A 144,179-nucleotide genomic window follows, 5' to 3' on the forward strand; every position below is an offset into this window, starting at 1 on the left:
AGGAAAATATCTCATATTCACCTCCAGTAGACGTCCAGTTTCAGAGAGCTCAGGTTCTTGGCGTCTCTCCGCGAGCAGACGTGCGCGTGGAAGTCGTGACAGGGATCTGCCGATGCGTTCAGCGTCTCGTCCAGCAGCTTGCCGTAGAAAATGCAGTCGTTCGAGTCACACGTGGCCCCGGGAGGCTTCGGGAACGAGCTGTTGTACCAGCCGATGAGGATGAGCAGCAGCACCACGACGACAACGCCCAGCAGGGGAGCGAGGAGCTGTTTCACCAACCGCTGATTCCCCGGGCTTTCAGTGCTATGGCGGATGCAGGGAGAGGTGGCACTCGATGTAGGAATGCTGTTGAGGAGTTCTTGAAGATTCAGCTTGCCGATCGAGCGGCGAGACTTCTGCAAATGGAAGAAAGACAGGCGGAGCCCGTTGTTTGTGGCCAAACCATTTGAAGGTTATTTTGGGTTAGGTAAGTGCAAAAAAGTTTGGTCTGTGTGTCTGTGTCATCCAAACCACTCAAAAAGGGAGCTGGTTAATCTGCCTACTAGCGGGTACTTGAATCCTTGACAACTGGTGGGCTATTGGTTAACCACCAGTTAGTACCAAATAGGGAACTGCCCGTGCGTCACGTGACCGGTGCGGGGAGGTAGCCGACCAGTAACTTGTGAACCACAATTTATTTCTTACTTCGAAGAAGGGGAAGAGGCTGGGACGGGGCTGACGTAAATGGAAGGGAAAGCTGACCATAGAAGTAGGTAGATAGGTATGTAGGGTAGGTAGGTAGGTAGGTAGGAAGGTAGGTGGGTTGGTGGAGGGGGTAGGTAGGGAGGTTTGTCAGTGAGTGTGTGGGTAAGTGGGCGGGTGGGGCGGAACGAGATTGGACGGACGGTCGGGCGGCAGGGCGGGCGGACGGACGGGCGGATGGTTGGGCGGCTGGGCGGACGGACGGATGGACGGGCGGACGGACGGACGGACGCACGGACAGATGGATGGATACATTGATAGATAGATAGATAGATAGATAGATAGATAGATAGATAGATAGATAGATAGATAGATAGATAGATAGATAGATAGATAGATAGATAGATAGATAGATAGATAAGCAGTTTATTTGAAAACAATGTTTACGCGGTGTACAAATTGGAGCTTATGCTACTCTTTTAGGGGCGTTCACAATACCCCTAAAGACCGCCGAGAGGGTGTAAAGCAACGCTGCTTACATAGCACACGTATTTTACCAGCTCAATAAAATTAAGGGTAAAGAATTAAAATAAACGAAAGAGAAATGTTCAAATTGAAAATACAAATAAATACACTGTGAGCTTGAAAAGACAGAAAATCAAAATTCAAACAAAAACAAACACAGGAATGTAGCACAAATGGTCCAAATCCACACACAAACACAACTTAGGACCAATCAGAGCAACAATAACCAAAATAAACGAGCCGCGGTGGCTCAGTGGCTAAGGCACTGCGCTGCCGAGCACGAGGTCGCGGGTTCGATTCCTGGCCACGGCGGCCGCTTTCTGATGGAGGCGAAAAGGAAAAAACGCCCGTGTGTACGAGATTTCGGCGCACGCTAAAGATCCCCAGGTGGTCAAAATTAATCCGGAGCCCTCCACTACAGCGCGCCTGTTCGCCTGGGTTGCGTCGCGCATTAAACCCTACGATTAATGACTGAAGAACCAAAAGCAAATACAGAACAAAAACTAAAATGTTCAGAGCGCGTTTCGAAAGACGAATAAGAAAACCCAAATTGGGGCAAAGTATTACGTTAGCCAAGTGTTAGGTTGGATAGGAATAGACTATGATAGGAAAATATGCAGGTAGGATTAACCAAACGGGATAGGCATATGTGCAGGTGGGATTAGGGAGGTGATATCTGGGATGGGGAAAGCTACGTCGGTAGCAAACAGGGAATGGGGCGGTGAAGAAAGGTTATGAGAGGTGGATGTGGGGTAGAGCTGAGGATAGGGCGAGAAAATGAAAAGTAGAGAAAGGGTAGCAGAGGATGGACGTTGCCTAGAAGGGAAAGCGGAAACATTACCATACTACAAAGCAATTGCCATCGAAGCAGACACAGACGCCGCTATTGCCTTAATTTACCTTTTGCTTTTTCACGGCAACACTTATGCTACTAACCCAACTCAAGATGAGTCGTGGACCGAAATACAATTTGCTGTGCTTTTAAGCTCAATTAGTGTAAATATTGGTTCCGTCCCCTTGTTTTGATAAGGCCTCCGTTCTGAACTGCGTGTGGGGAGGCCACTTCAAAATCATTCTATGGACAGCAAGTACATAGAGGCATTTGAAAAGCGCCTTGAAGACCAAATGCAAGTTTGTATCATTAAAATACTGCGGTGTATACGCATAACAGTTATACGAAGCTGATGGCAACCTTTAAACGAATAATCGAGATGCCGAAGAAGAGAGATAAATGGGTGGCCACTTCCCAGCCACTGTCTCACAATTTTTCGAGGTCGTCGATGATTAGTGTTCGTGCGACTGGCGGCCACAGACCTAAGGCACTGCCAAGAAACATGACTGAGCGATTGTATTGGTACGTCGAGCTCCTTTTTATTGTATGAGTTAAGTGATAAGGGCAAACTAAATCCCTGATGACATTGCGTTATTACGAAGCAGAATATGCCAACCCCCTCCTCCAGTTTTCATTCTGGCGAGGCCTCTTTACTGCGCGTAATGAACTGCGTTAGAACGGAATTTCAGTATTACTGCGCGTAGCTCCGAGCTCCCCCTCGCCACCACCGACTCATATTCACCAACTGTTGTTCTCGCCACCACCGATGCCTCTTTCAACATTTGTGCAATTGTCCCGACAACGGCGCTAGCACCGTTATCAGGTCATTGCTGATAATCAACAAAAGCACAAATAGGTGTAGAATTAACCGATAGCCACAGCCGCCCCCGAACGCGTAGCCGCCGCCGTTGCCGCCTCAAATTCCAGCTCGCCGAGTAGCTCCGAATCCCTTCCGGATAAAGATCAACTTGTTCGGTTCCTGAGGCTTGAAAGATTTTCCGAACGACATATGCGCCGTTGTATTTCACACCTAAATATGAGTCCATCTGCAGTTGCAGGTTTATGCGTGAAAGGGTTGGAGGTGGGAGGAGGCGCGGACGTGCACGCAGAGCTTGGCTTCGTGCTGCTGCGGATTGTATGACCGTTGTGCTGGTGAGAGATTCAAACGTGCAGGTCTCCTGGCTGAGTGCGCACTGTCAGTTGTCCTCCGTAATCGAGCGGTTTGGGTCTCGATTGGTGTGTTACACAGAACGTAAGATGCCTACAGGGTGGGGTGGGCAGAGGTACGGGAACCACATGTTTGTCCGGTAGAATAAAACTCTAGCTACTGCTCGGCACAAAAATCAGAGCTTCTAATCATAAAGCCCCGAAGAAAGAAAGAAGAGCAAGAGAAGGTGCGTATTACCATAGACGGGACCAACATAACGCCGACCACGCAAGCCCGAATCCTGGGAGTGATCTTCCAGAACAACTGCAAGGTGGCAGTGGCGCTAAGCACGATCAAGACCACCACGAAACGGGTCACGAATATGATACGAAGGGTCACAAACAGGCGAAGAGGACTGCGGAAGACGACGCACTCACGCTGGTGCAGGCCTTTGTGATTTCGCGCATCGTGTACGCGGCGCCGTATCTACAGCTACTCAAGAGAGAGAGAGATCAACTGAACGTGATCCTGCGCAAAGCAACAAAGGTGGCACTAGGTATCCCGCGCCACTCGTCCGCCGAGAAGCTGCCAGGCATGGCCAAACAAAACACGGTGAAAGAGTTGGTAGAAGCTCACCTCCTGCCCAGAGAGTGCGGCTCAGCCAAACCTCGGCGGGCCGAATGGTACTGGCCAAGCTGGGCTGGCAATAGGCCAACCACAATAAAATTGAACCTTTACCCAAGGTTTGGGCACAGAAAATCGAGAACAAACCCCTGCCCAGAAGCATGCGACCGGTTCGCAACGACGGGCGCCGAGAGGCCAGGGTCAAGGCCCTCATCGAAACGCTGAGACAAGCGGAAGAACAAGATGGAACGGGGATCACCCTCTACACGGACGCCTCTCTAACCTAGTTATCGACACGAGCCGCGGTATCGGTCATGACGCAAGACGCGCTGGTGGCGTTCGCATCTGTCAATACGGCGTTCCTGGAGGTAGCGGAAGAGGCGGCAATAGCCTCGGGGCTCACGCTGCCTAACGCGAGCAAAATAATCACGGACGCGCAAAAAGCGTACGCCAACTACAGAAAAGTGCAGGTGTCTCCGACGGCACTCAGAATACTAGAGGGAGGAATGCGCCGCATACCCGAGCAGAATGTCGAACTGATATGGACACCGGCTCACTCAGGGCTGGAAGGCAACGAACTCGCCCACCAGCTTGCCCGAGAACTTGAACACCGGGCAGACGAGCACGAGCAGCAGGCCATAACGACTTGCAAAGGCATCACCAGCCACTACAGGGAAGGCAGGAGGCAGTACCCTGACCCGCATAACTCGCTCAGCAGAGCGCACCAAACGATCTATAGGCAAATACAAGCAGGATACTTTCCGCACCCCTATCTCCAAAGCAGAATGTAGCCCGAGATATACGAGAAAGAGTGCAGCTTCTGTGGGCAATTGGGCGCGCTCCGGCACGTCATCGGAGAGTGCGATTTCACCGAGACAATCCCCCAACCCTCCACCACCCTTCCCACACCCCTTACCGAGCGATGGGAGACCTTGCTTACCAGCCCCGCCTTGGCAGACCAGCTCGTCCTGATCTCCAGTGGCCAGGCCGCCGCGGAAGCATATGGGTACCGTGAAGAGGGAACCACCCCATTCGGCACGTAGTCACCGCAATTTTGTGCGGCTAAATAAGGCTGTTCTCTCTCTCTCTCTCTCTCTCTCTCTCTCTCTCTCTCTCTCTCTCTCTCTCTCTCTCTCTCTCTCTCTCTCTCTCTCTCTCTCTCTCTCTCTCTCTCTCTCTCTCTCTCTCTCTCTCTCTCATGTTTTAACCCGCTATGGGACGGACACATGTCAACATGTCATTCGCTCGGAGGAAGAGCAGCGGGAATTCAGGAATCATCGGTGTATTTCGCGAGTGGGTGTGAAAACAACGGAGAGCCACTACCGCAGCCGTTGCCGCCTCAAGTTCCAGTTGGTCGAGTAGCTACGAATGACCCCCGGATGAACGGCAACTTGCCCGCTTGCAACACCGACGTGAGCCGATATTACCTGTTCAGCTCAAATGGACACAAAAGGCTGAATAACATTGCTTTAACTGAAAGTTCGCATGTTTCGTAGCTATCTGAGCTTTTGTTCGACCAGAAAAGCAGCCTTATTTGCTGAGAAATAAGTAAACAATGTTGGCGCCTCTCTGACCCGCTCCCGTTTCATTTTTTCGTGACGCAGCCATTGCGTCACAAAATAAGAGCGAATCAACGGCGGCGTGCTGTGTCTGGTGACTTTGGCAGTGGCCCGGTGCGGCCACGCACAGGTCTACTACGGCAACGTTTCTCTGGCCAACTAGGCTGGCTTGGACTTACGATTTTTCACCGACGGAATGGGAAACGCGTTTAGATGCTCGAGCGGCCGGTGTTCCCGCATACTGCGTCGTCCCAGACCCCATCGAGCTGTCTGCGAGCATTGATGGCTGCGGCGAAGCCGTTTTTGACCCAACAAGCACTGTTTCGAATATCAAACGCAGCGTCCTGGGCTCCCGGCTGTATCAAACGCAGCGTCCTGGGCTCCCAGGTGATGTAGGCAGCGCCTTTACATCACCTCTTCTGGCGATCACAGCCATCTCGTATCTTCTCTCGCGCAACGCAAACCTAGCGGGACGCAAACCATCTTCACGGCAGCCGTGTCCAGTAGTCGTGGTTGCCCGCGCAATGTGACACTCGGTTTACGGATTATCAACGGGGGCTCGAGGCGAACTAGTGGATCGGTCAGCTAACCACTCGCAATAAGCAAAGTTCACGGGCGATTATATTCGAAAGGGCGCACTTTACCGACAGCAATATTCTAAATAAAGTCTTACTCCTCCTTCTACTCCTACTCCTCCGCGCGCGGAGAACGCGAGATTGGAAGCTCGGGCGGCTCGGTTAACCACCTGCAGTGCAACTTTTTTTTTTTTCCACTTCTAACGATGGGACTTTAGCTGCTTCCTGCCAGGTATAGCACTCGCGGAATCTCGGGCGCTCACCGTTGTACGTTACTGACCTCGCAAATTGCTTTTCTAAAACTATACTGAAATCATGATGACTGACTGAACAGCGAGGGAAGTGGACTGTTCTACAATGTACAAAAGCTGTAGTCTGTTTTTTAGATCTGATGAGCTAACGGAAAGCTTTGATTTACTTTTAGTTCACGTGATCAACCCGTAAGGACTCTTTATTTCAGGAAAACATCTATACAGGTTTTTAATGAGCTCTAGTCTTTTACCACTTTTCTGACGTCACAAACCGTGTACCCAAAAGTGTGCTGGGCCTCGTGCCCTATTTTCACGTTTCCGGCACTTTCTGTCTTATTAGGGGCAAAACCCATAGGCGCTGGGGTTGTTGGCGTCTCCTGTCGTCGTCCTAAACCTCTTTTTATGTAGCCGCAGCGCTAAAACAACGGGACACGCGTTCATGCCTCGCGCTAGAACGCTTCGTAACGCGTACTATAAAACACCGGCACACTGGTTCACGCCTCGCGCTTGAACGCTTGTTAACGCGCACTAGAAAACATCGGGACACTCGTTTACGCCTCGCGCTGAAGCGCTTCGTAACCCGCACTAAACACCGGGACACTCGTTTGCGCCTCGAGGAACGCTACGTGCTTCGAAGACACAAGACTTTTACAGCAACGCTGCATGCGTCCACCCCCTAATGGTTTCATCCCCGTTGGCAAAAACGCCAAGGCGCCAACCATACACGGCATGCTTCGCCCCAACCCAGGTTTCACGTTAGTGAAGATGGAACGGGAATTTTAAACAACTGCTTGTTGCAAGAATGGTGTATTTATATTCTCGGTAATTCTCGGCACCGTAATTCATCGATACAGGCCAACTCGTTTCCGCCCTTCAGTGTCCCTTAAAGGGGCCATGCAGACAAAATACAAGTTTGTTTTATTCGATAGACTTCGCGTTTTATAGTGCCCCAGCATTTCGCAGGAAGCAAACGATGCTTTATTCACTGAGGAAATATTGAATTCAACTTAAAAATTTTGATTCTCCCACCAAATCATGTGTTCTCGTGACGTCCGCAATGATGTCGCAAGAACAGGTCTTCAAGCGGAACCTAGTGCGCCATTAGGCTCGGCAGCCGACTGCGGAGCCTTTTTTACCGTCAGTTCTCCTAGATGGCGCTAAGATACTGCGTCGGGCCGTTTTCGGCCTTTGCTTTGTATTTGACCGTATTTGCCCCTGGTTTCTTTTGTTATGGTAGCAAATAATTGTTTCGTGAAACATTGTGTTCGTTGACACCATCGTTTGCGCGAATTGTCCAGTGTCGTCTGAGACAACCCCTAAGCGCCGCCCGGCTGTGCAGCTAGAACAAGCACAGTGTGCTCCGTACCGACAGCAGTACGCATTGGTGATTCTATTTTTACGCGTACCTCCAATTTTAACCCCCCCCCCCCCCCCGTTCTTGCTGCTATAAAAAGCATGTGCCGTACATTTAAGCGCAAATACCTCGCTAGGCAAGCTTATAAGCCATGCCTAATTGGCGTTTGCATTTGCAGCGCCAGCCAATCGCAGAGCTGGGCATGACATCATAGGTTCTGTTGCGGGAAATGAGCTGGTGGGTCCCATGACCATTCCCTTGTTTCCTAATTATGTACCTTATTTGAGCGAGATTTCCCTTAAAAGTGGTGTCAATCAGCCTCTAACGAGGCAATAATTTGAATGAATCTAACCTGTGTGTTGTCTGCATGGCCCCTTTAACGAAATCCTACGAGCACAGTCTGGTTGGAGGTCTGGTTGCATGGCCCCTCTAAGGGATTTTCAGACCGACATCTTCGACGGTGTCTTTCACTACTAAGCACGCGCACAAAGCGGTTGACGGTTTATGCGCGCACGTGCGGGAAGTGGAGGGAGGAGAGGGGAGACATGCACGCGAGTGTATACGCCTCGAGCGCTGCATCATCTAACCATGATTGCGAATCTCCCCATAGTCACGCTACTGTAGGTCCCTGCACACGCTACCCTGGAAGGCAACGAGGAGGCGCATGAGTTGGCTTGCGCTCTCACCAACCAAACCAACTTACGAGTCGCATCCACGGACACTTATCGGAACGGCGGCAGGCTTCTCACGTATTGGGAAATTCTATAGCGAGGGCAGACGATCATATCCCCCCCCCCCCCCCCCCCCAGTCGTTCGATAGAAAACAGGCCGTAGCACTACGACTATTGCAGACCAATTCGTTTCCAAACCCAGTCCTGTATCACCAGATGTATGCCGACTTATATGACCCGAAATCTAAATTTTGTTCAGGGTGCCCAACCTCTCACACATGATGTGGAAGTGCTCACACAGCGCTACGAAACCAAAGGAAGACAACACAGATTTACTAAACTTACACAACTATGTGCAGTGGGAGGCTGCGCTGCACAGCGCTACCACTGAAGATCGACAGCCTCTGACTCTCATGGGGTCGGCCGACCCCTTGCAAGAAAGAAGACATAAGACCAGTCTTCTTATTCGGGCCCATTAAAGTTTTTTTCTCTCTCTCTCTGTAGGGGCGCCACTGAAATTCCCCTAGCGGCTCGTTTCGAACGTGTGCCGCGGGAGTCTTCGGCCCGCTCACCACTGTCGCCACTGCTTTTGCGACATGCTCACAACTGAAATATACCGTTTACGGGCGTTGGAAATGGATGTTTTGCTGAGCACGAGGTCGCGGGTTCGATTCCCAGACGCGGCGGCCGCTTTTCTGATGGAGGCAAAAAGCACAAACGCCCATGTGTACGAGATTTCGGCGCACGTTAAAGATCCCCAGGTGGTCAAAATTAATCCGAAGCCCTCCACTACGGCGCGCCTCATCGCCTGCGTTGCGTCGACGCGTTAAAGTCTACAAAAAACGGAAATGGATTTTTGCAAACAGCAGTCACTGTGTTTGGAAGTTTGGTGTATTTACAAGAGTGTAAATGTTTCTGACGCGATGTTAGTATGGTACATTCGGTCTCCATAAGCGCCAGGTGTGGGTCACGGGCCGTCGTCGCGAAACCAGCACGTGTATGGATCTGATTATGATTATACTTCCCTTAAATTAACTAACAGTTTCTCCGTAAGCAGCGTTTGCTCAGATGGTCATGCTACGGCTATACCCTCCGATGTAAATTGGTCTTGTGTGTGCGCGCTTACATAATCTAGCGGAGCACTAATACCTGACAGAACGCCAGGTACGCTTGCCAGCACCACACCTCAGATATCTGTCACTACCCTGGACAAGCCAATGTGGCATAAATTTCACGAACACTCCAGGGCGAAGTACAATGGATAATGCATAATTATACTTGTGTAGTAGCACACGACAAAGCATTTAATGCTGGATAGTCTTGGCATGAGGTGAACGCTCGCAAACCTTAATACATTTATCCTCCGCGAGCAGCACAGAGACTGGCTTTTAGAGTAATCCGCGTGTGCAACTAAACTATTCTTCAAAACATCATCATGTGACACAGGCAGCCAGCAGAATCTAGCAAAAGCCTAATATCAGAGGGCCTTATCAGATACCACACACTTCCAACGATATCTTTTATTGCCCTTGATCTCGCTATACCTGTAATCTTGAAGAAATGCGACCGCCGAGTGATCAGCCATTCGCTGAAGTCTAAAAACAAAAGGAAGATGAACATACAGCTTGCTTACGCAGCTTGTTTGTGTGATTACTGAAACGATCATTTTTTGATTTCGCTCCAAATTTGAACACAAAGGATAATTATGTGTACACCTGCCTTCGCCACCACCTCTTTCTTGCGAAATAGCAGTGCATTTCTCACCTATAGGGGATCCGGTGAGTCCTACCTGGCACAAGTTTAGACGAACTTCATCAGCATTTCTAAAGTTGCTATATTTTCTTTTCATCCAGCGCAAGCTAATCTGTTTCTTCCCGACTTGCCGGCTAATTTATTACTCCGTGGTTTACTTTTCTTTGTTCTTGCCGTGAATCATGAGTGTGCCGAGGTTAAACGGCGCAGAGCCTTCGTATATATTTAATAAAGTCCCAAATTATTGTTAGGTATTGGGTAATCCCATCCCCTAAACATATTTTTCTACGACATACATATTCAAAACAAGGCCACATTTGTTGCCAGAGCTCCAGAACGAAAGCAACCAAACTAAACTGTATCTTCTTTTTGTGCTTTTTTCTGAATTTTCGTATATTGCTTGCGCGCAATAAAATTGATTCAGTTATTAGTCAGCGCCCGTGTTTGTCTCCTCCTCGTCTTAGGTTCAGTTTCTTTGCGCTGTTTTTTGCCAGCAGTATGAACTGCAACTAGCCAGTCTTCCCGCTGTTTTTGCCAGCAGTATGAACCAACTAGCCAGTCTTCACACCCTTTCACTGTTCTAGTATCAGGTCTGAAAGTGGGACAATAGAATTAACTTGTTCCTGACGTGTCCAGAGGTGACAGTGTTGATATGCTTCTCCTGCCGCCGACGCCCGTAAAAGCGGCCAAGAAGCGCGCAGAACCGCCTCCCCGGGTAGGTCTTCCTGGCGTTCGACCATGCTACCAAAACGCAGCTGCTTTTTAAGTGCAAAAACCTGCTATTAGCTTACAGATGTTACCAGAGCAGGTTGTTTAGGGCATGGAAAGGCAAAAAAGAAGCGAAAGAGAACCAAAACTCTGCTTGAGCCGCTGTCAGCTGCGTTGAAAACATCCCGTAAGCGCCGCGGAGAAGCGGCGCCAGGCGGCGCAGCGATCGCGAAGCTCGAGGCGTATAGGTTTCATGCCCTCACTGTTGACATGTCCGCTGTGCTGTCAGAAGGCTCACACGTGGAGGTCAAACAGCCGAATGGACCTGTCTGGTGTCTTCCCTGACCCAGCGTGTTGTGTTGTGTGTTGCACAGACATTAAGACGCCTACGACGCGGGTGGGAAACAGACAGCTGCATGTTTGTCCGCAAGAATGAAGCTCGGGTCCTTGCAAGATTCATTTGGAAGCATTTGGAAGGCTTGGAAGTATTTGGAAGTATTGTATTTGGAAGGCTAGGAAGTATGCGAAATCGCAAATTACAAACAAACGAGTTTTGTTTCATGTACTCCGTTGACTGCCCCCCAGCTCCGCAGTTCATCCTTGTTAGCAGAGCGGAAGGGCACTCACTGCCTAGTGGTGGTCCCTTTTGCGTTACCTCTGCCCATACAACCTTACAATAGTGCGAGATATCAGTTATTTTGTATTTCTTGTATATCATTTTGTTGAGAAACGTCTGTAGTAGCTGGAATGTAGCTGAGTGAGTTAGCAAAGCCTAATTCTTTCAAACTCAAAGAAGTTTTATCTATGCTGCTGATCTCCCTTCGCAAGCCAGGCCAACTCGCCTCAGGCTGTATACGTACGTGGCCGTCGGAAGCAACTCGTGACCGTCTAGTACGGCCGGATCTGTTAAAGATTTCAAACCAGTTGCTAGAGTGGCAAAATTTTAAAAAATTCTCCGTAATTCTTGTTGTGTGTTGTAGCGTTGTCGTCGCCCATTACATTAGCACCGCGCTGTGCAGTAAGCCAGCGGTTCATTTAGGAATAATACATTCTCAACCTTTGCGTGGACTGGGACGAATAAATATTGCGCGTAAACTCCCCGTGAAGAAAAAATGGCTCAGGTTTAACGTTTATAAACCTAGGTATCACCACACAAAGGAAAACCTATGAAGCGATGTTTCGTTAAAGTACGACTTTGCATGAGCAGCCAGCCGTGTAGCCAAATGTACTGCATGATTAGATTCGTATTTCCGCTTGCGCCAAAAACCATACACAGGTAGCGCAGCCCCCGCACCATCGGTGACGAAACTAAGGAACCGTGCGCCGACGAAGCAGCTGGCAAAGCAATGCTTTCTTGCGCGTGAAACATTTCTCTAATCTTCGTTGATGTAAACGCAGTCAGCGCCAGTTTTTCCTATATCAGTCGTTTGACCATGGCCTAGTCAAGTGCTACACTGCGGCAGAGCTCCCAGCGATCCAAGCAATAAGAAAGGCGTAGCGTGCACGGCGACAGCTGAAGGTTAAGGCTGCGTTATGAATGATCTTGAAATATGTAGTTTAGTACAGCTTTCGTTATATTAGGAGGAGGTACAGCAGCCACAGATTCATATAAAGAAAATAATGAAGCAGTCGTGACCGAACGGCTGCTATTCTCGTGGAACTCCTGCTTGGACTCAATTATGGCGCCGATGTCTCTGGCTCTTCTAAGACGGCTCTGTTCAAATGGGGCCCAGGTAAAGAGTGGAGCTAGGACTGCCAGCCACACCGTTGGTAAGACATTTGCCACGAAGCTGAAAGACATCATCGTTTGCGGTTCAACCTTTGGGACGCCCAGTCATGGACAAGTAAAATACGAACCGCGGAGCGCACGGCCGAAGATACCGGTGCCGTCACCTGGCAGCGGCCGTGGAAAACGCACGGACATGCGCAGTTGTGATGTCGGGAGCTGGCTGCGTAGTGCACTGCGGTATGTTGCCCTCTGCTCACTCGCATGCTTGCCTTGTCACCATGCCGCAACAGCGCTGAAAACAATTGTTAGCGATGCGGTGCGAGATAGTATCTGCGGCCACTGTGTGCTCGGCTGGCACGAGCGCCTGCTCCCCGTGTGTGCCGGCGTCATATTGCCGACATAGCTTTGCATGTGAGGTGCTGTAACTTGAGCAAAAAACAATGGCCACTAGGGTCACGCCCAAACCATGGTCAGTGCTTCCCGCTCCGCAGGTTTCTACAAGCACTGAGGAGCATGCCTGTCAAAAAAAAGAAAACGAAAAAATTACGCCCATCTTCCCGCGAGGGAACCCTGATGTGATGCGACGCATCGGGGGGTTCAATTGACGTTTCCATTGTGTTGATTCTCTAAATCGGGTGAAACGTGTTGTGAACGCGTATGATGCATTTCCATCACATGCGGGTGTTCTCATACGCGGGAAGATGGGCGTAATTTTACTTTTCATGCACATGCATCGTCAAGCAAGTCACGCGGAGTCGAACGAGAGCGAGCGCTCACTGAACCGCCGCAGCGCGCTACCCGCTTTATATTCACAGCGCCTGAAGGAGAGCAGACAGCGGAGAAGAGGCGCGTATGCGCGCACTTGCGCACCGGAGCAGACGCGAGCGGAGCGAAGCGCGCGCGCAGCTGTTGTTGTTATGCTAATGCGACGGAGTGAGAGCGTTGCGAGTGCGAGTAAGGAGAGGGCGACATATCGCAGTGGGGCATGCACCCTCGCCACCGACATCACAACTGCGCATGTCCGTACGTTTTCCACGGCCGCTGCCAGGTGACGGCACCGGTCTCTTCGGCTGTGCGCTCCGCGGTTCGTATTTGAATTGTCCATGACTGTACGTCGAAACCTCTGCTGCGTCCGTAATGGGCGTCAGTTCCCCCCGACGGAAATTGGATGTGGACGCTTTCTAACCACCCCTGATGATCGCTGCAATTTTAAAAACTTCTGTATTTTCAACACTACGGATCCATTCAAAATGTTGTTTGAATAATTTTGTAAGATTTTCTAGCATGAAGCCTTTAACTTCTGGGTTTTTTTACTTTCCAGAAATATACTCCTTTCATATCGTGCGTTCATTGGGCGCTGCATTTTCCCCGCAGAATTCATCTGTACAAAAGTCAGTGATGCTGTGATGCTCACCACACAGCGATGGCATTTAGAAGAAGAGTTTCATTGTAGTATTTCCAATGCACTCTTGTGGCAGATGTACCTTGTAGACGTAGGGGAAGGGTGGTAGGGTGCGCAAAAGTGCCTAAACAAGCAGTATAAGCTCGGGAAAGCTAAAAAATACAAATGAGTTGAACTCGTCTGTGTATTTACTATTATACCGGACTCTGCAGTACGAAGGTACCTCGTTTGCAGCCGCAGCACTGACGAATGTTACAATTTCCTATTTTGTGGTGAATTATGGCTAGGATTAACTTCAAACTTTCAGAAGTGCAGAGTTATCGCATGCGTAGGAAGTCCGGGCGTGCGTTTGGTGCAATGGAAACTCGCAATACTGCAAGGGCAGAGCCTCGAAATTCGGGGAGCACAGGTGGGCTCCGTTAGCTTGCATCGTGGGAAGTACAGGCAGCCACTAACCGAAGCGGACCTGACAGGGTGCGTCAAGCCTCAATTGGGCGTCGCCAAATACTGCAGGCGCTAGAGAAGCATTTTTAGGCAGCTCAAAAACAAGAATAATTGGTAAAATATGCAGCAGCCAGCAATTCGTTGACTCGTCTCTGACTTGCCCATACTAGCTGAAGCGTAATTAGATGCTGGAAAATGGCATAAAAATGGCATAATACTCGTGTTTGTCAAGCCCGAACGTGCATTTCTTCACTGAATAGGGCATACATTTTTTTTCAAGGTTTCATTTGCTTGTCATTCGGAATAACTGAATCTGTTCATCACGAAATATTTGGTACCAACTGCAACTTGAATTCACACGATCCCGGCCACACCAGAATTTCGGCGTTAAAACCAACGCAGTTTTCAAACGTGCGACAATGTTTGCGCGTGTGGAAGTGCTTCCGCAGTCTGACCAAAGTTATTCCTTGCCAGCATAGCTGCAGCATCGCCTTCTGCAATGGAATTTTCAGCTTAGCCGTTGGTTTCTATTCTTTCCACGCAGACATTGAAAGCTTTGGCTAGCAGAATTTAGTAGAGCTGGAAGCACTCATGCCCTGATGTTTGCTTTTGTATTTTTGGCTAGCAGAATTTAGTAGAGCTGGAAGCACTCATGCCCTGATGTTTGCTTTTGTATTTTTTACACTGTTTACGCTTTGCTTCTTGTGCCCTCTTACCCATTGTTCCTTCTTGAATCATTGGGGTTTTTTTTGTTTTTATTTCGGGACCTTTTTACTCATTTAAAAACTGAAATGACAAGTTGAACAGTCATGACGCAAGCAAGAAATCTATCGACGGGTACAACAGACATGGCTATGAGGGCACTGCGAAGATAAACTTCATGAATATAACTAAAGAAGAGCAGACGGACAGCATTGATGGGTAGCATCAGTCGACCAGACCGCTTCTCCGTTCCATGCTAGCTAAACGCCAATAACCGAGATGTTCCGGTACCAACCTCTGAAACGAACATTCCGCATTATCTTGATAAAATTTTCAACTGCAACCTGTAGACAGCCCACTGGTCAGCTTCTACTAGACCTCTCAAAACAGCTCAACGCGTTTCTGCAGGGAGTTCTGGAAGTCGTAGTCGATTGTGGCAAATGTCACTTAAAACTGTTATCTAAAAAAAGTTTGCTGCAATGACTTAGTTCGCCCAATCCGTCTATAGATAGACGGTGTTACAGGGAAGACTAAATAATTTGATACAGTAGGCTTCCCGAGTTTACATTGGTTTTTGTGCGCAAAGTGAGCAGAGGCCGTGGCGAACACAATCAAATGAGCTCTAATGGCTAATTAGGCCAACAATTAGCTATTACTGGTTGCGTAAATTTTTAATATTGACAAATAGGCATGTGGCTGCCGTGCGGAAATCGTAGAGGATCATTAGTCAATTCGATAACCAGTGTTAGATCTGAGATAATGTAATTGCCCGTAGACCTATGAGCTGAGCACTTTAGTCCTCCGGACACGCGCTTCTTGAGCACGGCGGCAGCAAAGCGCCACGAAACCATGGCCAAGTGGTGGCGTCCCTCAGAGCGCGCCACCCTACTTTCCGTTCGAGGCAAGATCATTAAAAGCCAAAGCTGCGCTAGAGAATAGGCCCTCGCCCGCTCTAACCCGGCCGTGATAAGCGCGACGTGTGTTGGACGTGCGCAGCTCTGAGTGACGTCAACCTGTGGGCATGGCTTTGTGGCGCTTTGCAGCCTCCGCGCTCCAAATGTGCGCGTCCGGAGCACTGAAGTACAATGCCAATACGTCTGCGGGCACCTACATTTTCGCAGACGTAACGCTGGATGTCGGGCGAGTAATGACCTTTACAATTTACGCATTACAATCCCATGCCTAACTGCCACTAGTAAAAAGTTAGTTAACGAGTAAAACTTAATGGTTCGCGTAAATAACAGCTAGAATTCGTTTTATTGCGGCCGCCACGGCCTCCGATCACTTCGCGCAAGAAAACAAACTTTAGCTCAGCAAACTTATTTGAAGTCACTTTTTAAAGACCCTGTATATCCCCAATATAAGGGCGCTTGCTACGGATCGCGTTGGTCAAAGAAAGCGTTCATGTGGTGGTACTTACCCTGTACTTCACCGAGCGTGGCTGCGGACTCTTGCTCTCCACGGCCGTCACAGTCAGCGTCACGGGAGTTTGGGCTGGAGCCACAAAGTCCCAAAAATACTAGAAAGCGGGAGTTTAGAAAATTACAGTATATATAATATCTGCCACGAAGAGAAGCCCGCGTCAAGATCTCAAATCACGCACCTCTCAGAGCTGAGAAGAAACTTTTCATTGGTATTTATTAGTGACTTAAAACGTGCAAGTTTCTATCAAGTAACGTATACAATCTAGCGATGAACATTGTCTGCTACTACCTCAGCTTTTCATCTTCATCTCCACAGGCAGTCCGTAAGATTGGTTCCTGACGCCATCAACGCAAGCAAAAACGAGGAGTCTTGCGGGCTCGCATGTCTCATTCATTTTTTCTTAGACCGGTTTAATAAGGCAACATTAAGTCATGCAACTTGCCGCCGCAAAGCATTTAGTAGTAGGGGGTATGCAAAGCTGTCATCTGGCAAAAATAACTGCGAAAATGTGACCCTTCTAACGTTGGAAAAAAAAATCATTTAATGTGCATTACAAACGCAGCGTGTGTTATCATGACCTTAACCAATTCATTGTTAAATAAATTTTAGAAAAAGTAGGTAAGAACAATGATTAGGCAGGCAGAAAGATCTGTGAATCAGTCACACATTACTGCTATTAATTATAACGACGTCGATGACGTTTTGTTGTGACAAACATTTATACAATCTGACCGCTGTCGTTATGGTGGTCATCATTCTTTCTAAGTACTAAGTATGAGGACGATAGTTCGTGGTCTGTATACTATGACAGGGGACGTTTTGCTTAAAGTGAGCCATGCACCGTATGCTGCATAAAAGTTATTGCGAAGCTTTCAACGTTTTCACACCAGCATTTTTGTCAATTAGGGATGCTTGTATGCGCACACAGTCTCGGCAATAGTCATAGCCGGTCAATCACAAACCCTAGTCTAACAAAGAATGCAAAAGCCACAGTAATCAAAGAATAACTTTGTTTCCACCCCTGTTCGAGCTAGGTACCCTCGAACCAGGCATATGTCGTCTTCATGAATAAAGCCTGAGCCTGTGAGCGATTCACAGGCGGTATACGCCCCGTCAATGATCCTTGCTTGAATGGGACCATGAATAACACTGGGGAACCATAAATTGACGCACCCATCGCGAAACGTAAACCTTTTCAGCTGGCCGCTATCGTCCTGAAGGGACATCTTTATTTCACTGAGGCAAAACACGACCCCTTCCAAAGTCACCATATATGCATTTTTTTTAAACGCAGAAGCCATCAGCACGCTACACTTTCCTGAGTCCAGAGATAACATTGCTATCGAATTGGACCAATTGGGAAGTTCCCTATACCTGCTCATATTAATTTGCCCTCAAGTAACCAGTTCTGCCCAGGAATGAGGCAGATCGTCAACAAGCGCTTCACAGCTCCCAAAACGCTCATGCGATGACTGACCGTTTTCCGTACGAGCCCTTGTCAGAATCGCGGTTGAGCTGTGTAACTGGGAGAATTAAAGCCGTTACACTCAACGTGAAAGCTCGCGGAAGTGCAGAGAAGTGATTAGCCATAATGTGCTGTAGGATCGTAATCCGCTCACTGCGTCCGCCAAATGCAATTCAAAGTTCCCGCTTTCTTAGTGCTCGCGCTCCCCGTGGCTGAAACAGCGCCAACGGGAGTCCCGCACGTGCTGACGTTGCGCTGCCACTTTTTTTCTCTCAGTATCGTAAAAACAGACCCAACAAGCCTTCCTGAATAAATTAGCGCCGGTGCGGCTGCTTAATTACATTTACTTTGCCTCAAATATACCTGCAATTTTCTTTGCTCTAAACAATTGGGAGATTTATGCCAAGTATCTGCGGATCACGAGTTTAGAAGAGTTATGACAATTTATACCGCTTGGTTTTCGAAGCCTCTGCGGTAAGCCCTTTGTCGGTACGCCGGGCTCTACCTTGGTCCGTTATCTCGCTGCGCCGCCTGATTCCGGCAGTCGCTTGACATCAAGCGTTACTATGAGCTACGACGACAAGGCTAGCCCCTAAAATGCTCTGCTCTTAAAATGTGGTGACACTTTTAAGACGAGCTACCTCTCACGTAGAACCACCAGTGCTTGGAGACAACCCTGGTGCTGGTGGTCATTCCCAATGCAGCCCATCTGCCCATTGCTGCCGTTGGTTAGGTTTACAAGCTTGCGCCTAAAATAGAGAAGGCACTAGAAGAGGTCGCAGTACGCCAGTGAAGAAACCAACCATGCAGACTAGATGCTGTCGCTATTCCAAGTTTCGCGCTTCTTGGCAAGTAAATGCCGGCATCAAATATCAAAACGGCGCGGCAAGCTCTCACCGAACTGGCTCTTCTGTATTTCTTATTTGCCTTTGTCTCGCCGTCTTTCGCTGGTGCTGGCGTGGGGCCTTCGGTCGTTGAAGCTTTGGTGTCTTCATCCGCATGGCTCTCGTCAATGCGGACGGAGGAAGCGTCCTGCGTTCAGAAAACGTCACGAAATAATATGTTCTTTTGGCACCCACTGTAGCGCAGCTGCAGTTCCGGTGGTTTGCGCTAGGCTATGCTATTTCTTCCTACACAGGAAGATCACATGTGCTATATATGTGACGCGCATTCCGGAAAAGAGTAGCTCCGCTTGAACTATGGCCCTCTTAGTAACCACGCAAGGAAAGATTTAAATCTCCCGCCGTATATAAGCGGAGGGCAAATGAAGAAGCCTGAGCCTATAGTTGGGTGAATTAGTGAAGGTAGATCACGCACAAGCGCTGACCGAAAGCGAAAAGCGCGGAGAAGTGAGAGACATGTTCATTTTTGTTCGCGCTTACGGTTTTCGTGCGCTGGTTGTTGACGTTGCGTCAAAGGCATGTGTAACCCCTAGACGTTCTCTTCGAACTAGTCACTGTTTGCGTTTTACTGAAGGGGTCTTTTCACAAGGCCTTATTGCAAACAAACATGTCCAAGCCGTGACGCCGGAACTATATGTACAGAAGGGGGAGGGGGGGCTGACGGGAAATTGCTTTTTTCATACTTTTATGTACTTCAAAAATGTTAAGCAATTAAAATCTAAGTTTCCGTCGAAAGGAAAAAAATACTTTTTTCTATAACCACGTGAAAAAATGTATTTGTTACGCAGTGCTTCTTCCTTCTAATTTATTCACACGCAGCGCTTCTGAACCCAGTACGTTCGGCGTTTGTAGTACGCTTGTAGAGCGACGAATTTCCTATTTCCAAAAGAACAAGACTAAACAGGCTTATAGAACTAATAATTGTAATAATACTTCCGCAACGAGCACTTTCTGCCAGTAGGGTAGCAGGGCCGGTCACTGTCGTGCCTTCTGAGCGAGGACTAGTGCAGCTTCGCACAAGCTGAGCTTGCATGTTAATAATCTGGTAATATAATAATATTTAATTTATAAAGTCAGGGTGAGAATCAAGTTGCAGCAGCCCGGCGTTTTTATCGTCCCGTTGTTTCGGAGTTTCCTACGTCAGGAAGTGTCCTTAAACGAATCTGTCCAATCGGAAAAGTGATGGTTCTCCTCTCTGCAGCACCACCCTAAGAAGAAGGACACGCCCGGGATGCATGGCAACACTACATACCGACAACAAACAGACACAACACTCTTCCCGGTTCCGGTGACATATGTGCAACAAGTATCAGCTGCAGGTGGTGTTGAACGTTGCCTGGCATCCTGTCCGCTCCAATCTTTAAAGCTCTAAGCTGCGGTCCACGCACGAACCCTCACTGCAGCCACGCCTAATGTCCCCAAACACACCTTGGGGGTTCGAAAAAGACTTGCAAGATGTGTAGAGAGAGGGGTGTAGCTGTGGAAAGTGCTTTTACTCGGCGGCGCAGCGTCATTTGCTGTTCGCTACATTCATTAAAGCTCAAGGCCCCCACCCACGCGTACCTTGCCGCCAAACCACACATGCCAGTGGGCGCGCTTATAGCTAACGGTTTTTGCAGTTTTTTGCTTTACGATTTTCACTGTCGCGCCCTATATTCCTTGTCAACTTCGAGAGCTAACTGGTCATCTATCGCGGCGGGGGTTTATCAAGAATTTCTATTTAGGAAAAGAGGGGGAGGTCGAAATCCTCCTGGAGGCGGTGTTGGGGCTGTTGGGAGGAGATGGGGGACGGGGTGGGGGGGGGGAGGCTGGGGGGTGTCGAAATCTTTCTGTGGGCTGTGGGGGTGGGGGGGCGATTGTATAAATTCCTGCATTGCATGCATGGTCTTTCTTCTGCCACCACCTGTTCTTGAGGTATAACAGTGTCCGTTATATAGCCCCTTTCGGCGCAAGCACACAGACAAAACACTGGTCAGAATGTCAATCCTCGCTGTTCCTCTTTCAGCCTCTATTGTAGCACTCTTCGTCTCACTGACCACCTCCACTTACTGACTACAAGGGCTTCCTTCAACCACCATAGCGTCACGGGTAAATATCCTTTGCCGAGTTGGAGCCGCGCGCTTCATCTACCGCTTTGTCCTTCGGGATAGAGACCTTACCCATAATAAGCTACCCCGTCGCGAAGCCGAGTCGCTACAATACTTATAGCGGCCCCGTTACAAGAGACTGCCCACGGGAGACAAACGGCACCCGCGCTCCCAATTTGGGAAGTCGCCGCCAAGAAGACCCGCGTCAGTGTGTCGGTCCGGCAATCCGTGGCTACCTTCGTACATTGTGTTATCAGAGTAAAAATCGCTATTATCACGGTGGAGCAGCCAAATTTATACGAACACGGAGATCGGAAGTTGCACAAAAAAGGCCAATGGGGCACAGAGTAGGGAGGTGGCCGACCCTGCACGCAAAAATATTTGGGGCGGCTCTGTCCCCTTCACCCCCGCTTGCCCCGTTTTCGACGTCACTGGCTGCAAGTTTGAGCATACCAAAATAAACGAATATCTTTTGTCTTTCGATGAGCGGAAATTTATATTCCGTGTGTTGCACCTCCCTCTTTCGGGTATTTGCGTTATACTGTGCCGTCACTGGCTTCGGTTAGAGACGGCACGGCTACTTATGTGAGCCATCGAATCGCCAAGCCAGCTGCTTTGCAAAAACATCAGAACAGAAGTTAACAGGCAGCAAGGAGGGGATAGTCGAACATGTACTTGGAATTTGCCATGGGTGCAGGCAAGTGGTCTTCTTCCAACGGTTTGGTCGAACTAACGTTTACCAATAAAACTGGGAGGTGATCGGGGAAGGACATGTCGCAAAGGTATACACGAGGATTGAAGGACGCCGAGAATGCACTCACCGATAGTCTTTTCTCTGGGGTGGATGTTCCAGAGATTGGCCGACTAGTTGATGGTTTGAGGGCACCGCTCTCTTCTCTCACGGACTCCTTGGGAGAAGGTTGGGTTGAGGAACGCTGCAAAACAGGGAAGCACCAAAACAAAAGATAACAGTAGATAACGGCAGATATACGCCCAGAAGCGGCCACGGTCACGCGATGAAAGGTAGGTGACCATGCACTGGCATTTCTCGAAAATGGTAGATAAGCATTAAAATAACGGAGGCTTCATTGCCTGTTTTGTTTCATGCTCTATTAAACCGCTGAACCTTTTAAAATGACCCTTGTTGACGAGCCCAACCAATACGCGTTTCGGGGCACCTTGAGCATAACTGAGGGTCTCCACCAAGGAGAACAGGCAGTTAGGAGGGCTACGATAAATAAAATGAAAGCCGTTCCACTCAATCTGAAAGGAAGTGTTGGAATGGGCTGTAGCGCCGTTATCCGCGCACTGCTACAACCTAATCCAATTCAAACTTTCCCGCCTTAGCAGTGCTCGCGCACCACCTCCCTGAAACTGGGTCTCCTCGATTTACCAGTCCTGGACGGTCCGCGGGCAGTCCGAGGACTGCGTTCGGACCGGAAGTCCTATAGGAATACATGGGGAAATCGAGGGCCGGATTGCGTCTCGGGCAGTCCGCGGATGATCCGGGACTGATAATGGAGGAGGCGCACTGTGTTCGCGAGAGTTCAGTTGATTTTTTCCTGGCTTTTCCTCCCGCACTTGCCGGCGTTGCACTGCCAATATTTTTCGCTTATAATCGTAAAACCGACCCAACCAGCGATCCTGATTAAATGAAGGCGGGCGCTGCCGGTTAATAACGTATATTTTGTCTCAAATGTACCTACACTTTTCTTTGCGTTAAACGAAGGGGTGATGTATGACAGGCGCCAGCGGTTCACGAGTTTCGAACGCGTCTGACTATGGAAACCACTTGGCTTTCGGAGCTTCTGGGTTACGCCGCGACGATAGCCGCTACGACGGAACGCCGTGTGGCGCTACTTGGGTCCAGCGAGCGAGCTACGACGACAAGGTGCTCTGCACGACAAGGTACTCTGGGCTCGAACAGCGAGTTCCAGCCACGAGCGCGGCTATGCCTGCATTATCGTATCCTTGTGTTCCCTCTGTCGGCCTCATCGTCTGGCCTGCATGCTACACAGATTTGCGGTTATAATTCCGTGTTTGCCATCGGCGTAGCTCTTTTTCCGTTGCCGTCACCGTCTCCCCTTGCCTTTGGCCCTATAGAGCCCGTGACAATATATTCCCCTTCACGGCCTTCTCCTGTGCCCTGTGCGCAGAACACTGTGCAAACATCCCCATCACGGCTTTCTGCTCTGCGCAGGACACGGCGCAAATTGACGACAGTCCTTTCACTGGTGTGATGTTAGCAGGAAAAACGTGCTCTGGTAGAAGAAACAAAACTTGCATCAATATTAGGCGTATTTTTCCCGCATAGAGCGTACCTCCCATAAAGCGTAATGATACGATCATACAAGTCTTCGTTCCTTCGTTATTCGAAATATTGTGTGCTTGTCTGGGGTACCACCATGTCCGGTAATACACAAAAACCGTGTAGGTTACAGAGAAAAGCGGTTAGGATAATTACTCACTCCTCATTTGATTTTCCAGTGTAAACTTCATTCAGAAATCTTAAAACATTGCGTGCTGAACACCTGTATAATTGCTACCTTTGTAAAGCATTCATTAAGAATTTAAAACAAATTAACCTTTTTAAAAAGCTTAGCCGACTGAACCAAAAGACACCGACACAATATACACGAAATCCCGAACACTGGACCGTGCATGCACATCGAAGCAATTACGCCTTGCAAACCTTACAGCCCCGAATTCCCACCCTGCTAAATAATTATCTCTAAGCAAATATTGATATTGTCCAGCTTACTGGTATACAGTTGAAAAGCAGTTTTTTAGATCTGATTCCCTATGACATTCTTTTAAAGTTATTATCTTTCTCCTACAGTCCTTCATGTGTGTTATATGGCCATTGATGTTTATCCGACGAAAAGGTGTGAATGTATTTGCGTAAACGTAGATTCTATATATATGTGTGTGCAAATTATGCATATATACAGGGTGTCCCAGCTATCATGCACCAAGATTTAAAAAAAGAGTAATGGCGTAACTCGAAGAAAACCTAGTGCATAATGTTTGCAGTACTGTGGAGAAGCGGCAGCATTTTTTCGTTAATGAGACTTAAATAATAATTTTTAAATTACTATTTAGCCCGAGAAGTACTGTCCTAATCACTAAGGTGTCAATGAGGCACTTGTAGGTACCCACGAGGGACATATAACTGCGGTATTTCCAGCGACGAACTAATTGCGTAATCATTTATTCTAACTGATGAAGAAAACCCGCGAAATATGAAAAATACCACGTGACGGTGCCTTCGCGCGCATTAGCGCGCATCGTAAAGCAATGCCCTCAGACAGGCTGCCTCTGAGTTAGCCACAATGAAACAAAAAACAAACAGAAGAAAGAAAGAAGAAATCGTGACCGAGTTTGTGCCTTACATGCGCACGCGTCCCGCGAATCTTGCTGTTGCTGCTCCTTCCATGCATGCCATTGTCAAGGTGATGCGCTGTCTCTTCGGGGGGGTGACAGGCGAAGCAGTTGCTTTCAATCAGCTTACTCGGGGACGCTGCTTCACAATGCGGGCGGAAGCACCGTCACGTGGTATTTTTCATATTTCCCGGGTTTTCTTTATCAGTCAGAATAAATGAGTGCGCAATTAGTTCGTCGCTGAAAATACCGCAGTTAGATGCCCCTCGTAGGTACCTACAAGTGCCTCATTGACACTTCTGGGATTAGGACAGTAATCCTAGAGTTTAGATAATTAATTACAATTAATTAGTTAAATATCATTGACGAAAAAAATACTGTCCGCTTCACAACAGTACTGAAAACATTACGCACTAGGTTTTCTTCGAGTAACGTCATTGCTCTTTTTTTTTAAATCTTCGTGAATGATAGCTGGGACACCCTGTATGTGCGTATGTATATGCATATGTATGTGCATATATATGTATATATATATATGTGTGTGTGTATATGCATATACATATATTGTATTCATTTGTTAGTACGTTGCCAATGTACCTCCGACGGAACAATTTGTATCAAACTATTATGGCAATGTCTGCTATGCGTACACCTGTTTCTTACGGCTCCGTAAGCCCACAATTTTGTGTATGTATGTATCACTATATATGTTATACTATTATTCGCTATAATTTTTCTTTGTATACTTTGTATACCGCACATTCAAAGTGGTCTTTATTACATTTTCTGTTGCTAGTGCTATGCCAATCGCTGTAGCCAAGAGGGGGAATGGACTTGTCAAGCTGTTCGCACACGTTACTGTGGAAGGGAAATGCGGCATTATCTCGTTCCAGCCACCGGATTGATTTCATTGTAGCAAGAATAGCGATGTGTATTGTCCAAGGAGCGGCGATTTGTAATTAATTATTAGGCGCCTTATAAAAATGTCAGCGGGAGAAAAAATTCAGACGACAACGTATTCCTTGCAGCGCAAGGACCATGCAAATATTGTAACGGACAGCGGAATAGTGTGCCTCTATGAATCAACATGGTGGTTCTTCTGCACTAGATAGGTAACCAGGCTGCTGCTATTCCTCCACTCTGGAGACGTGTTTGCATACTTTTACAGTTCCAAACACGTCTGGTAACGTCACCTTCATGTTGGTTTGCCGGTAACTCGAAAGAGCCACCAAGATGTAGTTTTTAAATTGAGGAATTACAAGAATAAACTTGAAACGCCTGGCTATTACAGGGGATATAATGGGAAAACTTCTGAAATTCCGTGGAATTGAACGAAAGGCAGCTGCGGCATGTTCTAATGTCGTGGAATGAACGGGAAATGCAACGGGGCTTCGCATTGCTTAACACTGGTAGGAGATACGTATTTTTGAATTCGTTAATATATCTTTAGCAATATTAATTTTTTGTGTTTGTAATTCCCTTCGACAAAAATAGCTCCATTAATGCTACCATGATGTTTAGATACCCTCGATTCGCCTTCGCCAGTTGTGCATTTTTGCGCGAATGCAGGTGGTCTTCATGGCCCCATCATCTCATTAACTGGGCTTCTCCTCCCTTCCCATTCTTTCCCTACCCCCATTTTGGCCGCTTCGCCTTCCCTCCATTAATAAAGGACAACAGCAACAACAATACTCGTGTTTCTTTCGTTTTTTTTAATCCTCTAAGACAAATTATCCCCATTTCCACTTTTAAAACGATTAGATGGCTTAACTTTGCCAATTAGGCATTGTTGTGCAAATGCAGGGCCTCGCTTTCTCAACAGCAGATTTCTAGACCATGAAAAACCCACTTCATTGCGACTTTATGGCAGTCACCATGGCGTAATGTGGTTCCCATTAAACAGGATCACGGAGGCGCTTCTCTTTGTTAGCGTTTGAAGTGGGGTGCCTTGTCGTATGGAACTAATGATGACCACATGTTCATCCACGTCTTGTCCCGGCCGCTAAAGATTGACAACGATTTCATCTTCAAGCGGTACATGCTGATTGATTGATTGATTGATTGATTGATTGATTGATTGATTGATTGATTGATTGATTGATTGATTGATTGATTGAATGTAGGGTTTAAGGCGCCGACGCAACGCAGGTGATGACGCCCGCTGTGTGGTCCTCAGCATTAATTTTGGCCACCTGAGGATCTTTAACGTGCGCCGAAATCTCTCACACATGGGCGTTTTTGCTTTTCGCCTCCAGCGGAATAGCGGCCGCCATGGCCGGCAATCGAACCTGCAACCTCGTGCTCAGAAGCGGTACATGCGCTGCGCAGATTATTATATTTAATGGTGATTACATTTGCTATAAGTCGCGGATCTTTGCCTATTATGGGTCGTTTGTTTTATAGAATGATTTAGTTACCAACCTTCTATCATCACAAGAACATTGTTTAAGTATCCAAGAGTAAAAAAACATACTAGCTGCCGGAATTAATAGCGCTGAATGCATTTCATCCCTGTTTTACTCACGAGAAGAACTGTTATTTCGGCTTACACTACATAAAGTCCGGTATTTTTTCTATCCCAATGCTGCACTCTCTACAAAAAACAGGAATCGGAAATCAGGAACAAAAATAACTCCTGAAATAAAAATCTCTTTATACGGGCGGTAGAAATCATCGTGTAGAGGACCGTACAAACATATTACTTGTGCAGTCTTTTACGGGAAAGGCCACTGTAGCGAGCCATATTTTCTGCAGTCGCTCCAAAAGATGTCTATGAAAATATGACCTACTTGGCTTTGTTCGTCCCCTTCTTTCACGTCCTCAACGCTGCTTCTTTTGGCAAAAGCAGCAATGATTCGCGGAGAGCGTGGTCTGTCCTGGCCGGCTTTTTCCTAAAGGAAATAAAATGATTACGGTCAAAAGATTTCCCACAAACATAATCTGTTTGCGCATAGTCTTGAGTATGCGAGCTATGAACTTAAACGGGCTACAAGCACGGAAACGTCAACATGAGAAAATATAAAAGCGATCTTTTCGGAATCCTATTCTTCAGCCTACAACTAACGCAGACCAGGTTCGAGGACTGACTATTCGAGCGCGCAGCTTGTACGCTCGTTGAGAAGTGCTGAAACACCCAGGTTTTCGGCAGCGTTCATTGTCTTGCCTTTCCTCTATCTGCTTGAATACTTAAAAATATTAAAGTTAAAACCTTCCCTCAAAAGTCACACGTCCCCTCGCTCCCCGACACACCCCCCTTCGCCTGAATTGTTTCCCATACTATTGTATCTCTTCCTCTAGCACTGACACCAGTATCTTAAAACCGTTTCTTGTAGTGTAGATCATGCGCTGCCATTTCTGGGTCACCTATCGAGCCAGTATACAAATTTTCTTAGGATCAGTACCTCACTCTGCAAATAACGTGGCAGCTGTAACGTCTGTAAAGACGGAAAGGGGGGGGGGCATGGGTTTAGTTATTCAGCCTAATTAAGGGGATAAATAAATAACCTGAGTGTGCGGGACAAAGGTGACGTTGAGGAAGCCGCGGATGTGTAGGAGATACCAGTTTTTTAAAAACCGAATTGATTGATTGATTGATTGATTGATTGATTGATTGATTGATTGATTGATTGATTGATTGATTGATTGATTGATTGATTGATTGATTGATTGTAGGGTTTAATGCACCGAGGCAAGCAGGCGACGAGGCGCACCGTAGTGGAGTGCTCCGGATTAATTTTGACCACCTGGGGATCTTTAACGTGCGTCGAACTCTGGAACTCTCGTCCACTGAAAAAACTGATGCATTTTCCTATAGACCACCGATTGGTCGAACGAAAAGCTCTGATAAAATCTTTGGACGCAGGGCAAGTGCGTGAAACCGGACTTTCGTTGTGCCGAAGCGGTTACTTGAGAATCGCAGTAAAAGAACGCTTCTATAAAAAAAGGAGTGGAATAGTATACTTTTATCACACAAACCACGTATCGGTATACGTTTAGATCGTTCGCAGATACGTTTACTTATTGCACGAAAAATCGTCAAGTGGGTGCGTTCTCTGTTGGGAATTTGGGACTTTGAAGGTTTGGTGATCGATTGCATGGACGCACTTTCAGCGAAGGTTGGGCGCACTTTTAGCGATAGTTTCGACGCACTTTGGACGCAGCTTTGATGTCAGAAAGCTTTTGCTCTTCTCTCAACTCGAGAAAGGGATGGTTAACTTTCTTACCAGGCCGGTATCCAGACGGCGTTAGATGCGATCATACCCTCCACCATAGCTACTCGCTCAAACCGAGTGGAAAACGTCGTTTTAGCAAGGCGGGTGGTGCCTGATATATTGCCTTCTTGTAAGATAAACATTAGTTTATCCAAATTATTTAAACTTACCGTAACGCTTAAACTAACTAAAATAAAATATTTATGGTCTTTTTAGTGTAATAACTTTGAAGCAAAAAGGTGCACAAATACAGGCAATCGTCTAGTGATGCGTAAGCATTCTTACACCGCTTGTCTTCCTCGTGAGTTTTGTATAGCCAGGTTGGGCTACGGGCCGCCAAATACGTCGGGCTGTTTTATTGTTTTATGATTTTTCTTTGTTTCCTTTCGCCAATCATTTCCATTTACGTCACTGTCCCGCAATAGCCTTTGCGCGGGGACAAGAACGCAAGGCGAGCTTGTGCGCTTTCGTTCCAGCGCGGATGCTTTTTTTCACTATAATTGCCTGCTGGCTGTCGTCACTCGCCAGATTCGCACATTTCGTCACGCTGATTGGTCGCTCTGGATCTTTGTCGCGAATCCCACCTGGGGAAATTCCTAAGAGCGTATTTTAATGTCCCCAAGGGCTTTCTGTAGTAGCGAGCGTAGAAATGCGACGAACCGCAATTCTATATCTCAGAAATTACACTGCAGCTAAATACACATGGAACGAGTTCTTCGCGTTCACTGGTGTCGGTTCCGAAACCTAGGACATACAGTTTGTAGCCAAGGGGAACTCGAGATTTTTAGTACACCTGTTTCACCTCATCGGAGCTGTCCTTTGAGGCGGGAGAAGTCACGATCCGCGGCGGGCGGCGTTTGGCTCGGTCTGTTTTCTCCTGGAAGATTGAAAATGGAAACGGTTAACATTTCCGTAAGGTGCCCTTGATGTTGTTATGTACATATGGTACATGATATACGCGAGCACGACGAATATCAAAAGCCACGCGTAGAAGCATTAGGATAAATTTAGAAATGCCTTTCTATCCCTAAGACGCCAGCCTTTACCCAAAGCCGCCACCCCCCTATTTTACCCAAGTACAGTCAAAACTAGATATAATGAAACCAGATCTTACGAATTTCCCTATCTAACAAACAAATTTCTATCCCCCCGCAGGTGCCTATAGGGCTCAATGCTTTGATGAACTCGATTTAACGAAATAGATTAAGCACAATTACCGATGTAACGAATTATTTAGAGGAACACGCATTTAAACAAAGGAGGAATTTCGAAAGCGTGTCGTCAGAACACCACCAACATTATTGCGCCGCGTCATCATGAACTGCTTCAAGCACGCCGTCTTTGTAGCCTGCCCTGCTGAGGCTGCACCGAGTTCCGCAAGACCTCAACACGAACGAGAAAAAATCCCAGCTATTTCCTGGAACAGCTTGGTAGGCTTAACGAGGTGGCCGCAGATCTCAGCTTCCACGACTATATCAGCGCCGACAGAACAGAAAGTGTTGGGCGATGAAGAAATAGTAGTTAGTTTGCGGCGTACAAGAGATGTTCGAGGCGGCTGACGACACAGAACACGGCTGAAGCTCCTGCGCCCGCTTCAGGCCATGGACGCCATTGAATTGCTCAGGCGCTTTGCTGGTTATCAAAAGCCGAAGATGCGTTGAACACCCTGGCGTGCCATGAAAAGTCTGTGCATTCAATGCTAACGAAGTGCACGCGGGCGAAAAGCAGATGATTTTTTACCAGGAAGTAAATTCGTTTCCCCCAGAACTAGTGAGGTTTTACTGGTATTATTTTCAGCACGGACTACTAGCGCACTGATGAATTGTCGTCAAGCGTGCGCCGCACGCAATTACGATTTCATGGTAGGTGCCGGGATGGGCCTCCCTTTAGACATTGAATTTATGGAGTCAACTGCTTGTAAAATAACAGTCCCGACTTTTGGAAGTTCTCGAATTAACGAAATAATACGCGTTTTCCGGTGACTTCGTTAGATTGGGTTTTAACTGTATCTGGACGTGGATTTCGGGCTTTTAATCATGAGAAGTTGGAAATCCAAAACTGCACGAACCTCCAAGATATGTTTCCCGATCAAGTGTTGCTAGTTACCAAGCAGCATCATTTGGTCGATGTCGGAGTAATTTTAGTCGACCCGAAGCGATGCTGTTGTTACAGCCTTCGGGAAGACCAGGATATAGAATTTAATTGGTCCGTTGCAATATCCTGTGAATAAAATGACGACGGAAGCCGTCGCGTTATTCGTGGAAGCTCTTAAAGACAATAGGAGGCGGTATAGCCAGTGCACTCCACTGGTTTCCAGACGGCCTGCTGATATCCCTCCTTTCCGGCTCTCCCGGAAGCATTCGTAAATAAACAAGCTAGTTTGTTCTCGTGCAAACCTACAGTAGGCGAAATATTAAAAACGAACCGGTGTGCCCGTGGATTGACTGATTGGTGTTTTGCTTATCAGGGGGAAGGCATGCGCTATCTCAACATAGCTTTAATTCATCTACATTATACAACCCTTAGAATTTTAAGTGCGAATGCACTTTATAAGCGACCCTGAATTCCGGTGACCGCCGTCCGTCCACATAGCAACAGCTGCGGGTGCGCGCGCTCCTCGTCTTCCTTGGCAAGGGGGGGGGGGGGGGAGATGGGCGCGCGCTGCCTGGCCGCTGACATGGCACATACCCACGTGGGGGATTGGCCAGGAATCGGGCGTGAGAAGGGCTAATGCACCCGCTTAAAGGAGTACTGACACGAAATTTCAAAGCTGAAATCCGCTCTAGCAATCAAGTACAACGACAACACAAATAGGTGTCTGTGAATAAATGCATCTTTCTTTCTTTGTAGTTGTGTGTGTGTGTGTGATCTCTCTTTCGCGAACATTACTGAACCGCGCAAATTCAACTCATGCATTCGCACTTTCACATTCTTCCCCTCGGGAAAATGCGGGGAAATTTTTAGCTTTGGAAGTGTAGCGGGATAAATGGAAATTTTGCGCTCGCGTTTTTACCACGAAGACGTTGTAACTTTTCTATGTATTATTCTCCTCACAGCTCTTAATTTACAACCCTATGTGCGGTACTTTGGTGACCTCCACGGCCTTGTAACTTACTTGTGGTGCGTTATCTGTAAGCCTTATGACTCCCGGACTCGACCTATACTATCACACCCTTCCAAAATGTGCCGAACCGTGTGTTTCTTTTCTACAGACCACACATACGTCCACAATTGTGAATACACTTCCATACAAAGCTTATTGTCTTCCCACAAACCAACCATACTGGCTTCAAAAGGCGAAACAGCTAAGATTGAAGTAATGGTGAAAGTTTTGCTTTCTGAGGTCATTCCTTCCCTGGTGCATCACCAACGTCCTGTTCTCTATTCATTTCTGTCTCTTTCGCCTTTTGTTAGTCAGCTTGTGTGCTTTGGCCCTTGCCTGTTCAGACATTTTGCAGTCAACCTTCTAGTTATTTTTTTCCTACCTAAGCAACACCTTGGCTATGAGCCAAGCCGTAGTGAGACTGCAATGTAATTTGGACCACCTGTGATTTCCAACGTGCGCTCGAGTACATATAAGGTGTGCACTGTTTTCGTATTTTGCGCTGAGCCCAAGGACGTGAGTGTGAACCCGGCCGCAGTGACTGCGTTTCTTATGTAGGCGAAAAGTTAAAATGAGTGTGTGTCGAGATTTCGGCGCACGTTGGTTATCCCCAGGTGGTCAAAATTAATCCGGAGCCCTCCACCATGCCCGGTGCCCCTATAGCCCACTGGGATATAGGGGCGCCGAGGTGGAAGGCTCCGGATTATTGGTTTATTGATTGGTTTATTGCGGGGTTTAACGCGCCGAAGCGTCAAACCCCACAATAAAGCAATCAATCTGTATCATGTTTGGCATTCATCAGATACTCATTCTTCACTGCCAGGAATGCAATTCCCGGAATCGGGTACACTGATGCGCTTAAACAGCCCAAAGTCAAAAAAGGTAAGAGACAGAAGAAAGAAATTAAAAAAAAAAATTTAAAGTCGGCTTGCTTGCGCTAGCCTTTGAGGATCGTGCTAAAGCAGCGTACACTTCTGCTCATAACGCGCAGAGCAGCGCTAGCTGCACACTCGACAAATTAAAACGTGGGAAGCTCATGGCAGCCTTTGCTCCAGCTGAATGCAGGACATCAACATCGCAACCTTCACCCTGTCTGGGCCCATCCTCCACTGAACAGTGTCATATCGTGCAGCTTGTACCCTAACCCAAGGACTTGCATGCATAGGTTTTTGTTAAGGAAGCAGCCTGAAGCAAATAAAGCTGCGTATTTATTGTTCGTCGACTTTTTTTGTCTTATGGGCAGCCCCTAGCACTTTCCGCAAAGACAGCATCGACTGCGACCAGCGTCTTCCCAATGAGAAAACTAGGAAGACCAAACTTATTAGAGCAGTGGCTTGCATGAACCGCCATATATCTCCAAAATGTGAGTGCTGTCATAAAACTGGTATACGATCATTAATTAATAATTTAATTTGTTCATAACGGTGCGCATAACTGACACGACAGCTACAACTTCGAGCCTCAAGCGACGCAGGACACGATCGAAAAATGCCTCAAGATTCGGGAAATTTCTCAGCTGAACATTAGAGTACTCTCCGCACATTTTAATGATCGACTGGCCACTTTGTCGCACTTCTTGACGGCAGTGGACGGCCAGGCGCCAGAGAAGCATGCGCCATGGAGCACACATTTTGCTTTTCGCTCTGCGGGCACTGTTCATTATGGAATGTGTTAGCCACTAATCTTTCGCTGCAGCAACAAAAAAGCGAATGCAGAAACAAGAATAATGGTGGGCGCCATCTCGCCCTGCCTAAGCGGACGTCCAGCGAAGCCGTTGTGAACCACTACAAATGCTGATGAAGGAGGGTATGAAACGTTTCTCGTCGTCTCTGCGCGCTTGTCGCTTGCGCTAGGCTTCTCTGCGGCCAATGCTGGGCCTGCCTGTGTGACGCATGCGTTCCGCGTGTTGGTCATCCTGGGCAAGAACTGCTCGGTTTAGTGACAGTAGTCCAGGCTAGCCCTCAAACATAATCTGCAAACAATCTTTCCCAGGAAAACTTTTGCGGGTGAGGGACCCCGTTTTTCACGGGTGCTTTATCTATAATGCGGCTTAAATTCTTGTTTTGTGGTTTCTTTAAACGAATTCGGAGCTCTATACTGTATGCCTCATTACCTGACGTATCCGCTCAGCGTCTTAGGCGATAACTGCTGGGTTCTGCTTGGGTTTTTTTTTACGACCCAAACTTTTCCGACCAACTTCGCTGTAAAAATCCTAAGCAAGACCACTTAATGAAGGTGGATGACCACGCAACCCTTTTAGACAAGTACACAAAGGAAACACAAAATTGAGGTGAACGGTGTAAGCAAGTGTCATTTCTCCTTGAGTATAGCAGCAGTCATCTTTAAAAGACGAGCCGTGCATACGCGCAAACACGTTTAATTTGACTACTGATCTCAAAACTGAATCTATTGATAACTAATCTACTGAAAATGCATATACAAGCTTTGAGACGTACAAGCTTAATGTCTAGGACATGTTTTGATCTGGAAAATTGTGCGTATTATAAACTAATTTACCTAAAATGCACGCATAAGTGCTGAGACGTGTGAGCGTTATGTTAACATCACGGTGATAACAGCGTGCAATTTAGGCGGTGATCGCGTGCTATTAGCACGCGGTTGTCACAACTGAACATTTGTTTTCAAACGTCTCGCGCTATTAGCATGCCTCGCACTTTAAAGATATATGGAGTCTCGGGAGTTTTTTTTTTTCGCAAGCATCAAACATACACTGCACCCTAGGCACATAAGCTTCTGCTGAAAATCGGTATTCATTGGCCGAGCTGTTTGTCGATGGTATTAATTCGCCCTAAGAATGAAAGCGCTCCGGTTCGTCTTCCAACACTACGTGTGGATGAGCCACGAGGCTCTCAAATCGGTGCGTCAGGTGAAGTGCCACTCTGTACAAATTCAAAGGTGAACCCCCTTCCTGGGTAACGCATTAATTGGCAATTTAGCCCATGTGCCCTCGCATAAGCACGAAGGTAAACTAAGCTTCAGTGCTGTTTAGCTTAACTTACCTCAAGCTCTGCTTCGATGCGGGTCTTCGTGGTCCGTAAGGTCGTAGTCGAGGGGGTGTCGGAACTCGGGGAATCCGGCGAGGACGTTTTGCTGGGCGTCGGTTGTGGACTCTGGGGGAGCCCCTTCATCATGCCACCTTCAAGACGGGGAGCTTCTGCTTCTTCGAGTGCGGGAGCGTGGCACGTGCGCATTTAGCATTTTATGCTTAGGTTGGAGCAAAGCTAATTGACCAGATAAGCTGCAATGATTTCACCCTACTGGCGGGGAAATATTCTAGCGTCTGGGTAAAACAGAAATGTCGAAACAGCGAAGAAAATTGGGCGTACTCTTTGTAAATTTGGACAGATACACTATAATCTATTCAATTTGGGGAGGTTAGTTGATGAAGATTATTGCTACAATACTGACGTTTCTCAGGGAACGGCACATTCCCAGAAAGGAGATTGGCCAGCCACCAGGGCCCGAAGGTCTCGGAGAGAGAAAGACGCCGTGCTGGGATTGAGGACAACCAAAGACTGTTTTATTCCACCGGGCGGCCGTCGACGTAGCCTCAGATGCAGCTCCTGGCGGCGGGTACCCAAAATCTCCGTACCAGAAAGCCCCCAATTACGGGATACAATTTTAACACCAGAGTTGTTTAGGACGACACTAATCCGTGCGGCGGATAGAGACAGAAGATCCCGAGAGCCCGTGAGCGCGTGCCTCCCGGCACCTTTTCCGCGTCCTCAGCGCGAGGAACGATCTCCGTGCAGTGCCTTTAGTAAAAAAAAGATAAATACCGAGGGCACGTTAGCGCGTACCTCGCGGCACCTGCCTGGCGCCGTCCAGTCTTGCGCGTGGGTTACGACCAACTGGAAACTCACGCCTTCGTCGTCGTTGTGTAGCGAAGGACGCGCCAAAGGTCCGTTTCGAAGCGCCGAAGACAATGAAGACGAGTCTGTCAAGCCAGTCCTCACAATCCAGAGCAGTTCCTTATAAATTTCCGCAGCTTTTCCTCTATGCCACGCATGCACCTTTCATACACGTTCAATCGGCTTAATCTCCCGTTAGCTTCAATCATTGTTCTTACCCTGGGTGCTTCCATCCTAGGAGTGTGCCACAGAGATGTTGGGATCGCCTTTCACTCCTTTGTTGCGGCGACAGGCCGGATGCCCTGCTAGGCAGCTATGTTTTCATTCGGGATTTTTTTCCCGACAATTCTGTTTATATCCGAAGATTTCTCTTCCTTCTATAACTCTTTCTCTCTTACTTTACTCTTTCTTGACTCTAAAATAGACCGGGTCACGCCCTGATTATTACAGGAAGCTTTTTGGCCATTCCCCCGCGTGGGTATGCGCCGTAATTTATGGGTCCAACCAACCAACCAACCAACCACACGTTGCAACGGCCACCGGACCAGCCGACGAAATGGAGGTCTATTTAGGCGAGGACGCACTACACGAGGGTATGCCGCCTACGCGGCTGTTTTGTCGCAAGACGACGACGAAAGGGATGAGCACGACTGCTACTGAATAAAACACTGTACCTACTTTCTTGGTCTTTGCTTTAGAGTGCAGTCCAAAACGGCTTTGAACTGCTGGGTTCCAGCCGCTCCTTCTCTCCTGGGATCCGCTGTCAGCGTGGGGAGAAGCTGAGTTGACCTGAAGCTCTGCTTTTTCTCCAGCCTAGCACCGCTAGCACAAGCTGCGCCATTTTTTGTGCCTATAGGGCATAACCTAATGGTAATTTAAAGGACGAATGCAGGGAATTAAGAAGTCATAATATAGAGAGGAAAAGTAATACCCCAGTCACACGGCAAATTTATTGTCATTCGCATCGAAAGTCAATCGTTCGACTTTATGCCGCTTTTTTTAATGCGCTGCTATACACGACCAAAATTAAAGTCATTTGCAAATGATGGCAGTTGCGATGTGTAAAAATTTGCATAGTAGAAATATTTTACTAAGCGCTTTGCGAAAGCGCTTTTGCGAAAGCTGAGTTAAAACTGAGTGAAATATTTGCGAAAGCTGAGTGAAAACAGCTTAGACACCTTTAAGGCACTCTGCAGCACCTTATTGAACGCGATTAAACACTGCCGTCGCGCCAGCATGGAGCATTTAAACAAACACGACCGCTGGCGCCAACCACACCGGATGAGGCTGGCCTGGCCGCGAGACAGGCAGTTTTTTTTAGAACTCTATTCGGTGTGTTTAACATAAATAAATAAATGAATAAAACATATACGTATGTAAATATATTAAAAGGCGTGCTGACGCTTTAGTAAGCTGTTTTGGATGGGCATACCCACCCATTATAAGGTGTCGAAATATTACATTTGCTGGCAGCACACAGTCGAATTGGTTCCCCAAACTTTATAATCACCTAGTCATTTAGATCGAATTTAATTAGTTGCTCGTGTTGCAGCAAACAAATGTCATTTTGAACAAAGGAAATTCGTTGGGAATGACATTACATTTGGCTGTGTGGCATGGGTATAAATTGAGAATAACAGTGTAAAGAAGGAAGAACTTCCATTAGGTGAAAGACTGGTAGAAAACAGCTACCTATGAAATCGATATAAATTCTTAATTAAGTTTTCATGGTTGGTTCTTCGTGTAGGAAAAAGAGGTTTACAATCGTGCCGAATTGCATAAGGAACTAGACATTATGAATTTTTATCGGAAATGAATTTTTAGGGCTAGGACAAAAACGAATTTATTAAAAGTAAGCACCCGACGAAAATGTATCTGTTCCCTCTTCCTTGAAATAAGTTGTTCACCTGCAGCGGTGGCTCAGCGACTAAGTCGCTGTGCAGATGAGCCGGAGATCTTGGGTTCGATACCTGGCCGCGCCGACCGTTCTTACCATGGAGGCGTAAAACAAGAACGCGTGTGTGCTGATATTTTCGCGCAGAACATTCCCAGGTGGTACAAATTAGCACGCGGCCCTTTACAACGATGCGCCTCATAGACTAGCTGTAGCATGGACGCGTTAAACATCAAAATTTGGAGAAAAACATTTCGCACAGATTTAAAAACACAGGATGGGACGACATGTACTGATTGTATTTATAAGTTGGAACCGCAAATGCACTGCCTCCATCTCAATCCTGTTCCTATTAACGTGATATGGGAGGCTGTTCCTCCTCCTGAATAAGAATGGGTTGTAATTAAGCTCCTGGAAAATAATTAAGGTGCGCTATTCTGCCGCACTCTTCTCAGATCGCTCACTATCTCACATTACACTCTTAGTCAATTCCTGGTTATACGACCCGCATGCAGGCGGGCCGCCGCGTCATTTTAAAGCCGCTTATAAAGCGGCGGTTCAGGCGGCCTCGCGCGCAAGCGGCCCGCCAAACACACGGCCCACCGAACACGCGGCCCGGCGTTTAAGCGGCCGTATTGCGGGCCGCCTAACCAGAGGGCCACCTAAACCCCGGGCCGTGTGTTCGGCGGGCCACTGGCCGTAATTTTTCTACGTGGCCCGTTATGCTAATCTATTCCCGCTTACGAAGCGGCCCCCAAATCATACGGCCCTTCAAATAAGCGGCCTTGTTGCTTTTCACAAAAAAAAAGAAAAAATAATCCACTCGGCCAGAATTGATTTCATTCGTTTTTTTTTTCGCTGGCATTGCCAGGCCAACGTCAGCATCCCGTGACGAATGCTCTAACACATGTTACACGCACGAGACACACAAAGTGCACATAGGCACATACACGCAACCTTACAGAGAATCGAACCTGGGTCTACTACAACATTTGAAGAGGCGGGTATCATAACCACTGCACCACGACCCACGGGTTGCTGGGCGAGTGCAAACATGGGCTTATAAGTATTCTGCATGCTGTTGCGCGTCAAGCAGGAGTCTTAAATAACACATTCGGGGGCGAGTGACTTTCTTTAGACCACCGTTTTTGAATCACTCTACCAAAGAGGCATAATACTACGGTTTGGGGGGCTTTAGGTACATTGGTACGAGCGGAAACCTTTTGTCATGCTGTGTGCCCGTTTCAACAGTATGATGCGCCGTGCGGTGATTTATTCCATCGGTGCAAACGGAATTCATAACAGTTCTTCTGCCTTGTTACCAAAAGTTGGCGGAAAGTTCCCTCTATGACAATGCATGCAAATAACTAGCACGTAAGGCACACTGTCGTGCTGAACATAAGAGATGTCTGGTCACGAGTGGCAAGTATACCAAGCATGAAATGGTGTACTGAATTTGTTCTGCTCGTCGTAGCTCTTCTGATGGTGCGGCTACATGCCTTCACCTTTATTTTTGTAATAGGGGGCGGTAGTAAATTACGTCTCTGGTAATGCAATGAACCAATAATAAATTACTCACTCTATATAACATTGTGTCGCGACGCCTGCAGAATTGCTGCGTCGCCTGCAGAATTGGTGATCGCGAGCACACAAAGAATATCTTAGCGTTTTCTCGCGCAGACCGGATAGGCGCTCGGCCGTGTAACTTGTAACGCCGGGTATTTCCAGAAAAATGCAGTTATCGTGGAAGTTCCACCTTTAATCCTTATAATATTGTAAATAAAGGTCATTGGTCGAACCAAATTTTGAGAAACCAAAAATTCAGAAAAAAAATGACGGAAACTGGGAAACAGTATAACGCCCTGCATTTCCACAATAATGCAGATTTTGCGGAAATTCCACTTGTAATCGTTATCATAGCGTAGATCGAGATAATTGGCTGAACATATTTTGAAAAAATAAAACCAAGAAAAGTATTAAAAATACAGAAAATGGTGAGCCGTGTAAAGCCCTTCGTTTACAAAAAATGCAGAGTTGGCGCAAGTAGCACCTGTGATCGTTATAATAAGGTAAATGGAAATAATTGGACAGACAGAAATTTGGCTCTACAAGACTCATACTCAAGAGAAGTGGCATAAGAATGCTGGACATTAGTAGACAATTCTCTTAATTTCTCCATTTTTTTAAGTGGCCTCATTTCATTCGCGCTTCCGTTATTAACGAGTTATATTATTGTACGCGGAAGCGCAAGGTCGCGGTTCAGCATTTTCAACATTTTTAATGCCGTTCACCAAAACTATAGCACTTGGTTATGAACGCACACTTGTGCATCTGAAATTTAGGCCGTATAAGACATTGCCACCAATAAATGGGTTACAATGGCTGCGATTGCACTAACACATTTGTGATTTGTGCACTTCTGTAACATATTCATGACCTCAGTTGTCATACAAGGAGGTTTTACCTTTGTAATCTCAGTGTTTTGCCACCTGATCTATCAGGCCTCAATGCACATACAATGAATTAAAAAAATAACTCACTATATTTATAATGCCATGTTGCAAGCAAAGTTGTAAAGAAAGTATCTGTATACCTTAAACCTATCCGGATCTTGAAGTGATAGTCTACTCATACAAGCTTGGGACATAAACAGACAGCTGAGTTGGGTATGTAAATTTTCAATATTTTGTCATTCTCAAATTCATGAGCATGCACAAGTGTGAGATGAAAATTACATGAATGACACCATGTCGAAGGAACGATGTTTTCTTTTTATTTGATATCAAAAATACAAATATGAACAAGAAAAATACTTATACTGAAATAACAAATACAAATATTAGCAGATTGCCCTTATGGAACACACAAATGAAACTATTCTTCTGTGGAAGAGGAAATAAGGACCTGTCAAGATAAAATTATTGCTTTCATTTATGGAATTTTCAGCAGCTTGCTGAACAGGGAGGAAACTCATCTTTTTTGCAGGCTGCTGACTGTATAACGCCCAACGTGTGGACTAAAGCTGGCGGGTATCTCATGTCCTCATGTAATATATCACCAAACAAAGAAAAAGTACTTTCTCCGGGCTTCAATTATGGTCCAGGTACACCACTTCCGATGATGTAGAAGTCCTTTGTAGAATCCCCACAGCAATCCTTGGCCCGGGAGCTGCTGCTTCTGGAATTTTGTCGCACTGGAATAGAAAAAGCGTTGTAAACATTTCAAAAACCTTGAGTTACGGGTAGCATTCTGTTGTGTTGGCACTGTGTGAAGAAAAGAAACGGCAGTTGAAAAAGTGACCAGGTACAAATTTGTGGCGTTATTTATCGGCGGTAAAACAGTATAGCCTGAAGGGGCGCAGCAGAAGTATCATCAACGCCTTAGCAGATATGTGAAAATGTCAGAAATCAGGAAGTGCATCGCTGTACACTCTTAGTCGCGTCCCGGATAGCGTCCTATTTATATGCGGTTGGCACCCTCAATACCGTGATATAAGAGGCCCTGACAGACTTCTTTTCCGTGACAAAACCTCAGGTGGTTACAGCATGCTTATATGCTGCGCCAACGACCCGTGTCACGGCTATATACTAGCGGACAGCCTGACGCCAGGAAATAAATAAAAAGAAGGGGGCAATCGTGACGCTCCGAGCGATATGTGTGGCTTGCGGCGCATGCGCGTATTCCCCCTCACACAATCGCCCGCAACCTTCCTTTGCGGCGGCCGACGACACGCGCCCGACGACACAGCGACAGCCGAAAAACAATAAAAAAAACTTGCGCGCACATGCGCAGTAGGAGTGGAAAAAAGATCGTGCGTGGCGAGTTGTAGTCCGGTGATTTGTCTTAGCGCGCGTGCGCAGTATGGAGTAATTTCAGCGCGGAGCAAGTTGGGGTCCCGCGCTTTGACTCATGCTCTGCATAGTTCATACTCAGTTCCGAGCGTTCACACTTGACCACGTTCGCTTGCCCTGACATCAAATGTGTGCATCGAAATCAGTGTAACAGGAAAAGCAACTGCAAATGCAGTTGCTTCCCCTGTTACACCGACCCTGTTACACCGGCCACCGGGAACGCAAGCCAAGCAGCGGCGCCATGTCAAGCCGGCTGGTGTGTGTATTACGGGCATAGCCCGGTTGAACACGAGCGGATAGGTAAGTCCCTGGATTTCTTTTTTTTTTCGAGGGGTGGGGGAGCGCAGACTGTAAGAATTATGCTTTTTGCGTCTTCGTAAGAAGCCCGCGCCAAAACCGTTCTCCGATACCCGTGATCGTACGGTAAATTTGACGTTCTTATAGAGAGGATTCGAGTTCCCAGTGCGGCGGCCGTTTTGGGATCCAGGAGGAAAACGAAAACGCTTGCACATGTGGGGTACTTCCGTTGCCGTAATGAGTATACCGCGGTGCCATAAAGAATTTGCATTTTTACACACGTCCCATTTTCAAGGTCAAACCACATAAAACCCAGTTTGAATTTTGTATTTTTCAATATTCTATGGCCACTGCTTGCCATTTTCGGTAAGAGTAGCAAAAAGTTAGTTATAACGTTTTTTCGTAACCAGATTTTCGCGTCGTCGTTTCGGCTAGTGAATTTTCTTGCCCGTTGAGTAGTCTGGATCCTGTGGCGATTTGGAAACTTTCTTACGGTGCGTTTCAGTGGTAAAGTTTTCACGTGAAGCAACAATCATGAGTAACACCAGCCTCCATCTTGTTGTGTTCGGCACAGCTGTCGTCTGTCTGGAGTGTCAACTCGCGGTTTGCAGAAACATGATGTAATGGCAGCGCAAACGCGGCGCGGCGCCGGCGTGGACGTTGCTCAAAGCGGTGGCTTCTAATGTTGTTACTCAGCCTCCTGTAAAGGCGTTATACAGGAGGCCATGGTTACAGATGCGTTGGCTGTTGGTCGGTGCGCGCAGTTTACCTATGCTTTAGCAAAAGATATTGCTAGCAGTTTTATTCGATCTTTCATAAAATGTTTTGCCCCATACTATTGGTGGAAATTGTTTCATAAAAAGAAACTAGGGCACATTACCCTCTGCGTGTAACAGCGAAAAGGGTTTTTTTACTACATCCAATTGACGTGCCAGCGTCAAATAAAATTATGCCAAAGTTTTCTCGCACGCCTTCGCACTGAAAAAGCACTCGGCCTTCCTATGTATATGAAGAAACGTCCTTTTGGAGAGCTTTTGAATATAAAGCAGAAAGAAAGAAATAATTGCCTAAACTACAGCGATGCACTTGCCTGATTTATGATATTTTCCCATATCCGCTAAGGTGTTGGTGATACTTCTGCTGCGCTCCTTCAGGCTATACCGTTTTACCGCCGATAAATAACGCCACAATTTTGTACCTGGTCACTTTTTCAACTACCGTTTCTTTTCTTCACGCAGTGCCAACACAACAGAATGCTACCCGTAACTCGAGGTTTTTGAAATGTTTACAACTTCTGTTTCCATTACAGTGCGACGAAATCCCAGAAGCAGCAGCTCCCGGGCCAAAGATTGCTGGGGGGGATTCTACAAAGGTCTTCTACATCATCGGAAGTGGTGTATTTCTACCCCCTCGTCTTCCCTTTCTCTCCCTGCGATACATATGTGGTGCAGGCTGGGAACCTCTTTCCCTTTCACAGTCACCTCACCTCACCTGAACCATAATTGAAGCCCGGCGAAAGTACTTTTTCTTTGTTTGGTAATATATTACATTAGGACATGAGATATACCCGTCAGCTTTAGGCCAAACATTGGGCTTTATACAGTCAGCAGCCTGAAAAAAGATGAGTTTCCTCCCTGTTCAGCAAGCGGCTGAAAATTCCATAAATGAAAGAATAATTTTATCTTGACAGGTCCTTATTTGCTCTTCCACAAAAAATACTTTCATTTGTGTGTTCCATAAAGGCAATCTGCTAATATTTGTATTTGTTATTTCAGTATAAGTATTTCGTGTTCGTATTTGTATTTTTGATATCAAATAAAAAGAAAACATCGTTCCTTCGACATGGTGTCATTCATGTAATTTTAATCTCACACTTGTGCATGCTCATAAATTCGAAAATGACAAAATACTTGAAATTTACATACCCAACTCAGCTCTCTGCTCATGTCCCAAGCTTGTATGAGTAGACTATCACTTCAAGATCTGGATAGGATTAATGTATACAGATATTTGCTTTACAGCTTTGCTTGTAACATGGCATTATAAATATAGGGTGTTTTTTTAATTCGTGGTATGTGCATTGAGGCCTGATAGATCAGGTGGCAAAACACTGAGATTATAAAGGTAAAACCTCATTGCATGATAACTGAGGTCATGAAGGTGTTCCAGAAGTGCAGAAGTCACAAATGTGTTAGTGCAATTGCAGCCATTGTAATACATTTATTGGTGGCAATGTTTTATACGGTCTAAACTTCAGATGCACAAGTGTGCATTCATTACCAAGTGCTATGGTTTTGGTGAATGACCTTGAAAATGTTGAAAATGCTCAACCGCCACCTTGCGCTTCCGCGTACAATAATATAACTCGTTAAGAACTGGAGCGCGAGTTAAATGAGGCCACTTAAAAAAATTGAAAAAAATTAAGAGAATTGTCTACTAATGCTCAGCATTCTTATGGCGCTTCTCTTGAGTGTGAGTCTTTTGGAGCCAAATTTCTTGAATTTTCAAAGTCCTGTCCGTCAAATTATCTCCAGTTACACTATTATAACGATCACAGGTGTTACTGGCGCCAAATCTGCATTTTTTATAAATGAAGGGCGTTACACGGCTCACCATGTTTCATATTTTTTATATTTTTTTTGTTTTTCGTTTTTCAAAGTTATGTTCGGCCAATTCTCTCGATCTAAGCTATGATAACAATTCCAAGTTTCCGCAAAATCTGCATTATTGTGGAAATGCAGGGTGTTATACTGTTTACGAGTTTGTCATTTCTTTATATTTTTTTATTTTTTGCTTTCTCAAAATTTGGTTCTACAAATGATCTTTACGATATTATAACGATTAAAGGTGGAACTTCCGCGAAAACTGCATTTTTCTGGAAATGCAGGGGGTTACAAGTTACACGGCCGAGCGCCTATCCGGTCTGCGCGAGAAAACGCTAAGATATTCTTTGTGTGCTCACGATCACCAATTCTTCAGGCGACGCGGCAATTCTGCAGGCGTCGCGACACAATGTTATATAGAATGAGTAATTTATTATTGGTTCATTACATTACCAGAGACGTAATTTACTACCGCCCCCGCTTACAAAAATAAAGGTGAAGGCATGTAACAGCACCATCAGAAGAGCTACGACGAGCAGAAAAAATTCGGTACACCATTTAATGCTTGGTATACTTGCCACTCGTGACCAAACAGCTCTTATGTTCAGCACGACAGTGTGCCTTACGTGCTAGTTATTTGCATGCATTGTCATAGGAGGCACTTTCCACCAATGGCCAAGAATACTTTTGGTTACAAGGCAGAAGAACTGTTATCAATTCCGTTTGCATCGATGGAATAAATCACCGCATGGCGCATCATACTGTTGAAACGGGCACACAACATAACAAAAGGTTTCCGCTCGCAACAATGTACTTAAAGCCCTCCAAACCGTAGTATTATGCCTCTTTGGTAGAGTGATTCGAAAACGGTGGTCTAAAGAAAGTCACTCGCAGCGGAATGTCTTATTTAAGACTCCTGCTTGACGCGCAACCGCATGCAGAATACTTATAAGCCCATGTTTGCACCCCCCAGCAACCCGTGGGTCGTGGAGCAGTGGTTATGATACCCACCTCTTCATGTGTTGTAGTGGACCCAGGTTCGAGTATCCGTAGGGTTGTGTGTATGTGCCTATGTGCACTTTGTGTGTCTCGTATGATGTAACATGTGTTAGAGCATTCGTCACAAGATGCTGACGTTGACCTGGCAATGCGAGCAAAAAAAAAAAAACCGGCTAAACTCAATTCTGGCCGATTGGCTGGTTTTTTCTTCTTTTGTTGGTGGAAAGCAACAAGGCCGCTTATTTGAGGGGCCGTATGATTTGGGGGCCGCTTCGTAAGCGGGAATAGATTAGCATAACGGGCCGCGTAAAAAAATTACGGCCAGTGGCCTACCGAACACACGGCCCGGTGTTTAGGTGGCCCGCTGGTTAGGTGGCCCGCTGGTTACGCGGCCCTCAATACGGCCGCTTAAACGCCGGGCCGCGTGTTCGGTGGGCCGCATGTTTGGCGGGCCGCTTGCGCGCGAGGGCGCCTGAACCGCCGCTTTATAAGCGGCTTTAAAATGACGCAGCGGCCCGCCTACATGCGGGTCGTATAACCAGGAATTGACTAAGAGTGTAGTTTAGGCAAATATTTCTTTCTTACTGCTTTAGGTTCAAACGCTCTCCAAAAGGACGTTTTCTTCATATACATAGGAAGGCCGAGTGCTTTTTCAGTGCCAAGGCATGCGAGAAAACTTTGCCATAATTCTATTTTACGCCGGCACGTCAATTGGACGTCGTAAAAAAACTCTGTTCGCTGTTACACGCGGAGGGTAATGTGCCCTTGTTTCATTTTATGAAACAATTTCCACCAATTGTATGGCGCAAAACATTTTATGAAAGATCGAATAAAACTGCTAGCAATATCTTTTGCTAAAGCATAGGTAAACTGCGTGCACCGAGCAACAGCCAGCGCATCTGTAACAACCATAGCCTCCTGTAAAACGCCTTTATAGAAGGCTGTGCAACAACATTAGAAGCCACCGCTTTGAGCAAACTCCACGCCGGCGCCGCGCCGCGTTTGCGCTGCCAATGCTATCATGTTTCTTCAAACCGCGAGTTGACACTCCAGACAGACGGCAATCGTGCCGAACACAACAACATTGTGGCTGGTGTTACTAATTAATGTTGCTTCATGTGAAAACTTTACCACTTCAACGCACCCTAAGGAAGTTTCCAAATCACCACAGGATCCAGACTACTCAACGTGCCAGAAAATTCACTAGCCGAAACGACGACGCGAAAACCTAGTAACGAAAAAACGTTACCTAACTTTTTGCTACACCTACCGAAAATGACAAGCAGTGGCCATATAATATTGAAAAATACAAAATTCAAACTGGGTTTTATGTGGCTTGACCTTGACAATGGAACGCGTGTAAAAATGCACATTCTTTATGGCACCACGGTATACTCATTACGGCAACGGACGTACCTCACATGTGAAAGCGTTTTCGTTTTTCTCCTGGATCCCAAAACGGCCGCCGCACTGGGAAACCGAATCCTCTGTATAAAGCACGTCAAATTTACCGTACGATCCCAGGCATAAGACCATGGTTTTTGCACGTGCTTCTTACGACGACGCAAAAGGCATAATTCCGTGGCCCTTGCTATATTGTCTGCAAACACAAATTCTTGCTGTCTGCGCTCCCCCACCCCTCAAAAAAAAACAAGAAGTCCAGGGACTTACCTATCCTTTCGTGTTCAACCGGGCAATTCCCGTAATACACACACCAGCCGGCTTGACATGGCGCTGCTGCTTGGCTTGCGTTCCTGGTGACCCTAATAAACCCATCGCATTCGCAGTAGCTTCCACTGTTACACCGACCTCGAAGCACACATTTGATGTCAGCAGAAGCGAACGGGGTCAAGAAAGTGTGAAAGCTCGGTACTGAGTATGAACTATACAGAGCAAGAGTCAAAGCGCGGGACCCCAACTTGCTCCGCGCTGAAATTACTCCATACTGCGCACGCGCGCTAAAGACAATTCACCGGACGACAACTCGCCACGCGCGAACTTTTTTCCACTCCTATATACTGCGCATGTGCGCGCAAGATTTTTTAAATGTTTTTCGGCTTTCGCCGCGTCGTCGGGCTTGCGTCGTCGGCCGCCGCAAAGGAAGGTCGCGGGCAATTGTGTGAGGGGGAGTACGCGCATGCGCCGCAAGCCACACATATCTCTCGGAGCTTCACTATTGCCCCCCTCTTTTTATTTATTTCCTGGCGTCAGGCTACCCGCTAGTTTATAGCCGTGACACGGGTCGTTGGCGAAGCATATAAGCGTGCTGTAACCACCTGAGGTTTTGTCATGGAAAAGAAGTCTGTCAGGGCCTCTTATATCACGGTATTGAGGCTGCCCACCGCATATAAATAGGACGGCATCCGGTACGCGACTAAAAGTGTAGGAGCAACGGCTGGAATCCCGCTTCTATGCTATATCGTTGAGGAAGATTACCGTATTCGCTGAATTACAACGCGCAACGTTTTTCGCTAAAAACATCCTTACGTTTTGCGGGTGCGTTACAATCGGGCTCAAAACCTAAATCAACTTTCAATGTTCCCCACTATGGCTTTATCACCAGCAGTTTCAGTTTCAGTTTATTATTCGTAACAAAACATACAATGGATGAAAAATAATATACAGAAAATGGCAGCATCTCCACTCCGTGGATGATGGCGAGGGTGCGGAGTTCGGGCACTCGAAATGACATCCAAGTTGTGCCCCGAGTGACATCCGATTTTCGCTCCGACCGTCATTCGATTTGAGCCGTGAGTTGCACCTTGAAATGGTCGCCTACGCTTGAGGGGCATATTCCTGCTTGGAGGAGAACCGACCTCGTATTCTAATTTAAACAACGGGTCTTGGAGTATCCCAAACAGCAACCACCAAAATAACCGCCTAGTAGCCGCCACGTAAAGGTGGGCAGCCAGCATTACGTTCTCGTAGCTGAGGTTCATTACTGTGGCGCTAGCACAGAGAGCGCAAGAGCGGGAAATGGTAAACGTAAGCCACGGACTGCGGTTTCCAAATGATTTTGACACGTACAGGAAAGCGTCAAGTTATATAAATGTAAGTTTTCACCTGTTACGACACATGGCAGAAAGAGCTAGCGCTGGCAGTAGGGAGGTTCGCGCTTCCGGCTTCCGAGCGGAGCTGTCGCAGGATGGCTAGCTCTCAGCTAGGTGACGTAACGGCCATTGGATGAATGGTTATCAGAACCCCCGCCCGGTTGCTGCTTTTTGTTGCCGGCTTCTTCTTCCGGTGAAGGAGTAAAACTGCGTGGTTTTGCATTGCGACCTTGCCGCCCGCCCATACCGCGTGGTAGATTTTCGGCACCCGTTTGAAGCGGTGGGGCTGCTGAAGGACGCCACCGGCATTGGCTCTTATTAGATCGGCTAGGTTTGGCTTGTCAGCTTACGGACGGAAGAAGAAAAGGAACGACTGCCCGCCAAATGAAGCTTGCAAGTAAAGGGGCGTTTCTGCGCCGTCGTAAACCCGACGAAGCAAGAAGTGACTTTTAAAGTACATTGGATGCATTGGATACAGTGGATACATAACCGTGGGAATATTGAAAAGTATTCTGAAAACTTATGTGATTTTACTGTGTATATAGTGTGCTTTATTAAGCTATTTTAGGCTTATAGCCCATGCCTTCCTTGATTTCTGGTAGACCAGCGTTAATCCTTTGTTGCCTTCTTCAGCTAGGTCGGCCACTGTTCGTACCGGCATAGAGAAAGAAATACTAGTGTACCGGCACAAGTTTTGGTGGGAAACACAGCACGGTGGCTCAGTGGGTAAGGCATTGCGCTGCTGAGCCCAAGGACACTGGTTGAATTCGCGGCCGCGGCGGCCGTTTCTCTAATAAAAGCAGAAAACAAAAACGCCAGTGTATCGAGATTTCGGCGCACTTTGAAGATCCTAAATTGGTAAAAAATCAGGAGACTGCCTATGACGTGCCCCGTAGCCCACGAGTAGCTTTGGGGCATGAATTGCCGGAACTTTATATTTTTGATCTTCTGGTGGAAACACGCTTTGGTGTGATGGCGTAAGTTTCGAGCACGGCTGGAGACCGTGCTCGAGCCTGCCTAGCCTGCTACCACTGACGGGTCATAGAACAAACGTTACCGCGCAGGCGCGGCACCTGGTGAAAACGCGTGTCATTTCTTTCGTATACGCTTTATCATTGCCCCCATTTCCAAAGTTCTGTTGCCGTAGCGCCACATTACAGGTTCAGTGGAGCCCTCGAATCTTGCTGCCTCAGTCGTAGTTTCCGAGTGGCACCGGTGACGTATTTCCGTGGACGTCTGATGAGCACGGCTGATAGCGGACCGCTAGGAGGCATGGGGGAACCGAAAAATGAGCCTGTGATGACTCGCATCTCCCGGCCGCAACAACGCGCAAGCAGACGACGGAAATAAGCCGACGGTGGAAGAGAAGAGGACGACGAGCGGGTCCACGCGGGGCGCGGAGCACGAGAAGGCACTGTGCCGGCAGTGACCGCGGACGGGACAGCGCAAGAATTCCTCTCGGGAGGCGGTTCGAGGGCAGGCCAGGAGCGTTCGCGCGCCGTGCTCCGAGAATCGTCCCGGGAGCTGTTCCGGGACTCCTCTGCTGCAACGAGGGGTGCCTGTTCCCGCTGGCGAGATCCCGAGGCGTGATCCGGGCCGAGGTTCGGGGCGAGGCCTAGAGTGGCAAGGCACGAGCGCGGGCATCGGTGTTCCGACCAGGGGCCTCTGAGTCTTAAAAGGCGGCACCGAGAAAGTGTACCGCCACGTCTCCGGACCACCGGCACCCTACACGGGGAGCGCTCAACACGTACTACCGACGTCATTCCGCCCAGCGTGGAATAGCCTAGACGTGAGCGTATCGCCTTCTTTGTTTTCCCCTCCGCTCGAACTTTGGTTCGGACTTCAGTATTATAGCCATTCCTCCGCGTGGCGCGTGTGCTGTTTTTTGTTGCCAATCAGGTCGCCAGTTCTTTTCCCCAGTGTTTGTGTGTCCTCAGAAGAATATATGTTTTTTTAGTTGTTCTCGACCCATGGCGTCACTTGTCGTTGATCCTCCTCCGCGAGCCACACGCCCGCCTGCTTAACACGCGGCCTTACAATTTCTGGCGTCCGCGATAGGACCGCGTGCTCGAATTCCATCTTGAGACTAAGCAGGCAAGTGGGTGTGGCAAGCGAGGATGGAACTAGAAAAGTTGATGTCCATTGGGAAGGAGCTAGGACTGTCCGGACCAGCTCTAAAAGAATGGATTGACGAGGAACGCATAAAAGAAAGGGACCGGCGCGCAACTGAACGCGAGGCGGCTAAAGAAGCGGCAATACTAGCCCAGAAGACAGAGTCCGAGACCAGAGCGCGCATTGAGGCTGAACGTGCCATGCTAGAACTGAGGCTGCGGCTTCAGGAAGGGTCGCAGAGTTCTAATGATGTGGGAGGCCACACTGCGACTAATGCAGCATAAGGCGTCCACAGCCCTCACAAGTTCATTCCTGCCTTCAACGAGGATCGAGATGAGCTTGACGCCTAATCCAGCGTTTTGAGAGGGTGGCAACCAGTCAAGGGTGGCCCTCAGACAAGTGGGCGCTGTCCCTACACTTGTGCTTGACTGGTGAAGCTCTCAGTGCCGTTGGTCGCATGTCTTCTGAGGATGCCATGAATTACCCTAAACTAAAGCAGACCCTACTACAGAGGTTCAGATACACCGAGGAGGGCTACAGGTGCAAGTTTAGGGAATCCCAGCCACAGGACTCGGAGACAGGCCGTCAATTTGCGGGCCGCCTACTCGGCTACTTTGACAATTGGCAGGAGCTGGCCAAAACGGAGCAGACGTATGCCGCGCTCCGAGACAAAATGGTGGCCGAGCAATTTCTCGACAGGTGTCACGAGAAACTAGCCATTTTCCTCAAAGAGAGGGGCTACAAAAACCTGGACCAGCTAGTCGAAGCAGCTGACCAGTACCTCGAAGCTCAAGGTCTCAACAACCTGGCAAGAAGTCGAGAAGACGAGAGGGGCAGGCCACCTGAAGTTGACAGGCCTCCTGACCAGCAGGACCGTAGGGCGAGGCCTTACTGCTTGTTATGTAATAAGCAGGGCCATTGGCCAGCTGACTGTTGGACGAAGTCGACGTCTCCGGGTTCCAGCCATGCCATCAAGAAGAATGCCTTCTGCTTCAGGGGCCGTAATCTCGGACACCAGGCTGAAGCTGGCGCAAACCTGCCCGAGAACCAGGGCCAAGCAGCAGGTTCATTGCCTGGAGCCAATTCCTTTGCGATGGAAGCGCCGACCAAGTGTAACCGACGCCACGCTCCGCCAGAGTATCACTGCGGAAACAGACGCAAGGTGTCTCAGGAAAAGAACCCGGCATTAGCAAGCACGGTTCTTATAGAAGGCAGCACCCGGGTCCCAGCAGAACTGCGTGGTCGCAACCTGCTATTGTCTTCGCCAAATGTAGCAGGGTTGAACAGCCACATGCGCAAATCCGCAAGAACAATGCCGCAGGTACCTGCCGTTGCTGACAGCCCCTGCACTATCACCTCTGCTGACTTATGTTCGCTACAGCAGCAAGACCCTTCTCTCCGAAAGTTTTTCGGCGAGGTCGGCAGAAAGGTGACACTCAACGCAGCGGTGATCGAGTTCGGGAAGACTGCTGGTATTCTTTACCGACGGCATCAGTTGCCCTCAGGAAAAGAAAGAAAGCAAATCGTCGTCCCCCAGGATCTACGAGGCATCGTCTTGGACAAGGCCCATCAAGGAACCCTCGGTAGTCACAGGGGTATCAAGCGAACCATGGAGTGCGTCTGCAAGGATTTCTAGTGGCCTGGGATGAAAGCTGACGCTGCAGGCTTCGTAAAGTCGTGTCACATTTGTCAGAGCGCTGCGCCTAAATACCGAGTAGCCACGAGAGATCGTGCCAGGGACCGAAGCATTTCGGCGTGTTGCCATCAACGTGGTCGTCCACCTCTTGCCCAGCGCCTAGAAGAGAAACCCCTCCACAGGGTTCAAGATGCCACACGCACCCAACAACGAAGTTGCGGGTGTGTCATTTCCTCTAACTCCTGTACTACCACCGACTGCTCGTGCCGATTAACCTGTACATTTCCCACCCACTGACAGAGTAGGCACGGAAGGGGGCACCTTTGTCCGACTTTTTAAGTAGGCAGTTTAGTCTACAGTGTTTTTAAGAGTGGCAAACGCTGTTTCTTTTGTTGGTTTCCCTTTCATTGGGCTAGAGACTGTTTTGGACTGTTTCGGACAGTACTCTTGTCGTGGTGCTAGAAAGTCTGGCACGAAAGAACGTGCTTCAGTGCCATATGTCTCGTCGCGGCCGTGCTAACATTATGTGCCGAGTTTTGTTTGTCCCAAACAAACCTCTCGGGAAGGGGGGTGAATGTGATGACTCGCATCTCCCGGCCGCAACAACGCGCAAGCAGACGACGGAAATAAGCCGACGGTGGAAGAGAAGAGGACGACGAGCGGGTCCACGCGGGGCGCGGAGCACGAGAAGGCAGTGTGCCGGCAGTGACCGCGGACGGGACAGCGCAAGAATTCCTCTCGGGAGGCGGTTCGAGGGCAGGCCAGGAGCGTTCGCGCGCCGTGCTCCGAGAATCGTCCCGGGAGCTGTTCCGGGACTCCTCTGCTGCAACGAGGGGTGCCTGTTCCCGCTGGCGAGATCCCGAGGCGTGATCCGGGCCGAGGTTCGGGGCGAGGCCTAGAGTGGCAAGGCACGAGCGCGGGCATCGGTGTTCCGACCAGGGGCCTCTGAGTCTTAAAAGGCGGCACCGAGAAAGTGTACCGCCACGTCTCCGGACCACCGGCACCCTACACGGGGAGCGCTCAACACGTACTACCGACGTCATTCCGCCCAGCGTCGAATAGCCTAGACGTGAGCGTATCGCCTTCTTTGTTTTCCCCTCCGCTCGAACTTTGGTTCGGACTTCAGTATTATAGCCATTCCTCCGCGTGGCGCGTGTGCTGTTTTTTGTTGCCAATCAGGTCGCCAGTTCTTTTCCCCAGTGTTTGTGTGTCCTCAGAAGAATATATGTTTTTTTAGTTGTTCTCGACCCATGGCGTCACTTGTCGTTGATCCTCCTCCGCGAGCCACACGCCCGCCTGCTTAACACGCGGCCTCACAGAGCCTATTAGCGCTATCGCGTTAAAACACCTCCAGGTGGCCTTGGCTGAGCCGGTATGTGCAGATGTAACTATAGGAAAAAAGCAGAGTTCACTGTATAGCCGACTTCCCAAATGACCGCAATCAGAAATACACAGTAAGTTTCTGTATACAGTAGAATGCTGAATGATAATAGTCTTATACAAAGCAATTTTGCTGATCTGCTATTTCTTGTACTGCGGAACTAAAAGCTGCACTGCTAACAGTTGTGCAAGGGTGATAGAAAAAATATGAGGCTTTAGGGTTATATTTTGTTGCAGAACAGAAACTAGATGTGCGTTATTTTTCATTATGACACCTTTATGTTTTAGTTCACCTTTTTTAGCACTTAACAGACATGCATTTTGCTTCTAAAAATGCTCTCCTTACAAAATCGCCATTAAGGCTTCCTTACACTGCATCGGCATAATGTTAGGCTAGCATACAAAAACTGACCCCTGTGAGTGGCAGGTGTTGATGCGACATAGAACTGCGCGACACAGAACTACAGGTAGCATGAAAAACCCAACTCGCATTTTTAGATTAAGTGCAAGTATTTAAAAGGCGGTAACAATTGCAATGAAAGGCAAGGGGGTGCGTTAAAAAAATTAAGGGTTGTAAAAAAAGATGAAAATGCATGACAATTCTCGCTTAATCTCAATGACACGATTAGCGTGGGTTTACCTTTTTTGGATTATTGGCAGGGAACATGAACTTGATTTGTCAAAATACGACTGAGGTCAGGCTAGCATGGTAGCTTTTGTTGTACTGCTTGTAAGGAAAGTTAATCCCACCTTATAGCACAGTTACTGAGTGAGGATCACTGTTGGCCACGCCTGGTGCAGTTATGTCCTGAAGCATTGGATGCAGTTGACAGGGCCTGAAACTTAATTTCAATCCCATAAATCTTGTAGCGTGCTAAGCTTACACACGAAGATAAAATTGCTCGCTAAGCAACACTGTGTACATTTAGCAGATATAATTTTTGTTGAAAGCAAATTTCTTTCTGATGCACTAAAAATGTAACAAGCTGTATAGGGAAGTTGTGGGCGTACCTGCACAAAGACTAGAATAGCCTGTCTGCACGTTCAGCTAGACTTTTCAGAGAAAAAGCAAGGCTGATGACAGACATTATCCTTCCAGATGTGCAGACCAAGTCGTCAGTTGGGAGGCGCAACATCATCAGCTAGCTTCTCCAGCATGGCTTCTTTCTGTCTTTCAAAGGATGCACGTCGAGGCGGAGCTTTTATGTCGATAAATGTGGGGTTTTGGGAGCTCAGCAGTTCAAATGACTTGGAAAAGTGCAATAGATTTCAAGTTGCATGTGAAGTTTTGATGCTCCGAACGCGAACGCTCCGGTGTGTGAGCTATTAGCACGCGGTCACCACCCAAGACGCACACCATTCGAAACATGATTTGGCCCCCACGCGTATGCGTCTCGTCACTTGTATGCGTATCTTGAGCAGATTTTTAATCCAGATCGAACATTACTTAGAATTAATTCTTAAACGTCTCATTCGCTGGATAGGCATTTTGAATAGATTAGTTTTCTATACGCACTCTTTTAAAAATCAGTAGAGTGCAAATAAAAGTGTGTGCGTGTATGAATGTGTCTCTCCGGAAGAACTCCGCCAACGCTAAACGAAGCCAACCTTGTTCATACCGTTTACGTAAATTCTGTGTCGCCTACGGTTCTGAACAGCTTTGCTGGTCATTCACAATAACAGAGGGGAATGGCTTATGATTTATCACCTGTTACTACGTAAGCGAACCTTACATGACTATAGAGTTGCATGTATTTTTCATTTATGTGAACAAACACTATTCGCACGAGGTCACGCCGTTCAAAACATGACTTGTACCTCAAGCTTATACGTCTCATCACTGGAGTATATCATTTGGAGCTCATAATTTATAAATAGGCACCAATTTCAAGATCAGAAGACTGAAAATAAGAGTTTGTGCGTGCATATACTGGTCTTTCTTAGCGATGACCTTGTTCTTACCGTCCACCTTAATTCAACGTCACCACTATGTAGTGTGCTGAAACCTTCGCCGGTCAACCACCTCCACAGAGTGGGAAGGCTGATGACGTTTTCTCTCTAAATTCTGTTTCTAATTTTACTGAGTATGGTAACCAAGATAAAACTGATCTGACTAACCTCCTAACCTTCTCGGTGAGTTTTATAGTTAGCCTTTCACTGAAGCAGCCAGTATAAGGTTACGAACTCGCAATCTTTCAACTGCAGTCCTGCAGTATTGCAAATACGGCAACGCAAGGCGACATTACTAAATAACGCTGGAGGAAGCTTAGCGGAAAGCCGTGCTTTCCAACCGCCTTTTCTGGTGGCAAGTGCGCACGAACACGGCGAGAAAAAGTGGACACGTGTATTATGCGTAAACTATATCACCGAAAGACTAGTAAAAAGATGTCGTCTCACTGCACTCTCTCTTTGACGTCTGCACAATGCAAAAAAAAAAAAAAAAAACGGTGCACACCGACCTCTCATCAAATGATAGTGTCGCGAAGCTGGTTATATTCTATTAAGAGAATTGCAACACTTCGACGGGAAAATTCCGAGAGTCAGTTACGGCCATAGCGCTACTTCAGTTAATGAAAAGCGCACTCAGCAGTAAAACCAGCCTCGAATATTATTGCTTTTGTAAACTGTTAAAAGGAAGCTGCTTATCTGTACCCCCCAATGGCATGATCGTGTCCGCTTGCATAACAAAACTTCATACAAAATCTATGCATCACACCGAGCTTCTTTTTCCTCAGAAGTAGCTGAACTAGAGCACTCGACTGGCCGAGTTTTGCAGCCCTGGGCTGGGTCAGGTCTTTATTCGTAAGGTGTTTTAGGGGCGAAGCCCATTGGGGGCTGAGGCTATTGGCGTCTCCTGTCGTCGTCGTCGTCCTCGTAATCGTCGTTCGTCTCATGTAGTCACGGCACTAAAACACCGGGAAACTCGTTTACCCCTCGCACTGTAACGTAACGCGGGCTCAAAAACACACCGGGCCACTCGCTTACGCCTCGCGCTAGAGTGCTTCGAGCTTCAAAGTCTAGAGACTTTTACAGCAAATCTGTATACCTCTACCCTCCAACGGCTTCATTTCCGTTGGCAAAAACGCCATGGTGCTTAGACTACACTTATACACTGCGTGCTTCGCCCCTTCCCAGGTTTCACGTTAGTGGAGATGGCCCGGGATTTTTTTTCATTGATTTGTTATTCGTTAGACATTTAGACGAAAATATATGACGTAAATTAAGAAACATGATTACGCCAATTCCCGATTTTAATCTCTGCATTGCTACAGCGCATCACTAGCCCTTCACTGTTTACACCGGCTGGGTTTCGGTGCAAAACCTGCACGAAACAAGCCGGGGACCGGCCAACGCCCCTTCTCCAGCTCCCCCCCCCCCAACAAGAACAACAACAAAAAAACAATTCCGTCAAGCTCATTGGTCCTGGGGCCATTTGTTCTACTTTTCGTGCAGCATTTATTCACTGGTTAGTTTATTAGCCAATTCCAGAAACTTTTCGAGCATTGAGAAGGTGGGTAAATAGTTCAAAACCACTTTTTCTGCTCACCCTTCACTATTATTTTGTGTCAGGCTGCCCTGTTGTAATGGAACCACAAATATGTTGCAGGAACATTTTCGGGGAGAAATATGGCGCAATATGCTCTTCTACACCTGCAGTTAGAAGATGAGGGGTTGGGGGAGGGGGGGGGGGGGCAACCCTGAAACACAATGTGTGCGCTGTAGGCCCAAAAATATGGCAAGAAATTAGTCTTACAGCCTATTCGTGTCTTCACTTCTCTATGGAAGAAACACCGAGTATAGCTTGTATGGTTATCAGTGCAGATATTGCATACATGGAATGCAACTGCAGCTGAGGCGCAGGAGGAGGAGGAGAAGGTGAGAGAGGTGTACAGGGAGGAGGAGGAGGAAAGCTGCTATTGTATTAGCACCAGGAGCTACCGTACTTTTTTCTTTGTAAGGCGGGGGCCTTAGAACTCTTTTTTTCTTGAACCGCGTTGTCAGGTTGAAACAATCTTGAGGTACAGACCATAGGAGCACACCGGAGGAGGGTATGCCTCTGCCTCCCGTGCATGCAATACGAGCCGCATTGAGAGCTGACGGCTCTGACTGCACTCTTCGTCAATTCCTGGTTATGCGACCCGCATGCAGGCGGGCTGCTGCGTCAATTTAAAGCAGCTTATAAAGCGGCGGTTCAGGCTGCCTTGAGCGCAAGCGGCCTGCCAAACACACGGCCCACCGAACATGCGGATCAGCGTTTAAGCGGCCCTCTTGAGGGCCGCCTAACCAGAGGGCCACCTAAACTCCGGGCCGTGTGTTCGGCGGGCCGCTGGCCGTAATTTTTATACGCGGCCCGTTATGCTAATCTATTCCCGCTTACGAAGCGGCCCCCAAATCATACGGCACCTCAAATAAGCAGCCTTTTTACTTATGACCAAAAAAAGAAAGAAAAAGGCCACTCGGCCAGAATTGATTTCATCCGTTTTTTTAAATGCGGAGCATTTCTTAGGCTCGCCTTGTCCTGCGTCGTTGATGGCGGCGCCGTCCACATGCTCACTGCGCATGCGCAACTCTCCTCCTTACACCCACAGCTCCGCGATACTACAATATAAAAAAAAGAAATAGCCGCGCCCGGTTCCGATCCCACGACTCTCTGGCCGCAACGGGAGGTACGCGGTGCTCTTCCCATAACGCTACAAATCTGGGACAGGAGCAAGTGCTACGAACGTGCCTTATGTCCTTGACTCATTTAAAGTATGCGTCAAGAAGCTACTGATAGAACGAAGGCACGCGAAGCTGAACGTCAACGGAAATGACGAACTGAAAACTTTAGAGGGGGATGCTGAATTTCCCGTGGGAAAGCTGTGGCGGGAAGCGCCACGCGCCTTGCAGCTCAACCAGCCCCGTCCGCAGCGCCTCTGATACTGACTGGGGCAGGATGCCCCTAGGGATTGGCCAACCAAAGAATCCATCACGAGATAGGTTCGCGTTCAACCACCGTCGTCATCTTCCCGTAGGGGAACCGCCGAAGAAGAAGAACGAGAAGACAAAGCTGCGAAGAGGAGGGCGTGTACATTGCTCTCAGCCGGTGCACCAATGTCAACAACCTTTACCTCACCAAACCTGACGGAGACTACCGATTCTACCACAGAGACAACATCGACAAGAACATGATGGACGAGTTTCGGCGCCTTGAGAACCACCGCCTACTCACCGTAACACAACAGCACTTGCGTGCCTTTGCCACCGGTGTGGACCCGGACGCGGAATTCCCTCTGGCGCTAGTAAAAACCAGATCACTCAACATAACGGCAACACAATGGAACCACACGGAACCGCCACGATGCTTCGCATCCTCATCAGGGTTCCCCACGGGAAGATGGTGTAATTTTTTTGCTTGCATTGCCAGGCCAACGCCAGCACCCCGTGACGAATGCTCAAACACATGTTACATCATGCAAAACATGTAAGCATATAGACGTAACCCTACGGAGAATCGAACCTGGGTCTACTAGAACACATCAAGAGGCGGACATCATAACCACTGCGCCACGACCCACGGGCAGCTGGGGATTGCGAACATGGGCTTACAAGCATTCTGCATGCTGTTGCGCGTCAAGCAGGAGTCTTAAATAACACATTCGGCGGCGAGTGGCTTTCTTTAGACCACCGTTTTTGAATCGCTCTACCACAGAGGCACAATACCACGGTTTGCAGGGATTTAAGTACATTGATACGAGGGGAAACCTTTTGTCATGCTGTGTGCCTGTTCCAACAGTATGATGCGCCGGACGGGGATTTATTGCATCGATGCAAACGGAATTGATAACAGTTCTTCTGCCTTGTTACCAAAAGTATTCTTGGACATTGGCCGAAAGGGCCCCCTATGACAATGCTTGCCAATAACTAACACGTAAGTCACACTGTCGTACTGAAAATAAGAGCTGTCTCGTCACGAGTGGCAAGTATGCCAAGCATGAAATGGTGTACTGAAATTTTTCTGCTCGTCAGACGGCCCTCTAGATACTTCGTTTTTTTTTATGGATCGCGAGCACACAGAGAATATCTTAGCGTTTTCTCGCGAAGACCAAATAAGTGTTCGGCCGTGTAACTCGTAACGCTTTGCATTCCCAGAAAAATGCAGGTTTCGCGGAAGTTCCACCTTTAATTTTTATAATATCGTAAACGAAGATCATTGGTCAAACAATATTTTGAGAAACTAAAAACTAAAAATTAAGAAAAAGATAAAAAAAGACGGAAAATGGCGAACCGTATAACGCAGTGCATTTCCACAATAATGCAGATTTAGCGGAAGTGCCACTTGAAATCGTTATCATAGTGTAGATTAGGATAATTGGTCGAACAGAGTTTTGAAAAACTAAAAAACAAGAAAAATATGATAAATACGGAAAATGTTGAGCCTTGTAACACCCTTCATTTACAAAAATGCAGATATGGCGCAAGTAACACCTGTGATCGTTATAATAGGGTAAATGGAGATAATTGGACCGACAGGACTTAGAAAAACCAAGAAAATCGGCTCTAAAGACTCACGTTCAAGAGAAGCGGCATAAGACTGCTGCGCATTAGAAGACAATTCTCTAAATTTAGGCAATTTTTTTAAGTGGCCTCGTTTCATTCGCGCTTCCGTTATTAATGAGTTATATTATTGTACGCGGATGCGCAAGGTCGCGGTTCAGCAACTGCAACATTTTCAAGGCAGTTCACCAAAACCATAGCACTTGGGCATGAACGCACCCTTGTGCATCCGAAGTTTAGACCATATAAAACAATGCCGCAAATAAATGGGTTTCAATGGCTGCAATTGCACTAACACATTTGTAATTTGTGCACTTCTAGAACGTCTTCATGACCTCGTTCATGCAATGAGGTTTTACTTTTATAATCTCAGTGTTTTGCCACCTGATTTATCAGTCCTCAACGCACATACCTTGAGATAAGAAAAAAACTCCCTATATTTATAATCCCATGTTGCAAGCAAAGCTGTAAAGCAAGTATCTGTATACCTTAAACCTATCCGGATCTTGAAGTGCTAGTCTACTCATACAAGCATGGGACACGAATAGAAAACTGAGTTTGGTATGTAAATATCAAGTGTTTTGTCATTCTAGAATTCATGAGCATGCACAAGTGTGAGATGTAAATTATATAAATGACACCCTGTTGAAGAAACGATGTTTTCTTTTTTTTTGATATCCAAAATACAAATATGAACACAAAAGACATACTGAAATAACAAATACAAATATTAGCAGATTGCCCTTATGGAACACACAAATGAAAATCTTTTTTTTTTTTTTTTGTGGACGAGCAAGTAACGACCTGTCAAGATAAAATTATTGTTTTAATTTGTGGAAGTTTAAGCAGCTTGCTGCTTACAAAACATGGAGGAAACTCGTCTTTTTTGCAGGCTAGGGACTGTATAATGCCCAAAGTTTGGCCTAAAGCTGACGGGTATCTCATATAGTTGATGTAATATATTACCAAACAAAAAAAGTACATTCTCCGGGCTTTAATTATGGTCCAGGTACACCACTTCCGATGATGTATATGGCCTTTGTAGAATCGCCGTAAGCAATCTGTGGCGCGGGAGCTGCTGCTTCTGGAATTTCGTCGCACTGGAATGGAAACCGCGTTGTGAACATTTCAAAAACCTTGAGTCACGGGTTGCAATTTGTTGTGTTGGCACTGCGTGAAGAAAAGAAACGCCGGGTGAAAAGTGACCAGGTACAAAATGGTGGCGTTATTTATCGTCGGTACAACAGTATAGCCTGAAGGGCGCAGCAGAAGTACCACCAACGCGTTAGCAGATATGTGAAAATATCATAATCAGGCAAGTGCATCGCTGTAGTTTAGGCAATTATTTCTTTATTTCTGCTTGTAGATTCAAACGCTCTACAAAAGGACGTTTTCTTCATATACATAAGAAGGTCGAGCACTTTTTCAGTGCAAAGGCGTGCGAGAAAACGTTTCCATAATTTTATTTGACGCCGACACGTCAATTGGACGTCGTAAAGAAACTCTGTTCGCTGTTACATGCGGAGGGTAATGTGCTCTAGTTTATTTTTATGAAACAATGGCGCAAAACATTTTATTAAAGGTCGAACAAAATTGCTAGCAATATCTTTTGCTAAAGCATATGTAAACTGCGCGCACCGAGCAACAGCCAGCGCATCTGTAACAACATTAGAAGCCACCGCTTCGAAAGACCTCCACGCCGGCAACATGCACCGCGAGTTGACACTCCAGAAAAACGACAGCCGTATCGAACACAACAAGATGGAGGCTGGTGTTACTCATGAATGTTGCTTCATGTGAAAACTACCACTTAAACGCACCGTAATGAAGTTTACAAATTGCCACAGCATCCAGACTACCCAATGTGCCATAAAAGTCATTAGCCGGAACGACGACACGAAAACCTAGTTACAAAAAACGTTACCTAACTTATTCATATGCCTACCGAAAATGACAATTGGTGACCATGGAATATGGAAAAATACAAAATTCAAACTGGGTTTTATGTGCCTTGACCTGGACAATAAAACTCGTGTAAAAATTCAATTTTTTTATGGCACCACGGCACTCATTACGGCAACGGAAGTACCTCACATGTGCAAGCGTTTTCATTTCTCGCCTGGACCCCAAAACGGCAGCCGCACTGGGAAACCGAATCCTCTCTATAAAGCACGTCAATTTTACCGTACGACCCCGGGTATCGGAGAATGGTTTTGGCGCGGGCTTCTTACGACGACGAAAAAGGCATAATTTCGTGGCCCTTACTAGTTCTCTGCAAACACTAATTCTTACAGTTTGCGCACCCCCTCACCCCCTACCCCTCGAAAAAAAAAACAAGAATTTCAGGGACTTATCTATCCTTTCGTGTTCAATCGGGCTATGCCCGTAATGCCCACACCAGCCGGCTTGACATGGCGCCGCTGCTTGGCTTGCGTCCCCAGTGGCTCTAATAAACCAATCGCATTCGCAGTTGTTTCCACTGTTACACCGACCTCGAAGCACACATTTGATGTCCGTGGAAGTGAACGTGGTCAAGAAAGTGTGAACGCTCGGAACTGAGTAGGACCTACACAGAGCAAGAGTCAAAGCGCGGGAACCCAACTTGCTCCGCGCTGAAATTCCTCGCACGCGCGCGATAGAGACAGATCACCTGACCACAACTCGCTGCGCGCGAATTCCACTCCTACTGCGCCTGTGCGCGCAAGATTTTTTCTAATCGTTTTCGGCTTTCGCTGCGTCGTCGGGCACACGTTGTCGGCCACCGCAAAGGAAGAACGTGTAAGGAGGAATACGCGCATGTACCACAGGCCATACATATCGCTCGGAGCTTCACGATTGCCCCCCCTTTTTATTTTATTCCTTGCGTCAGTCTGTCTGCTAGTTTATAGCCGTGACACCGGCCATAGGCGCAGCATATAAGCGTACAGCAACCACCTGAGATTTTGTCACGGAAAAGAAGTCTGTCAGGCTATTATATCACGGTATTGAGACGGCCCACCGCATATAAATAGGACGCCATCAGGGAAGCGACTAAGAATGTGGGGCAACCAGGAGGCTACTGGCGATGGCGAACGAGCGGAAGGAGCTTCTCGGGGTGCTGTCAAGGGAGCCCGGTCGAGTGGGCCTGGTCGAGTGGTGATCGGCGCCGAAGCAAATCTCAACAGACCATTCAGCAGCACGTCAACAGAAGGTCCGACTGGACTTTCGCCGTCATATTCTTAGAAAGTTGTAAGCATCCCGGTAATCCTTTCATTACTACAAAGTTGAGAAGTAATCCGGAGAAGGCGAGCAGAGGCGGACACAAGGCGGAGCAGAAAGTTGACCGCTGTGGGAAAATATCCCCAAATACGACGGAATAAAAAAAGAACGTTCCCAGGAGAAGCCCCGCGAGCTTTTATCTGCTCTAAGGGGCAACCTGTTCTTTGAACACGCGAGGATTACCGGTTCCAGACTGCTCCCACCACACCACCAACCCTTACCCCGGCCTCGACCTGCTGCCATGAGCCCATGTTTGGCCCTGTCCCACAAAGAGGCGGCCTTACCCGGCCTAGCAAGCCCGTGGGCTGAGCCAGGCCACGTACTTGCCAAAACTGCCGTTCTAAGGGAAACGCGCGTGCCCCCCTTTCTTGCGTCGTACTAGAAGAATCGCAAATCTAATGAATGTGTTGATGTGCTAAGCCGACCTCTGCGATGCGAACCCATTGTTATTTTCGAGAAAATTATACAACCGACATAAAAGAGGATGTCGCAGCAAAAAAAAATGATTTTGTTGCGAAAGAAATCAAAAACCTTTTTACACTGGGACTGATATCAAGGTCATTAGCCTGAAAACCCACCGTCTGCCTTGAAGCCCTAAACTCACCCAAACCTGTACCAAAAACTCGCACAATGTGGCTAACATGGTATCCAGGGCCTACATCGTGAAACAGTGCCAACACTCAAGGACGGAAGAATGGAAAGACACACTAAGTCCATCCGTGTGCGGTTGCGCGGTTTTACGATATGAACTTACATCAACTCGCCAAATTCGCTGGAGCCAGAGACCAATGTCCCCAACCGTGCTCATATCTATGTCGTAACGAGCAAGGGCCGAATGCTAAATCACCAACCCTTCCTAAAGAAAGTTGACAGAAGCGCGAAAGCTCAAAGTGCGTCCAATCGATTGTCAAAACTTCAAAGACCAAAATCGCAAGCGCAGAACGAACCCATGCGATGATTTTTCGAGCACAAAGTAAACGCATCTACGTAAGTTTTAAATGCATATGGATACGGGGCTTAGGAGATAAAGGTATACCAAAGTACCCCTTCTTCATGATCGATGCGTGTACTGTCTCACCAAGAACCGTTTCTTCTTTGCGATTTTCAAGTAACCATTTTGACACAACGGAAGTCCTGTATCACGCATGCGCCGTGTGTCCAGAGATCTCATCGGAGCTTCTAGGTCGACCAACCAGTCTATCGGGAAAGGCATTAGCTTTTTTTACAGAACGCCATCTGCCCAACTAAGAAAGCTTTTACTTTCATAACCGTGGAAAATACAAAAGAAAAGCAGAGTCCTTCACATATTGGCACTTCGCATGGCTGAAAAAGGAACAAGACGGTCTAGAGGTTATTGTCGGAGAATATGATGTTGACATTGCTTAACTTGACAATGGGCTTCATTCTGGCTTTCCTTGCACTCGCATGCAACAGCGACCTTGGCATCCAGCTACACTATATTGTGTTTGCAGTTGGTGTCGGCCACGAAGCGTCTGCCACTATTTGTACTTAATGCAGCAAACCATTACATACTCCCATAACAGCGTTCTGAGGTGTCGCAATAGCTTCGACGGACATGCACTTTTGCACAGTCGGAGAACGATGCATAATTTCTGGCATTTTTTTTTTTTAGTTTAAGGCGCACAATTACAGAAATTCAGTTTTAGGAAGAAACGAGAGCAGAACGTAAGCGAAGATAATATTGAAAGGCGAAGATTCGGGGAAGCCTTTTATTCCGGCGGTCGCACCAGAACGCCAAATCCCACGATGATGGTGATGGTTTACAAAATGAAGTATCGGCCTGAGGGCATAGCATGATTGGGATTTACAGGTGAGGTGTAGAAACGCGCCCTTGTGACGGGAATTAGTCCTCAACTAGTTTGCCCCTCCAGGCGAGTCAGCCGTCTGTCGCAATCAGTAGTCGCAATATGTAATTATTAAGGCCGTCATATCATTTCAAATATGACAAAACATCTAGCTGCCAATGCTGGAGCGATGCTTCAAAACTGCCAATGCCATGAGCGCGAAAAAACCATTTTGAAGCAGGAAATGTGCATTTAATGTCATTACAAAAGTGAGTCATGTTTCATTCCCCTCCAACGTGTCCGGTAGAAAGGTTGTCGTCCCGTTGGCGGCGGTCAGTATGTCTTGTAAGTCGTGCGGTTTGTTTATTTCGTGAATCATCCAGAAGCCTAATGTCGTTCAAGATCCTGACATAACCTATGGCGAATGAAAACTTAGTGGTTATTATTGGGAACAACTAGAGTGTACAAACACCGGGTCATTGTCCAGATGATGGAGCAATAAGAAAATGTCGGGTCGTAGTGTTTTGCATATTCAAGACACGCAGTATTCGGTGGGTCACGGCGGCTACAGCCGTTGAAAGTGTGGCGGACGCACTTGTGTGGGAGGTCAGAATTTCTGCGTTGGGTTTTTAAGAAGGAAGTGCACTCTATTCCTCTTTCCGCACAGACAGGGTGAGCTCATGCATCAAGAAAAACAATTCACATGTCTTGTAGCATGCCTACGGCTTCTGTCCTTGCCTCTTTCCCCAAACGGTAAGCCGCATCGTCGTTTCCACCTAGTCGAACTTGCTTACTGACGCGTTGCACCGGACAGTAAGGTTTCCATCATGTTATCTGGTGAGTCTTTTCTTGTCGCAGTGTTCAAGCTCAGAAGGACAAAGGCAAAGGCGAAGATTTAGAAGAATTTTTTCAAATTTTCCCATGGGAAAATTTGAAAATCGCGTCACTCTCGACATGTCGTAGACATTCGAGTTACGGCCCGGGGGTTAAAAACTTCACCCCGAGTAGTCGGAGTGGCGCTGGCTACCACCCCCAATCGCAGGAAAAAAATACCTTAAAATAAATACCCCAGAAAGTGGAGGAAAATAGCCTCGCCGGTAGCGTAGTGGTCATCGCACCAGACCGGTATTTTGGAGGTCGTGGTTTCGGATCCCCCCCGGCGGGCATTTTTTCTCCATTTCCTTTCTGTCTTCCCAATTTTTTATCCGTTTCAATGACCGACCACATCCTCCCCTTTGCTTTCCGAGACTTTCTTGAGTGCTAACCCTTATATATATATATATATATATATATATATATATATATATATATATATATATATATATATATATATATATATATATATATATATATATATATATATATATTTTAGCGTAAGGACTCCAGGTGAACTACAATATATATATATAGGTGGAGTACGGGGCAGGTGTGTTCGCTGCCTGGAACATCTTGGAGTTCCATTGGGGTTTTTGTATAGAGACTGGTGTGCCCCTTTGGAAAGCGGTACAAATCATGTGGGCTGGCGAAAGCAGACTTACGAGTCTACTCTGCTACTGCCAGACCGCGTTCTATGGAATAATATGCAATGAGAGGCACCGTTGCACTCTGGGAACGTCCACTGCACGGGACCGATGTCTAAGGAGGAAGCATTGGGAGGAGGGGCGAAGTTTTCGTGTTGGGTGTATGGACTTGTCACCCTGTCCGTGCTTGACCAACCCAGGTGCAGCACCGTCATCCATTGTTTTTCCGCGGCTCTTGGAAGAACGCAGCGGGGACGGAGAGCTCGTCGTTGCAGTGCGAGATGACACCACCTTAACGCTGAGAAAGGCTAGCGTGCTGAAGGAAGACTTCGACATCACAACTTTTGAGGGAGGTCATCAAGTTCTTCATCGGGTAAGACAATTTAATGGCGATGTGTGTCATTGTGCAACAGCCACGTGTTGCAGAAACACAGAGTTTGTTCTCGAGTGCAAGGCTTTGCCCGAGCTCCGCGATTATCATTTTATTAGTTTGTGCGGTGTTTAAATGTCTGGATGGCTGTCATACAACTGTTTCTCGCGTAGATGGAATGCCGGCAGCCCCCGTTGAAACTTTAGGTAGAACCCATTCTTTCAAGGGATGAGTACCTAAGTTAACGCGAGTAGTATTGTATTGGTGGCAGTGTTTATGTAATGGGGGACGTTACCCTAACGTGACCACAGTAGGTAGGTACCACTCCGCGTCCTGTCATCAAGGACGCGCAATGAAATAATACTACCCAGAGTTATTCCGCCTGCGCACTTGGCACATGATGGCAGTTCAGTGTACTTTGATCTTAAGTGATCGTCCTTATTGATGTGGTGGGAACTGCGCCAACAGTGATTTTCCGGTTTTGTAAGAGGTGTGGGGGGACGAAATAAATTTCCTTCCCTTCCCTTCCCTTCATCCTCCTTCTCCTCCTCCTTTCTGTCCTCCCTCCAACCTCTTAGTCACTCGTACACAACGCCGAAATATCGTACACACGGGCGTTTTTGCTTTTCGCCACCATCAGAATAGCGGCCGCCGCAGCCTGGAATCCAACCCATGACCTCGTGCTCAGCAGCGCAACGCCTTAGCCACTGAGCCACCGCGGCGGATTTCAATGCATAGTACACTATGGGACAGTACTGGGGTTCAGTTTTACCCAAATGCAATTTATTGAGCTGTACAATCAGGCAGCAAACACATTTTGGCGAATGACGGTGTACAGCGTGATTTACTTCCGGCGCTGTGGCATGAGCATTGCAAGCATGGCGTTCTGTATTGGTCAGTGACACGACGCAGATCCCATTTTGGAGTCAAATTGTACGCACGTTGCCGTAATTCACTGAATTTGGCTGTTTGTGGCACGAATTCGTCATTCACGTGCATTGTACTGTTGCTGGATCAAGGGCTTACCATTGTGTGTAGGTCCGTTTGATTCCCACCAGTTTACGTGCTGGAATTTTTCCTGGTCGTTAACTTTCTTGTCTCACAGTAAGGCACTAGCGACGCACACACACAAGAAGGTTGGTAAAGTTCGCCAATGAAAGTGATCGAATTAACAGTCGTAAGAACCAAACAACGTTGCATCATTATCACACACGCTTGTTCGGGTTTTTTTTGTTATTGACCAGACTGTTATGATATAATCAGACTTATACGAACATGCACGATTGTTCTGAGAAAAGCCAAATTTCTTTTTATTTAACCACAGACTATCAAGCGCAGGTGACTGCACAAAATAAATGCGAAACTACGAGACAGACCTGCTGCTTTCAATGAACAAATACGTGCGTTGTCAGCGGGAAAAGAAATGCTTGCATGCATACAGGAATAAATAAAGAAAGCTAACTAGCCCATAAATCACTTGTAAATCGCATACAAATGGTTCTAGTAGCATCCTTTTCCCAGATGTCGCACGAACTTCATGGGAAAGCCTCAATCCGTGGTCGCTCAGTGGTTCAAACGAATTGCTGCGGATCTCAAGGACGTGAATTTGATTCTGACCACGCAGGCCACGCCGAGGCAAAAGAATAATAATAAACCACCATTGTGTCAATATTTCAGAGCACTTAAAGGAGTACATGTGGTCTAAATAAATTCATAGCCCTTCACTTCAGCACGCCTTCTAGGCACCCACAACCCAGACTAGCCCCATGGGGCTCAAATAAACTTTTTTTTTTCTGTCTCTAGGCCATGATCCCGCAGTGCACTTAAAGTGCCTGGAGGACGAACTACGAGTTCGTTTTATTCGAAAGATTTCATGTTCTATATTGCCCCCAGGGTCTGTCCGGAAGCAAACCATGCTTTATTCACTGCGAAATTAATCTATTGAAGCTAACATTTTGATTCTGGCGCAAAAACATGTGGTTGAAAGACGTTTGGAATGACATCATAACAACAAGTCTTTCAACTAAACTTGGTGTGGAGCGACGAATTTCTCACTATTATTCAACCCAGACGGCGCCACCACACCACGCCAAGCCGTTTTCTGGTTTTGGTGGTTTGTGACCGTATCAAAACCTGAATGGTTTTGTTTATGGAGAAAATAATCGTTTCGTGAGACATGATGCTCGCTCGATAAATATGGTCACGTAAGACCCCGTCGCTTGCGTCGATCGGCCAGTGTCGTCTGAGACAACCACAAAGCCCCGCAGTGCTGTGCATTTAAACGAAGCATAGTGCGCGCAGTACCAACACCAGTACGCATCGGTACTTCTATGTTTACGTATATTTTCTTAACTTCCACTGTTTGTCCCACCATTATTACTGATATAAAAAGAATGCGCCCTAAGTTTAAGCGCAAATAGCTCGTTCGGCAAGCTTATAAGCTTTTCCTAATTTGCGTTTGCTTTTTCCGGCCTCCGCCAATCGCACAGCTGGCTGGTATGACATCATAGGTTCCTTTGCGGGAAAGGAGCTAGTGGGTCGCATGGCCATTCCCTTTTTTCCTATTCATGCAGCTTACTTGAGTGACGTTTACGTTAGAAGTGGTGTCAGTATGATTCTAACGAGGCAATATTTTCAATGAACCAAATTTACATTTTGTCTGCATGGCCCCTTTAAGGTACCAACGCATGTCTCTAACAGAGCAAATTAGGCGCATGACCGGAGGCTGACTCAAAAATGTTTTTAGCCCTGTGGCACTGGGCAATGGAGTACGCCATGCTTGCATTGCGTCATGTCATAGCGCATACGAATCTTTTGAATCAACTCGTAGGCTCGACAACATCACTCGTCAAGGTTTTTATTACTGGCAGCATAAATTGATCAACCCAGTGCCTCATGCTAAAGCTCTTAGAGAGCTTGACGTAGCTTAGACGCGTAAATCGCTCGAAGTTTGAAGGTTTGAACCGAATTCACCCGGTAAGGAAGACTTTTCCCACACAAGGAACAAACACGTGTACAGTCATGGACAATTCAAATACGAACCGCGGAACGCACGGCCGAAGATGCCGGTGCCGTCACCTGGAAGCGGCCATGGAAAACGCACGGACATGCGCAGTTGCCATTACGGGAGCGAGGCTGCGTGTCCCACTGCGATATGTTGTCCTCTGCTCGCTCGAATGTTTGCCTTGTGGCCATACCGCATGAGCGCTGAAAACAATTGTTAGCGATGCGGAGCTAGATACAGTGAAATCTCGGTATAACGAACTTCAGGGGAGCACCTCAAATATAGCTCGTTATTCTGAAAGATCGTTGTAGTGAAAATCGTAAATTTTAAAACAAATTACGCTGTAGACCACTTATAACGTAACCGCTTATAGTGCGGATGTAACGCGGGTTTTCTGGGCCACCGGTAGGCTTCCCATAGAAATTAATGATTAATAAGCGTACTACTTATAATTCGGCGGTCCGAAGCCCAGTACCGTATATAGTGCAGTTTTTTGGTGGGTCCTCTGGTCGACGGGTGAAGCTGAGGTATCCTTTTAGGGTCCACAAAAAAAAAAAAAGAAAGAATATTGCTTCGGCCACCTGAAGCAGCCCGCGCTTCCTGGATCCTGTATACTGTATCTCCTGAATCTTAGACACGTACAGAAAATGAAAGATATAGGTACTCTTTAGTTCATGCGTTCCGTTTGCACTAACGTGATAACCACAACTGTCCTTGTGCCCTCGGCCGCGGTAAGTTGTAGCGATTAGAACCACATGCAGATAAACAACCACCATTTTCCTGTTTCGAACATCTAAAGATAGCAAGCCGCGCGACGCCGGAGGTCACCACTACCTGCACCTTGTGCTGATAAGCACCCGCCTTCGCTATCTTCGCCATAGCGAATGCCAGTCGCGGATGAAAAAATTGCCCCCACCTCCCCGAAGGGAATCGTGAGGAAGTGCGAATGCATTTCTTGCGCCGAGAGTACACGGCGTAGTAATTCTGCCATCGCCTTGAGAGGCGCAGTACCGGCGAGGGGGAGCTGTCAGGCGAGGGGAGAGGCGCGCGCCGAGGGTGAGTGCAAACCTAACGGGGGGAGAGGCGCGCCAGCTGCAGAGCATGTGACGTCACGGCGCGAGGAGCGGTGCGGGAGCCGGCGCGGGCGCGCGCAGCCACGGCGCGGGAGGCGGAGCGCGCGCGGGTCACGTGGGGTGTGACGTCGCTGCGCCGTTGCTACAGACGCTCCTCTCCGCTCCTCGCGCCATTGCTAGGAAAGAGGAGGAGGAGCAATGCGGACGGCGGATTCAGGGTCGCTTATAAAGTGCATCACACTTAAAAAAAAAAAGCCGACTTGTGCCACGTTGTCCCGCTGGAATAAGCCGGACTTCTGCCTTGTCTGCGGCATCCGAAAACGATAGGCGAAAAAAAACAAAATTTCCTTTCTGCGTTCCGTTTTTGTCCTCCCACGTTGTACCAGGTCTTCTGAACCTACTCTCCGATAACCCCCGCGCATGAGTCCGCGTTCCATGGCACCGCTAAAACCCGAAGCGCCGTTACAGTGTACTAGAAGTTTTTAGTACACTCTAGCGCCGTCGCCTAAAAAGGCCGCCCACTCTTCATTTCTATTTTTTCTGTGCCTCCTCACCATCCTTCTTCTCCTCTCTCATTGGATCGCGCTTACCGCGGAGCAAGGTGCAAGGTCTCCGCTTAATGCGCTTTGCCGCGTAGTCGTAGTCTTCTAGCCAACGGCTCCGGTTGCCGCGATTGTTTCACTGAAATCTAAGAATCCTCGGACTTGAAAATATGAGTTAGTTGTTCTGAGGCGTTGTTAATATGGCACGGAATTAAATAAAACGATCGTTATTTTAAAATTTTCGCAATTACGAAGTACGTAGTAGTGAAATAATTTAAATTAAAACTATAGGCAGTCAGCGTGGGAATTCCTGAAAGTTCGTTAATCTGTAAAGTTCGTTAATGTGGGATTCGTTGTACCGAGATTGGACTGTAGTATCTGCGGCCACTGTGTGCTCGGCTCAAACAAGCGCCTGCTCCCCGTGTGTGCCGGCGTCACATTGCGGACATAGCTTAGCATGTGGAATGCAGTAACTTGACCAAATAACGATGGCCACCAGGGTCACGCCCGAACTATGCTCAGTAATCCCCGCTTCTCATATTTCGACATAGGATAGTTGGACTTGCATATCTTCTTAATTTTTGTGACTATTAGAATTGGGCCAGTAATTTTCCCAACCCACACAATGAATTACGGTGGTATATCTACAGTTTGCTACAAGCCCCGAATCCGCCAAGTGACTCAGCCATGACTCCGTCAAACAAAGGCGCATCTCATTGTTCAATTCCCGACCACTGCACCACGGACGCAAAGTAATGCAGTGCCATGACAAGTTAAGCACCGTGTGCTTGTTTTTGTCTCCATTTCTGTGCACTGGTCTTCTTCAAGAAAGCATGGCGATCTCAACAGTATGTTTTGAGATTGTGCACGCGTTACCCATGCAAGCACTGGCCGCAGCTGCAAGCAATTACGCACCGCATTGCTCTCAACGCGACCAATACCTTCAGCTGCAGCGGCGGTAGTACTTGCAGTGCTTGCAGCCCTCTTGCGGCATGGCGACAAGGGAAGTATACCAGCATTTCACAGCGGGACACGCAACCTCGCTGCCGTCATCTCAACTGCGCTTGTCCGTGCGTTATCCACGGCCGCTGCCACCTGACGGCACTGGTATCTTCGGCCATGCGCTCCGCAGTTCGTACTTGAATTGTCCATGACTGTACATTGGCGCAATTCTTGTTTGTAACAGAGGGATCATTATTATAGAGCTGGGTTGCCTGGGGTCATTGCATACGTCCACCTATCCGCACGGATGTAGGGCTTCCCTAACAGTTCATGCCGCTGCTGTTGAAAACTTTGGAAGGCTCCTTTTCGCGTTTTTTCCTCGCGGAAGCAGGTCTAGGGCGACTTTTTTTTTTTTTTTTTTGAAGGCTGCAGTATTGACAATCGGAATAGTTCTAGATTCGTGGTTTTCAACCATGTATGTGGCGGGGCTTTTTGTACCATTAATAAAGAAAAAAAAATCAAACCCAGCTTGCCCAATGGTGGAAGCCTCATTTAACAGCAGAGTAATAAATACGCCACCATGCCTGCACCTGCTCGCAGACGAGCAGGTGCGGGCGACCCCGTGGGGTGAAAGCGAAAGACGGCGACAGTGCAGTGCGCCGGTGGGGGCGCTTTAACAATGGTTTCTTGCACGGCGCGCGCTTCGACGCCGGTATTCCCACCACCTCCGCGCGTCACGCCGACGGTGGTTCCTGGAATCCGACGGCGCCGTCTGCTTTCTCAATGGGGTATTATCCCTGTGGTATGCGGTGGGCCAGAAAATCCGTCTCCCGTGCACGCCGTGACGAATTGGCGACGGCTGCAGCGTAGAGTCTCTAGTGCTGGGTAACCAGACAGAGCGGCGGGTTCTCACGCGCAGCTCGGGCGCCTGGCCGCTAATCAATCTCATAAGTGGACCTCACAACTCCCCCCTTTAAGAGGGTTACTGGACCTCTTGGTTCAGTCAATCCGAAAAGAATTTAAAAGGGCCACTCGTTTCATCTGTTTTTCAGTAATAACAGCGGAACAAACAAACAAAAAAAAAAAAACACGTGGAAGGACCTAGGTATAACCACAAATGAGCCCCCTTCTATTTCTGCAGCTGATCCGAACTCTCTCTCGCCTAAACTACAAACACAACCTATTCACTAGCCGTTCAACAGGGACGGAATACTCTAGCAAACCGGAAACACACAAAAAAAAATGCTAAAAACACTAAGTGCGGGTAAAAAGAAATTGGGTCGTGTCTCCGGGGCGCGTAAACGCCACGAACAACGAGACAGCTCAACGTATAACACTGATGGGCGCTGTCACTGCCAACACGCACGCACATTCCGGCACTCGACAACAAGAAGAGAAGGAATAAGGACTGGCAAAGAACAGGGGCCATTTCGCAGTCAACAAAAATAAAACGTTAAGAAAGTTTGCATTGTCCCTATGAGCACGCACGCAAATGTTCTCCGTGACGGCGTAGCATGATAACGTTCCTTCGAGAATGTTCAGCTGTGCTTTCGCTCCCTTGCGGTGCATAGAAAGTTCGGTTCGGTGCGCCGATCGGTCAATTCGGTGCATGGATCGAGCACTCAAGGCATCTCATCGCGCCAAACCGCGCCACACGCACACACACACCACCAACGAAAAAGGACGGGTGAACGGGAACATTCACGTCCGTCGTGGCGATGTTAAGGCTCGGTGGCAATTCGATGCTAGCCTCCCCAAGCAACAATCTGAAAGCAGGGGAGTGCATTCGCGTACTTCCAGCCCCCTCTGCAGATGATCCAGACCGCGTAGCGTTGCAATGTCAACGCAAGTCTCGACAATTTATCCCCATGAGGCGAACACAACTTCGGGGAAGACGGAGTGGTATCACAAAATACGACACTGTTTCCTGTCCCATAGGCCAAGTGGCCATGCCTCTCCAATGCCCCAACGTAAGGCGATGCTCTGCGCTGGCAGCGTGAGCGCAGGGTTGATGCTGGAGCGGAATGGCGGCCCGCGAACGCGACTACCTTCTCGGGATCATTCTTTCCCCTACGCACAGACTGCCCCACAACCACAACCTCATAAGCACCTGTCATTACCAAAAACCGCTTGTGCACGCTAGGTGTATTCTGAGCAGCGGCCTGACAAAGACAGTTTTTCGGCTGTCCCAGCACGCACTCATCCTGGCCCAACTCAGAACTAGGGCCGGTGACACACTGCCAGGTCCCAGAACTTAGTGCGCCAACCCCTCCAGCGCGGCTCCCGACTAAACCTGGGTAATGGCCGCAACCAACATTAAAGCTACGAAGCTCTATCTCAGACACCGGTTTCGCGATATCGCCGATTGCGTCTCGTTCCTCTGTTTCAACTGTAGGTGCCTCCTCAGATGGTTTTTCCCTCTTCTTCGCAACCTCCTCGAGAGCTCTCCCTCTTGGTTTCGCAGTCTCCGCGCATGCGTTTTCGAGTTCTCCATCGGCTTCCTCGGTTACACTCTCACCATCAAGACTACCAAACCCACGCGACATCTCCGTATCGTTCCTACCCTCTTCAAACGTTCTGAGCTCCTCATCCTCCGTCTTCTCGCGTTCTCTCTCACTTCCTCTTCCATTTTCTACATGTTCAACCCAGTCTACCTTCTCAGCTCCCTTATCCACCTTTAACTCCTGCTTTTCCTCAGCCTGATCGTCAACTCCGTCTCTTTTTCGCTGCGTCTCGTCAATTGCTTTCTCGTCTTCTATCTCGTTTCTCTTCTGGGCGAGCTCCTGAACGCCCGACACGGCGTTCGCTTTCTCGTGCAACTTTCGAGCGTAATTGGGAGCGCGGCGGGCCGCAAGACTTTCCTGCGCGGCTCCAGTCTCCTCCGGTCACCGATTAGAATTTGAGTACTGCCCGTGCCTACAAGTTCAGCCTGCATTAGCGCAGTGCCCGGTGCAAAAGCAGCTGGCGGCTCTACACCTGCGACAACGGGGCTATACCTTGACTCTGCTCCTATACCGGACGCGCTCGCTGGGATGCTCCGCGTTCTCGCTTCCATTTCCATGCAGCTGTTCCCGGCTGAGCCGCTCGCTTCCCGTGCGCAGCCACGGCCGCTTATCTCGTTCTCGCGCGGCTTCAAATTGAAAAACGGGCTGCCCCCATCCAACTTTGCTGTCAGTGCATAACTGGGCCCGCTCGACGGGTTCTGCCTTATGCGCTGTAGCTCCATCCCCAAACTTTGCCTGCGAGGCTGCTCGTCATGTTCGAGCATCGCTTCATTACACCGATCTACGGTATCCCCGGACGCGCTTACCTCGACGCTCCTCATCCCAACGTCCGTCTCTACTCGTTCGACACCGGCGGAAATGCTAGCCTCGTGTAGGGAGTCACGGCTGCTTACTTTGTCATCACAATGTTCAACTTCCAAACATTCGCCGGAACCATTACACTTCGCTGTCGCCATACAACTGGCTGGATCTGTGCCCCATTGTTTCTGCTCGCGGGTGCCCGAGCGCAAGGGCGTCTGCCATCTCCGCTCCAGCTCCAACTGATACGTTCGCAACCGCTCTTCAGATTCGAGCTTCAGTTTTTGCATGCGCTCCTTCGATTCCCGCGCCCCTCTTCCCTCTCGTTCCTGAAACTCCAATTCCATTCGTCTAATAATTATTGTTTCGGACTCCGCTTGGACCCCCCCCCTGCCGCTGCTCCTCCTTGAGGTGGCGCCTCATGCGTCTGACCATTTCCGTCTCCTTCCGCCATGTTCGCCAGCATGCTCCGCGTGACTACCATGCAACCGCAGACTCAGCCTACACCGCCACAACGAAGCGCAAGAAATCCCACTCACCCGTAACTCCGGTGGTCGGCTGCCGCGTCGTTGGCCCCGTGCGCTGGTTGGCTCTGCCGCTCCACTCCGCGCGGAGCTCGGCCGCCGCCGATGAAGGCGGGCTGGCGTCTGCTTGCTGCCCCTGGTTGTGGCCTGGCGATTTCTTCTGCCAAATCCTGTCGGCTGCGCCAGTAAACATCGTTTCCCCGAAGTCCGGTGTCGATCAGGAACCCAATCGCCCGGGCTCCGGTTGATTTGGCAGGAGGCTGGCAGGGCGATGGTGTTGAAGTACTTGGAGATGGCAGTCGAATTGACGAACTCGAGGCGTTGGGGTTGATTAAATGAAACGAAGAGTTTATATACAGCTATTTACAGTAGGAAAACTGGGTACAGGAGTAATAAAAACGAAAAACTTCCAACTTCAGCTATACGCTAGCTCCTAGTGCGCACAGATCACTTGAGCTTCTCAACTTCGTCTAACTCTCCTATCCTCGGAGCGTACACAAACCGCTCGACAAACGACGGCCGAGACTCTGTCTCGCCGCAAGATCCGTCTAGTTGCCCGGTAGGCGCTGCACCGTAAACCTCCGACGCGATCTTAACCTCAACTAGGGGGCTCCCAAATCCCAACCTAGCTTTAACGGTCGAGACTCCTTGTCCCGCCGGGAACTGCCCAGCTCGGCGCTCTGACAGGACGATTTCCAACGGCCAAGTTCGGCATTATAAAACCTCGAGATCACCCTCTCTCGGGAACGCCCCTGTAGCGTTCGTACACGCGTATGGGAGTGCCTACATTCACGTGGACAGCTGTCACTCAGCACGCCACGGAATATTCAATGAGGCGCCGCCATCTTCGGGTCAACGGCACGCTCGCAGACGAGCAGGTGCGGGCGACCCCGCGGGGTGAAAGTGAAAGACGGCGACAGTGCAGTGCCCTGGTAGGGGCGCTTTAACAATGGTTTCTTGCACGGCGCGCGCTTCGACGCCGGTAATCCCACCACCTCCGCGCGTCACGCCGACGGTGGTTCCCGGAATCCGACGGCGCCATCTACTTTCTCAATGGGGTATTATCCCTGTGGTATGCGGTGGGCCAGACAATCCGTCTCCCGTGCACGCCGGGACGAATTGGCGACGGCTGCAGCGTAGAGTCTATAGTGCTGGGCCACCAGACAGAGCGGCGGGTTCTCACGCGCAGCTCGGGCGCCTGGCCGCTAATCTCATAAGTGGACCTTACACTGCCTATATATGTGGCGCTCGACCGCATAAGACCAAATTAAACGCAAAGTATTTAGGTGCTTTATTTGCAGTGCCCTCTTAAGTCTTCGAATACTTCATCCACCGCCGCAAATTGTTCGTCGAGCGCTCCCGTCGCAGTTGAAGGCGTGAACTACTACTTTTTCTTGTTATTCTGGGCGGCTGCATTCTCACCTGGCAGCGCACCGCCCTTCCTGATCAGCCGCCTTTTCTTTGGCGTCCGGATCTTCTTTGCTCTGTCCATCTAACATGTGCAGGGCACAGAGCGCGGCTCCGAGTTTTATGAGTGCAGGTGGTTGCCGTTATGAAAGCGGAAGGAGTGACGTCAGGAGCAGACAGCCGTTTTGTTGGCGATGCTGTTTCCTCAGTGACTTGTGATTACATGCTCTTCTTAATTCAAATGTTTAAGTTTCAAACTTACACTTTTAGGAATCGGGCCCATTGGCCCTCCTTAGGCCCGATTCCTGTCCAATGGCCCAAGTGGGCACGTGCCGCCGGGCACTCTCACGTGACGCACACTCACGTGCGCTCGACATTTTCTTGGTATTTTTTTGCGTATGGATGGCGCAACCAAGAGCTTAAACATCTCTGCCTTTAAATGTGATGTGGCACGCAACAACAAAGTATGATCATACTTACTGCCAAACAATTTGCCCCCATAGCTGTCTCTCCCGGCCACTTTACGTACGCCAAAAGTTCGTGCGCCTGTTTTATTTATTTTTTTTTTTTTGCATGGCTGCGGTGTCGTAAAAAAGCCGACTTTAAAGCGAGTGCTTTGCGGGTAAGTCAAAGAAGTGCACCTGTATGAGCCAAAGCCACTCATTTTGCGTTTTGCAGAGAGTTTAGGCCAAAAAGATTGAAAAGGAAAAAAAGTAGGGGTGGGGGCGCCGGGGGGTTCGCGTGGGTCATTATCACGCAACCACATTTGAGAATCACTGTTTTGGAGCACGGCGGTCATGGGAGGGCGTGGTGGCTTGGGCTGAAGCTTCGTAGTGCCACCCCGATTTCCCCTAAGTATACTTGGACTCGGCCGTGCTTGCTTTAAGCCCACGTCCTGAGAAAAAATTCGTGGGAAAAATGCACAACTTTTCGAATGCAGAGAAAAACATTGGCACACTTTGCCCATTCTTCAACGTTGTAAGGCGGTGTGATACTTCGTGGTTGTAGATTCCCGTTCTCGCATTAAAACATACCGAAGGGCACTGAATACAAAAAAACAGACGTAGCCCACGGGTACATAAATGTTTGTACGCCCGATAGACGCATTGGGCGATAAACTAAGTGAGCATGAAGCCTGGAAGAAAGTTCTAAAGCAATGTTGCTTCCCTTTGATTTTATTCCCAATGGCTTTAAACATAAGCTGTTCACTAATTTTTTCAGATGAATGGCAGAAGGATGGAAAGGAACCTTTATCACGATCCTGAAAGTCACGCAGCCCTGATGGTGACGCGCAATGGAGGATTGAGGCTTGTAAGTACGCATTGTTTATACATAGTGGGAAACGTGCTCCCTGAAAAGAATGAAAACAAGTTAGAGCTCGTTAAACACAGCTTGGTCTCTAGAACTTCGGTAACAAAATCCGGATGCATGCTTAGCGAAAAACATAGCACTTCGTTTTGTGAAATTTGGCAGGCTATTTGAGCGGAACAGCAGTTCAGAAATAAGGCAATCGTTGGGCTCAATGCTGAAAGCCCATTGCTGTAGCTGTCATGATGCCTCATTAAGGTTTCAGTGTATTTCTTGGTGCTAAATATTCACGAAAGGCTGGTGTCAGAGCAACTGGTTCTTATGGCGTGTCAACGTAATGAGCGAATATAGATTGCACGTAAATGCTTACCTAGAAAGTGACTCTGGCAACTAAGCCCTCATCACACGAAATTCTAGTGAAAGAAGAAATTACAGGAGGGGGGGGGATAGAATGAATTATTTAATGCCCTTTCTTTTTACAATACAAGTTTCAAAATCCATTAGATTCTAAACTGGTTTTGGCCTAAACAAAGCTTGTATTAGTTGCGCAAGAAAAAAACCTCTATAAAAAATGGCAGTGGCTTCACTCAGTTATGCCTGGGTGTGCGGAGCGAGAGGTACGGTTAATGTTATTGTTTAGCTTGGTTCTCTGTACGGTTACGACGCTTCTCGAGGCGTGCGGATCGTTCTTCCTCCGTCTCCTCGGCTCGCTGCCTTCTCTTGGTTTCGTTCCGACGACGAAGCCTGGCTTCTTTCAGTCTTTCTGACTCACTTTCCATATCTGCCGTCGAATTCCAGCGAGCCGCCCCTTTTTTTTTTCTTTTTTTTCTTATTTTTGTAATTTTAATTTTTTTTATATTTGTTTTTCCATTCCTTTATTTTTATATTTCTTTTTTATTGGTATTTATTTATTTATTTATTGCCTAATTAATAAATTAATTTATTTAATTATTGGGCGCGGTGAGTGGTGATGCCAGCAGCGCCGGCTAGAGAATCTCTAGGTTACTAGCCGCCGCAGCTTCCCTAGGAGCCGCTGCCGGCTAGGGAACCGCGCAGCTCGCGGTGCGGCACTGGTCACAGCGAAACAGCGACAATACGGACATTGTAGCCCTCGCTACAAGAAGGTTAATACTGTGGCGCGTAATCCGCTCCATGTACTACGCTGGGTGCAAAGCGGCCCTATGTTTGGTTCATGATGTATGTGCCTGAATCGGGCAAGTATTCTCTCTGTTACTTCCGGCAAACCCTGATTTCGTCTACGCTGTCCAGGCAGCATGGCACGCGAGTTTTATCATGAAGTGGTTAAGATGGAAACTGCAGGGAAAGAACGCTCATAAGCAAACTGCTGTGCTTTGCGCAGCCAATTTCAGAGCGTCCGCAACACGCCAATGAGTAGCCGCACGAAAAATAAGCTGGGCGTTTTCTTAAAAGACGACAGGTCGATGTTTTGAGGAGAAACTTTACCAGGCTCGGCTGAAGAGAAAAGATGCAGAATTGAATACAAGCTTGTAATACCTGCTCATTGCTGCAGCAGTAAGAAAAGCTGAGCTAGTCGTGTGGTTGCATTTTAAACAGCGCTAACAAGACGGAGACAGAAGCCAGATGGGCGTATACAGGCGTTGCGTCTATATCGCCTGTATCGTCTGTATCATCAGTGCCTGTACGACTGTCTTGTCTGTGTGCCTGTTCTTTCAGCGCTGTTCCAAATGCTGTTCATTATTGCAGTATGATGCGGTGTTTGCTACTCACGACAGGTGCTGAAAGTAATCAATGGGTATACGTACTATGTGATAACTGAGTGCCGGCGCCGGCGCGGTGCCGTGCAGCGTGCGGGAATTCTGTGTACGCATGTATTTCGTCGCAGTAGCTGAAAAATATTGTTGATCCGGCCAATGACAACACATCGCGACGACTTTCCATAACAAAGAACGTACCAAATAAAGGTTTCCGGTGCAGAAGTGCTTTGAATACGACTTTGACCACCTGTTCAACCTCCTGCTGAATACAACATTGACCTCTTATTAACGACATCGACGGGATTGCCTGTTCAAAAAAGAGAGCGCTACCAGTCGACATTAAAAGCCACCTTCTCAGGCGATAATCAACCTGTCGTAGCGTTTGGCGGCCACGTCATTTGTTGGCCAGTTCGTTACCTGCAATACCGTATCTCCCGGAGAATCTCAGCTGCAGCGAACTTCAGAGCTGGTTGATTGTGCCGGTTTAACGCGCCGAAACTGCACAGGTGATGAGGGACGCCGTAGTGGAAGGCTCCGGATTAATTTGGACCACCTTGGGATCTTTAGCGTGCGCCGAACACACGGGCGTTTCTACTTTTCGCCTCCATCAGAAAAGCGGCCGCCGCGGTCGGGAATCGAACCCGCGACCTCGTGCTCCCACCTGATATGATGAAGATTGGGAAATGTTCGCCGTTATGCGAAAAAAAAAGGCTGAAGTTTTGATGTGATCTGAAGCTAGAGTACAGTGTGATGTTTACCCAGCATTTTTTCTTTGCTATGTTTTATAAAGTGCAGGCGTTTTTCTTGGCCCGAAGGCGTTGGTTCCACCTGCAGGGCTAATAAAATTGTTGTTTCCATGAAGGGGGAATCAACCCAACGCTTTGGGGCGGCTTTATAACTCATTAACGGTAGTACCCGGCAATGCCCGGGTGGACCCCCATACTAATGTCACTAATAGGTAAAACCGGCGTTGAGTTATTTCTTATTTGTCCTCATTAGTTCGCGGTGGAGCTGTGCACAGTTAAGAACTTCCGCCTGCTGTCAATACATGGGCTGTTACCGGAGGCGTGTTGTTACAGGAAACGCCTGGAACTCGTGTCTAATTAGAAATATATCCTGAAACAAATTGTTCCAAGATAGTGCGCTCAAACGAATGCTTACGCATGCCGCTGTGGTCAGAGGGCCGCGGCCCAACACAAAATGTGGGTTTCTGCCGAATACCTCTTCCCTCCTAAATTCGCCTGACCAGTGAGTGGAGACGTTGTTCCGCTTTGACCCCAGCTCCAGAAGAAGCTGATCACTCGAGCGTACAAAGTCGTCGCTACCCTTCGGGTGGCGCCCACAGCGCCCGAATCTTTCATGTCAGTAAAAGTGCTTTCTTTCTGTCTAGCAATGGGGGGGTGTAATCACAGTGGGTGTGATGGATAGTCACCACTACGCAGTTTTTTATACTAAATAGAGAGCTTTAGCACTTTGTATGCTTCGTGCTGTACGTGCGTACCGTGTTGACCGGGACCCGCCGAGGCACCTGTGCATTCGTCGCGGTAGGGTGTATTAGTTCCGCGGGCCGGCCTTCGCCATGGCAGCGCATTCGTCAAGGTGCGGTGCGCGTCCTCGCCCTTGCTGCGCGCGCATGCCCAGTCGGGTCCCGGTCAACACGGTAACTACGGACCAGACGGATCATACGGAGTGATAAAACTCTCTATTAACATGGACTCTACGGGAGGCATATTGTTACGGAAAGTCTAAACAGGTGCATTTCAAAGGCGCATTCAAAAAAAAAAAAAATCTGCCATATTGAGCGCTTACACAAGAATAGGGATGATGTACTCGTGAAATTCGAAGCATCCAGACCAATCAATTTGGCTGGTGATTGGCATCGCCGCTTGGGCTTTTCGGCGCGCCAGGGATGCAATTTGAAAACATTCTCTTCCCCCGTTACGTGCCGTCACAGGGCAAAATCCTTAAAATAAGTTTAGCGCATTTGTAGGAGCAACATTTATATAAAAAAAAATACAAGGCCGGGTTCCTCGATGCCAGCGCTGCAGTACGGCGGAGATGCGCGTGAATCGAGGCGCCCTACTTCAACGTTTGTAGAACCACATTTCCTTAATATTCAAAGGAAACGCGAAACCTATCCAGTAGAACCTTTTGTTGCTTTTGCCGTGTGATTTCTCAAATTCCGCCGGACGCGCGGGCAACAGCAGGCGACGGTTTTCTCCAGTACATATAGTGTATTATTTGCTATCGCAACAACCAAGCATCCAGAAATTTTTTCATAAAGGAACACTGAAAATATCACCTATGTATTGATGTTCTGCCTTATTTCTGCGTAATTTTTTGTTCTTGTGCAACAATGTTGACAAGTATGATCATTGACACCGGGCTTAGACGTTTAGAATTGGCAGTAAGTATATAACACTATTGCGCAGATTTTGTTTCGCTTTGTCTGGGTGGTTGAATCGTGTCACAGACAGACAAACAAACAGACAGACAGACAGACAGACAGACAGACAGACAGACAGACAGACAGACAGACAGAGAGACAGACAGGCAGACAGATAAACAGACATACAGTCAGACCAAAATTTCTTGGTTGAAGTAGCCCAAGAAAGACTATCGTCTTTAAAACATCGGATGTACCATGCAGTAAAACATATATTACAGTATCTTCAAAAGCAGCCAATTTGCTCCGAAATGCAGATTAGCGCCACAGTGTCGATTAGGGCAAAGCCGCAAAACTACTTTTTATTGATTCTTACCGGCTACATATATCAGCAAAAAAAAAAAAAGCAACAAATCCATACCTGTGTGGTTGAGTGAGATAATCACGAAAATGGAAAAACACCATTTCCCCCTTTTCCTCTGTTACGGACATAATTTCAGAAAACAACGCCTTGGTGATCCCTTACACCACGAGAGAAACATACGTAGCACGGAAGTTGTGAGTCTCTCTATTATAGGTCCACCAGTTTCGGCTGGGCGTTGAGGATAGTCAGTTAGCCGGTCGGTCGGGCACTTCATGTTATGGGTATTATAAACATGCCTTGTTATTTTATGCGTGATTTTTTTAAGACAATCGCATCTTTAAGCAATATCGTTTCTTAATTTTTTTTCTCGCCGTCACTTGTTTCAAAACAAAATAAATTTGTTTGAGAAATGTTTTTCGAGAAATGTGGACAGGTCTATGGTCTAACGCCTAACTTTTTCTTTTCTTTAAAGACAGGGATTTTAGAAGGACACAGTAGGATACAGCCATTAGATTCCACCGGCGCTAATTTGCCGTCTGGAATTCCTCACGAGATCGTTCCCATTGAGAATAAAGCGACCGATGGAAATTCTCCCGTCTATTTTGAAGGTATGCATTCCTTTCTTTATAAAATATGCCCTATTGTTTACCGATTACCATCTTGCCCGATTTTTACCTCGTTGTAACGTTCGTGCAGTGATAGATCCTCCCCCCCCCCAAAAAAAAAAAAAAAAAAAATGGGGCTAAACTCTTGTGTAGGGCAGTATCACTAGAATGATGGGTTATTGTTCTTGCTGTCTCCCCCTCCCCCAAACCCTCTCCGAATACTCGATCTTGTTGCCCAGCACATCTGACACAGCGCAAGAAGGTTCAAACTAATATGTCAGCTCGCAAGACGTCTTTCCTCATCGTTACAGGAGACGCATGCAGGCGATCGCGTTTAAGAGTATAGGGAAAGCTCTAACGCATGTTGCCCAAACATAACGGAAAAATTCGACTTATCTATCAAGTAGCGTCAATGTACCTAACGCTAGTAAACAAGTGCGAAAAAGTTCGCGTATTTTCAGCCCACTTTGGGCGAGGCACTCTACAGAACCTTATAGGGAGGGCTGAACGACGTGGCCGAGGAACTGCGAGATGCTATATTACAACTGTTTAAGTTGGGGCTTAACGTGATTGAGATTGCAGTACCCGCAATCACAGAGCAAGAGCTCCAGTTAGCTGAGTCACGTACGCACTTCCGCTAACAACACGTTGTGAGGAAGTTGCCGTCAACCTCGGAGAATCGCGCTTCGCCAGACCACAGGGCGACCGCACGGCCTACGCACCTCTTGTGATCTCTTTGTGTCTCGCTCCCTCCTTTTCGTACTCGGTCGGTTACAGCGGTCGTCAGAGCTATACTCCGGGACAGCTTAAGAACGACAACGGGAGTTGCCCCTGCGCCTCATCCTTGCAGCCGGCTTTGACTCCGCGCGGCGCAAAAAGAGCCTTGAAAGGGTGCCAATAAGTACAGCCATTTTTCAACCAAGCCTGCCAGCACGTACACAAGTAAGTAGCTAGTTGGAAGGCCCTCCGCAACAGACATAACGCAGATGAAGCAATCCACCAGGCCACCCTCAAAAAAAGAACTCAAAGGCCGCGTAATTTTCTATCTGAAAGATAGAACGCCATAGCCGAGCAGCAGAATAAGCCACTAGCTACCATGACCCCTAAGAGTCGTATTTGGCACCACATTCAATGCACACCTGTCGATGACGATGACGCCACGATCGCAGCGCTCTTAACATACTACGTGATGGGTGCAATCTTTTCTATTCGTTACGCAACTCGCGCACACATTCGCTAGTGGCACTGCGACGAGGCTGCCGCATTCTCCAGACGTTAGCGATGACCTCATGAGCGCAGCGTCATGAAGAGGGCTCCACGACGGGTGAAAACGTCCCCCGCCCCCACGTCACTGGAGTCAATCATGATACAAACCACCAATCCAAATTTTCGCGTCCCGTCACCGTCGCTGGCTTGTCTGCCAGTACTGGCATGAACGCTTCCGTACACAGATTGATGTGTACTCACAAAACGGCCGCCTCGCCGACAAGGAACTTCCCAGCTCAGGGTGGCCGAGCGCCAATAGAGACCAGCTTTTACATTCAGTACAAGAAATCACAATGCAATGCTTGGTGTTCGTACTACTCGAAGTTTATTTTACGTGGCGGAAGAATAACGGAAATATTGCCAGCCTCAATAATAAGAATAATGAACGAAAGTAATATGTCCAGTTTTAAGCTAAAGCTTGACTAAGCTTGAGTGAGATAATGGCTTGATTGTTTGGTAAGCCATACATTGACGACCAATTTTTGCGGGGTCTGCAAATACTTTCAGGCCGCGAAGAACCTCAGCTCACTCTTTTGCACGAAGTTGCGGATAAATATCAGCGCATAAACCTTGAAGAAAGATCTGAAGGTGGCCTTTGTAAGTATATGCGTTTGATTTATTTTCTAGGTAAAAAAAAAATATTGCGCTACAGGCAGCACCTGTGCTTTCGTCCGCCAGAAGCTAAGAATAAACACCCAAGCAAAAACTCCTTTCAATGTATACCAGGAGTATACATTTGAATTCGTGCGCATACTTACTTTTATTTACTCAGTAAAAACTCTTACTCTCCTCATGGGTCATGCGATGATTCCATTATTACGGAGGTTCCTTTTAAAATTTTTTTTTCTGTTTTTCCGCATTTTTAATAAAGTGCCTTCTGTGGAAAGGGTTATGTGATCTTGTATGCGATGCTGTTATTGCGTGGATACGAGGTTTACACGAACTAGGTTGGTAGTTGGGCGAGGACGTCGCGCACTCGCAAAAAAAGAAACGCTCGCGAAAAAAGCGACTAATTATTGCTGGGTGGTTCAAACTTCTGCCCAGCGGTCCACGACCACCCAGCTTAGCTGAGCGATGCTCCTCTATTGGGAAGTGTAAAGGGTAAATTCTTGATAACAGTCAAAACCTTGTGTCCCGACAATGTCGCTCTTTATATAAAATAATTGTAATTCAAAACGGACACCAAAACGGTCGTGGCAAGGAACAGGGGCCATCCCGCAGCCGCAGTGTCGTGCGCAATTCTACTTTTGCCAAAAAAAAAATATATGTATATATTTTTTAAACGGGCCAATATCAAGAAAATTAGCTGCGGGTGTGCTCACAAAAAGGTAGGTACCCGGAAGTCAACTACCTACATATCTACAGTTAGAATTGTCATTCAGTATTCGCAAACTGGTACTATAAAATGCTAGTAGCTTCCTAAACCTCCCTCATTGCCTCACTGTAACCTTTCATAGCAGCGTTGTAAAAAGTGCGCCATCGCACTAGAGAGCAGACCAGGGAATATTTTGCATGGTACCTACGTTCATAAGTGGTTTAGGGCGCAACGCAAAGAGAATAGGAGCAGGTAGTTCTTTTGCTAATGCGAGGTATACTGCATAATGTTTTGTAAATTCTCACCGCTCGGGGCGTTAAACGCGTGCACTAATTATTTTAGCAAGATAAGCCCCTATGTGACCTGACGGTGCTACATTTAGGAGAAAGTTGTGAAAGCTTGAACCTTCACGCCAACGGGAACGAGACGAACACAAAAGCAAAGCGTATTTTGAAGATGCGCACGCTTGCATATCCAAATCCAAAGTTCCCATGAGGAGATGTGTGTTGCCTGTTCTCCGAGTTGGTCCAAAACTCCGTAGAGTAAGCGAATGCTAAAAATAAAGGTGATGAAAGCAGTGAAAGGTTTTTACGTTTTGTGTACTCAGTCACTCGAGTTAAAACTGCGCTTTTTTTCGTTAGAGCGTTGATATTGTGTTAGATGTTAACGTGTCGCAGACCACACCATGCGTAATGACGTGAAGAAAGTGGTGGGGTGTCTCACTCATTCATACGTAATAAACATTTATGAATTCCTAGCCGAAATTCGCTAAAAGTAAATATGATGGTAAGAAGTGGAGTGATTTTTTGTGGCGTACCATACGTTGAAGTGTCAGGGCACGTGTCCTCTAAAAGCCACGGACGTTTAGCTGCTATTTCTTTATACTTGCGATAATATTCCTCTTATGCTACCTTTCCCGTAGAAAATAAACCAACATTTTAGTCGTGGAGATTTTGTTTAGCATGTTCAATAAACAAACATAGTTCGTCTTTAGATCGCCCGTCAAGAGAGCATCTGTTTACTTGTCGCCAACAATGGGAGTGAACGCAATGAAAATAACTTTAAGGCCAATTTTCTAGAACTTTGAACATTAATTCAGCTTCCTTGCAGATCCTCTGAACCTGACATGTGAAACTCGCTTTGCCGTAGACGCAACCTTTATGCAAGCATTTAAGGGAAGCAAAACAGATGTTGCCGAATATTTCGCCGTTCTAGCTGCCTTTGTAAGTACCGCACTAACATTTACCAAATGTAATTTCGTTACCTTACTGTGCTTTTATTCAAGCTGTGCGCAGTAGTAAAGCGTGACCAGAACTACAAAAAGTTTTTAGTTGCAAAGCACGAATGTCGCGCACTTCTATGGTAAAGCTTGATTTCTAGTCTTGTAGATATATTTCAATGTAAAGTCAAAATGTGTAGCGCTACAGTGAACGAAAACCTTTGTTTAATTTTCACTTAATTGTTTGCTGCACCATACACAGCGAACGCAGATTGCTTATTTACTAGAAGTAGAGGAGTTCTTCGCGGCAGGGAGAAATGAAGGATGAGGCGCACAAGAATATTTCACAATGTGCTGCATCGAGTGGTCATGCAATAATGCATGATTGCCCTTCTGTTTTTTTACAGATGAACCTAAAGCTACAAAGCTTTCAATCCCACATAGTTATACTTCACTTAATGGTGACTGGGATCGTAATCTTTAGTTCGGTAAGCTAGACTCTTACACGTAAGAAACTGGGCAGACAAAAATAAATTGTGGTCAACGTACTTTCCCCGTTTCTCCTCAAAGCTGCATGTGAATCCGTTAGGTTGGTGTTCAATAAGAAAAGAATAATTCAAATAGGTGAAAACAACACGATGACTGTAAACAAAGTGCCTCTTTTTCTGAATGTCGCTCATGCTCTCACAAGGGCATGAACGTGTTTCCAGACTGGGAAGGGAGATTGGACTTGAAACAAACTACTTAATATATCTAAAATGTGCTCAACGTCCAGTGACAGGTATATTGATTTGAATGTTTTGGGCGCTTCGTATTGAATGCTCTGATTTGGTATACGGCATCAACGAAAGTGTTTCTTTTACATTACTAGCTTCATTCTTCATTGTTAAAGTTACGGACGCAATAGTCGGTTGTAGGAAATGTTTTCATGCATTATTATCAAAATAATTGCACTTAAAAAGCATGCCCTTAGTAGCGGAACAACAACCTTTGCATAATGATCACTATTTCTATGCACCCGCCGCGGTGGCTCAGTGGCTAAGGCGTTGCGCTGCTGAGCACGAGGTCGCGGGTTCGATTCCCGGCCGCGGCGGCCGCTTTTCTGATGGAGGCGAAAAGCAAAAACGCCCGTGTGTACGAGATTTCGGCGCACGTTAAAGATCCCCAGGTGGTCAAAATTAATCCGGAGCCCTCCACTACGGCACGCCTCATCGCCTACGTTGCGTCGGCGCGTTAAACCCCACAATCAATCAACTATTTCTATGCACCCAGCGCTTATGCAAGGATGGGATCTATAAAAAAAGACGGCTATTGTGACAGACCACATGTAACTACTGAAGAGTCTAGAAAACTTCTTCAGTAGGAGTACGTTTCAGACGCCCACAAAACGAGCAGGCAAAAAGAAGCCCCGAGACAATGCTAAAACCTACAATATTTTGTTACCTGTTTGCAGGAAGAGGAGAAGAAATTTAGTATGAGGCACAAGGACGATTCCTCCGTTTTACTTGACAGCACTTTGTACCAGTTCAATCTGTACGCAAGCGGTGAACAGATATTTACAGCTGATGATGCCATCTTATTCTTCACAGGGTAAGAAAGCCTACAAAGCATATCTGGTTATTTGAGTTCAAAGTTTGTGAAATTCTAACACACATAGAAAACTGGGAAATTTGTAATTGTCAACTGTCTTGTCCCCTTGGTCATTGCTGACCCGGCATCTTCGTAGAAACTATCTACAGCCTCCTCATTGTAGCTAGCTGTTCAGGCATAGGCTTGAACTATTTTTAATCTGTGTCGCTTGTTTAGCCTGTGTCGCTTGTTTAACTTGATTAGCTGGATAGTCTGCAGCACTTGTATGTAGAATGTCGTAGCTGGGCTGTTTGTTCGATGCAGTGCAGGGTTGGTTACAACTGCCCCGTTTGACAATTGCATATCAGTATTCGTGAAGCCAAGGTCGCATGAGCTTCAGGATTCCCGCCACTAAAATATCTGCAAGCCTTGTTAAGACACAGTTCGTGGGCACTTGTCATACGGTACGTTTGCGCCGAGTATTTGGCCCCTGTAGTTCTATCATACACTTTACCATAAGGATAGAGCAAAACTAGTTTGCGAAAATCGTCGTGCTAGAGGGCAAAGTGCAAAAAAACAAAAACGATGTCTTCAACACTGTAAGCCCTCATTCACACAGCCGTCACCTTCTTCGTCACGGCACCGTCACGTCAAGAAACCGCGACGGAGACGTAAACGACTAGAGTAAACGAGTAGCCGTTTTTCACCCCGTCACGTCACCGTCACGTCACCGTCTTCCGTCATGGGCGCCGTTTTTCGGCCGATTTCTCGCCGAAAACGGTGGGATGGTGACGAGAGGCCGAGCTCTACGTTTCCGCCACGTCAACGTGACGGGAGCATGCCCCGCGCTAAACCAGCTAATCAGAAGAAAAAATTTTACGACTAAATTTAGCGAAAAGTGAGCACAAACAATTTTCTTTACTTTTCAGATTAAAAACGCTCAATTCTAGGCTAAACGTACTGATCACTAGGCAGACGACCCTGAATCTGACGGAGAGCTCCAGTACGAACGCTACTCGTTTACGTCTCCGTCGCGGTTTCTTGACGTGACGGTGCCGTGACGGAGAAGGTGACCGCTGTGTGAATGAGGGCTAAGTCGGTCAAACGCATTAGGAACCTACAATAGAAAGATGAGCTTATATGCAGTGCACATGCAGGGAAAGTTACGTCTTTATTCGCATGCCATAAAATAAGGGAAATATTTATTGAAACATTGGGGTCAGTTTCGTACATTCAAAGTGTTGGTATTCAAATTTTGTTTGTGAAGCATGTAAGGGGCTGCGTTTCTGTACCTTCCTTTATAAACAATTATGCTTCTGGTTTCAGCCTTGACTTGGGTGTCAGGTACGGACAACCTACGCCTGGTGTTAGGACAAACACACTAGGTAAGCATGCAAAGCTGTTAATTAGTTTCTTCCACGTTTCTACGTATACGAGGGGCATGTAATATTTCCACGATATGTTCGCGCTGTGATGAAGTGGGGAACTGAAATTACTGAATGGCGAAACCAGCAAGCAAACGAACGAGCCTGTAATTTGACATCATTGTGGTCAATACCCCGTGGGATTGTGTTGTTGTTGAAAAACTTTACTTTGACCTTGGTGATATGTGGGAGTGGTCCCTCAGTCCAAGTGACTATGGGACGACCGTGGTGCCTCAGCCCTCGACACAAGGAGTTGCTCCGCATCCAAGTCGGCGCTGGTCGCCAGGTTCTCTCACAGCTCTCACAAAAGGGGAAGTGCAGTTATGTCCGCCCGCAATATCACACGAATGAGGTTACACTGGTTAGGGCAGAATTCACATACACCAGGGTATTGGGTGGGGTACATCCGATGCAGCCAAGTTGGATGAGGAAAGGTGTTTGTTTGAAGTCTCCGGAGTTACTACTTCTTTTTAGTAAGCTGCGGATAAAGAGGTGAAAAATGTCGTCTTAACGTGCGGTAATGTTGTGTGATGTCTTGAAATCTGAACAGGGGAACGAGATTCGGGGCTTCCCCTAAGGTCTGGGAGGAATGTTCACAGGCTTGTCTACGGGCAAAGATATTGCCCGTTAGTTAGGTGTGTCCCGAGGGCAACACAATCTCGATCTTCCGGTCTGATTCGTGCTAAGCACTGTATGGAGTTAGGGGCCATAGTGTGTTTTTGGCTAGTGGTAACTCTGCCGCTTAAGTAGTGTGCTGTTATGGGAACCGCAATAACAGCTGACTGTATTCCATTATTACGTGGCTTGGCTTGCGAGATGGCCTCTTGCCGACAAATGTGACAGCAGAGGCCACATTTTATTTTTTTCTCTGTGTCCGAGTTTTCTTAATATCAACCAATTGAGAAACTCTGGACCATAATGCGGGACCTACTGCATCCCCTCCTCAAGAGCGAACATGTTGGGGTGGCATGTACGGTACAAAACCTCAGATTTTCTGAACAGTTAGGTTTACTGACCACTATTGAATAAAACCGGCTTTTAAAATGAAGAAGCAATGAACGAGCAAATATTTCTTAATGTTTCAATGGCATTTTCTCTATGGCATGCGGATGCAGCAACGAACAGCTGACGACAGAGTACGCTAGTATGGTTGCCCTTAGTTGTCCCACGACCGGCAGGGCAAACAAGAGGCTGGTTTTGATGTATAGGACCTACGGGGAGTTGGGGAGTTTCGCGACTCCACTTGTTGAATAACTCTGGTTTACTATGCATAAAGCTTTTAAAAATTCTTGACGTTAAATCTTTTATCAACTAGCCTTATAGAGGTAAAACAACTCGTGTCCGTTTGCAATCATATTGGGATTTCTGCTTCCAAAGCAGCGACGAACAGCAAGTTTAATTAGATAGCGGCTAATCAGGCTCTGTATCAAAACAGAAAGCAAACAATCCATTTTGTCATGAAGAGAGAGCGCCACGACATACAAAGCGGAAGAACCTCACGTGTTTGAGAGCGCGAGCTCGATCTTCGAATGAACGTACTGTAACCAAAGTCAGAATAAAGGCATTCAAGAACAGAATGGTGGGTCAACCCTCGCATTGCGAAATCGCTGTGCTCATGATGTGGCCTGTTGATATACGAAGAGGCAAACTGGCCTGCTGTCTTGCCCCATAATTCTTCCCACATGCGAAAAGCCAACGATGCTCCGGAGCGGAAGCGAGCTCTGGGGAACTAGCATCAGCGCTCATTTAACACGAAGGTCTCTTCCGCTGGCCTCATCCGAGGTGAATAGAACAATAAATACGACGCGGTTCGGTGCGGGAGAGTTAACTGCGAAGTTTCTTACACCTCTCTTAAAACAAACGTGCCGAGTACATTTTTTAAGGCCGCTAGTCATCATTAGAGAGAATAAACCCGAGAATTTGCGTCTACCTGTATGCCTGTTCTATGATTGACCCGAGCGGCAAAAAATAGGTGAAAAAGGATTTAAGATGAAGTATAGGCAAGGGTGTTTCAACGTGCCAAAGCTGCTGCCAGCTAGGTCGCACATGTCTACAGTACCAAGCTCAAAAGTAACCTCATACATGTTTTCAGCCAAACACAAGTACCTAACCTAGAGTACCAGCATTTCTGACAGAGTTGTTGTTGCTGACCGTAATGTGTGTGGTGTGCGGCGTCATCAAAAAACTGGCTGATAGTCCCGCTGTTTACCGCGCACGTGAGCACGCGCCTCACGAAAAACACCCGGAGTCGTCCAGGCTTGCGCGTGGAGCTCGCAAAAAATACCAAGAAAACAGTTCACGTTCGTCCGTGTCTCAAGGGGGGAGCACAAGACAGCTCGCCCTAGAGATGCCCATTTCGCGAAGCCGGTCGCCGCAGGTTCTAGCGCATGCTGACGCGTCCCACTGTGGGAAAATTGTGAAAGCCTGCGTAAAAAAACCATCCGGGCTCGCCAGTCAGGCATGAGGAAGACGACGATATAGATGAATATGACGATGGAAGCGAAAAACGACGACGGAAGATATAAATAAACAGCTTCAAACCTAATGCAATTTCGGGCTTATATAGAAAGAAATCCTCCAGCTTCGCTATGGTTCAAGCCTTGCGCGACTTAGTGCAAGCTTCACTAATATCTCTAAGTGCAAAGCACTTTAATGGCCCGCCCTTTCGTCGTAGCTCGCTCGCAGGACCAAAGCAGAGCCCCACAGCGTTTCGTCGTAGCGTCTACCGTCGCGGCGTCCCAGAGACGCCTCGAAAGCCAAGCGGTTTATATAGCCATAAGTAAGCGTTCGAAACTCGTGACCCGCTTGCGCTTGCCATACCCTGTTGTTTAGCGGAAAAAAAAACTGCAGGTACATTTCAGGCAAAATATACGTAATTAACCGGCAGCACCCGCGTTCATTTACTTAGGGATGCTCGTTGGGTTGGTTTTTACGATAGTAACCGCAAAAAGTGGCAGTGCGGCGTCGGCACGTGCGGGAGGAAGGAGGAGGAGGAGGAATAAACTTTTATTAAACGGCAAGGTGCTGGTGTCAGGGGCACCCGCCCGGTGAGAGGAGTCCTCAGTCCAGGACCCCTTGGAGTCTACCGGCCTTCTTCGCTCTTTCGACCAACGTATGCTGGTCGGAGAGGTCACAACTGGTCAGTATCTCCACCCATTGTTGAAAGGAGGGATTGGGGTTTGGTGTAAGTTGCGGGGTGTGGGATCACTCCCAAAGGATGTGGTATAGGGTGCCTTTCTGCGGGCAGTATTAAGCAAGGACAAAAAGAACAGAAACTACCAAGAAATTTCCAAGCGCAAGCACGCGAGCGTGGGACTCCCAAAGAAGATGCCCATCGCGCGTGTGTGCGTGCCTCGCGACAACCTCCCAGTGTTCCCTGGGCAAGTTTGTAATGCCAGGCATGCCCACTAAGGCAGGTTGGCAAAGATTGTGGCGACCGCCTAGCAGTTACCAAAACCAAGAAATAGCCTATCGCTCGTGTGTGCGTGCCTCGCGCCCATCGCCCAGCGTTTCCTCCGCACGTTTGTCAAGCCAGCATTGGCACTTAGGGAGATTGGCCAAGATTGCCTCCCCCCCCCCCCCCCCCCCCCCCTCCGGAAAAAAATAACTCCAGCGTTCGCCGTAATCGGGGCAACACTTGCTCAGAACGAGAAAGACACGTCATGACGTACACCCTTCCGAGGTGATGTCCAATGATTACCACATCCAAAAATGAAAGAAACTCAAACTTACAGGAACAATGATGGAGTCAAGGTCATTTCTGCAGCGAAGCAGATACAAATCGACATTAATTGTGTACTTAAACCTTCGTGATGATTGGGAAGGTTGCGTACAGCTTCGCTACCTTCAAGTCTTACGCATGAGCGCGAGCTTTCTTTATTTTTTTCAAAGGCCAGTCCACGAGATTTTGAATGCGGTTCCGCGAGATTCACGGAACCCATGTAACTGAGGTATGCTGTCTTGAAGACTTTTTATTTTAGCTGATATATCACGCACTTTCGAGGAGCCATGCAAACCAAATACAAGTTTGTTTTAATCAAAATATTTCGGGCTTTGTAGTGCCCAGAGCTCTTGACCGGCAGAAAACGATGCCGTAGAGACTAAGAAATTTATTTAGGTTAAAATTATAATTCTTCCGCCAAATATTTTGTTTTCGTGACGTCTGTCATGAAGTTACGAGGGCGGGTATTCAAACGAAATTCCAGTGCGCCATTAGGCTCTTCAGCCCTCCCAGATGGCGATACCATATGAAGCCGCGGACCATTGTCCGCCGTCGGTTTGTTTTTGATCGTATTTACACCTGGTTTGTTTTTGTTACGGCAGAAAGTAATCGTTTCGGGAAACATGAGGTATGCTCGACAAACGGGTTCCCGTAAGACAACTTCGCTTACGTCCATCGGCCAGTGTCGTGTAAGACAACTCCAAAGCGGCGGACTGCTGTGCAGCTAAAACAAGCATAGTGCGCCCAGTGCCAAAAGCAGTGTGCATTGGTAGTGCCATGTTTACGTGTAATTTCGTAACTTTCATTGCTTATCCCACCATCCTTACGGCTGTAAGATGAATATGCATTACATTCAGGCGCAATTATCTCGTTCGGCACGCTTATAAGCCCTGCCTCAGCCGATCGCACATCTGCACCAAAGGTTGGCTGAACAGAAAGACCACTAAAACTTAATCCCAATTTTTTTAGTCTGGCAGTACTCACCCAAACTCAGACTCAAAATGCTCGCCTGTTCTTAAAATAACTCGTACTCACTCATCACATACTTATTCGTAATCATACTCACTTGTACTCAAACTCATTTGTCCTCATGAGTAATCGTACTATATCTGTACGCATGAGTAGTCAATTCTTCTGCACTCACCTGTACTCACATTCAATCTGTACTCACTTGTACTCATACTCAATTTTTACTGATGGGCACTCGTACTCATCTGTACTCACTCATACTCAGCTCATCTGTACTCATGAGTACTCAATCTGTATTCATGAGTACTCGAACTCAATATGTAATCATGAGTACTCAATTTGTATTCATGAATACTCAGCTTATCTGTACGGCTATCTATAAGCTAGGTCGTGGCTCGAATAAAAGACTGAATATAAAAATTTAAAATGTTTAATTGAGTAGAAAAACTCAGGTTACATATAGATCAGGACAGAGGACCACGGGAAGACAATGTCTAAGACGGTTCACTGTTGTAGGGCGACTCACTGCGCGAAGGCACGTGAGAAAGCGAACCGGAACGTAATGAACACTCGCGTTGCGTCTGGCGTCTCCTCCTGTACTCAGGCATAAAACAACGAAGTCTGCACCGTGTCGGGCTCACGGGGAGCTCGAGGCTTTTCGGCGTGGCCGTGGCCGTAAATTGCGGTTTTCTGCGTGCCATCGGGCCGCAGATTATGTCGTTCATTTTCGTTTCTCGGTGCGCTGATATTCTCCAAATCGTGCTGCTAATCCGAATTGTGCCTTCCCCTGGGCACAATCGAATGTCCGCGTAGATTGACGTCCGTTCGTGTCCAAATAGTCTGCTTATTCTCAGTCTCTGGACGCATATGACGTCATAGGTTTCGTTGCGGGAATGAGCTAGTAGGTCGCATGGCCATTCTCTTTTTTTCCTAATTATATAGCGCATTTGAGCGAAGCGTGCGTTTAAAGTGGTGTCAGTATGATTCTAACGAGGCAATCTTTCGAACGAACTAAACTTGTACTTTGACTGCATGACCCCTTTAAGCTTTCCTGTGGTTTGTTCTATAGCTAACGACTCCCTGTTTCTTTAGAAACTTATAATTATAGCTCTCATTTCTCCCCCTCAATTTGCTTCCGTTGTATAGCTGGCGGCATTACGGATTGTATTTTTGTTTAGAACTTTTATCTTTAATTGTACGACTAAAACAATTGTGTCACGTAAAAGGAGCAATCGCGCACCGGCACACAATTGCTCGGTTATTTAACAACATCCTTTACTATTCGGGCCTGAGTAAGCGAGCACTACTGCTATTGACTTCGGCCCCCCTGCCGCCTGGCTAGAGGGAAAGTAAGGGAGAGGAGATCGGGAAGTGTCGCTCGTATACAAGAGTTACGCACTGATTTCTTCCTGCGTCGTTCCGCGGCATCAACATATCGGTCTTCACCGAGTCGAAAATATACGGCCTACTTTGTAAAATAAATGCTAGCAGAGTAGCTTTTGCTGTGAAAAACCTCGGCATTTATTTGACGCGACGTGCAGCATGAGTGGAAACTACCGGAAACTACCCCATGTGGAAACTACCGTTGTCTGGTCACGCGAGGTTGCTACACATGCGACGGGATTGTAAAGGTTATTAAACAGGTATCTGCGACATGGAGACTTAAAGCTAATATTTCCCTCAGCAAAGGCTACCAGCTGGTGGATAAAGCATTATTGTAAGGCTGCAACTGGGATAACCTTTGGTTGGAGTTTTCAGCTCATCTCAAAATAGCGTAAACTTTAATAGAGAATGTAAAACAGCTTGTGGTTGTCGTATGCGCAGACTCCTGAGTTCAGGATGCTCGAAGTTCATGTTGCTGGCTTGAGAAGTTTGTGTTTATGGTTGCCTTTCAACAAAATGAAAATAATACCTCTAGCGGATGTTACTCAGCGCATGCGGGAATGCCAAATGTACCTTCGAAGAGCTGTTTTGAGGAAATTTTTGCAGTGTACTTTGACAATGTAAATTTAAGAAACGTAGTTAGCCCAAGGTACCATTTTCACCGTGCATGCCATTGGGTCCAAGCTTCCAAAACGTTCTAGCGGAGAATAGGAAATACAGCGAATTGAAGATGCGTTATCAATATAAAAAACGTTGGGCATTGATTCCTATATAAATAAAGAAACGCTGCTCATTGACCCCTGATCAAATGATCGCCTATCGAAAATATCCATTATTTGATCCCACAACCGCCACAAATCACTCCGGTAAATCATCGGGATGGTCATCCCGGTCTCCTGCGGTAGGTTGCAGTGACGGCTCATGATGATCATCATCATTCAGACCACCACCACCATCATCACCATCATTAGCAGCACCAGCAGCCTGGAGGTGTCCACAGCAAGAGGAAGGTATTTCCCAAAGATCCGCAGCCACGCATATCGTGTGCTAGCCGAGTCCACTCTTTATGGTACTATTATCTTTTCAAAGGATCAAATTTTGGGGCTGTTGCTGATGCATGTTGAGAAACCAAACTTCTTTTAGTGATGAGGACACGCATGGTGAGCTGACTGATCCTGCTTTCAACCTGGCTATTTGATGGGCTTCTGTTAATGCCCGGGTAAACCTTTCTTAGTTTTCGCGGGTTATGATGTATTTGTGAAAACGTGGTAGAGCCCCCCCCCCCCCCCCCCCCCCCCCTCGGCACGTGCTGCAATTATGAGCAAGCCACCCGTCCAGCGCATTCCTCTAATTACCACTGTGGTCATGAAGTCAGTCAATAATATATCATCTAGCCTGCAAAATACACCGCTTGACTCAGGAAAGGGGAATTTCATATATGTTTTCCATGCATTTTACGAGAATGGCTTCCATGCTTTTTGACGCAACGGTGACAATGGTAAATGGGGGTTGCTGGCTTCGCACAGCCTATACAGTTTACCAGGCCCCGAAAAAACCATTCTAACATTGAAGTTTGCCAATGATCCTCAAGTGATTTTTGAGTTGTTTAAGATGTCCAGTTGGATTGAAACAGGTCGCGATTATTTTAATATTATTGCATCAAGCTGAACATGCTTTAAAGGAAGGCCATGCCTGGTTTCACTGCAGCCATTGGACTCCAGAATGCCTTGAGTCACCTGATCTGGCTCCTTAATAGTGCATCTAAAACACTAGATTATCAGCTCTCTCTCTACCGTAACACATTCATATGCATGATAATTGCGTCTGGGGCTTAGCACACAGCTTGTCTTCTACTGCAGTTTCGATAGTTTCCACTGCAAAGAGTGTGGGCTAGGATGGTGTTTTCGTGCGACGGTGTTTGCCCAGATATATTTTGGAGAGTGACAACTGTTCTGCGACTTCCTCGTTCAGCCAATGGGCTGCTGTCCTTTACCGAGGTGATAACGGTAAACCTCTCGTCGTTCCAAACTACTGCTTGTTTATATAATTACAACAGCAACGATACGCCAATTAGAATCGGCGGGTGCTCGTTTCTGTTTCACGCTGGTAGTGCATGCATAATCTCTCCTAATGAGACAGATCTCCGACACATGCAGATTAGAAAAGACCTAAAAAAAAAAACATGACAATCACTCTGCTGTATTTAGCGGCACTTTATAGGAAGTTGGTTGAAATTGTTTGTGAGCCATAGTCAATCCCATAGGAAACAAGATCGACTGAAGGAGCGGACTCTGAAGTTTGCTCAGAAGGGATCAATACAGCTGTACGACCGAAGGAAGGTTAGCAGTTTCGTTTTCCCCGCCCGCACCACAAAATGCCAAGGACCAGTTGATTTTGGGTAAGACCATGGGTGCATACTTAAGGTCGATGCTAACGTTTAGGCGCAGGAGCTGGCTTGGGGTCTAGAGTAGCTGCTGTTCCTACGCGGACTCCGAATAAGATGATGATGATGCCCTCCACAAGTTTTAATCCTCCAGTGTGTCATCTGATTTTCTTTGTTCTTATTTCTTCTTAATACAAATTTAATCCGGAGTTTCTGAAAGACAAATCATAGCTACACTGTTTATTGTGTGGTCTTTGAGATATTTAGAGCTAGGGTCCTTGGGTCCTTGGGTCCTTCTGTCCTTGTGTCCTTTGGGCCTTAAGAGCACTCGGCAAGCACTCCCAAGTAATGAAAAGTAAGCTAGCTCTCTCATTCAAAATAAAAATCTACAACCAGTGCATACTGCCGGTTGTGACATACTGACCTGAAACTTGGCGCGTTAATAAAAAAACTAAAAAAGCGAGCTTAGGTCGGCTCAACGGGCCATGAAACTAATAATGTTAGCACTCAAGGACAGGAAACGATCTACGTGGATCAGAGAACAGACTAAAGTAGAAGATGTCCTAGTTCAAATAAAGAAAAAGAAATGAACTTGCGCTGGCCATGTAGAGAGCTCAACGAAAAACTGGTGGACAATTAGATAACAGAGTGGATGCCAAATAATGGGTCCACAAGAAAGGGAAAGTCATTAATCCGATGGAGGGATGAAATAAAGGAATTCGGGCGTAAACTGTGGATTCGGACAGCGCAGGACAGGAGCGGTTGGAGGTCAGTGTCAGAGGCCTTCGTCCTGCAGTGGACCTGCGGATGACGATGATGATGATGGTGATTTTACGTGTAGGTTTTGTCATGCAGGCCAATCCACTGTGAAGTCAGGTGCACTAGGGTGCGCTAACTTCCACGAGCCACACAATTTCGATGAGGGAGGTTGTCATTTTCTTGGTATTTTTCCGTAGCATGGACAACCACGATCTCACAAAACTTTGTGTTCATAACTGAGACTGTAAACAAAACTACTTATTGCTATTAGAATGAAATGACACCTTAGTGCTAATATCGAATTCTTCTAAGTGCACGATAATCATCCAATCAAATCAAACGCGAGATCGATCATTCATCAATCCAAGCTACGATGCGAGTCGTAATTTTCTGGTCACATGGTGGTTAGACTTTAATTTAAAACATGAAAGCCTTGTGCGCGTTCGCCACAGTGAGGACGGCGAAAGGCGCAGTGAAAACGAAGAGGATGATTACCGATATATTATTACTTATTTGCGGTGAATTTCACTTATGATAGTCATGCATATAACGGAGAGCATTAAAACGAAAGCAATTATTTTACTTTCTCAATTTTCAGGGCTGGCGCAAGTCAGTGGAGCCTGCAGTTTTCACAAAACGGCCCTCGTGGAAGACATGGCCCGAACGTTCAGCAGCGTTCACGTGGCTGCTCACGAGTTAGGACATCTGTGAGTATAGTACAGCTGATCTCATTGTGTAAAATTTGACCTGCCTTAGTTCTTTTTTCAGAAACCTTTGACACTGCGCATTTTTCAGTTCTTAAAAACTGCTACCGCACTAGCGTTACAGTCTGTTAATAAAACTTAGTTAAAGACTAAAAGAGTCCTTGGAACAGAACATGAGTCTGTTGCGGGTTCTGAAAACTCTTTTTATTGTTCCAGCAGTTAAAGCGTGTCCTATTTGTTTTGGAAAGTGTTAAGCATTTCCTGGGAGTTCACAAGACAATTGTTTCCGTTAGAAAGAGAAATTCGTGAGCTGATCTTCAACCTCGTCTGGCGCTCAGGAATTACTGCCAATTCTCTGACTCCCTGACGTTGTGGTCGTGCTCGTGAAACGGAAAAAATCGCTAAGCGTAGCAAGAAAACAGACCTGTGCCCCTAATGTCTGCCTAGGGGTAGCTCTTCGAGATTGGCATCCTGATGCATCGCCAAGAGCGGATTGTCCGGGCTACTGGAGCTATTTCCAAGAACAGGCGGGATTTCGCCAACTCCCCGGCACTGCTGAGAGCCCCGCTGATAATGCATCGGCCCCGGCGAAGGTCGAACACACGGAGAAGGTTTCATTTATTGCTTCGGTGGACATTGAGTCTGCATTTGACCGCCCACCACACCTCAACATCAAGGTGGGCTAGAGCGCTTCTCGTGTCATTGAAAGAATGCGGAACTACATTTTGGCTTTCCTAACGTGTCGCCTGCTCAAATGTAGGGTGGGGCAACATCCTTAGCACTTTAAGAACTGTGCCAAAATGCCCAGAAGTGCGGTACTAAGTTCGCTTCTCTTCCATCTTATACTCGCCGGCCTGCATGACAGCATACCAGTAGGCCTGGAGTTTTTTTCGCATTTCAATTTATGCTGTCGAATTTGCACAGTGAACCCGGAGACCAAAACGCTGCAGCAGCCGAATCAGAAAATCCCAACAAAGAGCACCAAACGCGGTTTCGTAATATACCATGGTGACTAGACGACGGCTTTCATCGATCAAGCATGAAACAATGTTGTTCCACCCCAACCCAAGAGCATGGTTTTGAACTTTCTTTTTGGAAGTACATGGATAACAGCCCCGGTGAAAGCTATGCGCCATGAAGCTGTGAGCCATGTCTCTGCCTCGCTATTGCCTATCGTCTCACTGGGGGTTTCGTAATTACATGTCTAATAGGACAATACAGTCGTGTTCTGAACTCTTGGCTAAAGGACGCGGGCGCTCACATACGTGGGCCTCGTCGAATCTTCGCATCTAAATGAGGTCATTGTGTGCACCGCAGACCTTTACGCTATTCCTCGTGTCACCGTCAAGTGTACACGGTAGAGGAAACTGGATACCGAGCACACGAATGCACTATGGACCTTTTTTTGGCTTGCCATGCTCGTCGCACTTCACGAGAGCCCTGGCTGAATTAGGAGCATAACCCCTAGTAATCCTGGAAAACCATCAGCTGGAACGTACGGAAATGAAGGACGGTCGAGAGAAACAGCTGAAGGTTTTCCAGCGATGATGAACCAACTCGCCCAATCCCAAGCAATACCCTAGTAATCCGTTCCCTACAGCGAGTCGTCAACCACGTGGAGCTGCTATATAAGGCTCCACAGAGACCCTCTCGCAAGGCTATGAGAAACGCCCCTCTCGTGCATGGATCTGATTGTTTGTACCTTAGAAACGGGGATCGTCCTTCCCCTATTTATTTCTTCGTGCTTCCTCTCCCCACCTGCAGGGTGAGATAATTATATCGGCCACTCTTCCAAACCGGGTATTGTTGCGACTTGCGGGGTCAGATCCCACCGCCGACGCCAATTGTTGGGACTCCGGGGTGTTTCACCAGAATCGCCCAGGCGGTAATGGCTCATGAAGTCGCGTGCCCGGACACGCCTGCTCGTTTCCGCTAAAGTCACTTGGAGGTGAAAGGCACGGTTCACGCAGGGTTGATGAACCGCTGTATTCAATGCGGATTGACACGTGGCGCAAGCCGATACCCACGAACGCGCTAGTTAGCGTGAGGTCCGTGCTATAGGTGCGACGGGTCCGAAGCCCGGTCATAACAGCATCGAGAAGGACCACTCCAAGGTGTGAAATGAGTCATGAAGCAGCGGCTTGATTGGAGAAGCTTGCAGAACTCCCACTGCTATTTACTGTTAGATCCATTCTACCAGACCAAGAAACGGCAGCTGCAGCAGCCATCGCGCTATTTTAACTCCATCAAGAGAATACCGACTGCCAGCAGCTCCGAAACGAACGATATCGCAGGCTTCCACTGGACTGCGAGTATTATTAGGGTTTGGGAGCTAACTGTTGTCAATCGGAAAATAACCATACTCTCGGAATCAGGGGCGATCCGCCCCAGGGTCGACTGGGCCCACCGCAGATGTCTTGTTGTGCAGTTTTAGCTGAAAGATGGTCAGCTTCCGAACTTAAAGACTTCAAATAAACCTGCAATGAATCCCTGCTCACGTGTGCACAGAAAAAAGGAATAGGCTGATAGCGTAGCCGATAGAGCGCATCATAGATAAGCAAAGCGATCAGGTCTTGGGCGTGCACCCTTGCCCACTAGTTGCATCAGGCAAAACCCTCGCCGGCTTCTTCCCTCGTCTTAACGCTCTAAGAGGAAAAAAGGTTGAAATCAGCTTCGTGTAAGACGTACTCTCCCTCACATGTTTGAAAATATTTTCGGAAAATGTGGCTCTTCTTGAAACAGTCGTACCCGAAAAATGAAGCGAATGTCACAAGCTAAACCAACAAAGCTCATTTAATTGCTTGAAATTCATATATTAACTCAAAATAAGCTTAATTTCTGATGTTTTGAAGTTACAAATATATAGGTGAGTAAAAAATAGGCGGATCCCACTTCTAGATGGGAATCAATGTAAAGGAAGCCTAATAGTGACGTTTGAATCGTGAATAATATCAGTGTTCGGAACTGCGTAACAGGTTTGAAGCAGCGTCGTTTAAAATGATTGCATGGCTGTCTTGGCATGGCTGGGTTGAGGCGAAACTACGTGCGGAATTTTTGTTCTGCATCGCGCTTCTGCGAGTATTTCTCTCGATGCTAGTCGTCTCTCATTGCCACTACGCGTTGTCGCCTTGACGTGCGTCTTCGAGCCAGCATACCCAGCCTACATTAGTGGTCGGCGCCCCGTTTCTGCTGTAGGCAATCTTAACGTAGCACCTGTTAGTAATATATACGGGCCGTTCCTGCTACAATTCATTGGGGCCAAAATATAAAACGATATACCTCTTGAAATAAAATAAACAAAAAGGTTTCATTACAGCATGAATTTACACTTGCATAAAGAAACCGACTACAAATGAACGTGATCAAACGCGTGTGGAGCCTTTGCTACTTAACGGTTTATTCCGTATTCTTACACACTTTATATTATGTACAAGCCTCATTAAACCACATTAATTTTATTTCGAGGCCCGCACGAGGTTTCAGTTGGCTGTACATTGTTACGATGGTGCCATCCGACCGCTGACAACCCGTTGCCGCACGCGGGAGGGCGTACCCGAGCCGAGGTCCGTCGCCTCCGACATGCGTGTGGTAGCGTGGTGAAGCGAGCGGCCAGCCAATGTTGCTGCCTCGAAGAAGACCAGAATCCGTAGGCAAGCTTAACTTGTTTACTTCATTGCGAGAGATGGGTGAAGCCAGACAAGAGCAATGCCCCGACGGGCGAGGTTACAGTACAGGACTCGAGCAAAGTGACAGCATTGATTCACTGCTCAATCAGGAATGAACTACAGCGCTTGGAGGGGTCGTATTTATACCCAAAGTGCTAAAGGTCAAATAAGCGTTCCCTCTAGATTGTGCACACGACACGAACGGCACAGACACACACAACGCTCTTTCCAGAGTTCGCGAGCGGTCGGTAGTAGCGACGCAAGCTGAGTCAGAGAGAAGGGAGAGAGGAGGTCCACGCAGCGGTTCCGCGTTCTTCGGACCAGTTGAAGCACGCCTCGTCTGCCAACGCCGAAGTGTGAATCGCGCCGATAGCGAGGCGCCAGCTATGCAGGCATGTCGCAGATTGTTTTCCGTCGGTTCCAAGTGTGAGTCACCGACAGGGAGGCCTGCTCGAAAGGCCCGCGTAGTGGAGGCTTCGCCGCACTGCCGAGGAGAATTGCACAAAGCGCTGCGGCGGGCTGATTCGTGACAACATGTATTGCTAATATATTTTATATATGTTCCAGCATCTTTTGTTTTGTATATGTATCAATGTATATTGCTTCAGTGCCCATGTTCTTCTTGGGTAGTTGGAGTATAAGCCTGCCTACCTGTATATATAGATATATATATATATATATATATATATATATATATATATATATATATATATATATTGTGAGCTTTGTTTGAGGCTACAGCCTGTATGCCACCATAGGTAGCAATTGCCCACTATCATCACCACCGGCTTGAGGTGATAACTTCTTCATTTCCTGTACAAACTCATCATCATCGACGAGCCCGCTTCTTCAGAGATCATCATCAGTGCTGGGGCCTGATCGCCATCTGGCGTTCTAGTCGACTCGCCTCCGAATAAAGGAGCTACGAAGCCACGGTCTGGTCGCCTGCTATCTACGGCCTCACAAGTGGTGGAGGTGCAACTCGGTCCCGACCTGTACCTCTCCTTCGACACCCCTGGAGCTCCGTTCCGGTCGCCGCTTGCCCTCGGGACCAATGCCCATGTCGCAAGATACTCCCAGTGGCGCTGTCTCAGCGCCCCTGCAGTGCATCGTGACCAGCCCCCAGCGCGACCCGCCCCACTTCTATGGTCTTCGGGGAGAAGACGTGGAGGAGTGGCTGGACAGTTACACCCGCGTCAGCCAGTTCAATAGGTGGGATGATCACAACAAACTGTTGAACGTTGGCTTCTCTCTTAAGCAAGTCGCTGAGACATGGTATTTAAACCACCGACACGACTTTGCCGACTGGGCTGGCTTCACTACGGAGCTGCGAAAGATTTTTGGCTCCACTAAAGCTCGGAGCGACAACGCAAAGAGGATACTGGATGTCCGCAAGCAGCAAGCTAACGAGACCTATACCTCGTACATCGAAGATGTTCTAGCACTGTGCCGCCGCGTCGACAATGATATGCAGGAGTCCGACCGTGTCCGTCACATTCTGAAGGGGATCGGCGAGTTCGCGTTCAACGCACTTGTCCTTCAGAACCTGGACACTGTATCTGACGTGATCTCTACCTGTCAGCGTCTCGACGAACGTCAGTCGATCCGCCTTCCACGGGACATGGCGTCTACTCATCATCTCGGAGACGAACAACAACTTCGTGCGATGATTCGCGCTATAGTTCGCGAGGAAATGTAGGCGACGTCTCTCACTGCACACATGGTGTCCCCTCAACATCTCCTGCTCCTGGCCTTCGCGAGATGGTTAAAGAGGAGCTTGCCGCCATGCCGGTGCTATTGCCTCCTGTTCATCCTGTGGCTCCTTCAACGCCGTCTTACTCTGAGGTCGCTGGACGGACACCCCTGCCGCTGTCCCCACTCACGGCTCACCCGTCGTCTGGCTATGTGGCGGCCATGCCTCGTGTGCCGAGCTCGCCGCCCTACTTTCCGGCCCGCCGCGGGGGAGGTTGTTGGAACTTTATATCCGCGAGGACAAAGAAGTGATCGCAGATGGTAGTAGACGAGAACGACGAGGAACGATGGCGGCGATCGGACGTATTGTGTGTGTATTCTAATGTAAATACAGTTCTTTTCCTTTACCGGAGGCGTTGTAGTCGCGACAAAGAGGGGGCATTAGTGTGAGCTTTGTTTGAGGCTACAGCCTGTATGCCACCATAGGTAGTAATTGCCCACTATCATCACCACCGGCTTGAGGTGATAACTTCTTCATTTCCTGTACAAACTCATCATCATCGACGAGCCCGCTTCTTCAGAGATCATCATCAGTGCTGGGGCCTGATCGCCATCTGGCGTTCTAGTCGACTCGCCTCCGAATAAAGGAGCTACGAAGCCACGGTCTGGTCGCCTGCTATCTACGGCCTCACAATATATATATATATATATATATATATATATATATATATATATATATATATATATATATATATAGATTGTAACGAAGAGTATGAGCGGACGCCCCAGAGCAAGTAGAACTAACGCAGCGCTATCCGCCTATGCGGGTATGCGGTGCATCGGTGTAAGAAGACGAAGCAGAAGAACGCTCGGCGTCTCGGCTCGCGGAACCCTGCTCTCGGCTCTTGTGTGTGCACGTCTCGACCGTGAATAAACCCCTCTCTAAGCGGCTACCCAGGAGTCGGCTATCTCCTTTACAAGTGGTGGAGGTGCTGGGTATTTTCTCGGGATTTCTCGACGCATCTCGTACGCCTAGACCAAATACTGACGTGCATGTCAGCAGCAGGACTCCAACTAAATTTAAAAAAATGTCACTTTGGTGCTCGGCAGCTGATCATCCTCGGCCACATCGTTAGCAAGGATGGAATCCTTCCCGATCCAGCTAAGCTCCGTGCGGTGGCGGAATTCCCAAAACCTACCACGCAGAAGGGTCTTCGCAGCTTCCTCGGCCTGTGCTCTTATTTCGGCCGCTTCATCCACAACTTTGCATTTACCAGCGCTCCGTTAACTCAGCTCCGCGGTGGCGACAATGGCCTCTCAGCGTGGTCACCGGCTTGCGACGACGCGTTTGCCACACTACGCCGTCTGTTGACATCTCCGCCCATCTTCAGGCATTTCAACCCCACGGCCCCGACGGAAATCCACACTGACGCCAGCGGCATCGGGTTGGGAGGAGTCCTAGCCCAGCCTCTCGGGCACTTAGGCGCCAAGCATCTCACTTTGCCATTCATAACAACGTGTTGTATCGACGCAGCTATCACTCCGACGGACGCAAGTGGCTTCTCCTCATCCTCCGCCCCTTGTGCTCAGAAATATGTGCTTCTTTTCACAGTGAGCCTCATTGCGCCCACGCCAGTGTCCTAAAGACCTACCGACGTCTTCGACTCCGCTACTACTGGCGTGGCATGTACACCTTTCTGCACCAGTACGTTCGCTCTTGCACACACTGTCAACGCCGTAATTCCCCGCCTCAGCGTTCGTCCAGCCCCATGCAACCGTTACCTTGTCCAATGAGACCATTCGACCGCATCGGAATTGATCTGTATGGCCCTCTCTCCTGCACCGCGACTGGCAACCGCTGGGTCATCGTAGCTGTTGACCATCTTACCCGGTACGCTGAGACTGCTGCGTTACCCGCTGCTACGGCCTGCGACGTTGCGTCCTTCCTTCTTCGCCAGGAATATGCGTCCGGGGATTGTCCGGATGCATATTCCTCTGGCGTCGTGGCCCTAACCAGCGCTAGCCTTTGGCTATTGAATCCAACACTGTTCTTGAGTATGTCCTGCAAAAAATGAATAAAGCTTCAATCAACGAATCAATTAATCAATCAGCATTAGCGAAGACGTTCCTGCTCTCCGTGACACTTCTTTCAACCCTTTATTTCTCGGATGCTGCGGGGACGTTTCGAGAAATTTTCCTGGGGCGTGTTCACATGCTCCGTTTGCAGATTTTTCCAGCCCGTTCTTCAGAAGCCCGCCGCAAGTTCATGGCAACGCAGAAACTGACAAATGCTCCTTCAATCCCCCACTCCGTGGCTGCAGTGAACTATGCAGCCACTCACTATGCAGTGAACTATGCAGCCACTATGCAGTGAACTATGCAGTGAACGGAGCCCAGTGCGCCGTGTAGGGGTCTTGTGAGAAACCTAGGATGCTCCTTCGGGTCACCGTGGTGCATTCGGCCACGAAGCAGCAGCAGCAGCTACAGCAGCGCCTATAAAAGCTGCGAGTGAGCAAATAAAATTTCCCTATAAAACTAATACGGGCAGATCGAATAAGCAACTATCCTCTTCCAATTAATAGTCCATGGCTTTTCAAACACGTTGTTTTATACAAAAAAATTGCTGACGTCCTTGCAAAACTTTTTTCTTTCCATAACCCCTGTCCTAGCGCGGCATCCAACCAGAATACTATTAATACCGTCTTCTTTTTGCAGTCTGGGGTCACTGCATGATGGCTCGAAACCCACGGCATTGATTACGAAGAGTGGGATCGATCCGTCATCCTGTCCAGCCGACGAAAAACACATTATGGCTCCGTATGCAGGCACCTATATGAAGCCTGTTTTTTCCTACTGCACCACCACCCAAGTTGTGTTCTTTGTATTGTAAGTGTGCCCCACCTTCCTGTTTCCTAAAAGTCTTCGACAGCATTTAAACATCCCCTAAACACAACCGAGTTAGAGCATTACTTAACAGATTCCCCGTTAATTTTCTTTCAAAGTGGCGAAAAGAAAAAGAGCAAGAAAATTGTTGGCGAACGTCGCCGGAGAAATTTTAGTCTCACAAGCTTATGCCTTTCCGCGCGATAAGCAGTGAACTGGCTCCCCACGGTGGCTCAGTGGCGACGGCGTTGTGCTTCTGTCGCCGTAGTACAAAACTACGAGATCTAGGCCATGTGGCAATATTTGACGTGCTGCTAAATTATGACACACACACACGGGCGTTTTTGTCGCCTCCAGCAGAAAAACACCTGCTGCGGCTGAAATTGAACAGCCCTATTTCGGCTTAGTAGCAGAACGCCTGAGCCACTTAGCAACCGTGGCGGGTCTGTCCATTCTTTACTTCGTCCGTGTCTCCCACTTTTTGTGCAATTATATTTTTGCTAAGCAATATCCGTACTGGTAAGCAGTATACAAAGAAATATATTACCCTGCGCTGGGTCGTCTCTGTACCGTATTCATTTGAATACGTTAGAATTCGCGGAAGTAGGCTGAAACTTGATCACCAGAGCATGTCTTTAAAGCTTTGACTGTCAGCCTTCTTAAGAACGCCGTAACCTTGCCTGCAATATATCAACAGGCATGTAGTAGGGATAGGTATTATACCCCGCTGAAATGCTCTAAAGTTTTTTCATCCCAGTTTACATTACTGATAAGGGGGTCTAGAACCTACAGCAGCCATTATGAAACTTCACGGATCCGGTTAGGCGTTAACATTTAAAGCTGATACCACGCTGATTACCGGGGTCCGGGTACAGCACTTACTATTTTAATAAGAGGAGAGCATACACGATGTTATTTCTCCCATGTAAGCATCCAGCAGCAACTCAAAACACCTCCTCTGAATGTTGCGCTTGTTATTCATATAACTGCCAGTATAAGTGCATCACTCATTCAGGCTTTATAATCTTTATTGTAAATACTATGCGACCTGCTTGTTGAATAACAGCAGTTTCGAGAAATCTTGGTGTTCGTTACTTACTTAACCAAAAAAAGGCTTAGGCTCTAAACCTTCTCATGGAATGACACAAAATGAGTTTAGCCTCTCTTTAGTCTCTCGATGTTGAATAAAAAGATAAAATGTTTCTTGTTTTATTGTTTTAGGACTGGCCAAGGCCGTTGCCTAACCACAACTGTATCAAGGAGAACTAGAATAGTTACTATTAGCGACATACATCGGACAAGACCTTCACCAGAATCGTTTTGCCGACAACAATACCACGACGTCAGCAACGTTTATTTTCAGGACGTAAGTATATTCCGAAATCCGCCGACCATGTTTCCTTAACTTTTACTTTTCTTCAAACAGCGCCTTACGTGACTCGAGACTCATTAAGACGAAAGCCTTGAATGTCACACTGAGCTCAAAAGCCGGTGTCCGGCTTCCGTAACCCAAGGACCCTTCCTTCAGGGTCGTTCCTGCAGCCCTAGGCGTGCTTTAACACGAGGGGATCTACAGCGAGAGCAACGACTATTTCGGAGCTATTCCATACCAGGAGACATTTCATAACGGGACCAGTCGGCAATGAAATTCCCAATTGTCGCCAACACTTCCATTATACGGCGGCAGGAATCAGCAGCGGCGCCCAGGCGTAGGAAACAGATTAAAACCACCCGAAAGCAGTGAGGTGCTTCGCAAAACAAATTGTCTGAAATGTGGGAAGATTACAAAGCCGTTCGGCAGCGTGCGGCGAAAGCAGGGCGTCTCAGGCGTTCAACTAGCCATAAATGCTTTCGCATTTACAACCAACTAGAAGGGATGTAGCTGAGAAGAACTTCTTGCTGGGCTAGTTGGTGAATAGATGCCATGATTTGAAGCGCAACAAAAACACACGGACGAAGAACAGTGTAGACGAGACGGGCGCTAACTTCCAACTACTTTTATTCGGCTACGCATGTGCTTATATCACTAGGAAAAAAGACGGCGAGAAAGAAGGAGCGTGCACATATACAGATGATAACAAAACCAGATATGTCTACAGTACTTTTTTCACAAAAACCATTTCGCTACTATACAGAGCAATCGAGGTATCACTTATATAGTCATTCGCCCTCTCCCTGATATAAAACGCTTCGGCTAATTCCCTCGCAGCCCTGTTCTTGCTTTTGTTCAGTATTTTTATATCTTGAAACCGTGCCTCGGAACCGCAGACACGAGAATGGGTGGGCAAATGTGCTCCATTATCTTTTTCAAGGGGCAATTCATGTTCCTTGGCTCTCTCGTTGACGCACCGGCCCGTTTGGCCAACGTTAGACCTTCTGTAAGATAGCGGGATTTCATATACAACACCGACTGCACAGTCGATATAGCAATTTGCGTTTTTTTTTTTTCCCACATTCCTTCTTCCTGCGTTCACCCGATATGCGCGAGCACAGGCGTGCAAGTTAAACGGGGCAGAGAACGCAAGGTTGATCCCGTATCTTTCGGCGACCTTCTTCATGTTGTGGGACACTCTGTGCATGTACGGCATGACATCCGTTTTCTGCGGACTGGAGGTATCTTTGGCCTTCGCTCCTTTCACTTTTTTGAGCAACGTTTTCGCCACAGCGACAATGACAGTGCCAGGGAAACCGGCCGAGTGAAGCCTGCCTACCTGATTGAGAAAACTGTCCTGCATCTTGTGAGCACACGATTTTTTTAATGCAGATTCCAGAGTCAGTGAAGCGATTGCCCTTTTCACTGTTTTCGAATGTGCGATTCATAGGTCAGCAGTTCTTTCTGAGCGCATTGTACCACCAACAAACATGGTCTTCAGAAAACCTCATGGTAATGTCTAAAAACTGTAATTCATTGACAACAGGTACTTCGTGGGTAAAAGCTAGGCCTTTCCCGTGTCGATTAAAAAACTCTAAAATCTTCCCTACCGTGCCAAGGTGCGTTTCCGGGGTTAGTTTCTTTAAAATCACTAAAAAATCATCAACATATCTAAAAACGGTAAGAACAAGATTAGAGTCCAGAATTCCACTGGAATGTCGGTTGCCAATTTCATGGTACTGCTCAAGTTTTATCTGAATTCCAATTTATTTCTTTAAACGGAAAGCACTACCTACAACGTCGTGGCATTTGTATCGGGTCCTGTGTAGCGCCGGTTCTGTGTAACATATTTTTAAGCAATCTAGACGGAACCATTAATGATGCTCTTGACTCTAATCTTGTTCTTACTGTTTTTAGATATGTTGGTGCTTTTTTAGTGATTTTAAAGAAACTAACCCCGGAAACGCACCTTGGCATGGTAGGGAAGATTTTAGAGCTTTTTAATCTTTAAGCTTTTTAGGAAAAGAAACACTTTCTGGACAGTATAAACTCCCACTAAGAATAAGGCACCGTCCCGTCATCTTAGAAGCAGTCCCTGTTAACCGTACTACGCAAGCCGGGTAAAAAATCTGACCTTGAAAATCCCCGCCCAATCTCTCTAACCTCATGCCTGGGAAACACCATGGAAAGGGTGGTCCTCAATCGACTTGAGGCCTATTTTGAGTCTAGGATTTCGTTCCCCCTCAAAAAATTGGTTTTTACAAGGGTGCGACTACCCAAGACCTGTTTTTCCTCCTAGCACAGGACTTAGTCTAGGAGTTCTTTCCCTTTCAACAAATTGGTTTTTGCAAGGGTGTGTCAACCCAAGACCTGTTTTTCCTCCTAGCACACGACTTTGACCCTCCTCCTCCTTCCCAGATACAGACCTGGATGTCCGTAAAGCATTCGATAACCTTGCCCATGATCCTGTCCTAAATATACTTGCCTCTACCAGCTGTGGGCCAAAGATGTACGGTTACATCGCTGCATTTCTGCGCGACCGCACGGCCAAGTTCTGTCTCCCTGATTCGGTATCCGATCCTTTTGCCATCACGCGTGGTGCTCCACAGGGTGCTATACTCTCACCCACCCTTTTTAACCCCGAAATGGCGCCCCTGTCTCGTATTCTAGCATCGATCCCGAACCTCAAACATACATTCTACACAGACGACCTTACTTTTTGCTGCACATCTGGGTCTCCTGGGTCAGTGCAGGACACCGTGCAGCAAAGTGTCGATGCAGTCACTACGTATCTCGACACAGTAGGTCAGTTTCCCGCACATAAAAAGTCTCAATTTCTGCTCCAGGCAGAAATCGCTATCAGCGCCAACACAACCACCTCATCCCTCTCACAATGGTGGGCCACCCCATCCCTCGCGTCATATCCTGCCGAATTCTTGGACTTTATATCGATGAGTCATTAATCAGGCTAATCTGGCTACAACAGTTAAAGTTCGCCATCAGCTTCCGCATCTAGTGCGCCGCATTGTCAACAAGCACGCGGGGCTACATGAGGGTCTAATTAGCAGTTCGTACATCCCTTAGCTCTCAGTAAAATTCTTTATACAATTCCTTTTCTCTCTGTGACTTGTCACCAAAGACATCAGATTGAGTTTGCGCTTGATACACTGTATAAGACCACCTTCAAGGGTCCCATAAATACGTCCACTCAGCGCCTATACTCTACGGGGCTGTTCTTGCCCCTGGGAAATATTATACAACATAAAGACCGGCAAATGGCGCGTCCTTCTAGTACAAAACAAGGACACTAGATCTTTAACCAAGTTGCTCTCAGACCTTTTAACCTCCTTATTATCACCTGTCATGCACCCCTCCCAGATTACCTCAGGATAGCTCCCATCCCAAAAAACGTTGCAACTGATACCAATCCAGGGAGACCGTGTGCTCGCGTTGTACATCATGTCCATCCTATTGATTCTACGATCGTCTACACGGATGCATCACGGACGCATGTCGGAGCTGCCGCCTATTTCATCGCAAGGTGCAATGAAGTAGCCACACATACCCTTCGTCCTTTCTTTAATCTTCCACCTACAGTGACTCTAGAGACCCTTCCAATAATCTTCAGTATTCAGCACCCCTCCTTAGCACCCCCAAACCCCTCAGGATATACCATATACACTGATTCAATGCAAGCTATCAGCGCCATTCACATTGGTAGGATTCCTGAAGAACTGCAGTATGATCTACGCAAAGCCTTAACAAAGTCCCCACACTGTCACACTGAGGTGGATTCCTGGTCACGCTGGAATCCCAGGCAATGAGGTAGTCCATAGCCTCGCGCGCGAACTTCTGCACCGGGTGCCTGAAATTCCCTGGCCTTATCCGCCGACGTGGGACCCTACTATCCACTACAATCAAGAAAGAAACCTTCACTAGAAGAACATCACAGAAACTCTTCGTACACATCCTGTTCCAGACAAAAGTCTAACCACCACGCAATTACGCATTCTTCGACGCATACAGTTAAATACCCTCCATACACCTGCTCGTTCCTTTCTCTAACGTCTCCGACACTCACCAGCATGTCCCAATTGCCCCGAACCGTACGCTAATCTGGAACACTGCATTTGATGCTGCCCCTTTGCAATTCAATCCCCACATTTTCCCCACCCTCCTCCTTCAACGTGGCGGACTTGGCTAGCCTCGGGCCAGCTCACGGACCAGTTGGTGTTGGTGAACCTGGACTGGGACATTCTCGACGCTTGATGTTGCGTTTGAATAAAGTTTTTTCCTCCAGCTCCTCCTTCCCCCGTTGGTACTAGACGCTGATCTTACGTGGTAATTACTGTAAGATGTTTGTTGGGGATTACTCGTAAGATTTTGTTGTTTACAGCAGAGCGCAGGCACGCGTTCGATCAGTCGATGCTGGTCGAAAAGAGCAAAAGTCGACTATGAGCTATTGGTTGGTGGCTGGCGCTCATACGCCAAAAGCCTGCGTGTGTCTAACTCGTTTTTTTTTTAATGTGCTGCATGCGCTCAACGGCCGCAATGTAATCCGGTTAATCCAGAAGTACGACCCCCACATGTTATCACTTGTAGTGATGGTTGAACGCGGGTTGCAGGAAATGTACATGAGAGAGAGAGAGAGAGCGAGAATAAACGTTTATTTAAATCAACAGGGGGGATTGTGCTGAAGCTTGAAGGAGGCGTCCTCAGCCCAGGATGCCTTGAGCGCGGACAGCATCGACAGCCCTTTCAGCCAGCCGAAGCTGGTCGTCCAGGCTGGTGCTCGCCAAGGCGTTCTCCCAAAGCTCGACAGTGGAAAGTTGCAGGTTGGGAGGAATCAGAGGAGATTGGTCACATCCTCCGACCATATGGCGTAGCGTGCCGGGTTCTCCGCAAAATCGGCAAAGCGGGGAGTTCTGTCGGTCGAAAAGGTGAAGCCGGATAGGATGGGGGAATGTATTAGTCTGGAGAGCACGTAAATGACGTTCGTGCTCTCGGGGTAGAGATTTGTGTGGGGGAGCGAGTGTCTGACGCGACAGCCTGTAGTGCTGCGTGATCTCGGCGTAAGAGGTCAAGGGCTGCATGCGCTCGGGTTTGGGAACGCTGCTCTCGGCGCCCGCTCGGTGGGTCAATTCTCGAGCGATGGCGTCCGCCGCCTCGTTACCAGGGATACCGAGATGTGCGGGAGCCCATACAATCCTGATTAGCCTCTTCAGGGGCTGCTGCTGAATGATGCGTAGAGTTTTTGTGTGAAGGCGTCCCCTAGCGAAATTCCGACAAGCCTGCTGCGAGTCGGTGACAATGACCGCTGCATTAGTTTGTACGACGGCGAGGGCGATTGCTACTTCCTCTGCTTGTATAGTATTGTCGCCGGCAAGCGAGAGGCTGCAACGGGGCTTGTTTTCGACGACTACGGTGGAAACCGCCGCGGACCTACCCGGATACGACGCCGCGTCCGTGTACGCTGTTGTTGGTTTATTGCCATAGATCTTGTATATGGCTTTTGCTCTGGCTTCCCTCCTGTCGACGTGGTACACGGGGTGCATATTACGGGGCAGGGGGTTTACCGTGATGTTTTTACGGACTTCGTGCGGTAGGTTTCCCGTGAGTGCAGGCGGGTGGTCGAGTGGAGCCGAGAGCTTCAGGCGTGAGAGGATCGCCCTCCCCGTTTCCGTAACCCCCAGCCTCGCTCTTTGGTAGGTTAGATGAGCCTCAATTAGCTCCTCGGCAGTGTTGTGAATGCCGAGCCGAAGAAGTCTTTCGGTGGAGGTGGAGACCGGAAGTCCGAGTGCTTGTTTATAGGCCTTGCGGATCATCGTGTTGACCTTCTGTGTCTCGGTGATGTTGAGCAGAGCGTATGGCAACACGTATATAATCCTCGACACGACAAAGGCCTGGACGAGCCGAAGTAGGTCCACCTCTCCCATGCCACGGGTTTTCGTGCCTGTCTTCTTCACGACCGAACTTTACTTGCAGCATTTCCTTCTATCTCTCTATCAATGTTTTTTGCTCTCTCACAGTTGTCCCCGTAACATCCTGAATTCACCCTCAGATCTGTGTAGTCATCCCAATCTGTCGTAGCAAGGCCTGGCGCCTGCAGGGCCGACCTCACCGGTTCCCAATAAAGAGCTCCCCTGCCCTTGCCAATCTTTCTTTTCTCTCTCTCTCTCTCTCTCTCTCTCTCTCTCTCTCTCTCTCTCTCTCTCTCTCTCTCTCTGCGTGCAATTTTTCAAACCTATAGGGCACGGCTTTGAAATTTTGTGTGCTTTCTTGGTCTCTAGAATTCATTTTCAATCAGCTTGTATCTTTCTTGCTTCTGAAAGCTTTTGTAAACCATCGCGGACAAATTCAGGCTCCGCAAATATTTGGTAACTTATAGTATTTTACGCAACGCTCAAACATAGACTGCTCGCTTTTTACATCAGCGGCAACATAAATTGCATTTCAAAATTCCAAACTTATTTCACAAGTGGAACAATAACTGAAATATTATTGCAGCCCACTGACCCAGATTCCCCGAACCGGCTGGAGAAGTGCATGGTCACATGCAGAGATCCGTCGAGACATTACTTTGAATTACTGGCCGACGCACCTGATGGATTAGAGTGTGACAAAGGCACTGGAAAGGTAAGTCCGCATAGGGCCCTTGCCATTTTCCTGCTGGATGTACAAAAGTAACCCATCTACAATGTACTTCTTTTTCAGATATGCATTAACAGAGTTTGCACGACGTTTAACGAAGGACCATTGCAAACATTTGGAAATGATGCTGAACTGACTATCGGACAAACGAATAATAATTAACGGTACAGAAGTGCTATTCCCTGCCAACTTCCTACGTATAGTTACTACGAGAAACGTATCTTTCTATTGATATAAAGCTCATTATGTTTAACAAAGAAATAAAGATATTCTAATTGTTTATATATTCAGGCCAATTACTTCAGTTAAGCACAACCCAATCCCACGTAATGAAGCATGGGCAAGCAAGATACAATATGCTGTGGGACCACCGTCATATCCATGTAATTTCAGCCGGTTTACGTCATTATGCTAGATTAGGACTACTGGCATGTAACTAAACGTCCCCGCACAAACCATATACATTTCAATTAAGAAGGTGTATACGGTTGGGACGCCTCCCAAATAACACACGCCAATGAAGGAATGTTTTCGCGCCCCCTGTCACTTATTTGTTGGATTTGTGATTGATTGTCGCCTTGGCTCCTCATCCATCTCGTCCGTTGTGCACACGTCCCAAACCAGCCGCAGCTTGCTAGCCCGCTCAGATGCTTGCTTCTTTGCTCGAACAGTTCCGTGATTGCTTGTGGGAACGTATAGTCGAAAGGTCATGTTCGCGATCATTCACCCGACTGCTTTTTCTGAGCAAACTAAACTGCCACTTTTTGGGAGCAGGTGTCACCGTGCAAAACATGTCAAATTAAGAAGGTTTGACGCTAGTTTCTGTTCTTTAAATTTTTGGAGTTCAATCTCGGCTCATCGGGGGCCACAGATTGTAAGGTGAAAGCTTTATACGTCTAATCGAACGCGAAAAGTGACCGTCTTCGTCAACACGAATGGCACCAAAATGGCCGTCCCTTTAGAATAAATAATAAGTGGTTGGGCAATTCGGTAGTCGGCAGTGGAACACATTATAGCTCTAGGGTTTATTTAATTAAAATATACCGCAAGACCATTGAAGGGCCCAAGCAGGAGGGGCATCACAAGAAAAAAAACGTTTAGGCGCAATACACATGGTACATTGATCAAAATAGTTTGAACAAATACAGGAATGCAATTAAGAATAGGCGAGAACACGAGCAGCGCTTATCCCGTGCTCTCTCTCAGTCTTCGTGAACCTTCGTAATGTTTTCCACAGCGTGCTATATCGCGAGACGTTGGAAAACGAACGTCCCGGCGTGTGCTATAAGCGCACGCTCACCACCGAAGTCGCACATCGTTCAAAGCATGGCCGCGGAAAGCTCTGATACTTGGAAGGCCGCGCTCTGGGAAAGAAAAAAACAGTGTAGGAGGAGAGTAGGCCGCTGCTGCACGTGCAACCCACTCCGCCTTAAGGGGTGAATGTACCAAACCAGGGCCAACCAGTGGCTCCTGGCGATGGCAAGCAAAGGGAACAAACTTCCAAGGGTGCTGTTCAGGGAACTCATCAAGTAGGGACGGGAGCAGCCGGAAAGTTCGACAGAAAGTACCCCAGCAGATAAACAGGAGGTCAAATAGGCTTTCGGCTTAAGAATTGTAAAAAAGGTCTAAGCATCTGCCATAATTTTAACCTACTAAACAAAATGACGTCGCAACAAAATGGCGTTGCCGAGTCCAGTAATGCGGTCTGTCCTGGCATTTAAAGGCGATTTGGGCCGTCCTGCTTTTAAAGCGAACAGAAATGACATCTTCCGGAGAAGATTCACTTTGGTTCTGGCGGTCATTGCCTCTCCCCGTGTTTTAAGACAGGTTGTTACAGTACTTGACCATTGGAAGTACCTTTTGCCTGTGGTGTTAGTGGCCCCTGCTTGCGTTCCTTCGCACAAAAATTACACCATCTTCCCGTAGTGGAACCCTGAGTAGTATGCAAAGCAACCATGGGGTCGATTCAAGTGCCCATTAGCTTTCAGTTCATCGTTGAGCCTATGACTGTTTCGCATACTACTCAGGGTTCCCCTACGGGAAGATGGTGTAATTTTATTAGATGCGACGGGGTTCATCATCATCATCATCATCATCATCACCAGCCTATCTACGCCCACTGCAGGGCAAAGGCCTCTCCCATTATTCTCCAATTACCTCAGTCCTGTGCCAACTGTGACCAATTTATCCCCGCAAACTTCTTGATCTCATCTGCCCATCTAACTTTCTGCCGCCCCCTGCAACGCTTGCCTTCTCTAGGGATCCACTCTGTTACCCTTAATGACCAGCGGTTATCTTGCCTTCGCATTACATGCCCTGCCCACGTCCATTTCTTCTTCTTAATTTCTACTAGTATGTCTTTAACACCAGTTTGCTCCCTGACCCACTCCACCCTCTTCTTGTCCCTTAATGTTACACCTATCATTTTCCGCTCCATTGCACGCTCAGTCGTTCTCAATTTAAGTTGAACCCTCTTAGTGAGCCTCCAGGTTTCTGCCCCGTAGGTGAGTACCGGTAAGATGCAGCTGTCATACACTTTCTTCTTCAGCGACAATGGTAGGCTGCTATTCATTATATGAGAATGTCTGCCATATGCACCCCACCCCCTTCTTATCCTTCTAATTATCTCCGCCTCATGGTTGGGATCTGGGGTCACAACTTGGCCTAAGTAGATATATTCGCTTACCACTTCCACTGCCTCGCCACCCATCTCAAACCGCTGTGCTGTCCCGAGGTTATTGATCATTACTTTATTTTTCTGCATATTAATTTTCAGGCCCACGGTTCTACTCTGTTCGTCCAGTGCGGAAAGCATGCTTTGCAATTCGTCCCCCGAGTTACTTAGCAAGGCAACGTCATCAGCAAATCTGAGGTTACTGAGGTATTCTCCATTAACCCTTACTCCCACCTGTTCCCAATCCAACGTTCTGAATACTTCTTGTAAACATGCTGTGAATAACATTGGAGAGACTGTGTCTCCTTGTCTGACACCCTTCCTTATAAGTATTTTACTCCTCTCTTTATGGAGGATGATGGTATCTGTAGACCCATTATAGATATCCTCTAGTATTCTTACATAATGCTCATCTGCCTCCTGGTTCCGTAATGCCTGAATTACTGCTAGGGTTTCGACCGAGTCAAATGCTTTCTCATAATCTATGAAGGCTATATATAGGGGTTCAGTATACTCAGCGCACTTCTCTATCACCTCATTGATCGTGTGAATATGGTCCATTATTGAATACCCTTTACGGAACCCTGCTTGTTCTTTAGGTTGACTGAAATCTAAGGTTGCAGAAATTCTGTTAGCCTTTACCTTGGTAAGTACCTTGTAGACGACTGACAGTAAGCTGATCGGCCTGTAATTTTTCAAGTGCTTCATGTCTCCTTTATTATGTATTAGAATGATGTTCGCGTTCTTCCAAGATTCCGGCACACTTGCGGTCATTAGGCATTGCGTATATGCGTATACAGGTTTGCCAGTTTTTCAAGTACAATTTCTCCGCCATCATTCAAGAAGTCTGCTGTTATCTGATCCTCACCAGGTGCTTTGCCACCTTTCGTTTCTTTCAAAGCCTTCCTTACTTCTTCGGTCATTACTGGTGGGATGTCTATCTCCTCTGAACTACTGTTTCGTTCGGCATTATCCTGGATGTCCCAGCTACTGTACAGGTCCCTATAGAACTCCTCGGCCACTGTGACTGTTTTATCCCTATTTGTGATGACATTGCCTTGCTTATCTTTAAGTGCATAATCTGATTTTTTCCTTGCGCCAAGACGCCTCTTCACTGCTTTCAGGCAACCTCCGTTCTTTGCGGGGTTATGTCCCTCCTTTGTCGTTGTTGCGCCGTCCACACCCCCACCGCGCATGCTCGTCTTGCTGAACGCCCGGTGGTGTCTTACCCTTTAATGCCTCTTGGAGCGACAGTGTTGCCGGTGTCTTCCTGGGCCGGCCCGAGATGAGCCGAGCATGCGCAGTGGGGGTGTGGACGGTGCCACAACAAGGGAGGGACATAGCCCCGACCATGAGATGCTAGAGCGATAGTGTTGACGGTGTCTTCCTGGGCCGGCACGAGATGAGCACGCTTCCCCTTAAAGGGCTCCTGGAGCGGCAGTATTGCCGGTGTCTTCCTGGGCCGCGGATGGATGGACGACGGACGACGGAAGACGGAGCCGAGAGCAAGAGATGCTTTGCATCTAATATCTTTCATCAGCTTCCCGCTTTCGCATTCAAAGCCTTCACACTGTACGTTCGGGTACTTCACATTTTCGAATGGTATTCAGAGAACGAGGAAATTTCTTTAGGGGCGATGAAAACCACAAAATTTCAATACACTGGGTGTTCGGGGGCATGGGAACAGTTTCAAAGTAATTATTTTGGACGTCGATTAATCCCATGAGTCACAAATGCGGCCATTTGAATAAAAAACTAGAAACCGTTATGTACTATTTGCATGATAACCACGAGGAAGTGAAAGCATGCAAAGGGCTGCAGAGCGTCATAGCAGGTTATCGCTCTGGACGTGTTAACTTAGTCTTTGTCCGTTCAAGTCATTGTTCTAAAAGATTTTTTTAATTTTTTTTTTAAGACTATGCACGACAACCTGAGCTGGAATTTCTGTTCAGCAGAAGCGATGGTGTAAACATGAAAAGGAGACATCAAATAATCTTGTTACAAACAGGTCCCTGAAATTTGGAAATGGCGCCGTAAATGGCAGGGGGAAGCACTGCTAAACATTAAGTATTTGCAGTTCATACTGTAAAAGATGTACGGCTAAGTGTATTAAGCTCTATATAGCCAGTGAGATTCTTATGAGGGTGGTGACGTATTGACCCACTCATTTCACACTAAACGAATGCGCCATAATAATATATTAAATTGCAAGCCATTTAGAATGTAGCGCACGACGAATTTTTGGACCTTGACAAGTTCTCTAATTCTTAAAAACAACGGAGTACATTGCAAACAATGTCTGGGCTTTCTAACGCGAAGGTGTTTTATGCCGGGGTAATGAAACCTCACCGATGTCATATCTGTCACGGAAATGACATCACCAGAAAAAGTTCCATTGGCGTAGCGGCGCCATAATTCGAGCACACGGTAAGTTCGGCCGCAATGAGAGGTGTGAAACGCTCTGCCAACTGGGCCATGAAGTTATGCCCGGATAGCTGTACGAACGCTCCTTCTGTCCTTCCCTCTAACTTCTCCATTCAGATGGTGCTGCTGTCTCGGAGAGGTGAAGCAAAGTAGTGCGTCATGACGCTAATAAGCGCCGATAGTTGGAGCCTCGATAGGGCAGCGTACAGCGGCGGAAGCTGTTGTGTAATGCGTCCGCCGCTTATGTGGAACGCCGCTCAGCTTGTGGAACGCCGCCGCCACGTTCCACAAGCTGAGCCCGCCGCAACACAAGTGTCTGGCGTACACGCCACGGAGCAAAACCGATGGGGCCTAACTTTGTCGAAGCGTCCCGCCTGCAGGAGGTCGCTCGCCAAGCGCACCCACAAGAATGCTGCCGACCCGCATATCATGCTCCTATCGCTGTAGCGGACCGTGACTTCGCCAAACGATTCGCTGTCAATCCGTTCGGTTTCGCTTGCACGGTTTGCGAGTGCCGGGGGTTACTTGTCTTTACGCAACGCTCCGCCACGTGTAATCGAGTGTCTAATGTTGATGCGTCTAACGGTGCCATACCGACGAAATATAAATAGCGATGTGCAAGTTCATATCGATCCACAATAACATTCAAATGCTTCTGTGAAGGCACATTTTACTTTCGTGTTTTACCGATTCCTAGGAAAGAAACATCAACCACCTGTTTTAGCGATGAAATTACTCATAAGAACATAGCTCCTAATTTTAAATAATCCAGCATGGCGGAATTTCGCCAACGGACCAGCTTCTACCCGACAGACCAGCTTGCAGCAGCTTCTATAACTTTGCGAGAATGTACTATCAGCGTCAAATGAAACGCGAACACGAAAATATGAACCTGAACACACAAATAGCGCGATTTATTTCCAGGCAAGACAAAACGGCGCGTGGCTTAGTTAAAAAACGAAGTTGGGAAAAGTGGATTTCCAAACATACGAATAGCATGCCATTATATGAACTCTACGAACAGTATTTTTCGAGTTTGCATGTTCTGGTTCATATTTTCGTGTTCGCGTTTCATTTGACGCCGATTGTACTCTAATGTTGTGCCAACGGCATAGGAGACTTGAGAGCTGAGACACGTGGCCAGGGGTCATGCGTACGTAATGAACCCTTTATCCTCCTCAGCGCAGTCAGCGCTATAATGGGACTTCGGGGAACAAGGTTCATCTGTAAGACGTCCTGGGAGTGCGCATGGACGGGAGGGCAAGAAAGAGCCGTTGATGGCGGTCGCCTTCCAGCAGACATGCAGCCACCGGCTCCCGCCGCAATGATTGCAGTTTTTTACGCGTCAAGCTTCCGCAAGAGTTGCGTCGCAGACGCACTATTTGTCGCACGACTCGGTGTGGAATTTCGCCGTGTGGAGGGGTGACAATACTTATGCATACCATGACGCCTGTGCTCCTCGAGGGCCGATGGAACATGCTCCCGCGTTTTACTTCCTTTCTCCTGTTTGGACCACACAATCTGGGAAAGAGGATAAACTTATGGCAAAGGTCAAGGCAGGGGGGTCAAAACTGGTCAATCACGTCTGCAGCGCTGCGCGCATTTTGCTCGAAGTTGATGAATTTGTAAGACTTTCAGCTCAGGACTGGGCTGTAGCCTTTCAAAACAATCATCGAGTCCCTGTGCAGTGTACGTGAAACACTGTATAGGGCGCAACTTTGTAACAGTCGACCGCTAAGACAAGAATGTTCTGTCACACACATTTTAAATAACTGCTTGTACATTACTAACACTGTTTGCTTTTCTGTCTTATCACAACGTCTTCGCCTTCTGGTCACCGGCTCCCCCGCCATCGCCACCGAGTACCAAGCGCGACGGGTTCCTTCGCAAAGAAAACTAACCCCAAATCATCAACGGTACTTCTTTCCTGCTTTATGAAATGTTCGTACCATCGCTTCAAAGTTCAAAGTTTGTTTATTCAACATTGTAATCTCGTACAAAGTTGAAATAATAAGGGCAGAAACAAAAAGCTGCTAAACTTGACAGGGTTTCTGCACCGTTTTTTTACATGGAAAAGGACAGCAGAAAAATGGATACAAATAAAAATGCACATAAGCAATCATACGTACACTCGAATATACATATATAATAAGAAAGTAGATACGGACACACATTACATATACATAAACCCACTTAAAATATTACAACTATTTGTTTGATGTACCTGCAGCACTCTATACCCGGTGGAGTGGTAGGTACTAATGCACATCCATACCAAGTGGAAGAACAAATAACCTGTGTAGTAAAACATACAGCCACAGAAATAATGGGCCCATGTAACAAACTAAAGGAACACCTTTTCGGTGAACGACAAAAAAAACAAATTGCATTATAGGAAATGTTTCCGAGAGAAATCCTATAAATGGAAGAATTTCTAAAACCGCCCTTCGAATCCTCCAGCAAAACCCTCCTCGAAGAAATGTGACTATCGTCTGGACACCTGCCCACTCCAGTCTTCGTGGAAACCTCGTCGCTCACACGAGTGCCCGAGAATTAGCCGGCCGGGCTCCACAAGAAGATCAGCAGAGGGTTAACCAGCCGTTAGTCACGTACAGAGATATTACGCAACATTATAGGCTTTCCCGACAGATATACCCGCCAGGCCATAAATCCCTCACAAAAGAGCAAGAAACCTCACTTAGGCAGCTACAGACGAATACTTTTCCGCACCCTACTAGGCTCCACGCTATATTCCCTACAATATATACATCCACTTGCCCTCACTGTGGAGAGCTCTCAACCTTATATCACATGGTGTGGGCTTGCCAACACAATAAGAATATAGACACAATAGAAAATCCAACTTTAGAGCAGTGGGAGCGAGAGCTTGCCAGCTCAGATCCTGATCGTCAGCTTCGGCTCATCGAGAGGGCGAAGGCGGCAGCAAGCTCTTCTGGGGTCCTGGACTGAGGACTCCACTCACAGCGCTCTTATTTTATATGAATAAAAGTTTTCCTCCTCCTCCTCCATTCAAAAGAATATAATTGCGGTGTGCATGGCTGTAACAATTTTATTAGTGTTATAAGCAAATACCCATTTCTATGAAGTGTCATTTCCATTTTCTTGGGGAGATAATATTTATGTCAATAGTTTTGCTTGCTAAATTATTTAAGAGACTGGGTATACAGTACAGTAGCCTGCGCAATTCATGGTTTGTACGTGAGAAAGGAGTCATCGAAGGATTTTTATGTCTGATATTATACAGAACTTTCAAAAGTGGTGTAAGGTTGGATAAAGTCAGGAAACATTTGTTCTTTTAACGGACAGCCTTTTTGTATTTCATCCGAAGATTGTAATTATATAAGCTCAGCAGAGGTAACACCTTAAATTCTGAAAAACGTTCTGCAGTGTGTGCGTCGTATGAAATGTTTACAATAAGGTGAAGCGCTTTCCTTTGGAGTGTGTAAAAATAATTTAGTGATATTTGCTTGAGATGAGCTGCCCCATACAAGATGGCAGTAATTTAGGGGGGGGGGTGATGGAGGGGGAGGGCGTTATATAGAAGCCGTTTTGTTTTGGTGGGGATAACATGTCGCAGTCTGGAAAGAATACCGCAAGCCTTAGCCAAGCTTCCTCCTACGCGTTGAACGTGTGTATCGCAAAATAAATGTTCATTGAAGGTTACTCCCAGGGTTTTGACTTCTTTTACAACTTCTGCGTTCGCGGATCCAACGTATAGGTTAAAATCTGAAGTAATGTTTGTTTGTGCAGTAGGGAATAGTACAGCTTTCGTTTTTCTTATGTTTATTTCTATACCTCACACCACTTCAACAAATTCTAATGGTCGTATTAACCGAGTTCGAAAGTTCATTCAGGTCATCCGACCGAATAAAGAGGCTGGAATCGTCAGCGTAGACAACATAATGGGAACATTCAGTAATATTGAATATATCATTTATAAAAATATTAAATAAAACAGGCCTGGGAATGCTACCTTGTGGAACTCCCCTGTTACGATCCTTAGCGAAGAATTAGTTCCTTTGATCCTGACCCATTGTTTCCTGAAATTCAAAAAAAAAAGACTTTATAAGTTCTAGAGTAACGCCACGAAAACCGTAGTGTTCTAGCTTAGTTAACATAATTTCATGGTTTATCCTGTCAAAATCTTTCGACAAATCGATAAACATGCCCAAACAAATTTTTTTTGTTTTCGAATCCAGTAAGTATGTGTTCTTTTTGAGTTAGCAAGGTGAGTTTTGTAGACATACCTCTTCGGAAGCCAAACTGATTCGGTGATATAATGCAATGTTTCTCACAGAAAGTTACAATGCGGTTACAAATTACTTTTTCCGATGCTTTCGACATTACAGGCAATATAGAAATAGGTCGATAACTTCAAAATTCATTTTTGTTCCCAGATTTAAACAAGACCGTAACTAAGGCGTGCTGCATATTTTCGGAAAAGCACCCGTGGGTAAAGATAGGTTAAACATATGTCAAAGAATGGGCACCAACAGGTCAAGTAGAAATTCTAGCTGTTTTATTCCAAGGTCATCAATGCCGCGCGCTGTGCTATTCTTTATGGTCATGAAGACTGAATAAACCTCAGAGGGAGTAGTTGGCTTGAAAAAAAAACCGAGTAACTCTTTAGTGCACCAATAAACTGTTTCGAACCGTTTTTGTTAAGACACGCACTAAGGTTGTAAAATATGTATTGAAACTGTTCGCCAGCTCGACACCCTGTAAGGTTCCATCACTGATTAATAATTCAAGTTTTTCAGTCTGCATTGACCCACGGTTTAGGAGCTTGTTTCTTTCACGCCATATGACGTCATTACGGGAGCTAGAAAAAATATTCTCAAAGTAAGTTTCCTTCGCCTTACGCAGGAACTTCGACACGAAATTGCGATACTTCTTAAAAGTTTTGAAATCATCCGGTTTGTTTGTTTTAATGAACTTCAAAAAAAGGGAGTTTTTCATTCTAATAATTTCAAGGCATTCATTTGTCAACCACGGTTTCCCTATTTTTTTAGATGTTCGTACTGTCTTCAGGTAAAAGCAGTTATGATAAACTTTTTTAAGACTATGCATAAACGTGTCATAGGCATCATCGGCACTGTTTAATTGGAATACTGTGTTCCAGATTATTGTTTTTATTTCCTTTCGGAACTTTACTAGATTTATGGCACTCGTGTCTTGCATAGTGATTGCGGATCAGCTTTTACTTTTCCGAGTGTTTTGTTGCGCTTATGAAACATGTAGATGGGAAAATGATCGTTCAAGTACGACATAATAGTCCTAGATACTATACTATCAGACATGTTATTAATCACAAACAAGTCTAAAAGGCTTTCAGAGTGGCAGGTGATACGCGTAGGCTGCGTAATCACATTCTTTCATAAAAAGGATTCGAGTAGTAAAAGCAAATCTTGAGATATTTTTGTGCACTGCAAAAGATCAATATTGCAATATTGCAACCTACATATAGTAATACTAAATCTAGGTTGTTCAGACACACACAAAAAAAGCAGCTTTTCCAGAAAAGAGTAAAATTGATCCGTTTTCCCATTGGGTGGAGGGTGACAACCGACAAAATTAACCTATTGCATTGTAGGGTCAGAATTTCGAAATCTGATGTTATGGTTGAAAAATCTGCTAGCATGCTGCATGCCTGCTCATTCGATACTAGCTGCATGACACCCCCGCCGCATCGAGGAATAGGAGGAACAGACTTTATTGAAGCCATAAAGGACTTCAGGTGATCAACCTGGGATGGTTCCTACGTCCAGGGTCCCATTGGTCCTGCAGGCCTCATCTGCTAAGGATATCAGCTGGCGCTGACCCTCCGCGTCCGAGGCCCTGATAGCCCTCTCCCAGGTGTTGGGGTGGTCTCGCAGTCGTGCAGCGTCTTGTGGTGCCGGATGGTTGGGGCAGGCAAGGACCATGTGGTAGATGGGGCCGCGGGCCTGTTGGCAGTTGGGACATGCGGGTGAGGGGTAGAGCTGGGGGTAGAGCAGGTTCATTCTGGCTGGTGTCGGGTAGGTGTTGCTCTGGAGCAGACGCCATTTGACTTGCTTTCCCTTGTCAAGCAAATGATGAGGTGGTGGTAGAGTGCGCCGCTGCTCCCGTTAGTGCTTTGTAATGCTCCTAAAGGTGGTGAGGGTGGTAGGTGGGTCCAGCCGCTCTTCCGGATCTTCGTCCCCCGAAACCACGGCACGGGCGCTAGCTTCTTCGCGTGCCAAGTGATGGGCTCGGGCATTGCCTCTCACTTCGGTCTCAGTGTGGGACGGAGTCCAGATGATGCTGATGGTCCACTTCCTCTCTGGTGGGTGGTGGGTGTCGAGGATGCGATGAGCATCAGGGAAAATGCGACCACGTAGGTAGCCACGGCAGGCGTCTTGGGAGTCGGTGTAGATGTAGCGAGGATGCTGTATGATGGCTAGAGCGATGGCCACCTGCTCACCGATCAGAATTTCTTCACTGACAGGGGTGCGAGGAGAAGCTACTTTCGAGTTGTCGTCCCCAGTACATGCCACGGCTACCACTTCACCTGCACAGACCAGGGCTGCGTCTGTGTAGGCTACTCTGTGAGGGGCTATGTACTGAAGCATCTTGCTGAGTGCTTTGGGGCGTGCTTCTCGCCTGGCCGATTAAAGAAAAAAATGTTGAATAAAGACAGACGGAACACAACGTACATTAGGTACAGGACAGCTGTAGGATAGAGCTATTCGTCCGGAGGTTCCTGTTACTGCCCTGCTTTGTTGTAGCTCGTCGCGATGATGTATATTAACGTTCTACAGTTCAGCAACTTGCTCAGTTCCAAGCGTTTTTATCCTTCTCCAAACGAAATACTCCAGTTTAGAATAAAATACCTATTTGCCAGCAGCGAGCTCAGCGCAAGAGAATATTTTTGTTGCAATGAAAATAAAACACAAAAATGTAGGCTGATAGTATTAGTTTTGGCCAGAGAGGATGCGAGAAATGAAAATGACGGAAAAATGAAGGATAAAATAATAACATAGTACACAAAAGATGCCTGTACATATACAGTGCGCGTGTTATAGTTCATCCAAACGGGCCTCAACTACAATATCGCTACCACGCCACTGTTGCGCAGAAATGTCAACACTGCTTTGGTTGCCTTGTGGAAAAGCTGCGCGTCTAGCCGAGAATCCAGCAGTATAGTCAAACCCGATTATAACGAACCCGGATAGAGCGAATTACGCTATATATCGAACAAAAGCAAATCTGCTACGAAAATGCCTTCTAAGCATATTGCTTATAACGAAGTTCACATCGGATATATCGAACTCGGCGCGCCTACAATTGCCACCGAAATGCGTAGTCTCGGAGAAGCGATTGAGATGTTGAGCCTCGCATAGACGGAGGTGACATCCGACACATTCCGTAACTGTTTCCGACGCACGGGATTCACGACGGAGTCCACCCAGCCAGCGAGTCCGGACCAAGACGGTATCATCATGAACTGCGCGAAGAGCTAGCTAACGTTCCAGATGCTGTGCCGAAAAGAGTGTACTCAGAGGATTTCCTGAGTGTTGATGACGATGGTGCCGCCATGTGAGCCACTCGAGCGCACACAACGTCGCCGATGTCATGGAAGCTGGTGCTGCTGAAAGCACTGAAGAGACTAGGGATGTCACAACGTAAAGCCGTCCGACGCTGCATGAAGCGCTTTTGCCAGCCGATCTTCTCCGTCAATATTGCTTCGATATTGAGGGACACGACTTGAACTGGTAAAAACGACGTCTCGTTTAGAGAAAGCGGTGCTAGTTGGTGCCGCTAAAACAAAAGTGAGAACAAAAATCGCCCCTGTCTTGCGAAGTTGGCGGCAGTGAAGGGGGGAAGTAGATTTATTGCATGCAATAAATGGATTGTTTTGTGTAAGGTAATGGCATGCTTTATGTGTTCGTTTCGTTATGTGGGAATGGCAGGGTGGGGGCACGTATTGCAAACTCGTAACAAAAAAATTTGTAATAGACGGGTTCGGCTATATCGAATTGTTGGATATATCGAATGAATCGAGGCGCATATTACAGCTCGCTATAACCGGGTTTGACTGTACCTCCTCAGACATAACCCGACAGTTCAAACGGGCCAATTATATGGATAATTGTTCCCGAGGATGCGTACAGTTCCAGATAACATGCGGAACAGTATCTGGTACAAGGCGTATTGCACAATTGGGGTAACTGGTAACGCCGGTAAGGTGCTCGTAGCGACGGGTAAAGGCTACGTCAAGCCGTAGTCGGTAAAACAGCGTGGCGGGGTTTCGCTGAATACCTGGAGGTAACCGAAACTTACGGTCCATGTCCAGCCGGCGTAGTCTTCTATGACAGGTTGTTAGGGTGGGAGGAGTGACTCGTCAAGGCGTGGCGGAGAATTCAATCACTTCCGCCACAAGTGCATAATAAAGTCCTTGCTTCATAACACGATTGAGAGCCTGTTGTGCTCGGTTTGAGCTAGGAAATAGGGTCCAAGCTTAAGAAAGTTCACTGGAGACTAAACGAATTGCCTCCCAGATATTAACCAACGCAGTAGCAGTAGAGTAGCGCGACAAAATTATCTATGACCCAGGAGCTTGATTTTCAAAGCACAGAAGGCAAGCCCTATGAGACACATGACTCCTGCGGCGCATAAAATAACATCCGCAGGTCAGAACTGGACCAGTGCCTAGTGCCTAGACCTGCTCAGGTATATGCCGAGCGGTTGATAGCAAACTTGTATCTTAAACATGAACTGATAAAAAATCATATGAGAGGTAAGGCAGGCTGTATTCTTATCTAAAAATTGGAATACAGGTCGGTATGTGCTAGAAGTAGCTTGAATGAAGAGGCGTTCAAAAAAATTAGTACTGTATTTATGAATACATTCTTTCACACGCATTTAGTGGGTTATAGTATATACCAGCCAATAATTAACAGGGTAAATACAAAAATATTTAAAATTTGCCAGTCATAATACCGATTGATTGGGTAGGGTTGTACTGACGGTGTCATTCCAGTTTGAGGTGGATTTGTGCCGACAACACAAAATTGCTTCCCCCTCGCTTCACCAACCACTCCCCAAATCCTTTCGCCACTAATTCACTCCTCCAGTTCCGTGTTCCTTCGGTCCCACCGGACCATTTCACAGAGGCTTCGTCTCTAACAACCACCCGGCCACGTTTCTTTCAAGTGAGACAGGTACGGTTTGCGGATTAAAATGATTCCCTTCAAGGCTTCACTCCGGGCGCATCTTATCGAACCCAGGCCCCTCTGCTTCTGACTAATAATGACTCGAACAAGTGTCCTCGTTGGCAAGTTGAAACTGCGAGTTTTGTTTCCAAGTTCTATGGCCTCTGTGAAAAACTAATGGCGAGAAGAAAGATGTGTCCTTGTGTTTCTGTTTCTACAAACTAGAAATGGGACACAAAAATAGAATGGGTGATCTTTCAGCGGATATTCAAGAACGCATAAGCGCGTAATCCCTGTCCTCCACAAGCAGCGGGCTCAAAACCATGCGCACGCTTTGCTCCGGGTTCATAAGGCTGCAACACGACGTTTCTCTCACTCCGTTCGCACACCGCGCCGACTTTGCTTAGCGTTATCACAGTGGTCCCGCTATTTCCCTTTAGTTGAGGTTTGGCGGCTGGGAGCTCCATTTGTCTGCCTGTATTTTGTCGCCGTCATTTCCATCTGCCCTGCAATCGGTGAGCACTAGTTTACAACGTGCACAAGAGGCGATCGAACATGTCTGGAAGCTCGGTGTAGGAGGCATCGAACAGAAGCGGCCATGCGAACTCACGCCACCGGATTTAGGCTTAGCCTGACGTTCCCCCCTTGCATGCACACGGGCGTTTTCTGTTTTAACACCATAACGATTTAAACTTGAGCTTGGTCCTTTAGATTTCGAAGAAAATGCCAAGAAAAAAATTAGTGTCCTTCCGCTCTGTGAAGCCGGATGACCTGCGAAGCTGCGCGCCCTCCGGGGAGTGCGCGTAACAAATCACGTTTGTTTCAAATTTACGGCTGAGGATACTTCCTAGCCTGAATGAAATTTCAAAAGACCCGAGCTTTATCCTAGCGGACGAACATCGAGCTCTCTCGTTCCCTCCCACGTCGTAGGCATTTTACTGCTTGTGTTACACCCCAGCCCAATCTCCTCTCCCACTGAGGACACCGGCCCGGTAGCATATAGCTGTTTGACGGCCACGTTGAAACCTCATGCCAACACAACGTACATGCCCCCGTAAGGGCCCGAAACCATTAGCCGCGCATGCTCACCCCACTCCCCTCCACTCCCAACCCATGCCCGCATAAACTGGCACCCGGTCATAAGCGGGTGCTTAGAAGTGCAAGACACTGTCCAACATGTCGTGCTGAAAGCCCTCTAAGCTGAACGAGTGATATTGGCCCACGACGGTGTTCCAAGCGCGCCTGTCGTTGTTCACCCGGGAGAGATTCGCAGCTACTCGACCAACTGGAAGTTGATTCGGCAATGGCGGCAGCAGCGGCTTTCCGTTGTTTTCGCGCCCATTTTGCGTTTGGGCTGATGCTTGTTCAGTTTCCAATCTTCTTCCTCCAACCAAACGACATGCGCCCGTCCCATAGCAAATTAACAACTCAAAGCCCTCGAAGTTTATTCTTGCGGACACACACATGGGTGTTCTTTTTGCTGCCCAGTCGTAGGCATTTTATTGTCTGTGTAACACACCAACCCCGACCAAAACCGCTAGATTTTGGAGGACGGTCACAGGGCGCGTTGAGCCATGAGATTCCCACGTTTAAATATCCCACCATCACAACAGGTATGTCATCGATAGAGGCAATGCACCATGCTGTTCGTGAATGCCCCATTACCCGCTCCACCCCAAACACGTAGACGCCTAAACCGGCAACCGTGGATTCGGGCGTAATTACGCGTGAAATACGCCGGCGAATGGGGAGACAAAGACTTAGATCTATTAATATTCTTCCGCCAGAAGAAGTATAACGAGCTGGTCAACGAGGGCCGCCGGCGCGACAATGTCGCCCGGAATGGCTTTCAAACTAAGGAGGAATTATGTGCTCACGGCAGTGTTCTAAGGCGGAAGTTGCTTTGAACCGGCAGGGACCCGCTGCTGGTGTGCAAAGGCCGTGGCTACATTCTTGGACACGGCGGCGGCGGTGGTGGCTTTCGGTCGTTTTTATACCCTTTCGTGTTGCTGATGATTATTCGCATCATCTGATAACGGCCCTACGGCCACTGTCAGTCGACTGCGCAACTTGGGAAGGAGGCATGGGTGGTGGCGAGGGGAATAACCATTGTGATAACTGTTGTGAAAGAGGGTCGGCGGGGCCAAGGAGGAGCCACGGAGCGGCGCCGAGTTAATCGACTTCACCGGAACACCGGAATTAAAATTAGGGGACGAGACATATACTGCTTCGCAGTAAAACTCCTTTGGTGCGAGGCGCCTGGCCCAACCTCGTAGGCGGAGCCAAGCCTCGCCTAGCTAGAAGGCCATCGCGCGCGTCGGCACCGCTAGATCTTCCAGAACACTGTGCCTAGGGTTCGTGGCATGATCTCTTGCGTGCTCTTCTCCTCCACATGTCCACGTGCGTTCGCGTCTGAAGTGGGAAGCACATGACAGCTTGAGACGCCGAGTTCACGGAGCCGGTTGCCGCCGGTTCTAGGGGGCGCTAACGCGGTCCAGTTTGGGAGAGAGAGGTGGAAAAGGCAGTGGACAAAATGATCCGGGTTTGCCAGTCATGGAGAACTTTCGGCGGCAAGTTTGCAAATCCATTTGACGTGCAACCACCGGGTATCCGAAGTAGGCAGTGGGGCAGCCAGCTCTGCTGTTTCTCCTTCAACATCCTTGCGCCATTAGTGCAAGCTGGCAGCCGTGCAAGTCGTCGGAGAAGCGCGAGCTCCATGGGACCGGTTCCCCAACCTCGATCACAGGCCACGCGGAGCTTGTTTCGGCGACTCTCCACCATGTGCAAACGTCGTCTGCACGGAGCCACTTTGAACGACGGTACCTGGTGTGCTGTGTGCTTACGAAGCTTACCATTTCGCCATAGTTGTTTTAAGAGCATAGACTATTTATTTTGATCCAATTTGGACAAAGGAAAATCTGAGTGCAGTTGGCCTTTAGCAATTCAATGAGAGAGAGACTTACCGTAAGTTGCCTTCGAGTCAAACGCCTCAGCATGCCGAGAAGTATGTTTTACAGGATAAAACATGGCGTTCGAAACCAATTTGAAGAAAGAATTTGACAATTTTTTAATAATTCAATTAAATCCTAATTATTCTTATGTTAGTTTAGTTTGAACCAGTTTCATCCATTATATACTTGTTTTTTACCATTGTTTCACAACTTGGTTTACTCTAACGACATGAGACGACGACAGGAGACGCCGACAGCCCGAGCCCCTAAGGTACTTCGTCCCTAACAAATCTCAATTTAAAGCTTAATGTCAGTACTACGCGAAAAAGATTTTTTTTGTGAATGAAGGCCAAATTAAAAATGTAATAATATCAGTGTTAACAAAAGTAATGGAGAAAATCATTATTTCTCAGATTTTAGCCAAAAACTTAGCGAAAGTTACCTGCTGGTTTTGTATGTCTTTATTGACGATCATTTCTATGTGGGCTGCAATTACTTTCAGGGCGTGCCGAACCTGAACTCGCTCTTCTGCCCGAAGTTTCGGAAAAGCACCAACCTATAAACTTGGAAAAAAAGATCTTAAGGTAGCCTTTGTAGGTGTACCCTTGATGTACCTTACAAAAAAGAATTGACCACCTACCTGCTCACTACGCTGTAAATGTCGTCGGATGACGATGACTCTCCCGCTACACTACCATTTACACTACCAGGTAAATGCCTAACTTCACTTCCCGTCCACCTGTCACGCTCATCCCTTATTACATCGCTCCTCCCGCGATAAACACTGTGGAGCTGTGCTCAAGTCAATTCAATTTGCACGAGTGTGGCAACAAATCGGTTGGCACAAATTTGTTATTGCATCCTTGGCACCTACCGTGTTCTGTCAGTTGCGCACACTCCCTCAACCAGCCCCTTGATAGCCAGCTGAAATACTAAATTTTTAACAATTCGCACACTTTACTTTTTGCTGGTGGTCGTGCTGACTCTCAAGGTCAATCAATGTTTGAGAATATTCGCTCGACCACATTCACTGGATATAGTGAACTGCCATTTTTTAAGGGGAAGGGGGGGGGGGTTAAAGTTGGTGTTTTTTAGATTACTTCTCCTATTATTTTTGCTGCTAATTCTGTGGTCAGCGGGGTTCACAGATTATTGACATACTAACTACTAGCAACCGCTTTTGACCTCACAACGGAAAGGCGTTGCCCGGGCCCGTAATAACTGCCTGTCTTCGCATTTAAAGTATATTGCACTAGTCCATCCCACCTAGCGGGCGTCCGCCCGTTTTCTAAGGAAAACGGAAGTGGAAAACTTGTGGAACAGTTTCACTTTGCGAATGGCGGCCATTGTTCTCACGAAGTTTCATGGCAGGCCGAAACAGTACGTAGCCACTAAAAACACCTCTGACATTGATGTTAAAGGCCATTGACAACGGTTCTTCAAGAAATACTTTTCAGTAGCTTCTCGCTTGTGTACTCACCGCCTTAACATTTTACGGTCACGTACCAAACATTCTCAAGCGGCATGCTGAGGAGGGAGGAAACTTCTTTCGGGGCCATGAAAACGACCGAATGACAATGCACTGAGCAGCTGTGTGAATGTACACAATCTAAAAGAAATATTTTTGACGTCGACACATCTCACAGTCACAAATTCGGTCATTTGAATAAGAAGTAGGAACAGTTGTTTGCTATTTGCATGCCAACCGCGAAGAAGTGAAAACATACAAAGAACTGCAGAACGTAAAAGCGGGTCATCGCTGTCGACGCATGAACCTATTGTTTATCAGTAACAGTCGTTGCTCTTTAACAATCTCTCCGGCATTTTTACACATTTTTCAGCACTACAACCTGAGTTAGTATTTCATTAAGAACGATTGCGGAAATATGAAAAAGGAGGCACGAGGAGACCTTGTCATAGAGCAGTCTCTTTTATTTGAAAATGGCTCCGCGAGTGGCAAGCGGGATGTTTGCATACATAAAAATCCAACCCGATATCACTAAAACCTTTTCCAAACAAGATACTGTTATGATCCTCGCCTGAGACCTACACAAGGCTTTCGAGGCTTTCGGTCACATCTTTCCCTAAGCAAGAATACAAGTGGTCACATATCTTAATCTGTGGCAATAAACACAAGTACGTCCTCCCCCTTCTCACTGATAAGACCCCCAAACACATATATGGCCCGTTCACCTCTCCAACCTTCCCAATGCCGGTAAGAGGCAGTACTAAAGCCGTTGTCCGATCACCCCTGCTTTTCAATCGAACAGTAATACCTACTGCACCCAGCTTAGAAAATATACTAAAAATATACTAGAACTCAGGTCTACAATTAAAGCAGACGACATCCCACTATGGGTACCCCGTGGCCGCCACGTCCGTATCGAGGAAGTCCTCGAAGGTGGACAACGGAGTCGCACACATCATAACACAAGCCGACCTCACATGTTCGGTCTCCAAATACGAACTCGTAAATTTACGCCATGTGCGAACAAAATCATCTGGCAAACAGAAGATCTGCACTAAAACCTCGTTAATTCCTATCTCAAGGGAGCGATAAAAATGTACGAATTATCCGAATGTCGAATTATCGAATGAATACCAAAAACGCAAATTTAAATTCCTTCATTCCAAACCTTTACTTCGATAAGAATTCCGTGATGTTTGTTTCTTTTGTGGACAGCTGAGCGGAAACGACTACTTTGCGGGCATGCGACAATCCCTCTAGTGCAAGCGTATTGCGTGGGACATCGTGACAAAACTCCTCTAGAACGATGAGAGGGCCCGCGGGTTCTTTTCAGTACGACGCACCGGGCGCACTACATCGCACGCGTCTTCTCTGTAGGGCGTCTCATCCGCCACACTGAGGGCAGCGCTGATGACCTCGTCATCGGTCAACTGCCCGGCGACTACAATGACGTCATCAATTGGAACGTAATCGGCAAGCTGCACTTCGGAGGGAAGCAGGTCAATGAATGCTATATAGTCCTCCTGCTCTTCTGGCGCTGCGGGCTCCGGGCTGCATCCCGGGCTTTCAGAATCCTCGGCCCGCACAAATGCGCTGGGAAGAAAAGGTTCGCCACAACTTGTTCCGGCGTATTTGACCTTAACTTCCATTCAGTCCGAATTAACCGGTTCGGGTGCAACTTCGCGCCGAATTAGCGAAAGTTTGTGGCCTTAGCGCTATGTACATTTGTAAGGACTGGTGTGGGAATGACGGATTATCCGAATATAAGAATTAACGGGGGCCGAAATAACGAGATTTTACTACGTACAGTTAAACCTGGATATAACGGAGTTGACAAAAATTCGCAGTGTTTTGTAACATGTATATTTTCGTTACATGCAGGTTTTGAGTTAAGGCACGCGTGAATGAAGCATAAACAGAAACAAAATGCTAGAGATCAGTTACGGTGATCTCACGTTTGAAACATTTATCTCAGTAAAAAACGGGGTGATTTCCGCGTGCTGCGCGTTCCCACTAGCTTAGTCACTACTTGTTCCGTTTCCCCAAGAAGCAAGACCACTTACCCCCGTGTTCACAAGCTAAACGTGTGTATCACTTTTACCTTTTGACACTTCCCGTGTGTTAAAGCGTTTCAAGGACCAAACTTATGCTGAAAGAACGCCTGTTCGCGAACTTGTTTTTCCTTTCCGCTTTCAACAGCTGTGAGAGGGTGCTAGCTGGGATATTGTACCGGGTGGTCACATTATTCTTTCTCGCCGGCGGAGACGGAATTTAAAATTGGGAGCTTGTCCTGAAAAGAGAAAGATTTCACAACACAAAACACAAGACAAAACAATACAAGACACCAGACAAAACAAAAAAAAATTTCCTCCCCTTTTTAGAGCAAAACACTAAAGGGCTTGTGCCATAGTGGTGTCGGGGCACCACATAAGTACTCTGGTTGGTCGTTTGGAGCATAGAGTTTTATACAGTAACAACTAGAGAGGAATCTGGCGCTGCAATCGTCCGCCGCAATGGGCGGGATGGGTATTTCTGGATTCGGATTGGCGCTCGATGGCTTGCGGAAGTTACTATGAATTCGATTGTGCAGACATTCGTTTTGAACTTTCCTGAACACATTTCGCTCATGGTGTGTTGAAAAAAGCATTCAAAAAATACGTTTCTCCTCTAACTGAATGCCGCTCGCGGACTGACGTCACCCTGGGTAGAAATGTTTTATAACCCAGAGTTGCGAATCGGATGGGATATAAATTCATTGCCGCGCAGCGAGCACGAAAACACAAATGGCGGCGCTCTGTGCGGCGAAGTTGTCTGCGAATTAGGAGTTGCGGCATTGCTCATTCGGCAGAGTAATGTATTTTCAAAGCTGACGACGGTTGCGAATCGCTTGGAACAGCCACACCTTTCGTGCGAACGCCGGCTCCTACGGCGTAGAACAGCAGCACCGGCAGAAAAGGTAATCGGTTTCTTTTTTTATGAGCACAAAACTTTTCTTAGTTTTGTGCTACAAGCGCCAAAACTTTTACAACTAGTTTCTAAAGAAGCCCGCGTCCTGCTGTAGTTGGCGCACAATAGCAAACCTGCTAAACAAACCTCCTCAACTCCGCGTCTGCTTTTTATTTAAACGCGCCGTTTTATTTCGTAGAAAAGCAGTTTTGCGTCACTAACTTTTTTGTTCGTCATCCAATTTGTAAACGGAGAACTAGGCGATAAGAGTTTATTGTCAAAAAGCACAATTTCAGCAGCCATAGGTCCGTTTCGATCCTACGCATTACGGTCATTACGGTTTCAGAACTACCTATCATTCCCATTGAAGCGTAAGCGCCGCTGCCATGTTCGCGTTGACACTAGCGCCAGTTTCCCTTCTAGTTACTATTGTACGAAACTCTGTGGTTTGGAGCAGTAGAAAATTTACTTCCATCGTGAAGCCCACACAGTGGCACTGCATTTCTGACGTAATTGGTGGAAAATTCGTACCCTGTCGCAGCTAGGTCACCAAGAGAGAGAAAATGTACAATGGATGCGGTGCCATCAACACCGGAGTGCGACGCTCTTTTCGCGACTTCTATGAGTGTGGATACGTTTACGTCTGCTCCCGCTTGGCTGTCACGTGCACTATTGAAGGACCTCGAGGGTTTTCGGCGCAAATCGCTGCCTTGTTCGAGCTGAAATTTTGCATGAAGTTCCCATTTTACGGCCTATTTGGTGTAACTCCAACAGTGGGGACTAGAGTTACCTGGGCATTTGAACATAGAAAAAAAAGTCAAAGAAGTAACATCTTTGGAATTGCTTCGTCTGCACAAGCTAAGAAGATTGTGCTATTCAAATCTGGAGTTTATTTTAATTTTTTGCTTGGCCATGAAATTTCCTCATAGTTGTGGTGCTTACGCATGCGCTTGTTATGGGCCATGGCTCGAGTCTCCTTCCTTTTATGTGTTGGGGCTTTTCTTTTATTTTGACGTGGAACCGGTATGTCTTGATTGAACAGAAAACCGCGCTACTGCTCAGAGAAGCCATGACCTGCTAGCCATCGCTAGAGTATTCCGTCAGGTAATTTATTTTTATAGACAGTGATTTAACCTTTTCTGTGAGTCCAGCTGGACAGCGAGTGGACGTGCGGGTTGGATAAATATTAGGACAGACGTCAGTTAATGAAGCGGGCGTCGGTCAGCAGGAGCGGTTTTGCCGACTGGAAAAAATTAAGACCTGCCCAAACTTAACCCTACGTCAACTGGGGCGGATGGCTACCGTGGAGCACGTGCGACATACCAATCATAAACTCCGCCAATTGTATTCCGCCTCCTTTATTCGGCATGACAGGCAAGAAAAAGCTCGTAAGCTTGAAAAAAGCTTACGAGCTTTTTATTTCGATTTTCCTGTCTTGTACTTCGATGAAGTCGTCCTAAACGAAACACCGACCGTCAAAAGATCGTTCAACAAAGCCTGAAGATTGTGGTCGCTCTCTATGCAACCAGTCCCGAACTCTTTACCGTTCTGCAGATTCCTTTATATTCTTCAGCAGCACACCTTGTTCCTCAATGTCTGTTGCGAACATTGTTACTTCATAACTCAGTTACTGAAATCACGATGACCACGACGACACAATTATTTCTGGCGAGGACTCCGCGAGTAGAGGTAAGAGCGTTTTTTTCCCCACAAGGATAAAAAATAACGTCGCAATACGTGACGTCATGATGACGGGGTCAGCTTAAAAATAAAAAAAAACGCCGCAGTTTATGACGTCGTGATGGCATAGAAATCTTAGGTCACGCAAGCAAGAGACCGACCTGCAAATACAACGTCCCGTGCCCACGTCTCCTTCGTCAGGGGTTCCGTTGGCACCTTCCCAACGATGACCCCATTTTTCTAGCGTTAGACCCAACATCACATCGGAATACCTGCATCTTCTCTTTCCCCGCCACCATCCGGTCGGCTGGCCCCTTACCAACGAGAGCCATATGACGTGTGGCAGCGAATAGGGACGTCAGGCTGGCGAATACCCATGTTCGCACCCAATAGGAATTTAAGTGTTGTTTTGCTGTTATAGACGCCGACAGCTGCGAAAACTCAATTGGCCATTTATTGCTTTTCTATTTACAAAATTGGCCAAGCCCTTCATTTGGCATTTTGAAACAGAACATGCCTTGTAAGTGCAACAAAGTGCAAGACACAGAGTAGACCCGGCTGTAACTATTAACTATGAGCGTCGAATTCATCCCGCGAAGTTGCTACAGTGTACGTGATTAAGTGATTTTAGCGTTAACAGCAGGACCAAAAATTATTCTAGTGGCCGCCAGAGCTGCCGGTTGGTAGGTTGGTCATTATTTTCAAGTAATGTGAACATTTTGCACAATTAAGTGAACTAACACAACAAAATAAAGTGAATATCCTAAAAAATTCTTTAACCTATCATAGCAAAAGGACGGTAAGATCGCTTGATTTATATACGTTACAAATACATATTTTGGGCCCATCGCTTTTCGGGCCTCAACTTCCATTGGTTTTTACGTGTGCTGCTTTTAGCGGCCCTTGCAGCGGTTGCTTGGTAATGAGTAACTCGAAATGTCAGCTACATTTACACAAATCCGTTTTGTCGCTTCACATAGGTGCAGTAATAATAAACGGGCACTGGCTAAAAACGTTCCAAGTAGGACCGGTCGACCAGACATCCGGGCATATTGCGATGGCTTATATCTTCCCGAGGTCGCTAAGAAACCGCATGGATTCCCGCAAGCTGTCGCCGATCTTCTTGCTGGGCTTCATGTGCGGGTTGGAGCTGGGTGTGTGCACAGCGCAGATGCGGATGAAGTAGACTGTGGCTATGGTTCCTGCTGCCACAGCTGCCATAGTGAAGTACCAGTATTGCTGCGGGAGAAAAGAAGACCAGGCCAGAATGCAACAGCAGCAGCAGCAGCAGTTGATGATGAACTGGATTTGGGCATACATTGAATATAAGCCGTATTCAGGAATCACGGGTTCCAATTCTGACCATTGGCTGGTGCGTGCCATTCGGAAGCAAGAATATTTGTTTAAGAGTTGGCTTTAAGATGAAACATTAAACAACTAAAAGCGAAAACACGCCGTTGGGTTTTTTAAGCCTGATGATCGACTCATAATACAGGACTCCAACAACACCCTATATGAAAGCGGTTTCGAAACAGACCAGACATGAAAGCCATTGAGTAACTATTTGTCGAAAAACGTTGAAATTCGCCATAAACTGCTAGACTTAATGTAATAAAGGCATTAGTTTCAGCACCACATCACTGACATTGGCTAGGCATGAACTGGTTGCATTTTAGCGGCCTGAGACAGTTTCATATGTGCACGGAGAGTTCTTGTCATAAACGTTATTTGCCGGCAAATGAAGTTGCCACCTAAAGTAGTCATATTTCACTACGCAGCCCTTTACACCAGAAATGTTTTGGAAGACAAGTAGACAGAAAAATTTTCTTGTGCATTCCTTTACACAGACATTGTTCTTGTTTCTTATGGTTAAGCTTCTGCGCGATATTGCTCTAGCTGTGGCAACAACAATTCGGTCGTAGAGTATAACAGCGATAACTGTTCTTACCGTAAACAGCTCGACTGCTTACGGTTTACTGTTTAGGCTGTTGGCAGATTGTGCCAACCGGGTTTGAACAGCACATACTGACCGGCGCTTTGTGCGAAGTGGCAGTTTACATTTAGCTACCTGTTGATCACGCGAAAGCCACTGTACCATGCATAGAAAGCCTAATGCAATGCTCGAAGAACAAGACAAACCTTTCTGCGTACTGTTGCGATCCATTGTAAAACCAGAGTCCTTCAATGCTTCACTGGTCATGAAACTCCCGGCCAAGTTTCGTACGGGGAGAAAGGCTACCGCGAGGGGCGCAACCGCAAATCGGAGGGCATCGGACGGCCGCCGCTGCTCTGTAGACAGATCGGCAGGCAGGAACGCAGTAGCAGCATGCCCGTTCACACCAAATTTTTTCGCCACTCACAGAATAAGTCCATTTGAGCGGCCCACGACACGTAAAGCGAAAGCGCACTGCTGATAAGGCGGCGAGCGTCTGTTTTATCTTACTCCGTGGTCCGTTCCCTGCCGAATGCGCTCTGACCACGCCCCCGGCTGCCCTCCGATCAACACCAGCGCCGCGGCGCGGCAGCATACGAAGCTCTCCCATAGCGTGACGGCGAAGTTTCGTGACCAGAAAGGCATTGCAGGACTCTGGTAAAACATTGCACACATTTTCAGGTTTTAATGTTCATATTATATTTTTTACTATAGCTTCATTCTGACAGCAACTACCACATTAAAAGCACGTTAATTCGAACTCGAAGGGGACTACAAAATTGTGCGTATTAAGCGGAGTTCGAATCAGCGGGCGGGCGCCACACTCCGCCGGCAGAACTCAAAGATGCCACCTCTGGACTCGTTATAAGGAACTGAGAGATGTCCTTTGCTTTGCCGAGTATTTTTCCCGACTCGTCATGGCTGCCACAGTCGCCTAAAACCGATGGGCGGTGTCTGCACTGTGGGGAGGTGTCCGACACCTTCCACATGGTGTGGGCATGCCAGCGCAACCCTGCGTTATCCCCCAACCCTTCCCCTACCAGAGAGGCATGGGAGGCAGCCCTGCTCAATTGCTCGGGGCTGGAGTCTCAAAGGGCTCTAGTTCGACGGGCGAGAGTGGCGTCCTTGACCAATGGGGTCCCGGAATAGGGACTGCACCTGTGCGGAGGGCCAAATGCCCTAACTCTCTTTTATTCTGATCAAAAATAAAGTTTCACTCCTCCTCCGCGGCCAAAATAAAAGCATGACTACGACGACCAACGCACGCCGCGCCGGCAATAGTTGAGCTTATTGCGCACGCCACGTGATCGCAGGACTACCCCAGTGACCACATCTGAAAGAAAACCGGCAACGGCAAGTGCAGGAGCACTTGCGCAGGCGCCGGCGCCACATCGCCCGCGGCGAAAGCAAAATAAGCTGTTGCAGCAAAACCAAAACAATAAAAGAAAAAAAACAACACCGTAGCGCGCGCGCTATGCTGCTGTTTTTCTGTTTCGTTGTTTTGCATCTCCAGTTTAATTTGGTTTGGTTTAGATTTGCAACACATTCTTATCCCTCTGGGCCGATTTCTGCGAGGCGTGGTGGAAACCAAAGGATCCCCGTTCGAATTGACCGTTGTGGATACCGATGCGTTCGAATTATCGGGAGTATTCCTACATTGAAATATGCTGGGCTGTGCCGAGAACAGGGCGTTAGTTCGAATTAACTGTGAGTTTGAATTACCCGAGTAGTAGTAGTATGTGGGTGTTTATGGCGCAAGGGCAGCCAAGGCCAGAATTACCCGAGTTCGAATTAACCACCTTTTACTGTATAAGTATGGTACAACTGGTCACAAAAATATCTTTAAAACTTGGTTTCCCTCATCATCAGTACACATGTGAAAGGGGGGGACATAATTTAAGCCGCATATACCTTGACCATAGTCTCGCACACGTGAGCGCTTTCTTTCTTCGCCCATACTTATAACGCCTACTGTACCCGCGAATCGCACCCGCGGTGTTGAGCTCACTGATGTTTTATTTTCCTGT

General features: G+C 47.3%; 2 protein-coding genes across 2 annotated transcripts in view; one reads left to right on the forward strand and one right to left on the reverse strand.

Annotated features, from left to right (window-relative positions):
* Nucleotides 1-65,335: 65,335 nt before the first annotated feature.
* On the forward strand, nucleotides 65,336-117,164 carry LOC144179248 (venom metalloproteinase antarease-like TtrivMP_A). The gene is made up of 14 exons (XM_077707536.1): nucleotides 65,336-65,577; nucleotides 66,545-66,717; nucleotides 78,730-78,819; nucleotides 83,775-83,910; nucleotides 85,681-85,770; nucleotides 87,599-87,711; nucleotides 88,115-88,195; nucleotides 89,161-89,297; nucleotides 90,603-90,661; nucleotides 100,514-100,622; nucleotides 108,692-108,862; nucleotides 110,081-110,225; nucleotides 116,739-116,867; nucleotides 116,946-117,164. Exons 1-14 carry the CDS (start codon nucleotides 65,505-65,507, stop codon nucleotides 117,042-117,044), a joined length of 1,605 nt encoding a protein of 534 aa, XP_077563662.1. The 5' UTR covers nucleotides 65,336-65,504; the 3' UTR covers nucleotides 117,045-117,164.
* Nucleotides 117,165-140,570: 23,406 nt separating this feature from the next.
* The window catches only part of LOC144180482 (disintegrin and metalloproteinase domain-containing protein 10-like), a 26,589-nt gene continuing 22,980 nt past the window's right edge, over nucleotides 140,571-144,179 (reverse strand). The window contains exon 7 of the mRNA XM_077708821.1: nucleotides 140,571-141,458. Coding sequence (XP_077564947.1) covers nucleotides 141,282-141,458 — 177 coding nt within the window. The 3' untranslated portion in view covers nucleotides 140,571-141,281. The remainder of the gene's footprint in view (nucleotides 141,459-144,179) is intronic.

The sequence above is a fragment of the Haemaphysalis longicornis genome, unplaced genomic scaffold (assembly GCF_048455015.1).
Source record: "Haemaphysalis longicornis isolate Haplotype H1 unplaced genomic scaffold, Haemaphysalis longicornis Haplotype H1 scaffold_4, whole genome shotgun sequence".
Lineage (NCBI taxonomy): Eukaryota > Metazoa > Arthropoda > Arachnida > Ixodida > Ixodidae > Haemaphysalis > Haemaphysalis longicornis.

Coding starts and splice junctions, on each gene's coding strand:
- LOC144179248 (XM_077707536.1), top strand. CDS start 65,505: ATGCATCAAGAAAAACAATTCACATGTCTTGTAGCATGCCTACGGCTT. Junction 87,712..88,114: donor TCGCCGTTCTAGCTGCCTTT/GTAAGTACCGCA, acceptor GTTTTTTTACAG/ATGAACCTAAAGCTACAAAG. Junction 100,623..108,691: donor GCTCACGAGTTAGGACATCT/GTGAGTATAGTA, acceptor TTCTTTTTGCAG/TCTGGGGTCACTGCATGATG.